This window comes from Nesoenas mayeri (genome assembly GCF_963082525.1).
Source record: "Nesoenas mayeri genome assembly, chromosome: 3".
NCBI lineage: Eukaryota > Metazoa > Chordata > Aves > Columbiformes > Columbidae > Nesoenas > Nesoenas mayeri.
In genome coordinates, this window is record NC_137544.1 from 110,262,372 (window position 1) to 110,387,924 (window position 125,553).

Sequence of the window (125,553 nt, forward strand, 5' to 3'; positions counted from 1 at the left end):
TTTGCAGGCCAGTTTAAACAGTTATGTTAACAGAGAGCATCACTGCTGGTCCACATATCTGCCAGAAAATCCCTCCAGAGAGACACGCAAGAGGAATGGGAACTTCTGAAAGCAGGGTGTGCTATGCACCCTGATGTCAGGCGTACCATGGGTTCACACTCACCACTGAGCAACTGAAGGGCAGAACCTTGAAAGTCAGAGCCAGGGAGGAGATCCAGAGCAGCACCCACATGGCAGGGGCTTTCCTGTGTCCCTCTTCTGACACCTGAAATAAGGATCCAGGCACCACCTGCTGCAGTACGCTAACAGGGCTGTTAACAGGGGGCTTGCAAGCATCCCTCTGACCACGTCTGCCAGAAAAATGCAGCTGTGTGGGACACCTCTTGTTACCAAATTCTTGAAATCCACTTGACTGGAAGAGCCCAGCACTGAAACTCCTGTAAAAATAACGTCAGTGAAGGAATGAAAGAGGCAATGTGACACCCAACCAGGATCACAGCATCACTTGCTACTGGGAAGGAGAGCAGGTCTGGACACCCAAGCCTGTGGGACACAGGGGGACAGTCAGGCCCTGCAAGAATTACCCTTAGAAGCCTTTCAGTAGTAACAGCACCTGGTACCTCCTGCACAGGCTGTCTGGGGAGGAATCATTGCTGCAGTCAGTCAGCTTTCACTTCCATCACAGCTCTTTCTCATCAGAAATAACTGAGGGAGCACGCTGCTTTTGACACACTCTCCTGCTCCCCTCTGTGCCAGGGACAGCAGGGATGCAGGACTGTGCTGGATCAATGAGGCTGGTAGCACAACCACAAGGAGAGACAACTCATGCCAGGCCCAGATCTCTGTGGAGCCAGCTGCACCATTAGCCCAGCCCTGTCAAACAACACTAGGAACAGATGATGTTTTCTGTGCTGGAAATAATTCACTGGCTTTCTGGAATCTGTTCAGATGTCCACAGAGTACCCTGTTCTCGCAGCCACCCCATCACAGCTCTCATGCTCCTTTCCAGAACAGTTCCTGTAGATGTAAACAACTTCAGGATTCCTCAGATTCAATGGCCATCAGTGTGACTCTTTGTATATATGTTCAAATGAATCAAGGTTATTATTGTCCAGACACCTCTATCAAGCTTTGTTGTCTGCAAAGAGTAAATATGCAGCTGTGGGGATGGGTGTACAGAACAGTCGTATTTTTGTTCTGCCTCATGCAAAACCTCTTTTAGGCAAGTCAATGGTGTGGAATCCAAAGTATTTGGGTCTGGAGTGTTTACCCCTGCAAGACATTGAGAAAATTTTGTGGCTACAAGATCTCACCAAGCTCAGACAGGTATTAGTCACCCTGGCTTTCATTTTCAAACATTCTTAATTAGTCTGGGGGCTAAAACCTTGGAACACTAAGCGGAACACTAAGCTTCTGCTCTGATAATATCACTTGAAGAATACAGCCCTTGCTTTTACATTCCCATTGTTGTGTGGAAGAGCTGAGCACTGGGAAACACATAAACGTGACCTCCACAACTCAACCCACTGTACTCTTAGACAGAAACGCACAAGGTTCCCATGGCAAGCTGGCAAACCTCCTCAGAAAGCAGCAGCTTTTGACTGTGCTACAGGATAATTTCCCACCCTTCCCTGCAGGGGAGCTGTGGCTGAAACCACAGTGCCAAAATTCACAAACACCAAGATCATGACAATAATAGCACAAGGAATTTAGGTGCAAGGGGCACCTAAGCCAAAGGCATCCAGTGACTATTTGCATCTTCAGCATGGAGCTGTGTTTGGTGGACTATAGTCCTATGTCACCAACCACACTCGGGTCGAGAGGAACCACCCATGCTGGGAGGTATGGTCTCCACAGATCACAGTTTGGTATTGGAGACAGAAGCAGCTGCAGTGTGCTCCCTTCTACATCAATTAGCAAGCACTCTTGATTTCCCAGCAAGCTGCCCATACAGCCCTACTTCTATCTAACTATTCACCACAGAGGAATCCATTGAAAGAGCAGCCGTGTTGCTGAGCAGAAATGCCAGATGGCCTCCTCTGTGGGACACACGGCAGCAGGTAGCAAGACCTGCCTGTCTCCTATTCTCACCTGCAGAGGCATCCCTGGAAAGAAGACCCCCTGCTCCAGACTGCCCCTGCTCTTATCTCAGCACACAAGGATGCATTCATCCTTCTTGGCTAAGCTGGTGACAATCCTTTGCTAACACAGGTGACAGGAAGTGAGCCAGCACTCAGGTAGATGGTGGAGGCCAAGGCTAGCATTTTCCCAGACACAAGAGAGGAGGGATCTGCCTGCAGAACAGGAGCCTTCCTCTCCAGCAGACCTTCCTCTCATCATCTCTGCTCCTCTTTCCAAAGCCAGGGTTGGTGTTGGTGACTGGTATTGCTAGAGAGAGGGGAATGCCTGGGGACGGAGGGGACTTAGGCACTAGGCAGGCTGCCTGGGTTGCTGCTTGGTGCTGTGCATTAGCAAGCGTGAGCTGCAGGCTGGATGTCTCCCTTGAAGAAGGTTCTGTGGCTCACATGCTCTCAGACCCTTGGGAGCTGATCACAACTGTGTGGGGTGAGAGTGTGTGAAGCATTGAAGTACAGCTACTGCTATACACTCGTGGGTCCAGCACGGAAGGCTGTGCTGCAGCATCTCAACTGTATACTATATGCTGAAGTTACCCAGGGCTGGCAGAAGAAGACCATTATCTGGCAGCAGCCTTACTCTCCAGGGACACTTGCTTTCCTTTGGTTGCTGGACCCTGAGTCTGGGTTTTTGCTCTTTGTTGCTTTTTGGCCACACCAGGAGAGGTCAGGGAATCCCCTGTCAGCCCCAGGGCCTGAGCTGCACGCTGCGGGGAAGGAGAAACTCGCTGGAGAGCAGTCCCTGGCTTACGCTTTTGGCAGGGAGAAGGGTTTTCCCTCCAAGGTGGCAGCAGGCTTCTGGGAGAAGCACTGGGGTTTCTTGAAGGAAGGACAGGGCTCTGAGGGGCTCTGAGGGGAGATCCACAGCTGGACCTCCATGAGCTGCTCCGTGGAGGAAGAGAAGTGGAGCTCAGCGAAGGAGGAAGCCGACTTTGTGTCTGTGTTGTTCGCCGCTCATTTGGGACACTTCCAGCTGGTCTCTGTGCCTGAAGCCTGCAGAGGAAGAGAAAAGGGAGGATGAAAGGGAATTTCTGCAAGGGGCTTAGGGCTCCTGGCAAGTTTGGCATGAATGTTGCTGAGCAATTATAAGAAGTCTCCAGCACCAGGATGACAGGAGTTTTGCTGGGAACAAGACAGGGCACTGGTTTGAACACTCGTGCTGTTAACTAGTGTTGGCCCTGATCCTCCAGTGCTCTCTGAGACAATGCACAGGCATGGTTTGGCCAATAGCACATATCTGTGACTCTTCTTGACATGCAGCATGGATGTAGCAACTTCTTTCAAGGTAAGAGGTACAATCTGGGAATGTGGGGATGAGCTGGATTGCACCAGCTGGCCTCTGACAGTAACTACTGGTAGATAAACCAACCCACAGGGATGCCCTCCTTTCACCCCACACCTCTGAAAGAGCAGAATTTGCTGGACCTGTGGCAGAGGCACATCAGCATCTCTGCTCCTGGGCTGGACCTCCAGACCCAAGTTCAGGAAGAAAAACCAAACACTGCTGAATTCAGAAGGCCCACTTCCCCTTATATGTCTATGCTTACTTGATAGAGAACAAGGTACCTACAAAAAAATCCCAAGACACAGGGATATGTAGGAACTCAGACCATGTGGAGGTGGTCCGCGCTGTTCTGGGTCACTGACAGAGCCCATGCACGTACATCTCCCTCTCTCCACCTCTTTGCATGCTGGCCATCTTCTGAGGCAATCACAACTGGCAACCTTGCGGCCCTTGGAGCTCTAATCACAATAGCCAGGTCAGTCACAACTGTGCCAAGTATGCTGCAAAACTGAGAGCTCAACGTGGAAGGGCTATGCTATTATCAGGATCAGACCAAATGAAAGAGCTTGTGGAACGGAAGAAGGCCTCAAAGCCAGGGGAAGAGAAGAGAGCTTTGGCCCTTTGGCCAGACCGAACCAAAGAAGGCAGAGAGGTGGCAATTTCACACATCAGTGAGCTGAAATTACTGTAGGAAACAGGGATGGACCACTCATTCAAGCCAAGTGAAAGGTAAAGCAGTAGGAGGTGAGCAAAGTCCTGGCTGCACCTCCTTAACAAGTCCAACATTTTGCATTGCTCAGCATTTTGGTCTTACCTGTAGGCAAGAGCCGCATCCTGTGGGGAGCTACATAGCATGGCCATTGCAACAGCCATGGAGCTCTCAGACTTTGCCGCCTCTAGCGTTGTTTTCACTGGTGTGATGGGCCGAGGAATTCTGCTCTTTGTGCTTATGGGTCTTTCTTCTTTCCCCAGGGGGGCAGCCTTCTCTTTCCCAGCCTTCCTTGGGACCGAGTCATCAGAGTCATGTGTGTCCTCCTCAGAACCAGTGGCTGAGAGGGTTTCTGAAGCCCGCTGCCTCTCATCGCTGGAGGACGCTGAGGAGGAGGCCCCTGAGGCCAGCCGAAGAAGGCGGTTTTGCCTCTTCTCCATCACGAGGCGAGCCAAGTCAGGTTGCTTTGCCCTCTTATAAAGCCTCTCTTTGGCAGAAAGTGATGTTGAAAGGTCTGAGCCAGTGTCCTCCTCAGAGAACAAAATGGGTATTCGACTTCTATACCTGGAACCAAGAGGCCTCCTGGGGCCTTTATGCTGTGTGCTGAAGAGGATCTCTGCTCGTTTCTGGTGTTCTGCCACCAGTGCTGACTTCTCAAGGTCAGGATCCCTTGTCACCACCTTACCAGGCTCATCCAAATCCAGCGAGAGTGACACTTTGTCAGAGAGCTCTGGCTTGCCTTTGAGAGGCTTTGCTTCACCATTGGGAAGGGGCAGCTGCTCCCCTGCTGTTTCTGAGGTGGTTTCAATGTGATTAGCCGAAAGCGCAGAGCTCTCTGTCTGTGCCCCTTCCAGTCCTGAATGTATGCTTTCATTCTCTATCTGCACCAGGTTGTCCTCCAGCTCTTCTTCAATAATGACCTCCTCAAACTGGCCTGGAGGGCAGTACTCCTCATGCCTCATCAGCTCACCACCGGAAGACATGACATTTAAGTGGGTCTTTTCAGCAATATGAACAAATGTGCGCTCAACTTTGGTAAAGGGGGAGGAAGCTGTAGCCACTGTCACGGGGGGCTTTGGTTCAGATTTAAGGACTGAAGAGAGGGTCCCTGGCTCGGATACATCCAGTTGGCTACCCATAGGCTGTGGCCGCTCACTCTGAGGAGTCAGTGCAGCAAGAGTGCCCAGATCAACTTCTGGAGCCAAGTCTGTGGTCACTGGAGACTTTTTCAGATCACCTGGCGAAAATAGCACTAGTGTTTTTGAGCCTTCCTCCAGCTCCAGGTCCCCATCAGCAGTGGAAGCGCGACCCTTGGATCCCTTCTGGTCATCAGCCAGGAGTGTGGAGGGTGCACACTCCTGGCTGCGCTCTGTGCTTTTTTGACTCAGGTCACTGCTGGAACCGTTGTGCATATCAATCTCATCCCCTTCCTCCTCTTCCTCCTCGTTGTCTTCTTCCTCATTGTCTTCTTCCTCCTCCGTCTCTTTTCCATTTATTTCCAGATAAGGTTCCAGAGGTTTGCAAGGGGCAGTCAAAACAACATTTGAGAAATCAACTTTCTTTATCCGCTGGGATACCTTAGGCTTTTCCCAGTAGTCCGACATATCTTTTCTGAAGTCTTGATAAGGCAAACTTAAAGGCACTGCCTTGGGCAGACCATTCATTTCAAATGGCTTCAGCATATATGCCTGCAAGAAGACACATGTGACAAAAGAAAAGGGTTAGTATTCAGACATAGCATGGACACAGACATCAGAATCAAGAGCAGTGGGAAGCATCAGTCGAAAGGATCTAGTCCATGACACTTTCAAAATACATGCCTGAGCAGTGATCACTCAATCATTTAATTCATACAAACCTTAGAGAGATTCACACATACTCACAAATGAAGGCAGAAAAATGTGCCAAAGGAGTTCCTTTGTTAGCAGTCTTTACCTGGACCTAAAAGAGATTTTTGCAAGCAATTCCTCAGGATTTTTTTTCATGTTTACCAGTCTTCTTCAGTATTTATATATTTATTGCAATATTTAAATATTTACATATTCACTTCTTCCTTACTGGAACCATTCAGCAACTCTCTTTCATACCTAGGCCATGGTGAACTCAAGGGGCCCCTCAGGGCCAGCTACATTTGCTGATGACTTTTCCATATTATCCACCATTGTCTTGGGGGCAATACCCTTGTAGTGCTCCTGTATTCCCCTCTATGCTATTCATCCCTCGCTCCTGCTCTCACATCCCTCCAGCAACTCATACTTCTGACTCTTACAGGCTCCTCCAGCTTTCACTAAAATGACTAGCAAGTTAAGTCATGAAAGCTGACATATAAAGTATCATTATTAGACTCTGGGGTGTCCAAAAACTAAAAGCAATGGGAGGACAGAACAGCTGGTCTTTCTTGAGTAGCAGTCTGTGGTGGAGAGATGGCCCATAAGGCGCCAGGGGTAGGTTGTGAAATGATCACAATACCAACAGAAAAGCAGCAACTCACACACACATGCACACACTTGAACAAATAAGCAAAATAAGCAAAAAAATCGCAAAATAAATAGGCAAAATGGCAAAATAAATGTCCATTGAAGTTTAGTCTAATTAACAATTAGTTGCAAATTAAAACCACAGAAGCATCACTCTGTAAAATGGATTAAAAAAACAAACCAAACCAAAAACAAATCCCAAAACATTTAAGTCACCCTTCTTTAAGAGGGCTGGGAAACAAAAGCCTCTCTGTAAACTCAACCAATCAATAATGCATCATGTTACTTTTCAGTCCTAATTATGAACAGCAGGGCTCCAAACATCTGTGTTTGCAAGTGGCATTTGACAGTATCAGAGGCTACAACTAAACAAGCACCCATTTAACTACCTGGGCTACAGAGCTGCCATCAGCCAGCACATTCATCTGGCTATGGGAACAGAACATTTTGTCTCTGAGGGGGAAAGAAGCCCTCAATAGCTTTTCAGTCCAATGACACCATTTCAAATTGTGCTGTAAACCTGCATGTTATTCTGTGCAGAGCAACTGCCTTATTAGTATGCCTGAAAAATGTAAGATCTCTATGCTCATGTATAACAGGGACATTTCAAATAGCTCAGTGGGCAGCATCAAGCTGTTATGCATGGTGAAAAATTGTTATCTATTTAATATTTCTTTTTATATCTTATAAATTAAAACACAGGTTGGTGTTGGCAATGCCTCTGGACTCCAAATCATTGTCTCTTATTTCATTAAAGCTGAAGTCTGGTGCTGAAGATGACCCTGTATTAGCCTGATTTAGTCTTTCACTGACCCACTCTACCTTTTCTCTTAGGATGACAAATTTGGGTCTTGAACTGGTAAGAGGGACTTACCACCCTTTGCAAAGGAAATTACCCACTTGACTTCCTCCCTCAGGCATTTTTTGGACATTAGCAGCCTAAAATTGGCTTCTGCCTGTTGGCTGGATGTGGTTTTCCCAGGACATATACCTGCAGTGCTATCCTGGAGTCTTAACCAGACACACTTCCTCAGTGGAACTGGGACCTGATTAAAGAAGCCCTGACCAACGTCTTGCCTTGTGCTGAGCCTCCCACTGGAAAGAGCACCTGATCCCCAATAACAGTTCACCTGCTGCTCTACTTCATCCCATTTTCTAGATGCTGTGATTAATGGTACAGCTTTGTGATCGCTGGTTTCTCTGCATATGTAAACTTTCATACATCCCATCAGCTCCTACGAGCTTGTGTCATCTCATCTACTTTCTGGTCAAGAAGAACTGAATCCAGTCCTGCAGTGTACATCCTCTGTAGGTCAGAGATACGGTTTATGTGTCCTGCAGTCTGCCCCACCAGCAGCCCTGTCTCCAGCAACCCCTCTTTCCTCAACAGCTCTTACCCTTGCAAGACATCAGAAGTTTTACTGAGATGAGACTCACATGAAGCAGTAAGATATGATACAGAGCTGGACATCATGATGTTGCTGTAATAAAAATAATGCTTCTTTCCTTCTTCTGCTCTGGTACCCCTTTGCTGTCATTCAGTTGTGCAGTAGATACCTTTCTAATCATAATGTAGTTCCGCCTCTGGCTGTACAAATTCTTTGTGGTATTTAGCAAATGAACTGCCCTTCTGTCTGTAATTCCCCATGTATTTTCTATTTCCCTGCATGAACACTGCACCCTAAGCACAACAGTGATTGTTTGGCTTCTGCCTACCTGTGGGAGACTTGGACTGCTTAACCTGTTGCATGCAATATCCCAAAATTGTCAGAATGCATTCCTTAAAGAAGCCGGAAGCTGTTGTTGTTTTGCTGCTGCAAATGCACCATGGAGAAAATCTGAAGAGCATAAATATGCCAAAAAATATGGAGGACAGAAGTTACCTACAAACTCAACTAAAAGAAACTTTGTTGAAATGCTGCTTGGATCAATTATTAATTTAACACATATTTTATTACCTTCATTGCTATCATCACCTGAGGCTGTTAACAAGGAAGAATGTCCTAGGGCATCAAAGTATGAGATTGGCTTCACTGTTGAGTTAATGTAATCAGCAGCTAGCTGTAAGCAAACAGCCTGCCGGACCAGGTGTTTCCAGTTTGTCCTCTCTTGGCAGTCATCATGTGTCTTCTGTACTACAGGTCACTCAGCTGCTCTAGGACTTTTTCCCAAAAGCTGGAGAAGAATTTTTCTGTTCTGCTGTGCCAATGGGGAGGAACTGTGGGAACATGCCAGAAGATCAAGAGTGGAGAGCCTTAGCTTGCATCTTAAAATTGTAGAATAAAAAAGGTGTAAGGAATCTCTGGAGGTCTCTGCTCCAGCCACCCCTCAAAGCAGGACTAACTAAGAGATGTCTGCTCCAGGCCCTGTCCAACTGAGTTTTGAGTATCTTCAAAGACGGAGATCTCACAACCTCTTTGGGACCCTGTCCTAGAGTTTGAGGCTTTTCATGCTGAAAAAGTTTTTCTTTATATCTAATTTCTACGTCTAATTTTCCTTTTACTCAGCTTGCATCCATCACATCTCATCTTTTCATTGTGATCCTCTGAGAAGAGTCTGGCATCATCCTTCCATCAGGTAATTCAAGGAAAAAATAAGATCCCACCCCAACCCTTCTCTTTTTAAGGCAGAACAAACCCAGCTCTCTCAGCCTCTCTGTATGTCATATGTTTCTAGTTCCTCATCATCTCGGTGGCCCTCTGCTAGGCTCACTCCACTATGAGAAGGAACTATGCCATGAGTTGAGGCAACCATCCCATTTTAAAAAGCTACCAAGACTATGAGTGGGCAGAGCTAGCCTGGATCTGGACAAATTTGAGTCAAAAAGACTGCCTTTACCTATAGCAAGCTCCGATCTCTGCCTACGTTCCTCACTTTCTCACAAGACACATTTGCCTGTCTTTGGGCCGTGAACCATTTTTTTCCAACCTGCTTGGGCTTAGATCTTAACTCCTGGGTCTTTTGACTTCCCAGTCAATTGTCCAGGAATGCATATGGCTGTTAATTAGTCTGAGCATGTGTGCCCCACAAAGTCTCTGCATTTCACATCTGTAACACTCTGTCTTTTCACTGAATTTAAATTAAATTTGGCTAGTAACTACTTTGGGCAACAATATGTATTTGGAAGGCAATAAATACGCCTGCTTTGCACAGAGGCTACAATTAGAATATGAAGAGGAAGGAGAGTCAGGAGAGAAAAAGATCTACCTGCTCGTATTTGGTAGAGGCAGAAATCAGAGCCTTCAAGTCCATCTCTGTCCCCGTGCTCATCAGCAGCTACGTGGAGTCTGGGGATTTGTCTTTAAACTGGTGGGGTTTCAAATTAGCAGGATCATTGGCAATAGGACATCCTCAGAGGAGACTTACATTACCCAATATGGCATCCCAGTGATGCTGCAAATACTGCAAAAATCAGCAAAGGTGCAATCTCCACGGAATTACAGAATAGTTGGGGTTCAAAGGGACCTCTGGAGATCATCTAGTCCAACCCACCTGCTAAAGCAGATTCAGCCAGAGCAGATCACACAGGAATGTGTCCAGGTGGGTTTTGAATGTCTCCAGAGAAGGAGATTCCACAACCTCTCTGGGCAGCTCTGTCACCCTCAAAGGAAAGAAGTTTCTCCTCATGTTTAGACGGAACCTTCTATGTTTCAATCTGTGCCTGTTGCCCCTCGTCCTATTGCTGGGCACAACTGCAAAGAGTCTGGTCCTATCCTCTTGACACTCATCCTGGAAATATTTATGAGTATAAATAAGGTCCCCTCTATGCCTTCTTTTCTCCAGACTGAACAGACCCAGATCTCTCAGCCATTCCTCATAAGAAAGATGCTCCAGACTCCTAATAATCTTTGTAGCTCTCTGGTGGATTCCCTCCAGTAATTCCTTGTCCTTCTTAAACTGGGAAGCCCAGAACTGGCCACAGTACTGCAGATGCGGCCTCACCAGGGCAGAGTAGAGGGGGAGGAGAACCTCCCCTGACCTGCTGGCAACACTTGTCACAGCAAGTTTACAATCATGCATTAGAAGTTCCCAGGTCCCCTTGTCACCAAGAACATAGCCAGATGTGTTCTTCTCAGACAGCAGCACAGAGCAGACTCATGCTGGTGGGTTCAAGAGCAGTACCAGCATCCAGGTTGTTAATGTGCTCTTCTGTGTCCTGCCTCATGCCAAGTCACACACACTCTGCCCAGGTTCCTTTAGCAATATGGAGTGATGACAGCACTTGCCATGCCTGTATGGCTTTCTGGTGATCTTACAGCTCTTGAATGCATAGAGAAAAGACCCTATAGCTTGTCTGTGCCTACACCCCCACAGCAGAGCAGTCTGTGGCACCGCACAGAGTGGGCCTGGCATTCACCAGAAAAGCCTGCCGTCTCCAGAAGCTCTGCACTGACATGGGGGAAAGGGAACAGTTTCTCAGATAAGCCTAAGCAACTTTCTCTTAGACTGTAGAATTTCAGATTATTATTTTTCTCCCATCTCTTGGTTTTAAACATTTTAAATGCAATAATTTGTGAAACAAAACCAAAACCAAAGCAAAGCAAACCAAAATAACAAAACTAAAAAAAAACCAAACCAAACAAAAAAAACCACCTGGTACAAGAAAAAGATCACAATATTTGGCTAACATAAAACTAGGAAATACTGCATCTGTTCCATCTACCGTTCTGTTTCAGACCTTGTTCTAAATCATCGCTCAGCCAGTGGCATCCATGCATCATCCATGTGCTAGTGGCATGGATGGCTCTATGGCATCCATGCATCCTTCCGCAGTGTTTCAAAGATGCACATGTCCCACATACCAACAGTCTTACAGAAGCAAACCAAAATGCACTTTAAGGTGTTTATCACAGAGGAGATGGGCTTTGGACCCTGCTAGAGGCAGACTCGTAAGAATCCTGACTCTCCATACAATTCCCAGGAGAAAAAAGAGACTCACACACTGTACAATCCTGTAAGTCAGAGACCACAACCAAATCCCAGCTCTTCCTCCCAGGCTGTCACCTGCCTGCACAAACTGCTTTCTGTCTGTGAGGAGTTGAGGTCTTGTACTTCTGCAAGCGGGAAGGTTTCCACTACCCTTTCCACAGGTACCAGAGCCTTTGCTCCCTCTCCAGCCCCTTTCAGAAAAACACTGAATCAGTAACTGTGCAATTCACACCAAAGCAGACAGGGTCTGTCACCATGTCTCCTCTTCCAACCTGATGCCAGACAGACCAACAGCAATAGGGGTTGGACCACATGCCGCTCTACAGTGGCGACTGCTTTCAGATATGAGTCACAATGAAAGCAGCACGGTCGGATCCACTGAGCAGCCCAGGCAGGAGAATGTTACTTGCAGAACAACCACAATTTTGCATCTGCTTCCCTGGGGCTTCGGGGAGTGGAGGGGCTGGAAGTTTACCAGATGTTCTTAAATGCCTTGTCAAATGGCTGATGGGAGACAGCCATCCAACCACCCTGTGCAGACCATGCTGCCAGCCAGTGGAGGATGCTCAGTGGAAGAAACCAAGAGAAATGTGATAAATTGTTTCTGCTGTGTTCATAGGTGTTGAATTGTACTAGCTTAAGTTTAGCCAGTTTGGGTGCTGGTAACCATCAAGGCAGAGCTCTAAAAACTTTCATAAGTTCGGGCTAGTTGTAACCTGCTGCTGTGATATGACTGGGTTCAAGTGAAATTGATACTAGCCTAAATTTATGTAAATTGAACTCACAGCGTGGCCTTCCCAAAGTACATTAAACACATCTCCAACAGTCACAGAACTTTGTTTCTATTTCCAGATCTGTTTTAACTGTGAGTTTTCAGCGATCACATTAGTGAACAATAATAAAACTCTCTCTGTTCTACCAGAGCTCTTTCATATTCCTGCCTGGTGCACCCAAGGATAAGCAGGGGAAAACTGCCCAGAGCTGGAAAGCAAAGGGAGCAGAAAAACAAAGCAAGAAAGCAAACAAAAAACCCAGCCATCAACAAGGTGCTGCCTTTAAATCTTTAATAAGGTTTTGGTAGTATACAAGGGTTTTTTTTCTTTTCTTCTTCTTTTTTTTTTTTTTTTTTTTTTTCAGATTGTCTGGATTAGCATACATGGATTTAAAAAAGGCACAAAATCCATTGCACAGCTTCTATTTGTTTGTTTGTTTTTGATTACATTGCCTGTTCATTGTAGTTTCAAGTGTAGGATTTTACAGTACTATGCAGCATTTACAGCATGGTCTACATACAGGTAATCAATGCATGCATTTATACAGGAGACAGAATTAAAATTCTCTCTCAGTATTTCTATATACACAATCGTACAGTGTTTTTCTTCTGAAAAAAAGCTTTAAATTGGTCTTGCATGCTCAGTGTGCAAAAAGAATTAATGCAAGCATATATTACAGTGTTATTGCAGTACAAAAAGGGGTTGACCTTAGACTCTAAAGGTATTAGATACAGGAAGAATAAAAAGACTCAAGGAAAATAAGCTTTGGATCCCTTTAGTAAACTACAACCTTCCAAATGGCTCCCTACTCAGCATTGCCTTTAAAGCTACAGCAGGCTGCTTCTGCTCCATCTCCCTGCTGCCCTCCCCCTGAGACAAACTTCCACAGGTTCTTCAAATCTTCTGTCTCTAACAAACTGATGAGGACTTCTGGCAACTTGAGGAAGCCCTTCTGCTGTGCCTCCCAAGCCTGGAGACCTGCTTGAAAGGGACTTTCCTGAGATCCTCTGCTTCAAGCAAACTCAACTCTCAGCAGATGAAGTTTCTCAAGCAAGCCAGGAAGTATAACAGGTTATCTACAGCTTTTGTCTCCTCTCAGTAGAAATTACTACAGAAACCCACATTCAGCTCCTACTTGAATAGCGGTTGGATAAATATGGTTTGGACTATCTCCTGTTTAGCAGCAACAGAAGTCTAACAGGTAACACAAGGTAATGCAAAGGAAGGATATGCTCGTCCCTGAGATTCTTCATGGGAGCTGGAAAGTCTGAGAAGCGGAAATCAAGTTCCCAATATGACGTTAATTGTTCCATTGGGAATGGGAAGAGGCCTTAGTCCTGAGAGATGCAGATGACACACAAACAGCAAGAGCCGTAGTTCGGTCTTCCCTGTAGCAGCTTTGATTTGGATACTATCAGGACCTTAGCATATCCTGGAAGTGACATTATCCTCTGCCAACATAGACTAAGCTTGTTTCGAACTGGGAGATCTGGCAGGATTGACAACAGTGAACGGAAAAAAAACTATAATCTGAGCTTCTGAAGAAGCTCTTTCTTCAAACCAGTTTTAGATGAGGTAAAAGTAGCAGGGGTCTTAGAGCTGCCACACTTGCTTGCAGGATCTCTGTTGTTCCAAGAATCAGCACCATAAATGTCAGAGAGATGTTCTTCTTTCCAGCATCTTACCATCAAACACTGCATAGCCTTTCCCTCTTTTTTTTTTTTAACCGAGGTCAATAGGACAGCCCAGTCCTATGCTGGTTAAGTGTCCCTCCCTATTTGTGCTTTTGTATGTTGTTAGGTTTGTGCCAGTTTTCCTAGCGTCTTGACCAGAAGCAAGAGCTCTGTAAGGGTGGTATGCCTGCCACTTAGCTTCCCACCTCCGCACCCACGACTGTCTCCAGCAAGAGTCAATGCAGAGCTTCTCTGAGCAGACACGAGCAAAGTGGAAGAAAATGATAATCCAAAAATTGTTCTAGTCCCTAATAGTAAAGGCAACTTAATAGCAGCAAGAAAGAAGAAGCAGCAGCAGATTCTGAAAGCTAAACATCTTCCTTAGTCATAAAAATAACCAGAAGTCAGCAGTGAATAAGAACCTGATCTGGCTTTTTTTTTTTTTTTTTTTAGGAATGACCAAGCTGAAGGGGCAAGAGCCCCACAGAAATCCTCCTTATCTGACTTGTTCAGAGGAAATCTGCCATTACTGTGTTCCACATTGCCAGATCATTAATTGCACTCATAATTAAACTGAGAAACTTGTTGGAGTTGTTGGAGGAAGCCCTGGGGATTCTTATGAGGCAGGTGCACTAGGTGAGGTAACCAACTTGAAACACTTTGCATATGAAAAAAAACCCTCCAAACATAAAACCATTTTCTTTTCGAACACTAAAAGACATGCAAGTGAATGTAAAATGGAGATTGCTTCCAATCCCCAGGTTACATGGTTAGCAGCTTGTTCAAAATGTACATTCATTGTAACATCATTTTTTCAATACAAAGGAGTTGCAATACATCAGATAATACTTAGAAACATTTCCCAGAAATTAATCTTTGCACTGTCCCAAGGAACTGCAAATGTGTGTGTTATAGCAAACCAAACACAAAACATATGATCTAAAAATGCAACAAAAAGGAAGGTAGTACTGCAGTGATCAGCCTTTACACATTTTATTTAATGTTTTAACATTACCCAAAATAGGCGTTTGCATACTAATAAATTATGTCCTAAGTGGCAGCACCGTTCCTATTGCCAGAATACTCTGCCACCAGCAGATGGTGAATGGAGGGATAGGTATGCTACAAGACACTGAATTAAGAAAAGTGGGCTGGGCCAGGTTGCCAAAATGAGATCTGCAACATGCAAAGGATGCCAGGTGTGCCATTTGAACCAGACAACATGATAATTTCTGTAACTGACTGAGATTTGTTCTTTGCAATAGCCTTTTGAGTACTTGGATGTGTGCAAAGTGGCCCATTACCGGCACAGAAAGGTTTCTTTAAGGCATGACCATGCATGGCCATTTGTATTCCCTGTGTGGGTCATGAACACATATAAACACACATACAACCAGAAATGGAAGCTCTGGTAAAAAGCATCCTGACACCACCCTAGGGACAACAGTGAAACCAGGAAACACATCTGGCTTACTTTGGTCAGCTTCTCCAGAAACTATCACCTCCTCCAGTCACTCTGGGGAAGGGCTGGCAACTACAAGGGAAGCGGGTCAAGAAGAAAAGCATACCATGTTCTCCAGCTGAGAAACATCCAGGGCAATTTATTCACTATAAACACTAACAGGATCCATGATTTTCAAGGCTTCAGACCTTGTCTGCCAGGAAATGCAATTTTATTTTCTTCAGCTAGCCTCTTTGAAGCCATCTGTTACTGCCAAGCAGAGATATATATGATAGTGATCTCCAAATAGTTCTTTCCCATTTGTCACAAAAGGAAAAACAGAAAAGGTAAAATAAAAATAACAGCTTCACTTTTGAGTAGATTGGGATAAAAGAGCCCTTTCTTATTCAATGTGAGAGTTGCAAAATAGTCTCAGCTCCAGGTAAAGTTCTGAGAGTGGCGTGAATAAATCTCCACTGACAACCATTAATTAAATGTGTCATTCATCTAACCCAGCAGTTTGCAATAAAAATAAATTAAGTCATTGATACAGTATTATGTTACTGTAATATGAATGTAGCCTAAGGAGGAGATGCTAAAACCTCTGGACAAATACAGTGAGTATCTGTCATCAGTCCCTCCAGATGAGCAGTAGAAAATCACCTTCTATTTTCAGGAATAATCTTGTACCACTGCCAAGCACTTAAAAATTCCATATATACACATCATGGAAGATTAATCGATGGAGGCGTGAGAGGGAAGGACATTAGAAAATAGGAAAAGGATTGAACATATCATTTCATGCTTTCTGATCTTCAGTCTCATAGTGCATCCTATTGTTGAGCTATTTTACAAGACTAAACTAGCAATGTTTATATTTTCTTGCCTTAATTTATTTACATAGAATCACAGCATCAGATTCAAGTAGTGCATTTTTACATGAGAGAGCAAGTGAAGTTCCTGGTGATTTGCAGTGAAAGAAATGCCTGTATGACATTTGTTTTATTTGGTATATAGGTCCCACCTACTGTCCTGACAATTTCCAGATCATGAAATAATATTCTGCCTCCTGAAATTCTCTCTGTGCAATCAAACTCTCATATCTGGCCTCATCTTTACATGTTCTGAAAAGGCTTTGTTTGCCACTGACTTCCTCTATTGGTCCCGCATGTCAAACAGGAGAGAAGTGACTCACAGAAAAATAAATCACACAAGCTCACAACAAGAGAAGTGGTGTTTAACCAGCTGTTTACATGGTTTGCAATCACAGATGGCAGCTGTGTATTAACTGAAAGAGCATTGCCAGTTCTCTACATTCAGCTGCTCATGGACACAATAATTTTGAGGAGTTTGATGAGTCCTAAGGATTCCAGGATTTGAAACTTGTGAAACTGTCCTGGAAATAGATGGTATCTTCCACTGTTGTCTTTGAAACCAAACTGCCTTTAAACAACATGATCACTATTCCTCACACAGACTCCATGTAGAGCTGAGACTGCTCCAAGTGCCAAAATGTGCCATTTTCCACTGTTTCCTTCAAGGAAATCAGAGGGAGGGAAAGCAAGAGGCTGATCAAAGTTCTACAGGGACTGTATGGTGCAATGAATGGCTATGAAGTTGGTGAAGGTTTTGGAGGGGAAGCCATATGAGGAACAGCTGAAATCACTTGGTTTGTTCAGCCTGCAGAAGAGAAGTCTAAGAGGAGACCTCATCACTGCCTACAGCTTCCTCACAAGGGGAGGAGGAGGAGCAGGCACTGAACTCTTCTCTTTAGTGACCAATGACAGAACCCAAGGGAATGACAGGAAGATGTGCCAGGGGAGATTTAGACTGGACATTAGGAAAAGGTTCTTCACCCAGAGGGTGGTGGAGCACTGTGGCAGGCTCCTCAGGGAGGTGTCACGGCTCCAAGCCTGACAGTGTTCAAGAAGAGGCTGGACAACACCCTCAGACACATGGTGTGAACTGTAGGGTTGTCCTATGCAGGGACAGGAGTTGGACTCAATGATCCTTATGGGTCCCTTCCAACTCCGGACATTCTATGATTCTGTGAACGTGAGATATGCAATGCATAGGAAACTGGTGCAGGAAGCAAGCCTCGTGTATTCTTGGAAACAGCAAAGGCAGGAGGTAATGCGGGTACCGAGGGATGCAATAAGGATGTGAGGGATAAGACATCATGAATGGCAATGGAGGTGAACCTCAGGGGCAGGTGAATGTGTGGAGTGGGACACACACTGGCAAGTGGAGTGGAGTAAAAATAATGTTGTGATATGGGGAAGGGCCAGGACAGGCAAAGGAGAACAAAGAGGCAACTAGATCTAAGAGATCTTCTCAAGCACCGAGGTGAATATGAGGGGGTTCTGCTTCCTTGCCACATTGTATGTGAAGCCTACCAACATAAGCTAATTGGGTGGCAGCTGAGCAGCAATCTCTGCTCATGGATATGATCCCAAAGCTAGATGTTAGCCATTCCTGGAGTGAGCTGCCTTACCTCAAATCCAGTCTGGAGCCTAGCTGTCCAAGCACAGCTTCTTCATCCTGGGCTGGCAAGATGGCAACTGCCAACATCCTTCACAGCTCAGGTTGTGCCTACTGCCTCAATGCACTGGAAGGGAAAAGCTGCCCTTAAACTCCCACCCTCAGCTGAGTACCTAGTAACTGAAAAGCAGCTAGAGAAGCTTCCTATATACTCCTCAAAAGCCATTTGGACACAGGATTTGAGAGGTGGGTTGATCTGCCTCTGTTCTTGGGGACTCTTCAAGAATCACCATATGAACTACAGGGAAAGAGCTGAAGGACAGGTCTGGGAGTCAAAATCTGTCACATGAAAGGAAAGCAACAGTCCAGGTTGGAAGCCTCTAGGAACCACCAAGACTTAACCCAACAAATACAACCTTTGAACCAGTTCGTCCCCTTCAGAGCAACAGAACTGCAGCAGCCTTGACCACCACAATGTCCAGATTGAGACTCACAACCAAGAGAAAGAGTGGAAGAGCAAGAGAAGCTTTTCATTATGAAGAGGTAGTGCAGGGCTGGGATTACATCACCTATATGGCTGTCTGACAGGGCATTTCTATTCTATTTTGTCATCAAAAATGACTTCACACAGTGAAAGAGGAGAAGCAACAAAACTCTTCCACTTACCTGCCCCTCAAAACTGGCAAAAAAGTATGAGAATGGCAGACAAAGTCAGGTTCATACTAGAGACTTCGTCAACATGGGTATATCAGCAGGATACTCCTAATGCAGATGCACTGGTATCTGCAAAATTGCACCTTTGTCATTATAGCCTATTTTCACCCATCCCCCTCCCACCAAAATGTTCTATACTGAAAACGAATGTGTGCTAGCGTAACTACATTTACCCCAGCCATGCCAGCTTAATCCACATTTTCACAGAAATCACCTCTCTGTAGCTCCTTCCTGTGGAAAGGAGGCCAGGGAGAGAGTGATGCATTGGAAACATCTCCCATTCTGCAAAGAAAGTGAAAGGAGCCAAGAGACCAAGATATAAAAATATGGCTTTTGTATGTATATACAACTGATATGCATTTGCTCACTGAAGTAGAACAGGAGATCTCAGCAACAGATACCTGTGCTGATGCTAATGATCTCTGTATCATAAAGGAGTGGCAGATGCTCATTTCAATCCTCATTTTGCATTCTGACAAGAACAAGTGCTATGTACAATGGGAAGTAAAGACAGGAACATCTCTTTCAGGATACAAACCCTGTTCTTGGACCCTTCTGATAAACACAATATGTCTACGAGTCTGATGCTGAAATTTTATTTCACTAGTATTGATTTACACTGACTTACCCCAGCAGAAGCACTTCAGGAACCTTCCCAAACATAAAAGGAACGAGTGCAACTAATGTTTCAGCCCATAACCCCATGACAATTTTTCCTGTTGACAGCCATCCATGGGTTGTTTTTTTCCCTGCTGACCCTGGCTTGCCAGTGCTTTTGGTTGTGCAAATGGAGGATGAACCAAAGCAGGAAATGAAACAAAGCTGAAAACAACTTTCCTTCTCCCTGTGCAGGTCCATGCAGCCATATGAACACTGGCACAGGGGAAAGGGCTGGATGGGATGGGGTGGAGGTAGGAGGGCACCTCTTAGAGAACCAACACTTTTGTTCTCCTAACTTAACCATGAAAGCATAGCCTTCAATGGGAAATGACTGATTGCTACTTCCTTTTTTTTTTTTTTTTTTTACAACTGATTTTGGACATATTTACATTTATATTTGCAGTCATTATAAATGAAACACAATAAATAAATGCAATATAAATGTAATCTACAGAGTTTTTTTAGAATTGCACTGTAACTAGTTTTAATATTAATTTATTACTTTTTCATATATATAAAAAAGATAGCTATTTTCACATTTATTTAATTTGCCAACTGTTCCTCAACAATATGTGGATTCCATAGTAATCATTACAATATTAGAGGAAGATGTTAAAAAAGTCTGCAAATTGACTATTGTAACATCAGGATTCCAGCCCTTAGCACCAATTAATTTGTTCAGAACTGAATTGTGAAAGCCATATTGACCATGAAATAAAACTTTCCATAAAACCTAGGTGACAGCAACATGTCCAGTTATTCTGGTATACAGCCCAAATTGGATAGTTTAACAGGATTGCTTTAGAAATCAATATCCCACCTTACAGAATCTGAACGGCAAAGAATTCAGTGTCTTTTAATAATGTATTTCAGCTGCTTACCACCCACTTACATCTTTAAAACAAGCATCCTAATTCTAGTTTGACCTTTGTTACTTTATCTTCCAGCAACTAGACCCATATCTTTGCCTGGCAGATTAAAAAATGGTCTTGCTCTCTTCAGGTAACTCTTAACACCAGTCATGTCACTTTCTAGTTTTGTCTTTAATGACAGACTGCATTTCTTCACGCTCATTCTACACGGCAGGTTTTACAGAATCAAAAAATTTTTGCATCACTTCTCCTTTTTTAGGTTTTGAAAATATTTTTTAAAAAATTTCCATACAAGACTTGGGTACGATGCCTGGTAGAGAGCTCACCAGTATAAAAGATCTCCTCTCTGCTCATATCTTAAATTTCCTGCTTATATATATTTGTTTTGTTTTGTTTTGTTTTTGCTTTAGCAACATAATGAGAACTTACACGCAGGTAATTTTTTCCATGAACTCCCACTTCATTTTGGAAGACAGCACCTCCCAGGGCACAGTTTCTCCCACTCTGAGCATGTGACCCATATTCTTTGTATTCAAAACATGACCTTGTCCCTGGCTAAATGCAATAATTAGTTTGAATGCAAGCAACTCATCAAATGATCCAGACCTTTATGCAGAGCTGGCCTGCATTATTTTATGAAGCCACCCATTTTTCTGCCACTGCGAACTTTCTCCTTAGTGATTTTTTTTCTCTTCTTGACAACCATTAAAGGCACAGAATAGTGCTGAGCTAAGGGCAGGAGATCAGGAGTCCTAATGAGAAACATCACCATTTCTGAGAGATAGCAACATATAAACATATTTTGTTTGGTTAGTTGGTTTTCAATTTATTAATAACTTTAACTAGAAGAAAGTCTTAGTGAAGTCAATATAAATCAACCATCTTTATCAATCAGACTTTCAAACTTAGAAGAGTTTCAAGTTTACTTGGCAAGAACAGTTTTATATATAGACACAATGAGTAGCATTAGATTACTGCCCTTTAAATTTTATGTATGGAGCAACTTATCATCTAGACATTGTTTTTGTCTAAGGGGCAGGTTAGCGTTTGCTGCCTTTTCTCGCTAGTAAAACTAAAAATGGATTTTTAAAAAATAAAACAATAGAAAACTTCATTCCTTAAAATTTATCTGGAAAAGTGAACACCAGTGTTTTGGAGACTACGAACTAAAAGTTATTAAATTTACTGATTTTAAATCTACTTCTTTCACAAACTCCATTTTCTCTGGAATCTGCTGTTCAATTTAAGTCCCTACTGAACATGGAAAAAATAACATCAGAGCAGAGTCTACTCAAGGAAATCATTCCTTCTCATGTCGCTTTGAGAAAGGCAAAGCCCTGCTCTTTCTGGTGTATGGGAATTGCGGAAGATGGAGCGAGGAGGAGAAATGTAAACACACTCAAGTGACCTGCAGCTGGGGTATAAAGAAAGCACATACATCACGCTAATTGTTTTGGTGATCTTGTGTGCTTGACAAGTAGAACCTCTGTATTAGATAACACAGGCCTGAGAGAAACTCTGCGGCACCTTATAATGTCTGAGATTCCTGCATTGTTTTGAGAAAGAGCAGAGCACAGCAAGAGGCTGCGTCTGCTCTCAGCCTTGAAATATAGGCAAGCACAGCCGGCCTAGTGATCTTCTAGCTGGGCTGAATCACTGCAGCGCCTGCATCCCTGCTTGTCTCACCTCTGCATGGGAGCTTAGGTGCCACTTCGGAGATCCTCCAGTAGAGAGGTAACTAAAATAAAGCTTGCTCATTGCAATTGTATTCATGGCCTCTGGCTGTTCTTGCGACATGCCTGTGCCTGTGCACACTGGTTTCTGTGCTTGACAAGAGAACGGCCAAATAAGATTAGGCTACTGGTAAATTCAGTCATATTTCTGGCAATGCCCAGTGGGTTTTTTTAAAATAAAACTGATCAACAAATTGCAGATAAAAATTCTGGCTGGGCAGTAAAGTGCCCTGTTCACTCATGTTCTTGCAGCAAATCAAAATAAATTTAAATTCAAGAATGACTGTGGGAAGAGACCAGTCATACCTACGCTGAATCTTCTCAAGGAGGGTGTGTTGCCCTCTCCATCTCCATCCCTCTACCCACCAGGATGCTCTGTGGCACGACTGTGCCTGAGCACATCTTGCGGCACACAGACCCACCAGGCCAGGTCCTACGAGCTTCGGCCAGCACCACCTACCCTGTCAGGGCTTGCACTGTCTGGGGTTGCTTACAGAAGGGTGAATCCAAGATTAAGGGAGCCTCAGACAGGGCAGATGTACCTACAGAAGTCAGTATTTGGAAGGAAGACTGTAACTCCACTGGAAATACCATACTTATGCAGTAACACCTCCATGTCACAACTTTCTTCTAACACCCATACTTATCCCATGCCATTTTCTCATTTGCCTGAGCTTTCTGTATGTTTTCTTGTCTGTATCCTCTGCTTATATGCTTCCTGCAGAATTTTTTATTTTGGACTTGCACTTTCCTAAAGCCCTGAGCACCAGCAATGACCCCTTCTTCTTTAACCTTAACATCCATACTGCCTCTTCTCCCAGAAAACTGGTCCTAAGGCTCATTTCAGTAGAAGATGGTTACTACATTCACTTAACTACATACAGGTCTTCATACAGTCTGGTGTTTTACACTGCAGCTATACTGAGAAGGGCAATATAGCCCTGCAATCTGGGGAAATAAGGATACTTATAACAATTTACATTAACTTCGATCTCCCTTTTCCTCTGAGACTCAAGTCAGTTTTAGATAGGGGCTCTGTATACTAACTGCTTATTTAGGCCACTTATTTCTCAAGTGAGATCTGTTATCACAGGCATTTCCAAGCAAGGCCAAGATGCAGGGCTCCTCTGCCACTGAAAATCTGCAGGTGCCTAAAATTTCTGGAATTTAGAAACAAAGGAATATACAGCTGGATCAGTAAGAAAATCCTTGCTATCCAGCTTAGGAGTGGAGAGCAGACAAACGGGTCCACTGTCACATAACAGAGGCAAAACCAGAGAGACAGAAATTTGTGGTGACTGTATGGAAACCAAACTGCAACAAAAAGCAAGATTTCTAAAGCCAAAGCAACAAAGAGATACATGATCATAACTCCACAAGAGGGACAAATCCTGAGGTCCTGCCTCAGGTGAGCTTCCAGTAGGAGTCTGCCTATTTCTAGATGGAGTAAAACTGCCTACAGATTTGGCCCAGAGTAAGACACCAACAAAGATGCTTGAACCAATTTGCCCAGTGAAGGTAACGCTTGCTGATACCTCCACAGTCTCTCCACTCCAGTCATAATTTGACAATGTTTGTGGCTTGATTGCACGTGTTCGGCAAGGCAGCCCTGCACTTTCTACCCCAAGGTTGCAGGACATGCAAGCGAGTCTCTGAGAAGAGCCCTGGCATTCAGCTCTTTCATATATATCACATGTTCACCATCTGTGTTCTCATCTTCGGCCATGCTCCTGCCCCTCGCCCAGGTTGCTGGGAGGTTTAGAAAACCAGATGTTTTCAGTCTCTGTGGGGTTTGGCTGCCAGGGCTTTGGAAGTAACAGTACCTTAGGCCGGTGTTGTCTGGGATTCAGTATTGCATTAAGTGGTGACACACTGTGGGCAGGTGGGGATCTATTATTGCATTGTGGAGGCTGCTGCTTCCCTGAACAGGCTATGTTTTGTGTGTGAAGCGGGCCCACACCTGCTGGAGCTGGGACCTGGAAATGCGAAGGACGGAAGGCATGAGTCTGTGGTTTCCTGCCGTGAGGGGCATGTGCCTGCGGTGGGGCATGCGCACGGGGCTGCTCTCCGCCGAACGGCTGCGCTGTATGAAAGTGCCACCAACGTGAGGGTAGTGTTCTGTCTCCAGAGTTGAGGAGGAGAAAACGGAGGACGCCAGTCTTCTCAGGGGGCTGTACCTCGGGAGGGAGTGCTGAGAAGGCCTGTCCTCCTCCAACTGAAAAAGACCAAGAAGAGTGGAGGAAAAGGTGTCAGGCAAAGACTTGACTCGCCCCTGGTTTGTGATGCGCATGCTGCAGGCATCTTCGCCGGCAGATGTAAAATGCCTAAGTGGGGCTTACTTACTGCTCTGCATCTGTAAATTCACAGGGCATGTATGGGCACCACAGGAGTCTGCCATTACAGAGGGCCTGCCATGCTCTCCCCAGCCACATGCAGACACAAGCGACACCAGCAGTGTCAAGCTCTGCTATGTCAGTCCCCTTCTCTATCTCTTCAGGCTACCTGCCTCACCTCTCTGTTCCTCTGGCATCACTCATCTGGACACATCATTCGGCTACTCATACATCTTGCAAACAGGTAACAGTCAAAGTCTGAACACACCTGGAAACCATGTGTAAGAGAAATGGTGAAACATCTGGTGCTAAAATGATTATGTGTATTTAAAAGTGAAGGATTCTCAGGTTGGTTTTTTTTTTTTCAATAAGTCTTATAAAACTTGCTCCAGAGATTTGGGAAGGTAACTTCGGGAGCTGTTGGTGGACTTTTCTTTTCTGACACTTAAACTGCTGATCCCCTGATACACTTTTATATTGAGTACCTGCTTCTAGTTTTGATAAGCAGGGGAAAGGCAGCAGCTGGAAAGGCTGGCAGAGTATAATTCTTCTTTCAGTGAGAAATACAAAACACAGAGCCACAGGAGGACATGAGGAGAAGATGCATTCTTAGGTCCCTTTTCTGTTTCTGTGATCATGGGATGGCCGGGAGAACAAGGAAAATATACTCACAGAGCACAACTTGTGCAAGGATGAGATTGCAGTCCCTACCTTCCTACATACTGACTAGAAGACAGAGACGTTACAGGAATGACTTCAGATTCTTCACCCTGAAAATGCTAAGTCCTTCCTCTTCTTTCTGCCTCTGCTATGAAACTAGCACTTTCACAGGGGTCAGCAACCTCAGTTTCCAAAACCAGATCATTTTTCCTAGAATTACCTTTTTCCTTTCAAATCCATTCCCTTCCTTGTGCTGCGTTTTTGTTTTTTTGTTTTTTTGTTTTTTTTCAGGCAGTCTCTGTAGGTTTCAAAATGTAACTGGGAAATGTGAAAAGGCAATATTGTATTTTCCTTATCTTACTAGAGATGTTGCCTTTGCAAATGATATGAGAAAAAGAACTGAACTTCATCCAGTCTCATCTCTTTCCTGTCACCTTCAATATCTCTGCAGTGCTTTGAGGCAGTTATCTTATCTTCCTAAGTTTGTGGTGGGCATTAAACGTGAAGAGCAATTATTTACAGTCCTAAATGTACTGCATTTCACTGCATAGGTCAGACTCTCAGATAATAATAATGATGTAATACTGTCATACAAAGTATTTGAGAGAGACAAAGAAATTCTAGACAGCGGCTATAATTTGTCATAAAGCAAATAATCTCTCCATAGATGCTGTAGAAATTCAGTCCTGGGTATACTGTTTGGAGGCTGCACAGCTAAGTATACCAGAATTGTTCTTATTACTTTTTGCTCCCTGTTTGGGCTTAGCATACTTTATGATTTCCAATGTATCATCTCAACGTGGTAAAGACTTCTCAGATCAAAATTAATCACTCCAACTACCCAGATATACCTCCTTCACAGCACAGTACCAAGGGCCTTGCCCAGGCCACGAAGGGGCAAATCACAATGCCCCATCAGCAAGCACACTTAGGTATTGCTGCCTCTTGGCTGAAGCTCAGGTTACAGACATGCTTAAATTGCACAGTCAACGCTGGAGGTGCTGTGCCCTTTTATCCCTCTGCCCTTGGCAGAAATCAGGCTGGACCACCTTCCATCAGGCCTATCCTGCTCTGTTTGGACAGGAGCAGCATGGGAAGTCCTGGAAAAATGTGATGTTGATAGAGCTCAATAGATGTAAAAGATTTAAAATGTAATTAGGAATTTCTACTGAGCTTGAAGTTCCGATTGTTATGACCTGTATATATATACGGACCATACATAAGAATTACTTCTCTTACAGTATCACTTTTTGTTGATCCTTTATTCCTAACACATGGATGGACAAGGACCCTGAATCTAAAAAGCCTAAGGGACAGAGGACAACTCTACACAGATCCTTCTCCATCAGCTGGCAAGCTCTTCTCACATGGATGGAAGCTGGAAGAGCACAACAGGCACCAAGTGCAGCTCAACAGGAAAGACACTGAGTGAGGGGCAATGTGAGTCTGCCTCCTTCTGCAAATGCCCATTTCTCAGTGGTGAGAAACTCAGGTACCTCAGGTCTCCTCAGAGCAGCCCATGGACAATGGGACACCAAGACACATAGCACCTTTTCATATAGCATTTTTCCTGTTGCCTTCTTCCCCAGCATGCCTCTTCTGCCCATGGTTATGAACCTGAGAGCCTGCTGTGTTTTGGTTCTATCCATTGCTTGATTATTTAGACACAATATATATTAATATACTATGATATATATATTTCTATACTATAAACATGTATAAATAATATTTATATACCCAGCTTTTCTTCTTTCTGCCTTGGAGCCAGTGAATTTGTAGTTTCTGTCCTTTCCTCCTGCTGACTTTCAGCACTCTGGGAGTGACAAGGATTTCCCTTATCACTGCTCCAGTGTCTGGGGACACAGAGGCCACCAGGCCCAAAATATAACCCAGAGAAAGCCCTGCTCAGCTTTCAGTCATCAGTGCAAATCAGAGTTCAGCCAGGTAAGAGACCTGGGCCAACCCAGCGCTCTACAACACATGAGAGAGAGGCTCTACAGATCACCCAAAATGCTTGAGCCCTGTCCTTGTTGTGAGGCAGCCCTCTCCTGTGTCTACGTGTCTTTTTCCAAGGAATAATCATCGCCAACTCAAACCAACAGAGGAAGAGAACAGCATCAATACTGTTGTCAATGAAGTGGACATCCCCTAACCAGCCGTGCTGCTCCCAAGGGTATTGGGCAACATCACAACTATAGCATCCCTCAGATGAGGCAATGATGAAGGTCAGGAGCGTGGGGGCACCCATGGGCTCAGCACCTGAACTGAGAATATTTTCTTGGCTCAGTGAGGGTCTCAGCACAGATTTTTATGGAAGAAAAACAGTGATTAGAGGTCAAGTTGGACTCCCAGGTGGAACACTGGAACAGGCTCCCCAGGGAGGTAGTCACGGCTCCAAACCTGACACTATTCAAGAAGTGATTGGACAATGCCCTTTGACATGTGGTGTCAATTTTGGGGTTGTCCAATGGAGGGACGGGACATGGATGTGACGATCCTTGTGGGTCCCTTCCAACTCAGGACATTCTATGATTCTGTGATTCTATGATCTGTCCCAGGCAGCCTGTGCAATGTGCCTCTGACTGCCTCCTGCCTTACCCATGGCATTACCAACACAGGTCTTCATGCTGAGCATCCTTGCTTGATCTCTCAGCAGAGAAGTCAATGGCGGGGAATGGCTGAGAAGGGCTCATAAGCTCCTCAGCTCCTGCCCTCTCAGGGTCAAGACATGCACAACTTCAAATAACTCTATTTGTGGCACTCTCCTGGCTGTGGAAGGCTGTCTGTGGGATAAAAGAGGCCTAATGTGGGGAAATGCTGAGAGAGTTGGGACTGTTTAGTTTGGAGAAGGCTCATGGGGGTTCTTACCAACATTTATAAATACCTGATGGGAAAAAGAATATGGACCCAGACTCTTCTTAGTGGTGCCCAGTGAAAGGACAAGAAGAAATAGGCAGAAATTGAAATACAGGAAATTTCATTTAAACATAAGAAAAAGGTTTTTTACCATCAGTGTGATTAAACACTGCAACACGTTGCCCAGAGAGGTTGCGGAGTCTCCATCCTCAGAGAGATTCTGATTGTACGCCCTCCTGAGCAATCCTGAGTGGGACTAGATGATCTCCAGAGGTCCCTTCCAACCTCAGCCATGCTGTGATTCTATGATAATCCAGAGGTGACTGTCTTTTTGCCAGTAACAAGTAATGGGTTATATATTGGAGCCAGAGAATGGAGGAACAGAACAAAGCATGAGAGCAGGGATTACCCATTTGCTCTCGGTTTGTACTTTGCTGATACCAATGGATGATCACCAGTTTCTGGGAGACCAGAATGAGGTCCCAAATCAGTACAACAGGGCCTATGACCTTAATCATGGTAGGTCTGCATTTAGTGATATTTTTACCTATTTCAAAGGCTCAGTTCATATCCAAAGGTAAGGAAGATTTACTCACACACACACTATCTGTTCACAATTTCAATCAAACCCAGAGGAAGCCCAAGCCTGAGCTATAGGAAACATCTCTCATTGCCAGTGAGGCGTTCAGTATTTTCATTAGTTAATTCCTTGGTCAAATTATTAGCATCCCAAACAACTGTCCCTCCAACTCTGCCGCACCTAAGGAGAACAGGCTGATGCTTTCCTTCAGGCACCAAGTAATTCTTCCTTTCGGAGTTGGCAGTTGGCTCTGTGACAGCAAATGGAAAAAGAGGAATGACACTGCAAAGCTGTGTATATAGAAGCAACTGAAGGATCCAGAACTCAAAGGATGCACAACTGAATCCTGGCCAGCCAAACAAGTCCAGTGTTGGTCTATATGTACAAAGTTAGGTCCAGGAGTAACCAGAGGGTGTTTCAGAATACAGGAGCAAAAAAATGTTCAGTCAGCTGGAGAGCCAGGGCTGTCTAATATATTAGCGGTAATCATCCACAATCCCATTAATTTACCTTTTTTGCCTGCTTTTTAAGTATCACCGTGCAGGGATAAGCAGCCTTCATACTGTGTCATACCCAACTCGCCCAGTCATTTCTTACAGCTGTATCAGGTGCAGTGGCCAAGAAGGCATCTCCGGCCTTCTTTAGCTATGCTAAATACATCAGTGATGTGTTCCTGCTGGTTCCTACGGCTGGTTCTTACCAGTTGGCTCTTGCTGTGTTCATCACAACTTGCAGATCTTGCACTGACCAGCCTAATAAGTGTTCAGACAGAGCAAAATCAGACACAGACCCTTCCAATTATGCTGATCTTGCCTATGCAAGCTCCAGATATCTGTGTCATCCAACATCTCGGCTTCTTACAAGCAAACACCTCCACCTAGGAACCTTGCAACTGGATGCAGTCTTCCTGAGAAGCATGTACTACTATTACTCCATGCTCAGCAGGACAGTCCCACTAGAGCCTGCTATCAGTATTTCTGTCCTTCCTGTAAGTACTGCAGCCTCATACACCTCAGCAAGGAACACTTTGGTTTGATTCTTTTCATATAGTTTATTGCATCAGTCATGTTTTGCTGCCCAAATTAACAGCACTTTTTTCTTGTACCTCTCCAGGATCCAGAGAAGAGAAGAATCTGGTCAAGGCCTGAACAGAAGGATGCTCTTTTAACATGCTCCAGTCCAGTGAACACTCCTTTAGAGAATAAGCTCAAGAGGGAATAGGACATGGAATTACCAGCTTCCAGAGAGGAACAAGCAGGCTGCCCAAACGCCTGCCACAGGAGGATGTCACTGTGTACATGACCTGAGACTCGCCTGCTCTTATTGATCCCACATTCATTAACCTACAAATACAAAAAGCTCTCGGGAGAACAATTTTATTGTCTCTTGAAGTGAACATTCTGGGACAGCCTTCTTCTGAACGTCTGAGAAATGAAGATTAGACATGACAGGGGAACTCGGAGGCCAACAGTATATAATGTTTTTCCAGGTCATCTAATAAATTGCCTCCCACTAAAGCCTGAAGTTCTTTGTATCTTCAGAGGATCACAGAAAAAAAGCCAAACCAAAAGAAAAAAGCCCTCTACAACTATCTGGAACAAACAGAGTAGGTAAAGAACATTTCTGTGAGTTCTGCTAACAACAATGTCAATCACAGAAGTAAGGTTGATGTGGTGTGTGTGCTGGTTCCTCTGAGCTTTTTATTAGGTATTTAGAGAAAAGTTTAATCTCAGGGAGTTATTTCATGATTTGCATTGCTGTGCCCAGTGCTGATGTGTGATTAGAATAGAGGGCAGACACTGCTGTTGCTGCTGAGAAACTATGTGGAGAAGATTGGCTGGCAACACTTGCATACAGCTAAGTGATTATTAACAAAACACCGTGGTAGAGCAATAAGAGAACTGATTTAAGATACCTACAACCACAGCTGTGCTCTCCTCTTGTCACTGTGCCAAAACAGCTGAAAGATCTTGATAAGAGTGTGTCCTTTGTAGGGGATGTTACTAGCTATAGGGAGCACTTCTAAGATGTTCACAACATTTAGAAGCACTGTTAGAAACAGTTTCACAAAAGCATCCATGCTTGAGTCACAGACTTCTCCAGTACAGTTGAGGTTTTCTAAGATGATGCTATGCTAGTCAACAAAATACAGACCCAGGGATCTTACCTGTCTCTGAGGACCAGTAGGTTCAGATTCTCGTCTCCTTTGTCGGAAAGCTGGTGCTGAATGTAGGGGAGAGTGGGCTGGACTTCCCATCTGCTGTTCATGTTTACTGTCAGATACTGTTTGAGAAGGTCCTTCATGTCTGTGGGAACTGTCCTCCTCAGTCACAGGCTGCATACCCCGACCTCGTCCATCATGCGTCTTTGGCCTGACTGCAGCATCTCCTCCTAAGCGCTTTCTCTCCTCACCGTCTTCAATAGGTCTCAGTTCTTCAGGCTCCTCATCTGTAGTTCCAGAGGTGCTTGGCTCAGCACCTGGGTGAAAGTCCTTCAGCTCTGTCTCCTTATCAATGATAACCCATTCCTTGCTATCAAAGTCCTCCTCCTCTGCAAGTGGTACTGAGCGGAAGGCATTGCTGAGGGCTTCATGTTCCACCGAAGCAGACACATCCATCCTACCACTTGCCTGCCGATCAGCCTGGCCAGTATCAATGGACAGCATCTGGGCTGGCTGGGAGGAGCATACAAGCCGTGATGGAGAGCCAGGTAAATCCATTCGAGATCTAAAGACAGAACATGAAGCCATTAGGCTTAAGTAAAAATATTTCTTTAGAATCTATATGGCAAAAAGATGTTCCCTCTAAAGTGCATCAGTATGAGAGCCAATGCAGTATCTCTCTTCCTTGTAGATGACAGGATGATAACCAGTTTCCCCCAACAACACCAATATACTCTTAAGCCTTTGGTAAATACTATTGGTTTGTGAAAAAGAAAACACCCCCTAAATCCTTAATCTACTGTCTGACTTAACAGTGTTTCTGCTTGGCTCTTATAACCTCTTCAGCTGCACTGTGCTACCACTTGAGTGGCCACTGAAGCCTCTAAGGTGGCCACAGGAGTTCTTCAAAGACAGAAGAAATCTTCGATCCTATTGTGCACAGATGACTCCAAAATACTTTGGAGGAGCAGGAAGAAAATATGGTTAGTACCCTTTTACAAAGGGTAGCATAAGGTTCAGCGAGTCACAGTCTAAATAGCAGCAGCTTCTCCAGCCATGCAGAAATATCCTCCAAAGAGACCCTGGAAGCTCCCTGTGCCCCAATGGCCCTGGCAGCATCTTAGCAGGAAAAAACAGTGGCATTTCTAGCACTCTACTCCACAGTGGTTTAATCCATACTTCTCATTTGGCCTGCACCTGCTGCTAACTTTGCTTCTCTGTCCACCACAGCCGTTAGCAGCTTGCTGTACAAAAGCAGAGCATCTGCTGGTCAGAAAAAGACAGCTGCAGTGCATTTTACAAAAGGATTTCAACAAAGACCACACAGCCTTGCAGACTCTTCTGGGAAAAGCCTTCCATGTGTGAGAAACCATGAGGGGAAACAGAGAAGTGACCGACCATTTGGTGAAGGCTGCTAAGCAAAACTTGGTATCATCAACACAGAGGAAGGTCAGAGCTGAGATGGAAATAACTGCGCTTGCAATGTCAAATTTCTGACTAGGAAAGGGGAATTAGAGAAGGAGGTGAACCAAAGATTGATATAGAGAAAATTGTGAGCAAAACCAAAGTTCTCAGCAAAAGCCATCTTGATGGATCTGAAAGAAGCAAGGTTGTGTTTGTTAGTTCTTGAAAACATATTATTGTGAATAGGAAACACTAAGTATGCAAAGTAAGAATATACTGTGTGTGAATGAGAACTGGATTTTAAAAGCTATTGCTAAAAAAAGTAAGAGAAACTCTGGACTTAGGCAATGTTTTCATGCATTCCCCAGGAGAGGAGAGACTCCTGGAGTGGAAGAATTTACTCCAGAAAGCCGGAAGAATTTCCCAGTGCTGCGATTCAGGTCTGCGTCGTGAAAAGTCAAAAATGGAATAATGAGTAGACTGTGTGGCAGAGTGGGATTGTATTTGCAACATACTTGGTGCAGGCTACTTGCAAGACGAAAAAATATCTTGATTTTAAAAACAGAAGCTGAGGTAAGAAGGCAGGAGAAAGGGATGTATTTTGGATAATACACATTTTCTATATTAAGTTAGCATGATGCTGAGTAGATAAGGAAGAGCTAGAGAAATAAAGGAAGGAGTTAAAAGCATTCAGTGAATATACAGGACTAGTGTTGCTGACTGTTATAAATGACTTCTTTCCCTTCCTATTTTAAAGTGCCTTTCTTCTGACCAAGAAAAAGAAGAGGTACCAAGACACAAGAATTATTATTCAAGCTCTAAATTATTAACAGCAACACAAACAATCCTTCCTGAATTACAGAGAAGAATCACAGCTTCCTTCAGCCACCCAGAATAAAACAGTACCTAACAAACAGGGCTGGAGGCTCACCCACTCTCTAGTTCTTTTGATCCTTCTCCATTTCTAGCTATGGCCTCCTTGTGACTGTTCTTCTTGGCTGAAGTCTGTCAGATTTTCTCTGAGAAGAAGGTCTGTCTCCCCCCTGCCTCTTTTAGAGGGGGCATTTCACCAGTACGCCCTGCAACCACAGTCCATGCCTTGACTTCCAGTGGAAAGAGGAAGACTGATTAACAAAGGACATGAAGGGAGTTAACCAGCACCAAAGGCTTGTGTCTTGTAACACGTTCTCCAGGATACAATGCTTTAGAAAGCTTATTTTTATTATTCTTGGGGTTTTGTTTATTTTTTTGCCATGCATCTGAAAGTATCCATATTACCCTCAAAAGCAGCGTGTAATATATACTTTTCACATGCAAACAAGTGCAATACTATATGCTGAAAAATTAACATTATTCTTGCTGTTGATGAAAAATAATGAAATAATGAAACCCAGCAGATCAAGATCTGCCAGCTAGCTCCCAGAATACATGGATCCTTGTCTGTATCCTAAAAAGATCCATTGTTCCCTCCCACCTCAGGCCAGCCAAAAGTTTTGTGACTATTTACATTATCTCTGATCTGACGCTTTGCCTTCCCTCTAACAAATGTCCCTCCTTCTATCTGTGGAGTTCTTCCCATCCCGAGACAGAGTAAGAATCATTCTCACTAACTCTCCTTATTAGCAGACATGAGTCTCATCAGAAAGATCATAAAGCCCATGAGCACCTCCAACCAGAAATGAACTTCCAGTGCCTGCTGATCTAATGATTAGGTTGGTCTCCACAGTCCTCAAGATGCTGTGTAAAAGCAGTAGGAGGCTACAGAGGGTGAGCAAACCTTCTTTCGTGTAGATCTGCTTTGCCATCAGCAGTGGAGAGGCGTTCTGATTCAGGGCTGTTCACACGGCGGTATCTTAGGGAGCGCACTTGTGCAGTTGGGGACTCTGGAGGCACTCGGACAGGGGAACTGGGGCAGACACCATTTCTCTGCTCCTCTTCCACCATGCACTGAGTCTGTAGGAGTTAAACACAGAGAACTTCAAAATCTGACCAGAGACATTGATTTCCCATTCTTCACTGCTGCTCTATGCTTTCTTCTGGGATGTAATTTCAGCTGCATTTTCACAATCTATGCAAGCAATGTCTGAAGGAATGCAAGGGCCTGTATGTCCTGGCAATTATCTAATATTAAAACAAGGTATGGATTTTAAATGAATCAAAATATTTAAACATCTTTACAAAGCAGCCTTTGCATTTCAGTTACCAAAAAGAGTTATCATGGGCTAATCTGCTACATATACAAACCCCAACTGCTTATCCAAGATGTCTAAGAGCCCCTGTTTGTAATTTTATTTTATTTTTTTTAAATCTTGGACCTCAAAACAAAGTCCTCCAGGGTATATACTCAACCACAACATCTGTAAGCACTTTCCACAAACCCAAGGTCACACTGAACATGTTCATGGACACTTGTGAGCCTTGCATGTTCATACTCTACCAGTACATATTTTCTGTTTTCATATGGCCTTACTGAATTTGATTTTTTTTTTTAATTTAGCAGCAGACAAAGGAGCAAAAGTCGGTGACTCTAACGCAGCTGCTTTCTACCTTCCACTGGGGTGCTTTTTCTTGGAAAAGAAGACCTGCTTAGGCAAAAGCATAGACGCAAAATGGCCCAAGTGCTACAGCAACAGTCTCAGATTTGCATTCAACCCTGGTGTGCTGCCAGTCATACAACACCAGCTTCTACACACGGCCTCTGTGTGGGGACACACATTGGGGTGCCAGTGCAGGCTCCTAGTATGGAAAACATTTACCTTTTTCTGCAGCATGCCCTGTATTTACTTGTCCTCTTAATGCCAGAGGCTCTGAATGTATGCAGGCTTCTCAGTAAAATGCTGCTGATCAAGACAGTTGTCTTTGTGCATGTACTGTGTACATGACAAGTCAGTCAGTGTCCATAAAGTAGCAGATCTAAACCATTCAGGTTGGGTTTGGAATGCAGAAGTAAGTAGTCTTTGCAGCCAGGGAGAGTGGAGGAGAACTTTCACGCAATACAGGAAAAGCAAAATAGGTGATAATTATTTAATCTGTAATCCATTCAGGACAGGAGCAGGTTAGTGCTGAAGGTCAAATGTGTTTGTGAAAGGAGCAAAGTGTTGATTTAATTGTAGGGTAACAGGCAACTTATTAAGATCCAAAAGCAGAGAATTGGGTGAGGGTGTGGGAGAGAAGGAAGAGGCTTCTGAGAAAATACAGAAGGAGAACTTTGATCCAGTGGAGCAAGGAGAACCAGAAGAAGGATTTAGAAAGATCAGTGAGAGGAAGTAAGGAAACTAACCTTAACACAGAAATGGGAGAAGTGGGACAGGAGACCTGAATGGTGTGAATAGAGAAATAAGGATGACATTAGAGAAGTATTGGGGAGAAAAAAAACATGGCAAGATCTACTCATCACCTAAATACAAAGAGCAAAATGAGGAGGGCCAGAGTTACTTCTAATGGTGCAAGACTGTAAGATGAAGGATGGTGAAGCGGTGAATAGCAGAAGGGTGTTTTACACACCAGCTGTCCTTGCGGTTCAGAAAGACACATGGGATGCCTGAGTTGACAAGCAGAGGTGAAGCTGTACACTTACATATCACATCTGCAGCCTCCTTTTTTTTTAATCCATGTAGTGACTGTGACTCAAATAAAAACTGATTCTCTCTTGGAGAACAGTCAGACTAAAGATAATAAGCCTAGTGGACTGAAAGGTCGGGCAAGGGTCAGACTAAAGATAACAACCTTCACATAGAGAAAGAACACATTTCTTTAGCTTTGGAGAGGACGATGCCCTGGGCTCTATTTCATAAACTGCTGAGCTTGTCAAAACTCAAGTGCTCATTGCCATACTGACTAACTCCCTAAGTTCTTTTGCCAGTAACTTGACAAGAAACAGCATATCCCTTGGCAGGAACATCATCTGGTCATGCTGGGGATCTTGCAGAAACCTCCCCTGCCTTTAGCTGCTGTTATGACAGGACTTGTGAATGACGGCGCTGGGTACCCAAAATATGAGGTACAACTAGCACACAGAAAGGACATTTAGGACTCCCATGTGCACATCTCAGCCTGACTGAAGAGCATCAAGGCACCTGGTGGTTCAAAGGAACAGAAAAACACATAGGAGTTACCAGGATTTTTCTGTAATGCTGGGGTTTTTTGTATGTTCTGGAAACAGAACTGTCACACTCTACTAGTCTTTTCTTATTTCATGTGCCTTCCAAAGAGAACTTCTGGGAATGCACACAGTTTACCAGTGAGAGATTAGAAAGTAGTTTGAACTTGGTTTATAATTCTCAGTATTGGGGGATGCTGCTGATAATGTTCCATACAGATAACACTTTGATCCAAATTATTTTTGTTGGAGAATTTTAAGCAAGTTAGATGAGATTATTTCTTGTCCATGAATAATGTTTTCTAATAAGACTAAGGATAGTGGAGCTATCTGCAGGGCTGAAAAAGGGACTAACATTGTGCCAGTAGAGACTAAAGTGAATTCGGGTCAGAGCCAGAAGACTGGTAGGTTTAACATGCCAGTCCACAACTGTCCATTAAAGACAGGTTTGTGAAGTGAATCCAATACGCCCTCATATTATTTTACGTCTGTTTGATGAAGGTTTCTCTGCTAAGAGATTCTGTACATATCTGATGTCATACCATGTGACATTCTGATTTTTAAATAAGAACTGAGATCAACACAACAAATACTATTTTACTTACAATATGTAAGCTGATCTAATAAATAAAGTAACTAATAAACATTTACTATGTTCATTCAATGGGGATGCCTCCAAGAAATTAGGTAACTTTTACAAGAAAGAACTGAGAAACTACTTAAGGATTATGAGGAAAACCAACTGAAATATGTACTGTATGCAAGCCAAAAAGTCTAAGATGATCTTGGAATGCAGAAATATAAGAATATTAAGTTATAGTTTCTCTCACTCTTCACAGGGGTGAAACCATCATTAGATGCTCTTTACAGGTTGTGCTACCCTTTAGAAAGAAAAGTTTAAAAATTGGAAGAGAAAAATTAGGGTTGATTCAAGACATAGAAAAAAAAGGCTGATGAAGACATCTCTGAGGATATTTATTTATCCAAGAGGTTAGGACACAATAAAATTTTGGTTTATAATTTCCAAACCTGGGACAGCTTGGATATTATATCAGCTATGCAAGGACTAGAATTTCATTGCTTGAAGTATCAAGATCCTATCGGTCCCCAAAATGTCATTTGCATAAAGATTCAAATTAATCCCAATGGCTTTTAATCTGTGAAAAAATTATTTGTAATTTCCCATTTCCACAGGCAAATTCCACAGTGCTTTTTGAGCTGCACTATGTAGGATGTTACATCAGTGTATCCAGGTGGCTTCTAGCAGACTATGAATCCATTGCCCTAAATCCAACAGCCACAGGAGATAAATAAATGTTCTTTACTTTGCTGATGCTGATCCTGAGTTTGTTGCGATTCACATCTGTCTCTTCCCAAACTTCAGCCTCATTGAAAGCGGTGTTTGGAGCCTGAACAAGACCTTCTGCTGGCCGGCCTGACAGGATGGGAGGAGCGTTCTCTTGATCACTCAGATGTTCACCCTGTAGGACATCTTCAGTGTTCTCACGAAGCAAGTCCCCAGGTACCGGAGTAACATTAACCACCCTATGGAAGAGACAAGAAATAAGGTAAAATTATTAATACTTAAAGAAGGAGGTCTATCACACTGCCCCACAGAAATTAATTAGCAGCTTTTATGGTATTACCAAGTGCTAGACCGGGGTGGACAACAGGCTTTCTGGAGGCAGGGAAACCTGAGGAAGAGACTGTTCTGGCATTCACGGACCTGCTGGAAAGTAGCACTGCAGAGAAGACTTGGGACTTCTGGTCGATGACAGGTTGACCATGAGTCAACAATGTGCCCTTGTGGCCAAGAAGGTTAACAGTATCCTGGGGTGCATTACGAAAAGTGTGACCATCTGGTCAGGGGAGGTTATCCTACCCCTCTACTCTGCCCTAGTGAGGCCACAGCTGGAGTACTGTGTCCAGTTCTGGGCTCCCCAGTTTAAGAAGGACAAGGAATTACTGGAGGGGGTCCAGCAGTGGGCTACGAAGATTAGGGAGCACCTTTCTTATGAAGAGAGACTGAGACAGCTGAGTGTGTTCAGCCTGGAGAAGAGAAGGCTGAGAGGGGACCCTATTTAATGAGGGGACATCATAAATATTTCCAGGATGAGTGTCAAGAGGATGGGACCAGACTCCTTTCAGTGGTGCCCAATGATAGGATGAGTGGCAACGGGCACAGACTGAAGCATAGGAGGTTTCATCTGAATATGAGGAAAAACTTCTCTACTTGGAGGGTGACATAGCCCTAGAACAGGCTGCCCAGAGAGGTTATGGAGTCTCCTTCTCTGGAGACATTCAAGACCTGCCTGGACACATTCCTGCGCAATCTACTCTAGGTGTACCTGCTTTAGAAGTTGGGTTGGACTAGATGATCTCCAGAGGTCCCTTCCAACCCTAACAATTTTGTGATGACAACCTGAAAAGGTTTCCACCTAACACAGAGTCACAAAGACAGTGGGATGGATCAGTGAAAGCATGTTGGGACCCTTGATAATCAGGCTGCAAACCTCTTCAGAATTGTCCATTACACAATATTTAGCTTAGAAAGATCCTCCCCTCTTTTCATGAGCAAATGAGTCTTAATAGGCCTTATAGTTTTTATCTTCTATAATATTACTAATGACCATTGTTATTCCTTCATGTCAACTCCCTCAAAAGCACCAAGACAGACCAGTGAACTAAGCCTTATCAACTTTTGTTGGGACTCATTTCCATCTCTGAGCACCAAGCTCTATGTACCTTTGCACCAGCACATGAAACACCCTGTCAAGGTTGAGGAGCTATGAGGCGTGAGCAGTACATGCATTCTGTGGTGTTCAGCTTACTATCAATCACAAACCCACCCCATTGCAAGGCAAAAACTGCCTCACAGCAGGGCACTCTCACAGAAGCTCCAGTTATGTGTGCCATGTAACGTGCAAAATATACAAACATATGGGCTCCATCAATCCTGGCCAAAGTTCTCCAGACATCTCTTAATGTGACTCCAACTCACACATTCATCCCCAAAAGAAAATGCGTTTTCAGGACAGCAAGGGTCTGAAACTGACTTCCACCCCCATAAATCTAGGTTAATATATATCAAGTCAAATCAAGTGGTGGCTGCCATACGGCTCCAGCTTCCAGCATCATAATAGCCCTGAAATCATCAAAAAATTAACTTCTTGCTGAGCTTGTTATTGAGGAGGTCCATAGTCTAACTGGCACAACTGCAATACTCACCCAAACATGGCTGCTGTTTGCCTGGTGTTTTGCTGTGGTGGAGTAGAGGTGCTAGTGGACAACAAGATATCTGTACCAGCCTTCTCCCAGTCAAAGGCTTCATTTTCCGTGATACCTCTTTCTTTCATGCTGTTCTCGAAAACAGACATGATGAGCTGGAATGAATTTACAAAAAAAAATATGTTAAGTAGCTGAGGGTAGCTCTTGCAAAAAAAATCTGAACTGTGAGCATAAGGACCAAGTGCAGTTTATAATCTCCATCTTGCCTATGAAAGGTACCAAGAAATTAAAGCAAATGTCATAAAATAGTATCAGTTGTTTCTCAGGCTGGTTTTGGCTTGGTAACTGAAATTTCTTTAAATCTACAAAAGAAGTGCATGCAACATTTTGATGCTGATTTGATGAAATCTTTCAGTTGGCTTGTTACTTCAAAGCCATAACTTCAGCTCAGCTTCCCTGTAGATTAGACACATGTGGAATAATACTTTTGACATGTAGAGTTCAAAGGCTGCCAGAAGATGTAAACACAACCAGAAAACACAGTCCTAGGATGCAGACTCATTGCAGTGTCTGGCTCAAATATAACTTGGTCAGGAGCCCTATGATATGCTTATGCACAATGTCACCTGCCACATTTGGCAGCAGAATAAACTAAAACTGTAAGAGGGATAACAGTGTTCTTTATAAGATGGCAGGTACAAATGCTCATGCTGACATGGTTTATGCTGTTGCTTTCTAAGAACAGGTATTCTTCAGGAGAGAATGAAACTACTGCCAACGGTGCTCCATACATCAGTGTGTTACCCAGGGAAATATGATGTTCTGCTGTCAAAGGGAAACTGGATGCTATAGACCAACACAGCCATACTTGAGGTCCTGCATTTCTAATAAAATTATTCAGCTAAATAATGCAGAATTGAGAGGTTTCAGCCTAAAGTCTATACAGAGAAAGAATATAGTAACAAATACATTTGGTTTATGGCACTGAATTAGCACTAATTTATGAAAAAAAATTACTATGAACAAACCTCTGTTTGCATTTATATTCCAGTTCTGTTTATCAGCATGAACAAGCAGCCAGGAAAACCTGCCATTTCCTACTACCTTCCACCAAACTACACTAAAATGCCTATTTGCAGCTTACAGTTGAGACACCTTTTTCCTCCTGTTTGTGACCCAGAATCCTAGAATTAGGTGCACAACTCTTGCAGTGGCACTATGATTGATTAAAAGAATTGCCAGAGTTGACTGTTGGTCAAACCAAGGAACAGGTAACACCTCTCCAGAAAGTGGACACGATATAGCAGTGGTAGCAGCTTCTTTAATTTGAAAAGGATTTTACTGTTGTGACAGTTTAATATGATAGGATTGTGTTTCTGCTTCTCAGCCCCATGTCATGATGCCTCCTTTCACCTCTGATGGAAAGGAGAGTTGTGCTGCTGCCATTGGAAGGGAATTTCTTGCTCAAAACTGAATGTGAGTAACTAAAGGGTCACAGTCTTGCTTTTAGTAAATGTATTTCTACATTTAGTAACTTCAGACGGATGCTTTCTCATTAATTTGCCTAATTACTTATTGAATACATAAGCTTTTGGACAACACCTATCTTATGACAAAGAATGCACCAATTATGTGAACTATGTTCTTCACTCATTCCAACCTGCCACCTGCTAATTTCATTTGGCAGCTCCTCATTTTCATGTCAGAAGGAGCAGAAAACAAGCATTCTCCCCTTCTTGCCATTCTGCCCTTGATTTTAAAGATGTAATGTACATGTCAGTCCTCTCTCTTCTTCAGAGTGTACTGTCCTAGTCTAATGAGCCCTTCCGTATCTGGAAGCAAATCTATCTCTAGCCTCCTTGTTACCTTTCCCTACAAACTTCTCTGATTTCAAGATGCCCTTTTTGAGATGCAGGTATGGAACTACAAACACTGTTTTGGAGTATGCTTCACACAGGTTTACACAGTAATACATTTTCTGTTTACCCTTTAATACTACTCTAATTATTCTTAGGATTGTATTTGCTTTCTGAGTGCTAGTTTGGCAAGGATTACTGTCAAATGTATTTTAGAAATTAATATCCCCACATCCTCAAAGACTCCTTCCAAGAACTTCATACATTTGTAGACAGATGCCCCTACAGAAGCCATTCTGACTTCTTCTCATTAGGTCATCCTCACCCATCTGCCCGCTAATCCGAGTACTTATCACAGATTCTGATTCTTTGTGATGCACATATCAGTGTCAGGGACTGGTATCTTCTGAAGCCATTTAAAACTTGGTAGTGCTTCTATAATCTTCCATTCCTTTGATACTGAAGCAGTCTGAAGTAAGAAACCACATGCTAAAATTAGAAGTTCAGATGTCTTATTCTTAGCATTCCTTCATGCTGTCAAGGACTCAGTAAACACAACTTTTGTTACTTTCTACTATAACTTTTGTAATGTTTGCATTTGACTTTGCAGGCCATTTGAAATTTTACAGACCTTTTGCAGAGAGAGAAGGGAGCCAACTGCTACAGATGCAGAACAGATCCTCCCAAGACACCCATACACAGGGTAAGTAGAGATCCACAGCACCCCAGTGAGAAGAAATACAGAATTTGCTCTTGGAAGGTTATCAGAGTTACAAAAGAATGTTACTGAAACAGGTGCAGAGCATGGACTGAATCAGTTTTTCCCCTTTAGGGCTGTGCAGGCTTCTGAACATCCTATTCGGCCAGACTTAACAACAGAAAGGGATAAGCAGTAAAGAAAATACATCAGATCAACAAAACTGTGGCACAACAATGGGAACCAGGGAACCCTTGAGGTACCTTCCTCCCATAGCACTGGACAAGGACTCATGTAGGCTGGTGAGGGTATGGCTTGTCAGGCCATGTGGCAGGTCTAGACCATGTCACATCAGAGCATGTCAGCTTTCACAAGACAGTGTGCAATTCCATCTCTTTGAGTATCAAAACCACTGGTGGGATAAAGAAGAGCCGCAACATGTTTCTCTATTTAAGATATTAATGTCCATGAGGACAAAATGCTTAACTGCACATTTTGTAGTAGCATACCATGTTTTAGGCTGATGCCTCATAGAATGAGAGAAGTTTATTGTGCAGAAATTACCCATTGAACTGTCATGATACATCTTGTCAAATGCCTTCTCCTGACCAAGGTTCAGGAAATGAATCACAGTCAATCATTAAATACCAGCTGAAAAAGCTTTCAAAACAGTTATGGATTGGCCAGATGTTCCAGCCTTGAATTCTTCAGGGTTCATCTAGGAAGATGAAATCTTTCAGCACAAACCTCAGGCATGGCAAGTTGCTCTTGCTCAAGTTTCTAACCTGGACTGTAATCCCCAACACAGTATTTGAAGAATAAATATTAAGCACACCTCTTAAGTGGCAGGGGACCCTTTTGACAAGAGTGTGCTCCTGATATATGTTTGTATGCCTTAGAGAAATGCCTGGGGAGAAAACACGAAGCCTATGATGGACTTAAAAGAACTTGGCCAGCATGAGAGAGGTCAAATTGGCACTGGTCATCCACAAGGAGTCTTTCCCAAGTGCTCTGACAGTATCTGGTATTGACTGGATCTGAAAGGAAGAGGTCTGTGTACAAAGCTCTTACCTTCCCACATCTGCTCTGGATGTGTACAAGACAGGCATTCTATTAGACAATCACAGCTGATGTGATCACTTCTTTTTGGATGAAGTGGAATTCATAATCCACCAGCTGAGGGAACCTCATGGGCTCCCTGGCAAAGGCACCTTTATTTCTATAATCTTCCAGGACCAAAGGTCACCATTCCTTTTCTGATACTCAGTGCAAAAAGATGGATCTTTGAGAGAGAAGACAGCCACCTCCCCAACTATATCTGAAACTATCCCTCTGCCAGTTGGACCCAGCATGCAACTGTAATAGAAAAGATTTTCATATACTTTTCTCACATCCTGTCTTCACTATGCCAGGGAAAGGCATGTCTCTCTTGCTGTCAAATGAATCAGAAAACCCCCAAACATTGCTCTAATGCCCATATTCTCCTGCTGTGAAAGTGATAAGAGTTTGATCCTAACCGTAAACCAATACTGACAATGATCCATTAAAGGGACTGGCCTGATGTCAGAGGCCATGAACCCAAGAAGTACAAAACCACAAGCTGTAAGCAAGATCCATCACGTGACAGCTCTGTTTTATTCTACCATCATTTTCTTCACTTATGCCTGGGAAAAGTGGTTTCCAGCTACACTTAGTCTTCAATTACAGCCTGGTATCCACTCTTCTGATGTGATCCAGGGGCCCAGAACACCACAAAATCACTACTCAGCATGAAGTGTGCTTAGGATTATCTAAAATGACAAGGGAGGGTAGATGACTACTGACAAGCACTTTTTGATGGCTTGGGTTTGGGGCATAGATGTCAATTGTTAAGAACTAGACACTTCCTATGGATCTAAAGCCACAGTCTGTGACCAAGCATGATCTTGGCAACTTTTACCACCTTGGGGAGTAGGTCGAAAAAGAACAGGTTCATAAGCTTCTGGGCCCAGCTAAGGTCACTAGCTGAGTAAGAGTGAACCTGCTGCAGACACATGATGGAGCAGTCCTCTTTTCCTCCCAAGGCAGGTGACTGCTTGGATGCTGCAGAGCATCAGCTGTAGTCCTGAGTGTTAGCAATAGGGAAATCTGCTGCCTCCCTGGGGCCAGGGTAAGAGATGTGGCTGAACAGCTTCCCAAACTGGTAAGGTCCTTTGACTATTACCTGCCATTGTTTTTTAATGCTGGCAGGGAAGAGATAGAAAAAAGTACTATTAAGCAAATCAAAAAGGATTTCAGAGCATTGGGGCAATCAGTCAATGGCTCAGGTGCTCAAGTGGTTTCCTCCATCCTTTCAGTAGTGGGCAGGAATACAGAATGGAACAGGCAGGCCCAACTAATCAACACATGGCTACGTGACTGGCGTCATCGATAGAACTTTGGGGTTTTCGGCAATGGGATAGTCAGTTCTTCACCAGGTCTCCTGACACCTGACAGAATGCACCTCTCACAGAAGGGGAAAAGGGTGTTTGCTCAGTGGCTTACAAGGCTGATTGACGGGGCTTTAAACTAGATTGGAAGGGGGAACAGGACAGTAACAGGTCACTCAGTGATGAGCAGCAGGATGGCACACCAAAGCTTGAGGAGGTGCATGACAGTCAGATTCCTCAGGCTGCGCCACGAGGTGAAGGGCACAATCAACCACACCTGAGGTGCTTCTATGCTAATGAGCACAGCATGAGGAAAAAGCAAGATGAACTACAAGCCTTGGCCTGGTCCCAGGGGTATGATACAGTTGGCATTAGTGAAACCTGGTGGGATGAATCCTGTGACTGGTGTGCCATGATGGACAGCTACAGGCTATCCAGAAGGGATAGGCAGGGTAGGAGAGGTGGCGGGGTGGCACTGCATGTAGCGGAAAGTCTGGAACACATGGGCCTGGCAGTTGGTGATGGCAAAGTTGAGAGCCTCTGGGTAAGGAGTAAGGGTCAGACAAATAAAGCAGATGTTGTCATGGGTGTCTGCTATAGGCTACGCAGCCAGATGGAATAGAATATAGGAGGATCTAAGTTCAAAAAGAGCTTTGGAGATGTCTAATCCAAACATCTGGTCAAAACAGGGCTAACTGCAAAGTCAGATTAGGTTCCTCATCCAGTTGACTTTTGGAAGTCCCCAAGGATGGAAATTCTATTACTTCTCTAGGTACCTGTTTTGTACGTAAGAACCCCCATTGTAATTTTTTCCCTAGACGTAGTCAATTTCCCTTGCTGCCTCTGAGAAAAGTCTGCCTGTATTCTCCCCACAGCTGTCTGATGCAGTGGAAGACAAATCAGATCCCCTCTTTGACTTTTCTTCTCCAGGCTAAACAAATCTAGCTCCCTCAGCATCTCCTCAGTCCACCTCTATCCCTTTACAGCCCTCTATCTTAGTGGCAAATGTTATTTTTCCACTGTCCTATCTACAAAGTATTTGCCTTTTTTTTGTTTGTTTGTATTTAAAAGCTGTGGTTTCTGTGCTGCAGCGGTGGCTAAAACACGAAAGCACTGTTGGAGAGAGTTTGCTGGAACACACTCCTACCATTTTCCCCCTCATGTGGTACACTATCAACAGAAGCAGGCACTTCTATAAGACTGCCCAGATCTGCTAATAAAATATTTTCATCACCCTGGCATTGATATACAGAGAAAACCACTGTGATAAAAAAGGGACATAGAATTAAGTTGCCTCACTTATATTGTGTTACTTGAGCTACTGTAACTGATCACATACATGCAGATAGCAAAAAGTGAATGGGAGAAAAAAATGTTAAGATGAATATTAAAGAAAGACATAGGAATAGCTAGGGGTCATATGAGTCTGCAAGAAAACAAAGGGGTCAGTGTGCGCTATAGAGCTGTTGGCATAGGTTCTTTGCAGACTTTGGCAAGCTGTGCTAAAATTCCGTCACATTTGGAGTATCTTAAAATTTTTGTGTTTTAATGAAAGCCAAAGGTACTCTGTTGCTTGGGAAGAGCTTTCTGGTTTGAAGTACGGAATTATTTTGGATAAGGTGGTGGAAGAAAAAGAAGTTTTTGAGATGTTGAAGAACTGCACAGTCCAACCTTTTTCTCCTGGTCCTGTGAAAGGTATTCTTCAGCCAGATATGAACATATGCATGGAAATGTTAGAAAATCCAAATGTCAATCCAGAGCGCCACCTATCACATTGGTAACAAAGAAAAGGCTCCTACCTGATAGTCTGGCTTGGTGAAGTAGTCTAGGCTTGCAATATGATCCAGAAAAAGGTGGAACTCTGAAGGCATGTGTTTTAGCAGCATTCGGTGTTCATACTTTTCTTTTATCATGCCAACCTGCTCCTGGAGAAAATGAAAATATCTCACAGTCAATAATCTCTTCTATTACGTCATATTCATATAGTCTTATCATTCCTGGAACATGGCCTCTTCTTAGACCCAGTGTTGTGTCTACACACTTGTCCTGTTTGGTGGCCCTAGCAAAGTGAGGCTGATCGCTGTAGGCAAAGGTCGAAGGGTAATCCTGAGTCACAAATACTCTTCAGAAGCTGTCTCTTTAGCAGAGTATTTCCAAGACAACATGAACAGTTAGCTTTATTCTTTTTAACTTTCCACTTGCAACTCCCATTTGGCTTGTTTGGCATGGCAAAGCATTATCCTCTGGCCTTTCTAAAGGCTTGTTTATTTGTCAAAAGGACACCTCAGCCATTCCATTTTTGTTGTCTGCTTTGCTAGAACAAAGTAAAAGTTGCTTGATCAATTATGATTAACAACATGCATAAGAAAATGTCTAGGTATTCCAAATAAACTCTACACTGTGTGTCAGACGAACACACAAAAGCAGGTTATCTTGCAGCAAGACCTGATGAAAAGTAGGCTCTGGTTTTACTCCAGAAAAAAAGCTACACTGAGCTGCAGGAGGAATAATAAAAGTCATAAAAATAAAAATGTAGCACCCTGTCTTAAGCACAGACACTAGGTTTCGTACCTTATCTTTGATCTTTCGCCATGGAAGCTGACCCACCGCAAACTCCACCAACATGTAAAAGAGGGACCACAGATCATCATGTCTACCCATTTCCTGGAGAAAAGAGAGACAAAGACTGAGGAGCAAAGTTTCATGCTGCTCAGTAGTCCAGGTGTGCTCTCCAGCTGAGCTACTTCATTTTGAAAAACAGGAAGATAAGTTATACTTCCCATTCAGTGACTAAAGAAGCCATATTAAAGACTAAAGATGCAAAATCAAGCATTTATTTAACTTGGCAATGTCAATACAGTCACCTGAATACCCTAATTTGTCTTCCTTTTTGTGAATATATTAGGAAAGAGCACAAATTTTCCATAGGACTCTCCCTCACTGAGTATACAGGAGTGGTATATTTATTAATGGGATGTCGAATAACCTACATAAAGAAAAACCACCAAACTGTGTATAGAAAGTATTTTTTATTATTATTTTTAAGCTAAATATAATTCAAACTCTTTTCACAAGGCAGCATTTACTCAAAAGCTTTTGCAAAACACTCATCATCAAATAGTAGAACAATTTACAGATTTATAACATTTTCACATACCACTCTCCTCCTGACTCAGCAACTGGGAACCTGAAACATGGGGATTAAGGCTGAAATGGTCAAAGCACATGAACTAATTTTTGGTGTTCAACATCCAACGTCTAGAGCATGACTTCTCAGAATAGCATGCATTATACAGCAATTATTGTGTCTTAATACACCTTCAGCTGATGACAGCTACAGTTGACACTATTCAGGTCTTCCAGAAATTATACTTCAGGTTTCTCAATGTCTCCCAGGGAACGGAATGAATTAATGGTGGCATTCAACTGCCCTTCTCACATCACACTGTGCACTTTCTGCAGACAATAACTTCTTTCCCTAAAAAACGTGAAACTTCCTCATGTGTCCCATATCATCCTACAGACTCATCCCAAATAAGGGCAGAAACCTGGAGGACTGATAGTTCCCATCTGCTAAGCACCTGGCAGCAGAACCAGAGGACTTACGGTTTACTGTCTACACAGGAACATTACTGTAATAGGACAAATGAGTGTTTTGAGAAGAATGTTGAATGAGACTTCTGGAAGCATTTAGAATGAAAAAGGCCAGACACTAGGTAAATAATTACTCTTTTCAGGGATAAATAAACCTAGCTTTCACTATGTGATTCTTTATCTGACAGTCTGATGTTAATAACTAAAATTCCAGGTGGAGAATGGATTTGGGGACCTGGCACTTGGCAATTCACAGTCAAGTTCTTCTAGAAACTAGCAGCAAGCAGCCTAGCACTGTAAGAGTCTGTTTCCACCCAATTTCCACTTTAGTGTTTTTGTTTTCCCCTTAAAACTTAAAAAGTGCCCAATAACTATGATTATTAAGGCTGCCAGCTAGAGGGGATCCAAGAAATTAATCATAATTTTGATTTTACAGTCAAGAGCCTTAACCATCAAATGGAATAAATCTAATATACTAACTTCTGTAGGTAACAAACCAGAACTCACACCTCCTACTCCTCTGGTCTTGAAAAGAGGTTTCTGTGGAGAAATAACCTTGTTGTTAACTCCTTATAACCCAAAAATACTCACTCGGTTTTTGTGTGCATTCACTGAAGCGTAGCGGACCGTTCCTCGAAAACCAGCAACATTGCGAGGCTGAAGGAAGAAAACAGAAAATCTCAGAGACAGAGCAGATTGCTAAATCCCCTATGCAGCTAACTCCTGAGATCTTATCGTCTATATCATTATTTCCTATGTACCCGAGGGATACAAATCTAGCAGGCAGCTAAACAGACAGCATTCTCCAATTCTGCATTTTTAGAAAAGCTTATTTTTCAGAGAGGGCAAGGTAGTTACAGTGACAGGACAGCGTAGTAGTAGTCTAGGCATAGAGCTAAGAACATTATCCGAGATCATATTTTCCTTTTTAAAATACAGGTCAAGGGAAAAGCTAGTAAAGAAGTGCAAGTACAAAACTGAGTCATGACTAATATCAGCGAAGCAAAGCCCGAAGGCAGCCTGGTCCCAGACAGGATCGGGGATCCCTTAGTATGACACAAGGCTGATGACCATATGCATGTGCTGACACTGCTTGTCAACATCCTCTTTAAGACTTAAACAAATTAAGATTCTCTGACTTTCAGAGTTCTTGCTTTTTTTTCCAGATTCTTCCCAGTAGATCTTAAACCATGTATCTTTATTTTCTCTTTCTCTGATTCTCTTGTTCTTCATGTCCTTGGGAAATGAAGGGTTGATAGATTAATAGTAGCTTTGGGAAGAAGGCAGTCCTCCTGTGACTATTCCTTCGAGCTGAAGGCTTTCTCTGTTCTGGGGGCTGAGTAACACTTCCAACTCTTCCCACTGCTGCCTCCAGAAGAACATTAGGCCATGTGAGTTAACCTACTGAAGATATCATTGTTCTGAAAAAGAATGCATTTAAATAATGACATCCACCAAATTCTTTCAACTTAGAAGCACCAGAGTTAACATCAGCGCTTTCAAAATTCATGTAGCAAAACCAAGCTCAGGCCCTGACATCTTCCATCATAAGGCTAAGCCTGGGCAAAGAACTAAACGTACTCACTATTAAGATCCTACACTTGTAGAAATTTGAGCACATTAATAACAACTCTAATTGGGTAACTTGTCCTACTTAGGTCAGTTGATTCATATTTGTTATTTCAGCTGTGCCTATGCTTGCAGAACTAAGCCTAAAACTCTAGACTTTTATTCTAGGTCACCCTTCTGTCAGTTTAAATACATACAATTCAGTTTCTTCCTTTTGGATACATGGAAGTTGCTCTCAGTTTCAATACTCTCAGAAAGAATAAAACTTTAAAAGTTTTTTAAACAAATTCACCAACATCATGCCACTAACACACACCTGAATGGTGCATAATGCAGCTCTTAAGTCACAGTGACTCCAAGCAAAAAAAGCTACAAGTCTATCTTACAGCTCTTTTACATTAATCAAATACTCCACAAGGAGAACACGTATACATGTCCTATGCACTTAATGCAGCACTTAAGCTTGCAGTACACCAGCTTGAGCTAGCAACAGGTAATAGTTGAGATATTATGTTAATGATCATGTACCTCCCTCATCCCAGAACATACATTTAGGATTCCCATTGACAAATGACTGCAAAGTATTTTTCAGAATTCCAGTAAATTCACTGATGTAAGCTCCTGAAAAGCAGAATACTGGCCACTAGAATACATCTGTTGGAATGAGACATCATCATGTCCTCAACATATTCAAAAGCAAGAGGACATTCTTGTTTTCCAATATGAATGGAAGCTAGCGTTTTTGGATACTTTACATGAGCCATGCTGGTTTCACTATGGTTGGCAATGTCTCTGAAAATCTTTTTAGATCAATACTCACTATTTCTGGCAGACAGGCTGTCTTTAGAGTCCTTAATTATATCTATCCTGAAACCAACTCTAGGCAGCTTGCAAATGTATTCCCCTCCTCCTTCAGAAGCAAAACAAAAGCCTAGCCATGTTTTAATGCTGCATCTGTCCCACAGCCATCATGAAACAGTTCACCACGCCAGTCCTGCAGCTGAACCCAAATGGCTCTCTCTCCAGTCCCCTCTCATGTGGTATCTCAGTGAAGGGAGATCACAGTAGCTGATCAAGACTTCGCTATTGTTTTGACAGCACATTTCTGGCTTTGAACAAAATAGGCAGATGCTAACTGTGTTAATAGCATATTTTTTCTCATAAAGGTTTCCCCTCTTTTTTACCATATTTGACTTCCCTGTCAGTCACAATGTATTTAGCCACATCTTTTGACTGTGTCACCAATCACTACAATCAAATCTTTCTGTGGCTGTGGAGATAGCATGTTTTTCATCCAAGCAAACAGCTCTTGCCTGGGCATTTATCACAGCACATGCTGTATATCCAGCTGTTACTGACTTTTCTTCTGAATCCAACAATATTAATTTTCCAAATGATTTATTTACAGACTTCATTTCTTCCAGTTAATAAATTTCATCCCACCACTGCACTGCCCAGCAATGGAAAAAAGCCTGGATAAAGCATCCTTGCTGTCCAGACCAGTCATATTTGACACAGAACTGAAACTGTAAGAGTTAGGAGCTTCAGAATCACATATAATCCAATTGATTTGAATCCCAAAAAGTGATTAGAAGGTAATAAGCTAGCAAGCTGAAATACAATTTTAAATCATGCATGATTTATTTTTTAATTTTTCCACATCAGTATTACTATCAAAAATGTTACTCAAGATAAAGTATATCTCTTCCTGCATTCAGATTGTGTCTACCATAAAGCTGAAGTAATTTATTACACAGACCTGTCAGGGAGATGTCAGAGACATGAAGTATATTGCATTGTGTTAGAAGCTTGGTTTAAAGTGAGTTTTAGCTTGGGATAATGTGTTAGAATGTGTTAGCAAAAATTATACTCTTTCTTTCAAATATATTAGCAATATAGACTACCTCATGGACCTAAGAATTAGGTAACAGAATCCTGTACAAAGTGGATACATTGTTCCAAACTGTGTTCTTTTGCACTCATCAACTTTTCATCATTCTGCAGTTCAAACACCCGTGATCATTTGTATTTTAAGAGCAAATGGTGTGTCTATCTTTCCTGTATATTCTTCGTTTTATTTCAGAAGTGCTTGTATTTCCTCATTAATCTGAATCCCTACTCCTTACACTACATTCATACTTAGAGATTAAAATTTTTCCTCTTGCCTCACTGGTCCATAGATTGATAATTTGAATGTCCTGGTTTCCAGCTTCCTTCCTAGAAACTAATATTTGGATGCGAGTACTTTCATCCTGCTGTTTTTTATGCCTATGGTATGCTCATGGAACATGACTGCTAGTTCCTGCCCAACTTTTTGGAAATCTATGCAAACACCTCATGAGATCCACCACCTTTGCCCCGGGCAGGCCTACTATCATATAGGTCATCAACCCACCTCTCTTGGAAACAGGAAAAAGAGTTCCAGCAGAAAATGAAAAGAAAGTGCAGATCGAAGAAAAAGTGGTGGTAAGGGGAGGGAAAAAATGCCACAGATTTTAGGAAGCACTTGGAGATATATCTTGTATTGAAATGACTTGCTGGAAAAATTGTGATAAGAAGGAAAAGTGAAAGGAAGCTTTAACTAAACTAAAAGGCGAGGGAAAAAATGCCACAGATTTTAGGAAGCACTTGGAGATATATCTTGTATTGAAATGACTTGCTGGAAAAATTGTGATAAGAAGGAAAAGTGAAAGGAAGCTTTAACTAAACTAAAAGGAAGTATCTCTGGGACTTCTAGGAATTTCCTGCTTGTACCAGTAAGGTTCATGAGGGAGATGCAAGGATATGCATCTCGACCTGTTCTGTGGAGACAAATTCTGCACCTCTTATATGTGCTTTGACTTGCTAATTTAAACAGTAGCACTTCGTAGTATCATTAATGACAGCAGCATATTTTATCCCAATGTGGAGTCAGAAATGGACAGAGGAAGCTGGAGTAAAAAATATAAGATGAGAGAACTCCCCTCCTCTTGCCTCTGAAACCACAAAAGTGACAAAATCATAGTCTCTGGCACCACTCAAATGTCTGCCAACCCTCAGGCAGAATCCTAGGTGTAATTCAGACTTCCATATATAAAAAAAAAGCACAAAACAAAATGATAACCCAAAAGCATGGTGATGGCTCACTCACAACTCATAGCAGAGATGGTTACGAGCAGCAGATGGGAAGCCAACGCATCAAACACAGCCTCAAAAGAAGAGCCCAAAAGAACTGTAAAACAGAGAGAAACCCAAAGAAAAACATGATAAAAACAAAACCAAAACAAAAAAACAACAATAAAATGAGAAAAAAATAAGCAAATTAATTAAAAACCAATTCAATATTGTAACCCTACAGAAACACAGGTCTCTTGTTTAGCTGTTGCCATCTCAGCATCCTTCTGAGGGCTGTTGGCCTATGCTGAATTTAGCTTCATTTAGACACAAAAGTCTGAGTGAGCCTGTGTGGTTTGTGAGTGCTCTGTAAAGTGGTGAGAGGGGTCCCTCTAGAGACTAACTTCCCCCTGCTTACATATCACACTTCCTAGTATAAAAAAAAAAGTTGAGAGCACAGAGGCATACAAATTAACTACAGGTCAGTAGTATGGTTCTACCACAATTTTCCTTCCTAAAATGATCTGACACACCTCCCTTCCTCCCCCATTCAAACTGAGCTAATAACCAGCAAGAAGATTTGCTCTTTCTCATCTTTCGCCCTTTTCACCCAGACCAAGTTCTAAGATTAGCACTTAAGTTTCTTAAAATGCACAGAGATGTCCCCTTCCCCGTTTGAAGTGCCAGGAGTTCCCACCCAAGATACGTGGCTTTTTTTGCAACTACCACCTTGCTTTCTCACCAGCAATCTCCATGCAATCACTGGCTTGCCATCTTTACAGGATTCATAGCTGCCAATTTCAGGCATCGTCCCCTTCCCTGAGGATTGCTGCAGTGCTCCACCTACGAATAGCAGGGTCTCCGCTGTCTGTGCTGGGATGCAGCATGGTGGTTTGCAAGAGGAGGAGAATGAAAGTCCATGCTGCTTTTAGGCCATGCGAGTGGTCACTGTATCTGAGGATGTAAATTGCACAGTATGGAAACATGAGGGCCACCTGGGCCAGAGGCAAGAGCTAATATTATAATATACTATATAACCTTAAAACTCAATTGAGCAAACTGAGGAAAGACCTCGTCTGAGAGACACTTATTCCAACAGAAATCAACTAATCAAAAGCAATCAACCCAACAGACTCTTATTTGACTTACAGTATTCCTCTTCCCCAAAAAAAAGTGCAAGTTCTAAGAATTTTGGCTATTTTGCACAAAATTTAGTTTTGAGAAAGTTACTTAATAGTCCTCTACTATTCTTTCCAAAGCAAAAGACTCAAAGGAGACAAGTTAAAATGCCATCTTTCCTTCTTTACTTTAGGAGAATTCAAAATTTCCAGTGGATTTTAACATCTGAAAAGACCAAGGTAATAATTTCATCTTTCTGAATAGCATGTGCCAACTGTCTCATCATGTGATTCCTTTGCTAGAACTTGTTCTGGAGATGAGGATGCCTTTCTCACATTAGAAACGGGGCTAAGAATGAGCATTTTTTAAATCAAAAGCTTACTCCAGCTGTAATCCTATTATTCAATTATCATGTGATTTTTAATAAGAGAATTTTGGCCTCTGAGCTGCACTTGTTTCTTAAATGCATTGTCCCATAGGAGAATATCCACACAGAAAGCATGGGGAGTGCCGAGTAAGAAAGATAAGTTTTTCATGTGCTACAAGGCAGAGCAGGGAAAATGTTTCGGAGAGCATTATAGAGCGTTAGTCACATCTGATTTGGGATTTACAGCTCACAATGCTTTCCCTGAGTCAGATGGAGAAGATGGTCCTTTTCTGCCAAAAGGAAGAAGACACAAGATAGACGTGGTGATCACTGGGATACAGCAGAGCTAAGTTCAAATCTCTCTGCCCCTTGGACAGACATGAAAACCACACCTCCCTCCTTTCAGAGTGCACCTTCACCCTTAAGTCACAGTGTGCTTTGAGAAGCAAGTCTAAGAACATCCATGTTGGAAAGGATCCCTTTTGCACAGAATAATTTAATATTCATTACCAAGAGAGAGAAAGCATATGACAGGCATTCTGTAACCTGGCAGCAAATGCACTTACCTGATGGAGGGGAGACTTGATCTGCAATCCAACTCAACGTTCACTTGCCCAGGGAGTGAAGCCCCTGTTCCCCCATCACCAGACATAGTAATAGTTTTCTGTTCCTCTGTAGTCCAGTAGGAAGAATAATCAGAGCTCCAAGTGGAACAGCATCAACCAGAAGGAATGACACATTCTGGAGTACCGTATCCCCCCCTGCAGCTAGGCAATAAAGGCACTCAGAAATGCAAAATGGGATCTCAGTTCCCTGCAGGCAGATCTGGGATCTGAGCCTGAGTTGTCCTTCCTTTTCCCTTACCCCTGTAGGATAAGACCTCTAACCAGAGAGCTGCTACACAAAATAAAATCACAAACAACCTGATGCAGATGATCTGAGGTCACCCTCACTGAACCAGGGCTTCCAGGGTAGGAAAGGAGAGAAGCAGCAAGTTATAACAAGATACAGGAGTCTCTGCTTGCTAACATTTTCAAATCCATCAGTTAGTCTGCTTTTCATACATTTAATTTCAAGTGCACTGGCTTTCTGTAGTTGTAATGTTTTTGACTGGAACATGAACTCTCAAGTCCAAATTTGCTACTCCAACAACAAAAGTAACAATGAGAATCTTCATGTAATTTTCACAATTATCTGTTTTATAACTAACCTATTCCCACAGAAACAGCATTTCTATAATATATTAAACGTGCAATATTTTTAAAGACATAGGTCCATTTTTTTCCCTTTTCCCCAACTCCGTGTGAAACAACGTGACTATTCTGTGCTTTCAGCCTTTTCTCCAGTTCCTTTCTACAAAACAAAGTTCAAGACAAAAATTATGTCCCTTCCTAAGCTAAAAGAGTACTCCAAATACTACTGCTCCACAAATCTGTTTATTCTACTGCAAAATGTTCATCTCCTACATAACATTACAGGTTTACATATATTTCAAGCACTAAGTAAGTACAAAAGCTACCAGCTTCTATGTTTGAATATTTAGGGTCTTAGGATGTAGGAGTTAATATCCTTTGCGTTATTTCATAGCTTATTTCATAGCTTATTTTTCCAGTACTTAATAGAAAAATGTACCATTTTCTCCTCTCATAACACCTTGTTCACTGCAGCAAAGTTTATTTTTAACACTATGCACAGACATTTGGAAAGGAAATACCTTTTATTCTCAATTAGCTGACACATTTCTGCAGCCTTCATCACACTTGTCTAAACATGCTATGCCCTGTCCTGCCTACAACATCTTCTTTCTGCTCACCGACTCACAGAGTCACCCTCACACATGTACAGTATCTTCAGTAAGGCACCGCAAACTGCTGCAGTGCAGTCTGAGCCATAAGGAGATTGAAATCTGATCAATGGGCTGCAGCTGCCTAAACTAAAATGCATGCTGAGCATAACAGCCTAGTGTCAGACTCTGAAAAGAGAGACAGACTCCAGGAAAAATATAGCCTCTCTTCTACTTTCAAATAATTAAGTAAGACCAAGCTGCTAAACCCTCAACCACTTTCAATTAATATTTGTGGAGCTACAGGGAATATGTTTCTGAAGGCAGGGTGTCAAAGAGACGGGAAAAGTATAATGCTTTCTGCACTGCACATTAGTGACAGAACTAGCAGACCTGTACAAAGATCAGTAATGATCAAGGAGTTATTGTCCAAAACCTGACCTACCTCAGCACAGAAGATGTTCATGACTCAGAACACCACCACTATACAAACATATGTTGTTCATCATATTATCTGTATAACAATGTTCATGTCTATTTTCCACTCCAAGTTCAAATTTTCTACTCTGCCTTAGTTCTCTGTATCAAACACGTTTTGCTACTCCAGCTCTCTGCTGTAAAAATTAATGCAACATGAAAATTTTGACTTGTGAAATTTCTATAGAAGCTATTTCCACAAATTTTTTTAAAAAACCAACATTTCAATTCACTCCCTAGTTTCTTAGCTCTTTTGTCCTAAGATGTGCATCAACACTGACTGCTTATACTGCTGCGTGGCAAAGGCAGGTCGTACAACCAGGACATCACAGTGAATAAAACTGCTCATGTCTCCATCTGAACCACACCAGAAGGTTGCATCTAGAGGAAAAAATAGTTAAAAATACCTTAAAAAACCCTCTCTGCATCCTGTAATATCAAATTTGTTATGGAAGGTCTTGGGATTTGGATGGACCTTTTCATGGGAGAGGTTGAAAAAAAAATAGAGACTTGTTTCTCAGAAGAATACACTTTGCATCTGAAAGAACTTATTAATTTCAGCTGAACTAACAGATACCCTCAAGCCATCTCTTCTTAGGCAAATCTCCAAGCCATCCATGACTGAGAAACACATGGCTTGAACTACTGCTCATTTCAAACCCACTTGGATGGGAACCCTCGTGCTGAAACAAAAGTATGTAACACATCAGCCTAACCATATTAAAAACTATGAAGTTATACAATAGCACAAATCCTGGGAAGATCCCATGGAGAAAAAGTATTTTGGGGTGTTGGAGGGTGCAGAACATAAGCTTAAAAAACAAGAACAGTGGGCTTAGAAGAGGCAATGGGATTGCTTTAGGTATAAGGGAAGGAAAAAGTGCATTCTGTATATCAGTAGTCTAGACAAAGGTCAGATTGGTCCAAGACAACACTACCCCGAAGCAACTTGTATTTCCCAATTTTCTTTTCCAATGAGGCAAAAATGTGATGCAAATGTTCTGCAGGAAGACCATTCATAAGGAAAAGAACACCAGTTCTTTGTTTTACCTTCATTTTTCAAATGTTTCTAACCAGATTTTATATTTACCCATTTTCCTGCTCCTGGGCTAGTTTGCCTGCATGAAATAACAAACTGAAGCAATTGCAAAATTCTCAGAGGAGACGGCTTACGAAGTTTAGCACTCTAAAGCAAGCTCATTTAATAGTAGATGGGAGAGATGGCCTATACCCACAATTGCTGCTAGCATCGTAATATGACCTGTAACACAAAGAGAAAGGCTCTTTGCAAGAACAAGGCCAACAAATATGTAGCTCACCTCAGATCAGTCTAAAGTTTTCTCTCAGGTGTGCCATGAGAACTCTGAAAAGCCACACCCATTTCATCAAGGGTCACAACTATGATCTCTGATTTGTCCTGCATTCTTTTCCCAGTGACTTCTAGTGTTTGAGTACCTTCTTGAAAGCTGTCGAGTATCAAACCCGTGTTTTCACGAAGCTATTCTTGGTCAACAGCTGGCTGAATATGAGCCACCAATGTGGCCAGGTGGCCAGAAAGGCCAACAGTACTCTGGTGTGCATCAAGAATAGTGTGGCCAGCAGGAACAGGGCAGTGATCATCCCCTGTACTCAGCACTAGTGAAGCTGCACATCGAATATTGCATTCAGTTTTGGGCCCCTCACTACAAGAAGGACATTGAGGTACTGGAGAGAGTGCAGAGAAGGGCAACAAAACTGGCGAAGGGTCCGGAATACAAATCTTACAAAAAGCAGCTGAGGGAATTGGTGCTGTTTAGCCTGGAGAAAAGGAGCCTGAGGGGAGACCTTATCACTCTACCTGAAAGGAGGCTGTAGCATGGAGGGTGTTGGTCTCTTCTCCCAAGTAGCAAGTGACAGGATGAGAGAAAATGGCCTCAAATTGCACCAGGGGAGGATTAGATTGAATATTAAGAAAAATTTATTCATAGAAAGGGCTTTTAAGCAATGGAACAGGCTGCCCAGGGAAGTGGATGAGTTGGGAGGTGTTGAAATACCTGGAGGTGTTGAAAAGACGTATAGGTGATGTTCTTAGGGACATGGTTTAGTGTCAGAGTTAGATTAATGATAGGACTCGATGATCTTGAGGGTTTCTTCCAACCAAAATGATTCTATGATTCTATTCCACAACACCAAGGTCTCACCAGTGATACCTGTCAGCTCAGAGGCCACTGTCCTGTATGTGAAATTAGAACTGCCCTCCTCCAGACACACACACCATGAGCATCACCTTTTACCTACACAAAATTTCACCTGCTAGTTTATATGCCCTCACTATTTTCTATAGCTGTCCTTACCTTTTCCACAGCACACTCTGTCCCATGGGTGCTATTTAGACCAGTCTCTGACCTGCACCTACATGTTGTATTATTCTTCCCAGTGACTACTTGTGGCAGCAAGTGATGCTTCATGAATAAATATATCCCTTTATTGGTCTAAATTTATCACCTTTTTCACTGAGTTTCTTGTTCCTGTGTAACCAGGAAGAACAAGAGGCTCTCTCATTCACTTCTCAAGACTTCATAGTATTTTTGCAGAATTTTATAAAATTCCTTCCATTCATCTTCTTGCTCAGGTTTTCATCACAATCTTTTCAATCCCTCTTCATGTGAGTTTGTCATCACTGTCTTCTTAGTACTGTTTACACCTGTAATACCTTCTTTGAAACTGGATGGGTGGTATCTTATGCATCATCAACTATTATCTCATCTAGATTTCACAGAATCACAGAATGTTAGGGATTGGAAGGGACCTCAAAAGACCATCTAGTCCAATCCCCTTGCCAGAGCAGGAACACCTAGATGAGGTGACACAGGAAAGTGTCCAGGCAGGTTTTGAATGTCTCCAGAGTAGGAGACTCCACAACCTCCCTGGACAGCCTGGTCCAGTTTTCTGTCACCCTCACTGAGAAGAAGTTTCTTCTCAAATTTAAGTGGAACCTTTTGTGTTCCAGTCTGTACCCATTACCCCTTGTCCTATCATCTGTATAAAGGCATTAAAAAAGGGTTTGTAGCTGTCATCATCCTATTCCATATGGACCATAAAAATTACATCACCAGCTCAATGCATTCCATCTGGTAACCTGCCTCCAGTACTAAAGAAGGTGCTTCTAGATATCCTGCAATAGGGTACACGTAGTTGGGCAGATGTAGTTCCCATGCATTCGGTTTAATCTGGTATGTGCAGTGCTCATTTTTAAAAGCTAATAGCGTTGGTTCAGACCCCATGCACTAGAATAAATACTTGAAACTCTCTTAAAGAATAAAATCAGTAGAAATGTGGCTAGCTGGAATGTAATTAGGAAAAGTCTACACAGCTTTTCTAAGGGAAAGTAGCCTATCACCAACAGTGTTCTCTGCAGCATTTGTGCATAAAGACAAGGGCAACCTGGTCAGTACAATACACCTGAATTTTCAAAAGCATCAGCCCATGAGAAAGTCCAAACTTCAAATTACACTGCAAAAGACAATGCATCTCTCTGAGTGGTTGCAATTACAGTTGTCCTCTGAAGAGGCAACAAACTTTTAAAGACCTGCACACATCAAGAGCTTTATGATAAAACCTGGTCAAAAGCTGTGTTTTCAGTTTCCTCTCTCCTGTTAAACTATTTGTCATATCACGAGACAAGAAAGTTTTGAGATCAGCCTAATTCAGAACCTGATTTCCTTTAGATCAAAGTTTAACTGTGAGACTCTCAATGTTTAACAAAAACTTGGGCATGAAAAGCATGAAAATGTCGATTTAATTTTTTCTGCAATTTTTTTACTGCAGCACAGTAAACAGACAACTAACAGAGCTGTAGCAGCTCTGACAGCAGTTAGCAAAACAAAGGTCTGAAGTGGCCCAGAAATTTTGCCCAGGACAGCGTGGGCCTGACTGAGGCTGCAATGATGGTGGTGATGGGTCACCAGGCCTGGTCCCCAGCAGGGGCTGATGCAACTGTCTTTAGCACAGAGGAGGCCCCAACCCAGAAAAGCCCCAAAGGAAGGATGTGGCCATGCATATGGGGCTTCAGAGACCACCTTGTGCCTCTGCAGTGGCTTCATTTTTAAGGGAAGTACTCCGGTTGAGGTGGGGAGTTGGCAAGTGAAGGAGCTGTGGTGAGGTGGGAAAGGAAGTGAGCAGACTGTGTAGAGGTTGTTTCAAAAAGATGGACACAATTTGAAACCACTGTATTTCTGCAACCACAAACCACCCATGAATGACACACTGCCTCAGCGTTGGATGAGTCGCATGAGACCACAAGATTTGGCACTACACTTTTGGTCCCAAGATCCCCAGACTTTATACCCTGTGACTTTCTCTAGTGAGGATACATCACAGACCACTTTGAAATTGGGTCCATCTTTTGGAAACACCCTGTAGTAACAGGGGCGGTGAACAAGAGATCAACAGAATCTTCACAAAGCCTTTGAAAGTGAAGATCATGAACCCTGCAATGCAAGTGAAAAGGGACAACTAGTAGTTATCCTAAAAGGAGCAACAGAGGAGGGAAGCCAGCAGCAGAAGCGAGGTTCCTGGCTCCACACACAGGTCTGCAGTTGCAGAATAAATCTAGTAACCTGGGAACTGGTGAGGAGGAACAAGACCTGTCAGGGAAGCCAGCTGAGTCTGAACCAAATGTCCATATCAAGAAGCAAAGGTGAGTGATGGTCACTGAAGACTCATTCCTGCAGGAAATGGAAGCCCCATCTACTGGCCGGACTTGATGTCTCAAGAGCTTTGTGGCTTGTTGGGGGCCTGGATATGAGATGATAAGGACAGATTGCCAAGGTTTGTGTGGCCCTCTGTTTACCAACTCTGCATGGGAGCATCAAAAGCATCTGTTTTTTAAGAAGTGACCTTGAGTATCGTAAGAATTACCAGAGATCTGGGGACATGGGGGCCCAGATGCTACTCTCCTAAATCCTGCCAGTGAGTGGGAAAGCCTTAGGTGGATGCATCCTGCAAGTCAACACTTAGCTATCAAAGACAGCCTTTGGCTTCTATGACCATGGGTCCCTCTTTGAGGAAAAAGGACTGTTGATAAAAGAAGGGATCCATCTGACAGAGTGGCAAAAGCAACTTCGTGAAGGCTTTGCATCTAGGCTTGCTAACCTAGTGAGTAGGGCTTAAAGTAGGCACAATGAGAGAAGATCACCATAACCTGAAGAGAAATGGAAGAACAGAGGCTGCAAGGAGGTGCCCCAGGAGAGGATGACAGAAGCTCTCAGCCTCCCCTGGGAAAGCAGCACAACTGGTGGTCCACCTCAAGTGCCTGTCCACAAACGCCTACACATGGAAAACAAATGGGAGTTGTTACTAGTACATGTACCACTGCAAAACTATGATCTCACTGGGATTATACAGACTTGGTGGGACAGCTTGAGTGCTACAGGGAAGGGAAAGTAGGACTGGGAAGGCAAGGAGGTGTGTTTGGACAGGAGTGGCTTGAATGTATAAAGCTCTCTTTGGAGCAGGTGTTAAGACAGTGACTACTGATGGGTAAGTGATCAGAACCACCTAACACAGGTAGCATAATGGTAAGCATTTGCTACTGACTATTTGATCAAAAAGAAAAAGTAGATGAAGCCTTCTTTAGACAACTGGAGGAAGCCTTGCAATTGCAAGCAACAGTACTCATAGGGGGCTTGAATAACTCTTGTGTCTGCCTGGAGAGGCAATATGGCAGGGTGAAGCTATCCAGTTTTCTGATGAGCACTGAGCAGAACCAGCAAAAAAACAGAAATGAAGGTTCAGAGTCACAAAAAAATGGTCAGCACTGAACAGGAGCACAGTTTCTTCTCTCCAGCACTAGATCCTTCACCCAAAGTCTGGAAGTCTCAGATTCCTGCATTCTCACCTGACAGCAGAGTACCACACACATCACATATTTAAGCCACAGGCAGAATGGCAGCAGGCATATTGAGATCTCTCTCATAGAAGCTTTACAGCTTTGCACAAAATTAAGACATATTCCCTAGAAAAGGAACCTCAGGAGTCTCACAGCCCTGAAGATTGCCCTGTTTACTCTAAGTAATTTTTCCACTCTCTGTTTCGGTAGATACCAAGTATTGAGCACCAAAAGATGTTGCTAAGGGTAATGGACCAGGAATACTTCGTGAATTATAACTGACAGTACTCCCTTGAGAAATGGGAAATCTCAGGTCAGACATACCCTGCTGAATACAGATCACAGATCTTAACCAGTATTTGCCACCTTGCAAACAGGTTAGAGTGGGGCTTGGAGGGGCAGGGAGAAGCAGTAAAGAAATCTGCATCTCCTCTAGGAGTTTTGTCAAACTGCCTGTATTTTCCTTCATTTCCCTGTTCTCGCAAGCGTTTGAAAACAAAACCCTCTGGAAACATTCATTTTTTACTTTGCACTGGCAGTCCATCCTGTTTATCATAATAGCCAGAGTCCCTCCTGCTAGCCAGGATGTTGACTCTGATTCAAATGCCAGAAATACTGATGGTAGCCAAAGTAATAAACTTCAGACAGGCCCTAAGCCGTTATTCACACACAATGGACACCAAATGTCTACCTGACTGATGCACATCTGCTCTACCTGTTCAAAAAAGTAACTATCAAAGACTGACTCCTACAACCTGAGAGAAACAGCAAGTAGTGACACTGTTGAGGACAGCTGAGTTCCCCTGATTACTAACAGAGGGAAAAATTGTTGCTGATGCTTCCTTACACACTTTATAGCTCCAACCGTCTTCTGTCTTTATAGTGCAATCTGAGTTCCTACAGACTGTTATCCAGAAGATTTTGCAACAACTGGCAAGGGTAAAGTGGTAGAGGGGTGAGACTGATCCCATGAAAGCGAATCTGTGCAACAACTTTTCTCCAAAGAGTAGCATTTGTACTAGTATTAGCATCCCACATAAGGTACATCAGCTTTCTTTTCCTAGAAGCAGAGAATAAATTCCGATTCAGAATACGTTTGGATTTAGTTAAGCCAAGTGGCCCATAACTTTACAAATGCTGAGCAGTCAAGTTGAACTGTCAAGTAGCTATTCTCTGTAAATACATACAAACAAAATACTCATCATAAGCTTAGAAGAGTAAAAGCTCCCTAGGTAAAAGCTACTGTGGTAGCCCTTGAAAGAGGGTCTGGAAAGTCAGAGTGGTGACAGCTGAGGATGAAGAAACTAATGCTCCATAAAGATTATGGAGAGTAGAAATGATCCCACCTCAAAGCTTTAATCAAACTCTAGAAAATCAGAATGAGACCTTTTAAGTGACAGCCTATGCTATCTGCCTACTAAGGAGGCCTTTTCATATAAAAGAAAAAATCATGCTGTATGGGATCACACATACATAAAATCAGTGCCAACACAGTCTCTAGAGGATTTTGCTCCACAGAATCACTGGCTTTTCCCTTTTCAAAATAGAAAAGTGACCATAAATAAGAAGGCAAAATCTAAGTTTAAAAAAAAAAAACCACAAAAAAACCCACAAACAAACAAACCACAAAAAAACACCCAAAAAAACCCAACCAACCAACCAACAACAAACAAACAAAAACCACATACACATTAAAAAAAAAACTACCACCACCAACAACAAAACCACAGCATCCTAAATACCAGGGCCATTATCTGTATTACTAGCAAGTCATTCAGAGTTCTTCTGAACAGGCAACAAGCAAGACTGAGGTTATGAATTTCAGAGGATGTGAAAACAGCAAATACTTTTTACAGTATTATACATAAATTATGACAATGCTTCTGCAGCTGTAGGAAACTGCACAGTACTTGCTTAAGCAGAAAATGTCTGTTAATAAATGTATACAACTGAAAGCAAAATTCAGACATGCTTCCAGAAAAAGAGAAAGTGAGTTCCTTCCCCTGCCTACCTTGTGTATTATACCTCAGACCACATCACAAAACAGCTAGGCTCAAGATGACCATTGGAACTGTATTCTTCATGGATGAAGGAACCGAAAGAGAATGGAGAAAGAAGAATCTGCCTTACTGGCTTTAAATAACCTTTTTGGTGAAATAAAAGATAATTTTTTAAATTTAAAACAACAACAACAAAAAACCACCTCATTTCGCTTGTCTTTATACCACACTTCAACCCTATCGCCTTCCTAATCCTTGGTGCATGATTTGGACAGCAATCACACCACGCTTCTCCAGGCAAATGTCTCAGTCTGCTAAGTGGGACTCAACAGTGGTATCAGGCAGCAGGGACACAACATAATCCAATAGCCTGGTGACTGTAACATAATGTCAAAAGCGATTGAAGTAATTTTTGCCAGAAACCTTCACTACCTGAACCATGGCATGGGAGAATAGGGTATTGGGCATATGAGACTACTCTATATGATCCTTCCACATCCCAAACAAACCGAGACTTTTTACCATGTTCAGCAGAGCATACTCCCACCCCTCTGGGGATCCTCAGATGTTTTTTCAGGAAAATATTATGTGTTATTATTCCTTCCATGACATCCATCTGTGTCAGGCAAGCAACCATCCACCAGAATTACCAGAATTAAGACTGACCTTCTCAGAGTCATGCATCCTAACAAAGACTCACCTCACCCACACCAACCCAAGCAGGATACAGCTTGTGAGACACAGCTGAAGAATATTTTGTTCTGAAAAATACTAAGGCTGGACGTCGTGCTGTTTCCAAAAACAGAGCCTGGGAGTACTCTCTAAGGATGGAGCAAAGTAAAAGCAAACTTTAAATTCGTAGGAAAAAGGAACTAAAGAGAGGATCCAAAAGAAGGAACATCTGGAAAAATGAATTTCTTTAATTTTAAAGAAAGAATAGTATTCAAACAACAGGACTTGAAATGCAGACTTAAAACATAATTGCTTCACTGAAGCAATTATTTAATTTTGCAGAAATCCAAATGCCAGGTTCAATCCATAATGAGCTTGAATTCTGACTGCAGGAAAAGGAAACGAGTGGGGCTGCATTTCGAAAAGGGCAATATGAAGAAGGGTTATCCCCCAAACTAAACAGCACTGACAAGGAAGACCAGTACACAGTGTGTGTCTTTTTAAATGCAAGATGAAGACACAACCTGTGGAGCTGCTTCTATCTACAGCTAAAAAGAAAAGGCTTGCAATGTCCAACTGAAAAGACTTATAAAAAAGAGGAAAAAATAGAAGAAAAATCCAGCAGTTGTTTTCATCTGCTAAAGATGCAAAATCTGCTCACTGATCTTTGCTTTCTTCCCAATCTCCAACGATAATCTGCACTACAGAGACTTCGAATCTAGCTCCCACCTTGTTAACATTTCTCGTGACAGCAATTATCTTGCAGATGGAAAAGATGTGCGGACCAAAATGTGTAAGCCTATGATGATAAACATATGATTGTCTAAGCCCTCCTTGCTTGCTCTGGGTTCCAAAATAAGTCTAGAAATGCTCTGACCAAGAGCATGGAAAGCTTAACATGTCCTTATGAGTGACCCCAGATAACACAGTGCTGGTAGAAGGACTTAATATAACACGTCATATAGTGCCTGTTATGTCTCCTGCTCTCACCTGCCCTCCAAGCAGGCCTGCTGAAATAATCCTACCAAGAAACCTGGACAGGGGGCAATATACACAAAACCAAAGCCAGGCAAGGGTGAGAACAGCATTACAGGTTGCAGTTCACAGTAAGCTCAGCATCAGAGACCAGGTCAGCTTCCAATTTGTAGCACTTTATTCATAAAAAGCTTTAAGAATGCACCAAACTGGTTCCCCAGATTCCAGAGAACTGAACTAGACCAGTCCTCTAGAACTACAGAGCTTACATGGCCAGCATTGGGCTCAGCCTCTTTGCTCAGTCAGCTGTAATGTACTCAGTAAGTATTCCAAGCCTGTGGAAAACAGGATTATCCTAAAGGCAAAAAGAAAAAAAAAGCAAAAAAAAAGCCACACACTTTCACACCTTCTCAGACCAAAGCAAACCTTCTTTCTTAGATTCCCAACTCAGTTGAAGCCACCTGTTGCTTCTCACCTTGCAGAAAATGCAGTCGAAAATAATGACCAAACATAACAACCACAACATGAACAAAAATCACAAAACCTTTCCATGCCTAAGCAGTTGCAGAAGTGAAAAAAAATTACATAAAATTTACTTACTGGCCGAACTTCACCAGTAGTGTTGGTATACTGACGGGCCAGACCAAAGTCTAACATGTAACACTTCCTGTATGTTGAAGGTAAGCGGCCCATGGCAAAATTGGACTAGACAGAGAAAGAATTAAAGAAAGAAAGCAAGAAAGAAAGAAAGAAAGAAAGAAAAAAGTCAGTTTGATACCAGCAACTTGGGTAAGAGTGGCCATTGTTAACAAAACCTTGTCATATAGCCCCACATGCCTCTAGTGGAAACATAAGTCAAAAAGCAGCATCTTAAGATGCATCCTAAACATCATGATTAGAGAATCACTGCCATTTTAATAAGTTCACCTTGCAGGTAAGTGACTGTGGAGTCTCAAAATAACTAAAATTCACATTAGCTTAGCTACATTTCAGCTGCTATAAGAAAGAACTACACTTAACACTACTAGCTTTGCAGTGAGAGCTCCATCACCTGCAAAACAGGCTAGAGTTATCGTAGACAAAAGTTTCTGTTCACGGTTCAGCTGCTAGTATGCAGTATTCTGCCCTAACTCCCAGAATTTCCATCCACTGTATTGCATTACCTAAATTAATCTGAACATTCAGCCATCCAAAGCACACTGGATTTGCTTCTTAGTTAATAAACTGACACAAACAGAGCAGCTCTTTTTTAACGCCCATGTTGAAGTTATATCCTTTACCATAATGGACAGCTGCTAAAGGATTTGTGGCCAGTCACATTAGTGACTGATTTTCAGCTGAATCTGATCAGCCAAAATCAGTTGATTTTAAAAGCAGCAAATTATTTTGCTGGAAGGAAGATGGTCTCAGGGATGGTGTAGCAACAAGTGTTCAGCTGCAGGAAAAAGACTGGATCTTATAGTGAGACTTGGAATTATCATGCCTCACCTAGGCAGATGACAAACACGGTGTGTTTCTGACACTGGAAACTGTGCTCCATTTTTTTTTTGCAATTGCTCAGAAAAGAATAAGAGGATTATTTAACTCAGTCAAATACATTAAATAGCATTTATTCAAGTGATGTGTCATAGAGCATGGCCTCCTTTCTGAAGCCCTTTTATATTAATAATTGGTTGAACTCCAAATGGTTGTTCAAAATTAGATTGCTTTGGCAGGTACAAGTATGACTGACAGCTACTAACCCACCATGGAGTAGCCTCTTCTGATAAAAACTAGCTTGCACTTAAAGGAATGACAATATGACCACTCTCAGTGGGAGTGTGCAAAGAGGCCTAAATGCCTCCACTGAGATCTGTCCATATTCAGGCTGTCTTTATTGACTCAAGCAGAACAGACAGACATACAACTAAAAGCAAAATTTCCAAAACAACATACAGGTTTGATGTCACGATGCAGGAATCCTACAGAGTGAATGGCTTCTATTGATTCCAGAATCTGTTTGCCTAATCGCAGCGTTGTGCTCAGCGTGAAAGTCCCTCGAGGCTGACTCCTTCTGAGATCTGCAAGATTTCGGCCCTGAAACAATCAACAAAACACTTAAACCATCACACTAAAGCAGAGCATTTCACAGCTGCAAGTTCTAACACGCATCCCCAAAAAAGCAGAAATGCAAATCAGGCAGGTGCTCACCTTATGTCTACTTTATTTCTTGTATATGATCTTCCAATACTTCATTTTAACTTTTAAGTGATGTATTTGCTGATAAGAAGGTACAAGACTGTTATCTTGGGAAGTTAGCTGATGTACTGTTTAGGAAATAGGCTTTGCATAGACAGCAGTGCCTCAGACTGTATGAGCCGAGCATCTCCTTACTGTTAAACCCAGACCGTATATTAATAGAAGCAGATTTAAGAACAACTTTTGACTGTTCTCTGAGCCATCTAAAAATTAAAGCAGTACAAATATAAGTGGGTCATGAAGCCACTATGAAGCTCACAGAAGCAGTTTCATCAAAAACTCCCTAGCTCACAACTGTGTGACTCAAGCTCAAGTCAGCACGGTTGTCGCAACAGCACAATGGAAAAAGTTGTCTATCAAGAGAATCATACCCAAAATCAGGAGAGGAGGATTTTTCTATTGACTTAAAAAATACTTACTAAAAAAAGTGGTAATCTACTTACAGTTAATTACATTTCTGGGGGGAAAAAAAATCTGCCAGTTGTGCATGAAAATAAAGACAATTTAGAAAACATAAAAAAAAGAGGACAGACTAAATACCAGAAGAATCACAGTGTTATTTGATTTCTGTCATCTCAGTTTCGTCTATACCTCTTTAGATTTGTGAAGAGAAAGAAGGTGTTAAAATGAGTATATTCTATAGCAGACTATCCCTCTAATCCACAGAACTAACACATTTATCAACTAATCAGAAACATTAGGAATAAGAGTCCACTTTCAGAGAACATGCATCAAGAGCAAAAGCTATAGGAACATGCTGATTATCATGATGTTATAGAATCTCTTAATTCTGCTTCTGCAAAGACATATATGCTTATAATACAAGTCCAGATGTATTCAAACAAAATTCACAACAGAAGATACATAAAACATTCCAAACATTTGATGAGAAAACAGAGATTGATCTCCAGACTAGTGGAATTCCATCTATTCATCCACCCATTTTCAGTTCTCCATTTACAGACACTACAGGGCCAACTGTAACTGGTTCTTTTAGCATATGACTCAAATTGGCTTGACCTACGTTTCACTTCAGGACTCTAGTCGCTTCTCTTTTTTAATTTTTGTGACAGTTTACTAGAGGCAGCACAGACTTGCCATTGCTATCCTGAAAGATGCATGATACTGAATTGACAGCAGATCTTCCTTTCCACTGTAAAGTGTTTCCTTGGGCATCAACTCTCTTACCCAATGGTAAAAGGGAAAGGCAGATGTTTTTTCAGAGCTGCACACTGAAATGTACCATAATTTTCCCCAGCTAGTTTGGGAGCCTATCCAGAAACAACCCAAGGCATGTGAATATCCAGTACTACCCCTAGGGAAAGAGAGAAAATTAGCATTATTTTCCAAACAAACACCATCAGGCTGGCTATGAAACGAAGCAGATGCAGTGAGTTGCAAAGCTTAGAGTTGAAGCCCCAGTCCCAGTGACTGAAGAGAAAGAGAAAATTGCAGTACCCAACAGTCACATGATAAACCATGTTTCAGCAGACCTTGAAGCTGAATTAAAATTTTAGCCTGAAGAGTGATGATGCAAAACTAGTTAATGCTTTAAGTATCAAAGTCTTCATTTGCAAATAGTGAAATGATTTTTAGCTCTGCCTACTCTACGAGCTCAGCTACGTAGTCAAGAACATGCCAGAAAGTAAGAGATTCTGTGCAGAGAAGTTTTTTTCTAAGGAACAGTCATCTTCATCAGGCACATTAAGGACAGGACTGGGGGTTAGAAGCCCTGTTGTTCCTTGAGCTCCAAATTAGCTCATTCAAGAACCATATTCACACCCACACTGCAGCAACAGCCAGGGTTGGTTAGAGAACAAAAGCTTTTTTTCTATCCGTAACAGCAGTCAGGATGCCAAGCATCAGGAATTTACCAGTTTTATATATCAGCCTTGCAAAATGGAAGTACACTTCAAAAGAATCAGAAGTTTATTTTAAAGAAGTACAGGGCTCTGCTGGTGGCTATTCTACTTCATTCACATTCACTAATTAAAAATAACCTTCCAGTTTATGCGACAGCTTACTTCTCTTTACTTAGTGTTCCAACCTTCTCACTTTCCTTCAGCATGTTCTGTCACCCAAATTATACATAAGGAAACATGACATGTGCTGTAAGCTCTTCAGGGAAGGGTAGGCTTGTATAATCATACAGTGCTTTGCACAGTAAAGCCCTGATCACACAAGCTGCAAGAGGGATAGGACAAGTTCCCTGTCAACTCTGGTATCAGGTGCTGAAACAGGCCAGCTTTCAAGGCAACTGTGCCAAAAAGAAGCACCTTTAGTTTGAAAGTATTCTCCTCAAGCCAGGGACAATCTTCCTCTCCTTAAAGGCCTTTTTTTCTGTGTTTTTAACTCAGCTATCTCTTCCCACTTGTTCCCCTCCAACTCTTTCTCCTGTAACTTTATGCTGTAAAAGAAAGGTGCTTTTGTGAAAAAGAAAGCAGTTTTCATCACAGTACCACTGTATTTGGGCTCTGAAGATCTAACTATATATGTTTTCTTGGTGAAGTTTCATGCTGAACCACACAGTTGCTCTTGCAGGTCCTGCTGTTATTGTGGCTTATGTAGACACTCACGTAATACTTCAGCTGTTTGATAGGAGTAGCTGTCTGTCCAGCAGTACAGTCACCATGTACACTCTACCCAAGGATTTAACTGTATTGAATTAATATGAGCAATTTTCAAAGAGGAGAAAACACTTTCACAGCAAAAGCCAGGCTACTGCTGAGCTTGGCAGAGACAGGTGAGCCAGAGATCACTTCCTTTCATAGAGAAGACTGTGTTGCTGATGTGACCACTGGCTCCCACTGCACTCTGAGCTCTGATACAAGACATATTTTGAATGCTGCAGAGCTCAGCAGGAGATATCTCAAACAGCTGCCACTGCTGCACAATACTGTGGATAGCTCCTGCAAGCATTCTGATTTGAATGTTTTCCACAGAAAATTGACAGAAAGACATCTGAAACAGAAAAGCAGATCTATGAAATACCTTAGAGATATGACAGCAACATCACCCCCTTCTCACTGTCTCCCATTCCACCCACTTTTGATGTACAACAAAGTCTCTACACCAGTTCTTGGCCTTATTCTCTCACTCTAAGTCCTTCCCTGTGATGCCACCTCCACGGGACGGGGGAGAGAGCAGAAGCAGAGAACTCACCTGAAGCTGCATGACCACATAATTAAATTTTTCATTCCTTCCACAGCCAATAAATCTGCAAACATGATCCTTCCCTGAAAAGAAACAGAAACATACAGAATGGAACATAACAACCCTGTGACCACGATTTTTAGAAAAATGGTTTCTGATCAAGGGTTTGTAACTGTAAGTGGCAGCAAGTAGGAAGTTTTGCAGAACAGACTGACTTTGTTTATACTTCTCAGTCTTGTAGCTCAGGAGAATACTGACACTCAACAAGAAAACTGCCTGTGTCATGAGTGGAAATCAGTGTCAGGGATCCTTGAAACCACAACTGGCACAGGGCACAAATGAGAGCGTGACAAAGTGCAGTGTATACTACCACCATGAGTATGGAAGACCACCACAGCCACCACCATCCCTGAACTAAACCATGAGTAGTACACATGACTCCATGGTTCCATAGGTTCACTGGCAGCATGCTTAAGCTCATTACACCAATTTTACTCAGTAAATGCTGACTTCTCCACACCACCAGAACAGTCACATATTAGCATTGCTTACCATGAAACAGCTAAACTAATGCTACATCAACATGGACAAACCCTGATTTTAATAGTCAGAAACACTTGGAAAAGAAAGATGCTCATGGAAAAACTCCATTGAAACATTAAAGCCATTTCATAATAAAAGAAGGAAATAAACCTGGGCAATTTCATGTCGAGTTCTGACATAGTGTTAGAAGTACAAACTACACCTATTCAGGCCAAATCAAAACCAACCAGCCACCCAGCAATGCTCAGTCAGTCCTATAGGCTCATTCTCCATAGTACGTAAGTGCTGCTGCAACGTCTACATTTCATCACGTGGTACCAGGCAGAATGTACCTTCAAGAAAATCCCCAAAAAACTGCAGAGACTGTGGTTTCAGATCCTGACCTCTAATGGATTTGGGATGGTGTGCTCTCTGTATTAGCAAAAGCGGAAGTATGATGCATGCATTTCTCTAATAGCAAACTACTGATAACAGAGTAAAGGTTGATGCACATAAGAAAGGCAAACATTTGGTTCCTGGTGGGGTTTCTAAGCAGAAAAGAGGGTGAGTGTTGTTGCATAGCTTTGTCCTGTATTTCTTTGTAGCACTTGAGCAATGGTGATTTTAATTAGTTTTTAAGCCAATGCACTTTGTTTCACACTTCCCAGTTTCTAAAAAAAAAAAGGAAGAACATGAACATATACAGTAATCAGTAACTGCACTGCCTGTAACAGCCTTAGGGCCCTGCTATTGCTCTAATTGTGTGCACTGTGGGCCTGAGGCATCAAGAACTGGTGGGGACAGCAAGACAGAACAGGGACGTGGAGAGCAGCAGGAGACAAGTGGCTTTCTCACTGGAGAACCAGTGCTTTGACCACAGCAATACATACAGCAGTGGAATATGAAGCTCCGTCCCAGGGCACTCGGTAAGAGCATCAAGAGCTCGCCCTCCAGGGCTTAGCAGCATCCCACAGCAGAACACCCACACTCTTACCACCAAGAGATAACAGAGCTGCTGGAAGCCAGAACTTGAGGGGCAGAGGCCTTGGCTACCCCTTCCTCCCTTCAGAAGAACAGGCTTAAAACCAACCAACCAACCAACTCACCCACCAACCAACCAACCAACCCTAGCATCCACCTACATCTGGTTAGATAAGCAGGAAGACTATGTGGCTGCAGATCCTTCAGGTCTCTGGCACAGACCTAAGGACATTGTGCAGTTTCAGGACTGAGTGTACAAGACCATGCTGAAATCATCAAGGAATTTCAAAAGCCACCATATTTCAGGAAAAGATATTCAGAGATCAGGAAAGTACCCTCTTCAGTACACATCAGGGCAGCCTCCACGCTCTTTCTTGATCCTTTTTTCCACATACCAAGTCCACGTTCCATGTCTGCCCATGAGTACTGGATACCACTCGTTTATTACTATCTGCAAATTCATTATAAATTCAGCATTGATTTTGATACACAGGCATTTGGTTTTCTGAGGGGACACTGGATGTAGCACACATCCTGGCCTGGGCATTACCAAGAAGGGACCACCAGCAAAGCCTCAACTGTCCTGCATGTCTTCCTGCCATGGGTCCCAACACTGACGGCTCTGCTGCCAATGTGAAGGCAACCTCAAACCCAGACTTGTAGCTACAAAGCAAACATATCTGCATAACCTCAGAAAGAACCAGTTATGTTTCTTTAGAAGCTTGTAATACCCATGTGCTTCAGCAAACTGGCAATATACACAGGTCTCAGACAGCATGGATGGTCCAGTGTAGGTTCACACTCATCCCAGATCTGACTCCTTTAAGTCCATACAGAGTCACACAGACCAGCCTGGCTTACTTACAGACACAATGACAGTCCCACTTTGCTTTGTTTTGCCTTTCAGAGCACTGGGAGATGGATATTGAGGCAATAGGCAAAACAATTACTGTTTCTACAGTAAATGAGAGCTACTTTGTGGTAAAAAAGGTATATTACTCCATTTTAAACTTGTTTTTATTGTTTTAAATATTTGCAAAGGACTGATTGGCAGGACACCATGTGCTTTTTATGGCTGTAAAACTACAGACAAGATTATTAAAAAACAATTCTCTGACAGGGAGAACCTGGCCAGCTAAATCAATCATTTCAGTGAAAGAGGAGTGGTAGTGCCCAACAGACTCAATTGTGACTTAAGACACATTCCTGCTAATTCGTTATTGCCTCTTCTGATTTCAAGTATATTCTTGAGACTCTTTTTTTTTTAAAATCAGTTTCCTCCATAAAATTATTGTTTTCTGAATCACAAAATTTTGCATTTAAATTTTTAATTTATTATCTTAAAGAACTGAATGCATATTTAGGCTATCAATGTGTTTCTGCTTACTACAATTTTTGAAACTGATGAAATTAATGTTAAAGATATTAAGGCCTACACGTGAGAAAGATGGGAGTAAAGGAGTATCAGGAGATGTTAAGGATGTACCTGTGAGAGAGAAGAGAGTAAAAGAGTAACATTGATGACAGCAAAAATATTTAATGAGATGTTACTGCTGTAACTTGTAACCAACAGTGAAGAGACACATAAATTGGTAAAACTGTATACAAATGCACTTGTGGCAATAAATGGCATCCACTACTTTCATCCTAGAAGAACCTGGTCTATGTTGTTTGTCCCTCTCAACTGCAACATCTCGTGACCCTGATGCGATCCTGTATGAAGAAGGATCTCGCATGAAAAAGAGACAGCAGTGAAGCTGTGACAGCCGAAGACGAGCTGTGGAGACAGAACCCGGTACAGCTGATAGAGCAGCAGGGGGGAGCTGCCGAAGATCTGGATCCTTGAAAAGACACCACGCCAAGAGCTGGTGAGCTACCGGGAACGTGGCGGGTGGAACTTATGTAAAGAAGAGGGTATTATTATCTACATGGAAATTGCTTCCGAAGAAGCAGGGTATTAGCCTTCTGGAATTGACTTAACAAAGGATGTTACTATGGGGCAAAGCACTACTGAAAGATCCAAAGAAACAACTGAACTGTTAACAACATGGCACTTGTTGGTAGAGACTTTGAGAGGATTAAAAGAGCAACAGGAACACACAGAGACAGCGGAGACGAGTGGCTTCCCTGCACTAGATTTGGAAAAAAAAAAAAAAAGTGCAGTGTTCCAAACCCTGAACCTCCCTTTTACTAATGATTCTCCAGCACCATTCAAGTCCACGTTATCTGATGACGAGGATGAGAATAAGGGTCTGCAGCATTTTTTTGAAAAGTTAAAAGAAAAAGGAGTATGTGTACATGTTGCCCCAAGATCAGATAAAAACCATGAAAGACTCAAGCAAAATTAGACCTATGCAATGTAACAGCTATAGATCATTTAGGACGGAACGATGGGGATTCGTTCAAATGGGCAGGTACCCCCAACTCCTCGAAGAGACACTAATTGGCACACCACAATTACAGGCACGATCGGTTTCTGAAATGCTGAGGCAGTCAGCAGACCTCTCATATTAAGCTATGATAAAGGTGCCTGAAACGGACAAAGCAGTCAAATCATGTACAACTATTAATCAGGGTCCCAATGAGAATTACATGCATTTTATTGACCATCTTCAAGAGGCCATCAATAAGCAGGTTGAAAACTTAGAAGATAAGGACACACTAGTGTTGAAATTAGCAGTAGAGAATATTAATGTTTGATATCAGCATGTTATCTGCGAGTTTTACAGTACATATTCTGTGTTTCTGTGTATTGCCTCTCTGAAAATCAAGCAGCTTGTCAGGAATGTGAGTTAATTGTTTTACTGGTTGTTAGAATTGTTTTTTTGTGCTATAAGTACACCATAAAACCTTCTCCCCACTTTTCCCACTCGTGCTGCAAGCAGCCCTGTGCTTCCCCCCGCCCCTCCCTCTTCTCATGGTTTTTACTTACAAGATGGGGTCGGAAATGACTATTTTCAGTCGTGTTCCTAAGAAATTCCTAATTTAAATTGTTAAACTCTGATTCGCATTGAAAAAAATAAAACAAAACAAAACAAACAAACAAACCACACACACACAAAACAAACAAAAAACAAACAAACAAAACACCAAAACCAGAAACAAAACAAACCCTAAATGCTATGATGGATGTGAACTTGCTATTGTATGAGGTTGTATTTAAAAGTTGCTAGAATATGAACTGATCTGGATCTAGGAAAATGGAATAATGGATTGATGTTTAATATGCTGGATTTTGACATCTGTAAATTTTAAAAGGTAAAGGAAGCTAAGGAATGTAACTATTGCTGAGCTACTTGGAATTTCATATAAAACGTACTATGGTTGGCATGAAATGGGAAAACAAAAAAGCAAAATATCCCAGGCCTGTGTTATACAGTTTGAATATAAATTTCAGGCCTGTGTCAAGGTGCAAGATAAACTCAGCTCATTGTAACCGAGGAGTTTGCCAAAGCCTCCCACTTTGTACCAGCAATTACGCCACCTGTGTGGCCTTCGCTATATCAAAACTGCAGCAAGAAGAGAAAGAAAAAAAAAAGAAAAAACCTGGTTGCCTGCTGCTAAGTGGAGAAAGGGGGGCTTTATTCCCCCCACTCTGACTTTTTTTTTCCTGAAGTGTTGTCATCCATCCTTGTTGCAGCACTGTGTTGCTTCTCGACTTTGAATCAGGGGTTGTTGGTGCTGTTTCTTATTGCTTCTGTCTTGTTTCCTAGGTTTTGGCACATCTGGGGAGAGAGCTCATCATTTTACCTCCTGGCTGAAATCTTTTCACACTGGTCAGCTTTAGGGGGTCAGAGTGCTCCGTGCTTCTCTGGGTCAGACTGGTACTGATTTGGGCGTGGAGTAGAGCCAGGCTGGTTTGATGTGGAGTTCGAACTAATTTGTTTTCATGCTGGGCTGGAGGTCATGCCAATCTCAGATGGGGGCGAGAGGGAGGTTTTATTCCACCCCCGCCCCCAGCAATGTTACTGCTAGAGAACTGTAATACTGCATGAAGGAGTCTGAGGGTGAAATTTAAAGGCATTGCCAGTGGATCCATAGTTCTAATGAAGCTGGGAAATTAAACAATTTTTTTTTTAATAGACTTTTTCTGTGGTAATTAGTTGTAAGAGACTTCTTAGTAAATTCACTGTGCTAGGTTTTGAGGTCATGGGAGAGAATGAAATAAAGGCTGTTTTTTGAGACCAATGGAATGCCAAATTTGGAACAAAGTTTTACCATATGAATTCTTGCATTTGCCAGAAAGCCCTATACCCTTACCTGGGTCAAGATTTCTTAAGTAAATTATAAGCTCAAATAACGTTTTCTGATAATTCTGTTCAGTTGCGTATCCTACAAGAAGCTGCTTGGATAGTGCAGATCTGCTTGCTGCAAGTGAGAAATCTCCAAGGAAATTTCAAATGCTGTATTTCCACTAGTATTAACAGCCAATGTTTCGATAAAGCAAATACTACACTGATAGAACTGAAACAGGACTTCGATCCAGTAAGGGAGAACAATATCCAACAAATATGACAACCAAAATGGACTTAGAGACTTTGATGAATAAATTTACTACAACCTTACAGGCTGATTGCATTCGACTAGACTTGCAGATTCGTCTCTTTATAGCTACAACATAGAAACAACCTGTGGCTATTGTGGGACAGTATGATAAGATTGCTAACAGACTGATATACTGATTGTTACTCTGATCAAGAAATGCAGGGAATTAATTTAAGTCGTAATAGGCCATGATCCTTTCATCATATATGTATAATTTTGAAATTTAATTTTGATTTTTTTATTTGCTATCTATGTCATTGTAAATTGCACTAGCCGATTTTCTTAAGAGCACAGCTTTTGGCATGCATAAATGTAAATTGCTGCCGAACCTGCAAGTCTTTAACACCAGGTCACAGACCATACTTGTATCTGGTCTGATCCTACATACTTGCACAGTTTTTGTTGGTGGTTCTGGGAAGTCTCATAAAGCTGTAGTGGTCTAGGATGAAGATAACAACTGGCATCCTTCTGTAAAAATTATTAAAGGTTCAACCCAACTAGCAGAACTTGGTGCAGCTTTACGTTACTTAGAGCTTTTTAAGGAGGAACCTCTAAATTTGATTTGTGATTCTGAGTACGTAGTCAAGGTCCAACACACGTATCTGATTCTGAACTGTATTTTTTTTAGAAAAACAAAAAGGGGGCAGAAGTGGGGAAAACACCACAAAACCAATTGTCAAAAGCATTGTATGTGATGAATCACTTATATCTATGTGGTGCAGCCCAAATTTGCCCTGTGATGAAACACTTTGCAAGTACGACGCAAAAACATGCTAAATCAGAAAGAACCTACATTAATTATGGTCAAATCACTAGTTAATGGTCAATGGAAAGGGTCACATCAATTGATAAGCTGGGGGAGAGTCTATGCTTGTGTCTTCACAGATCAAAGGCCGCAATGGTTGCCGGCACAAAATGTGAAACCTGCCCTATCTTCCTGACAATGATTGCTGCAGCTGCTGCATTTTGGATGCCTGCACAAAGACTAACATGTGGATTACTTTAGCCAACAGGACTGGCCAGGACTCTATATGCCTAGCTATGGCATCTACGGAAAACCCATTCCACACATGCTTGGCTGGCATCCCCCTTGATGACTACAGCAGCACCACACAACTGTTTCAAAATAGCGGTTGGTGCAAAGGCATTGCAACAAACTGTAATAATACCAACACGGCACTTTGGATTAATTGCCTCCTGGAAGCAGATATTGAACCACAGGAACTGGAATTGCTGGCATCTATGCCCATGGATGCTTGTATCCAGCTGGTTTGTGAAAAGTGTCAGAACAATACACAAGAACATAAATGGACAAAACTGCAAAATGTTAATTCTGCCCTTGGTGACTATAGAAATGAAACTCGATGGTGTAATGCCTCGCAGAAGAATCCAAGGGGTGTTGTTGCTAATGTGGGACAGCAACCCCAAAACCTCCTGTATGGTGTATTCTTGATCTGCGGAGGTAGAGCCTGGCCAGGAATTACTTCTAATGTTGTTGAAGTACCATGTATTTTAGGACAATTAACTCTCTCAATGCCCGATGTATCTATGATAATAGATCACAGAAGAGCAAGATGGGAAAAACACATTTTGCATGTATATGAGTCAAAATGTGATGATAATGTAGATATTTGGTGATCGGGGTTAAGGTTTTTAGGATCTCTTGTATCTGGTGTTGGCACACATAAAGCCTTAAATACTTTAGAAAAATTTGGATGCTGGCTAGTTAAGCAAACTAACAGAACTTCTAAGGCTTCAAGTGGACTTTTGTTAGATGTAGATTCTGTAAGACATGCTACACTGCAGAACAGAGCCGCAATAAACTTTTTGTTATTAGCAAAAGGACATGGGTGTGAAGATTTTGATGGGATTCGTTAAATAGATTGTTAAGTGTTTGGGGGCTTTCAGGGTTGTTGTTATCAGTAGTGAAAACGGAACTGATTGTCTTGATGATTGCTGTGGTTGTGTTACTAATGTTGTCATGGATGATTGCTGCAAAGAGCCCTGCAGTGGACAACAAAGGGAATTTTTTTAGCACAAACACAAAAAGGGGATTACGGTGGGCCCGTGGATTCCCTGACGGAGGGCATGCGAACAGAAATTAGCGTTGAAGATATTAAGCAAGAAAGATATACCCGCGAGAAAGATGGGAGTAATGGAGTATCAGGAGATGTTAAGGATGTACCCGTGAGAAAGAAGGGAGTAAAAGACTAACATTGATGATAGCAAAAACAGCCATTGAGATGTTACTGCTGTAACTTGTAACCAATAGTGAAGAGACAAATTAATTGGTAAAACTGTATACAAATGCACTTGTGGCAATAAATGGCATCTACTACTTTCATCCTGGAAGAACCTGGTCTATGTCGTTTGTCCATCTCAGCTGCGTCAGAGGCTGAGTCGGATGTCACTTTGGGATTCCTGTAGATCAGTGCTGAGGCTGATCAGAATGATGGAGCCCACAAGAACAATACTGTTAATAAATTCCTGTGCAGCCAGGATGATGAAACTGTCACACTTTCCTTTCAGGCAGGAGGAAATAGCCTTATTTCATCACACATGCCCTCCTCAAGGATGAAGATCATAGCACAGAGAGCAGCAAAGCATATTTTAACCCAGAAAAGTAAGAAAAGGGAAAAAAAAAGATTTTTTGAGATATGTTTAGTATGGGAAGCCTCACAACCATTTTACTGCACTAAGTGCCAGAGCACATGTCCTCCTTTGCTAGGCTATTCCACTGAACACTCACTCTGATATTACAGAAGATCACAAGCTCATACTTTAGAAAACAAGTCCTACATCTGTATTTGTTTATTACTAAAACAAAGCAGTTATCTTCCAACAAAGTAAAGGAACAGAGCAAGAGATTATAAAGAGTTTTGACCTATTAACTAACTGAAATAGGTTGGAGGAATAAGTCAGCCTGATGTTCATAAACACTAACCTGAGAAAACTTTCCTGTTTTATTTTGTTTCATATGCATTCATTTTTTCCAAGCACTTAGTTAAAACAATGTTTTAATATTCACCCACAGAAAAATATTCTACCGCTGCCTTTAAACTAAAATGAACTTGATAATCTCTCACATAATACTGTGTAATAAATACAAATATTTCAGTTACTGAAATGGTCTTCACCATCTTTGTTCTGAAGGAACTTAAAAACTACAGTCAATAACCTTGTTCTAATCTATAAAAATAACTTTGAGTATCTGGAAAAACCTTCCATCCTAGGATAGATATTCATCATCTTGTAGAGACGTGATTAAAAACCCATGTTAATACTTAAAATCTTTCACTGCATGAAAAGCTTCCATTACACAACACTTAAAAAATTAAATTATGACCCTTTTATTTTTCCCCACAAATCAATTTCAAATTGCTGTAAACTAATATTCATTTCAATCTTCTACTGATTTAAGTTCTTAAATATAAAGATATTTTCAGTACAGCAATGAAACTAATCAAATAAACAGAAGACTGAAATGTGTGACACTATTGTTGCAATTTGAAGTATATTTTTTTTCTGGTAACAGATTCCATGTTTCCCACATTTTCATCTGCAGAAAACAAATAACCACTCTTTTCCCCAAAGGAGTTCAATAATTTAATATTTTAAATTTATGCTAAAATTATTTTGTGATTCATCTCCAGAGAAGAGCTCCCTCATTGCTAACAGTCAACCCCAAACACTGAAGAAACTTTTGCTGTGTAGGTTATAATAAATCTCATGGCAATTATTGTTAATCTCATAAATGTTACCTTAAGATTCTTTTATGTCCTCTGCAGTACAAGACCAACACTTGATATAACAGTGTAAGTCCAGCAGTGGCCACCAGGATGGCTTCAGGAAAAGGAGAATGTGACATTCAAACAATTAGAGGAAATGGCCTCAAGTTGCGCCAGGGGAGGTTTAGATTGGATATTAGGAAAAAATTCTTCATGGAAAGGGTTTTTAGGCATTGAAACAGGCTGCCCAGGGAAGTGGTGGAGTCACCATCCCTAGAGCTGCTAAAATGATGCAGAGATGAGGTTATTAGGGACATTGTTTAGAGGTGGACTTGGCAGTACCTGTTTAATCATTGGACTCAAATATCTTAAAGGTCTTTTCCAACTAAATGATTCTATGAATCTGTGAATGAAAGTAGGATAGGATTGGGTTTGTTCAGCCTTAGGAAGGCAGCAGAGGGTGATCTAACTGCTGTCTGGAGCCACCTAACAGAAGAATTCCAAGAAGCTGGAGCCTGACCTTTCTTAGAGGTGCACAGAGAGGCATTGGACATGAGCTGCAACACGGGAAATTCCCATTAGGTGTAAATTCTTTTTCACCACAAGGGTGGACAAGCCCTGGAACAAGGGTCTAGAGAGGTTGTGGGATCTTCATCTTTGGAGATGATTCAAAACTTCACTGGAAAAGGCCCAGAGCAACCTAATCTATTTCTTTCTGCTTGGAGCAATAGGTTGTACTGAAGACCTTCAGAAGTGCCCCCTGCCAGCTTAAATTATGCCCTGGATCTATCCATGCCAAACACTCATTTTACCTTAAGGCCTGCCTCTCCAATCAGCAGCGACCTCTGACTTCTCTAATCACAAATTCAGCTTAATTCCATCAATCATCAATCAAGTTTCCTTTTATTCAGGTAATTCATGAAGTATCGAAACCAATGGTGTACTGTGGCAAAAAATAACAAGAATGGCACAGCCATCCAGCAGCTCAACCCTCAAGACAACTGCACAGGAAAATCCCAGGTGCTTAGTGACATAACTTGTTTGAGCACTTAGCACTGCCAGGGTCTCTATTGTATGTGCAGTTGTGGACATCTAGCTATACAATTGCTCTCACTAGCATTTGAAAGGCTCTTTCTCGTGTTCTACATTGTAGATACAATACACATTCTACAGCTATCCTCTTTTTCATTCACCTGCCAACATTAGTATCAGGTTTATCAGCTTATCAAAGATTTCATGTTGTAGGGATATTGAATTCAGTTCTGTACAAATACTCTAAAGAAATGAAGGATCCACCAGAACTAGAAAATGAAATAAGAGTTATTTTTATCATTTTTTTAACTTTATTTGGAAATGGTGCCTGTAGTTTTGAACATGAAAGAAAACAAATTCCATGCTGGAAGTAAGGCTTAAATAACTACATTATCCAATACTAATCAATGAGGATTTCATTAACTGGGTTAACCTTGCTGGTGCTTCTGTAATATATGAATGAACTAATGGACATAAAAACAAAAGGGCGGTCACCATCTTCTAATCAAACAGCAAAAGGTAAAACTGCCTGACCTTGCATGGCATAATTTCCTCTACTTGTTTCCCAAGACCACCAAAAACTTTAAGGTAATAGAATGGTTTGTGTTGGAAGGGACCTTCAAAGCTCATCTAGTCCACCCCCACTGCAGTGAGCAGGGACATCTTCAACCAGATCAGGTTGCTCAGAGCCCCATCCAGCCTGGCCTTGAATGTTTCCAGGGATGGGGCATCTACCACCTCTCTGGGCAATCTGGGACAGTGTTCCACCACCCTCATTGGAAAAAATTTCTTCCTCATGTCTAGCCTGAATCTCCCTTCTTATAATCTTAAAACCTCTTGTCCTATCACTCCAGGCCCTGCTAAAAAGTCTGTCCTCATCTTTCTTACAGGCCCCTTTTAAGTACTGAAAGGCTGCAATAAAGCCTCCCTGGCACCTTCTCCAGACTGAACAATCCCAACTCTCAGTCTGCCTTCGGAGTAGAGGTATTGTGGAATAATTACTGAGGGAGCAAATTACTGAAAATAATTATCAAAGGTACACTTATTGAGAATAAATTTATATCCACATCCTCAGCCCATAAGTCAGCTGCTCAGCATGTAAGGAATCTGTTCTGTGATGCTTTCCCACCCCACCTAGCTTGAATCCTTAGATGCTCACACACACGGGGAAGCTCAGTGTGCTGGCACCAAGGAGAATGGAGGATGGAGCATTGTGGAGATACCACAGCCAGGCTCTGTGTAGGAGGCAGGTAGAGGAACTAGATGGTACTGAGCACATAGTTGCTGTCAAGTAAAAGATAATATTCCATTCCATCCAAAATGCTAGTTGCTGAGCTAGCAGTTGTGGAGAAATTTGTCCTGTGGATGAACTTTGCTCCCTATAATCTGATTATAATACCAAAACACACCTCCATCCCAAAAGATACCTACCTCCACCCTTGCTTGAACATGCTCTCTGAATTCTTTTAAGTCTATACCTTTAAAATCGAGGTGAGAGAATTTTACACCAGTTAATAACAAAGGTTTGTATGACTAGAGTCACTCAAGCTCCACATAAACGTAGAAAATAGTATAAAAGACCCTAACAATAGGGGAAAGTTAGGGAAGACATCATCACTGAGAAGTCAAGGAGACAGTATCGCAGACTTCTGGGATCAGTCAACAGTCTGAACCTATCTTTCCCTGCAGAGGGACACCTTTGGGTAAGATTTGCACACTTGGTTATAGCAAGTGCTTTCCCGGGAGATTCAGACTTGTATTTGTTAGCACATCCGTAGCACTATATAGCCATCCTAGAATACATACATTTGGTACTAGAGTGTATTTTTTACAGATAGTGCATTTTATCACTGGCAATTTAAAGTAACTTGTACCTGTTATTTTAATAAACGTCATTATCTGTGGATCTAGTCATGTGAACCTCTCATTGGATGTGTTCAGACTTATAGTATATTTTATACTATATGTGAATCTGTGCAAGTGTGTAAATTCAATGACCATGACCCGACCCTGCATTATTGATGAATCCTTAAATGTGTGAAGCCAACATAATGCCAGACTGGCTGTTAAGCATGATCGGACCTATGGTGTGGGCTTGAGATTATTTTGGTTTAATTGGGCAGCACTCAGAAGTTTAGCTGAGCCACCCCCAGGTGCCAGTGACATACTGAGGACAAACTAGAATGCAAGGGGGTTTCATTTCTGCCAAATTCCTTTTATTGCAACAGGTGTCCACCCCTCTGATCATTTTGGTGTCCTCCTCTGTACCCTCTCTAACAGGTCCATGTCTTTCCTGTACTGAGGGCTCCAGAGCTGGACACAGGACTCTGGGTGGGGTCTCACCAGAGCAGAGCAGAGGGACAGAATCACCTCCCTCAATCTGCTGGACACACTCCTTTTGATGCAGCCCAAGATATGATTTGCCTTCTGGGCTGCAAGCTCACATTGGTTCGTGTCCAATCTTTCATCCACCAGTACCCCAAGTCCTTTTCCACAGGGCTGCTCTCAATCCCTTCATCCTCCAGCCTGTATTGATATTAGGGATTGTCCTAACTCAGGTGCAGGGCCTTGCATGTGGCCTTGTTGAACCTCATGAGCTTCCCATGGCCCCACTTCTTGAGCTTGTCCAGGTCCCTCTGGATAGCATCCTGTCCCTCAGGCATGTCAACTGCACCACTCAGCTTGGTGTCATACAAAAACTTGCTGAGGGTGCACTCAATCCCACTGTCTATATAATAGATGAAGATATTAAACAGTACTGGTCCCAATACAGACCCCCGAGGGACATCACTTGTTACGGGAGTCCATCCAGACATTGAGACATTGACCACTACCCTCTGGATGCAACCATCCAGCCAGTTCCTCATCCACCGAACAGTCCACTCATCGAATCCATATCTCTCTAATTTAGAGAGAAAGATGTTGTGGGGGACCACGTCAAAGGCTTTACCAAAGTCCAGATAGATTATATCTGTAGCACTTCCTTTGTTCACTGATGTAGATACTCCATCATAGAAGGCCACTAGGCTGGTCAGGCAGGACTTGCCCTTGGTGAAGCCATGCTGCCTGTCTCGAATCACCTCCCTTTCTTCCCTGTGCCTTAGCATGGGTTCTAGGAGGATCTGTTCCATGATGTTCCCAGGCAGAGATATGAGGCAGACAGGTCAGTAGTTCCTAGAATCCTCCTTTCTATCCTTTTTAAAAATTGGAGCAATGTTTCCCTTTTTCCAGTTCACCAGGGACTGCACCTGACTGCCATGACTTCCCAAATATCATGGAGAGTGGCCTGGCAACTACATCAGCCAGTTCCCTCAGGAATCTTTTCAGGTCCCATAGATTTATGTTTGTTCAGGTTCCTCCGGTCATCACAAACCTGATCTTCACTTATAGTGGGAGGGATGTTGCTCCCCTAGTCGCTCTCTTGCAATACATCCACTTGAGAGGTGTGGGAAGAGAGCTTGCCACTGAAGACCGAAGCAAAAAAGTTGAGTAGCTCAGCTTTCTCCTCATCCATTGTTACAGGTTTGCCAGTCTTGTTCATCGGGAGGGTTGCACTTTCTTTGAACTTCCTATTCTGATTTACATACCTGTAGAAGCCCATCTTGATATTCTTTGCATCCCTTGCCAAGTTCAGCTCCAGCTGTGCCTTGGCCTTCCTGACCCCATCTCTGCAAAACCAGGCAGTGTCCCTATACTCTTCCCAGGCTACCTGTCCCTGCTTCTACTGCCTGTGCCTTTTTGCCCTCTAGTTTGACTAGCAGGTCCCAACTCAGTCATGCCAGCCTCTTGCCTTCCTTACCCAACTTCTTACACCTGGGGATCAAGAGCTCTTGTGCTCTGTGGAAAGCATCCTTAAAGATCTGCCAGTTCTGTTCTGCTCCCTTATCCCTGAGGGCAGTTTCCCAGGGGCGTCCTGCTGACTAACTTCCTGAAGAGCTGGAAGTTGGCTTTCCTAAAATCCAGGGTCCTGACACTATTCTTTGCCTGACTCACATCCCTCAGGACTGTGAACTCCATGAGCGCAAGATCACTGCAACCCAGGCTGCCTCCAATCTTGACATCGCCTATTAGCTCACTTGCATTGGTGGCCATCAGGTCCAGTATTGCATCCCCCCTGGAAGGGCTGTCTATTACCTAGCTTAGGAAATTATCCTCAATGCACTCCAGGAGTCTAGAGCTTGCCATGCTACTTTTCCAGCAGATGTTGGGGTGATTGAAGTGCCCCAGCAGCACAAGAGCCTGTGAGTGCAATGCCTCCTGTAGCTGGAGTAAGAAGGCTTCATCAATAGTCTCTCCCTGATCTGGCAGCCTGTAGTAGACTCCAACCACAAGGTTTCTTTTGTTTCCCCAGTGTCTGATTCATACCCATAAGCTTTCAACCTGCTTGAGGCTGTTCTTCAGAGGCAGCTCTTCACAGTCTATCCATCTCTTCATGTAGAGGGCAGCACCTCCACCTTTGCTTCCTTGCCTGCCCCTTTCTGATTAGCCTGTAGCCATCCATTGCCACACTCCAGTCACAGTATCCGTCCCACCAAGCTTCAGTAATGGCCACTAGGTCATAGCTTACTAGCAGCATGGTGGTTTCCAACTCCAAGATGAGCAACTGATAATAACTGCCCATAAAGGGCAAGGCAGCACAGCAAAGGAGTAAGAATTCAACACAGCCTCAAAATAAGTGTGTTTTAAATCCTCCTTCATTCATTCCATGTCCTTCCCCCATCCCATGACGCCATGGTTGACACAAAAAATATGTGGCCCAAATGCCACTTAATTCAAGCACCCATATAACTCTTCCACATACTGAAATGCAGCGCTGGGCGCAGAGGCTACAGCTATATCAAGTGTATGAATCTGCCACCCTGTGATAGCCTAAAAACCTGCCAAGGGTAATGTACCCTGATTTCCAGCCTTTACAGATAGGTTGGTTACACCAATCTAGCAAAATACTGTAGAAACACATAAAACATGTCTACAAAAGTAACAGAAACTGAATCACTGAGAGTTAAGGCACGACTTTATCATGAAAAAACTCGCATATAAAAATAGAAAATACTATGACTGGCAAATGAAAAAAGACCAAGCAAGATCTCTTATCCTCTGTTATTTTATTAGGAAACCCTTACACGTCCAACCCCCGGCAGTAAATGGGGAATAAGCAACACAGACCTGCTTCGTTATCTGCTGTAATAAAATCAGGTACTCAAAAACTACAAAACCTGTGACCAGGCTGCATCTTGAACAACTACTCAATATGCAAAAGATCTCTGCACTGCAGAATAAAACTAATCAGAGTCCTACGCAATGAGATGGGTTACGCATAAAAGAAGGCATCTAAAAAGAAAATGACACATTGAAGAGAGTTCAGGAATGACTGGCTGATGAGTGAGGTCAAAAGCAAGTACATGGGGCCTCATTGCCTCACAGTAGGGCAAAATTGCCCCCATGAATGAACAGAAAACGGTGCTCAGCACCAGAATAATCCGGCCATTTTAACTGCCAATCTGACTGTTAGGCTGCTCCAAGGAGAATCCCAGCAAAGGAAACTGAATGCCGTGCCTACATACTTATTTTGGGGAACCTGTGGACCGGGAGTCATCTGAAGTGCATGCCTCATGAGAGATCCTTTTGCACCATCCTACTCTCACAAGCTCTCAGAATGCTCCCAGAGAGATGTATCAAGAAGTGGGTAAGGACAGGGAGGAAACTTCTGAATTCAAACAATGTGCTGCTGGGCCGCAGATAGCCCCAGTTAAGCATCTAGAGCAGACACAGTGCCTGGTTTGGCATGTAAAGGTGGTTTCCACAACCCTCTCTGTAGCAGTGCAAAAGTTAGAGGAAATAATCCACTGGATATAATCAGGGATACTGGTTTACTATTTCTGCAATTAAGGTTGATGTTGGAACAGCAGACTAACACTGAGATAGTGCAAGCCAAGCACCTCAAGAGCTGTGCAAGAGCTGTTCTAATAGAGGTATTGTGTGCAGAGTCCACATAATACTTCACAGATGATCCCTTGCCACCTGAACATTGCTCCAAAGCAAATCCAGGGCAGGAAAAATGTCACAGAGGGAGCAGGCAGGTTTCTGTCTGTCTGTATTCCAAAGGATTAGAAAAGCATTGAAGATAAAGAAAAAACATCTGCTCTTCTAGAAGCAATAGGACTCTTTCTTCCATGCGTTCAATGACAGGAAATCATCTCATTTTTTCTATCCATGACTCCAAAGATCAGGGGTCTCAGAGTCCAGGTTTATAATAGCAATGAGGTTTTAAAGCAAGCTCCCATACCGCCTTAAATCATCACAATTACTCTGTGTCAGTGTTGTTCACAGAGTCACTTCAGGCCATGTAAACATTTCTGAGCAAACAGACCCAGAAGCTCCATTCCAGACGCACACCAAATCATCCCCAAATCCTAAAGGAGGCAGTCCAAACCAACAACTGCTTCCTCAGACAGGGGGATGAGATTAAAACCAACCCAAAGCAAAATCCTCAGAACACATGCTGTTTATAGTTTAAAATCCCCAAGTCATAAGTGCTGGAGATGTATAGGCCTGAGCAACTGCTTCTATCCACTGATCTGCTGGTATCATACTGCTCACTAATATACACATACCTTATGACAGTAAAACACAGAAAACTCAGCAAAGGTTCTTCTTGCTCTCTGGGTAAGCAAGTTGCTAATTCACTTAGCGATATAGATCTTATTTCCATTTCTTTTTTAATGTATGTAGTCAAAAGCAAAAAACTTGCAGATGCAACTAAACCAGAAACCTTCTGTGCTGGAGATAATTTGTATCTGCAAGAAGTATTTTGCCAATGTACCTTAGGCTTGGTTTCAAAATGCTTGACTGCAAAGTAGAAAAGCCCAATAGGTTAAAATTATATGCAAACGGTACAATCATATAAAAGTATCTCACTTAAAGATAACTTTACAGTAGTGATTAAGGTAATAAAATGAGGGCTTGGCACTAAAATAGTGTTCTTCTGACAGGAAGCTGTGTTCCTGCAGAAGTTCCCTTTGCAGATGTGCCAAACTATCTCTGAAACAGTTTCTGAATGTTATAGGTAAGATTTTAATACTGACTAGGGTAATTCTCTATTAGCTGTCTATAAAATATTTTTTCTTATCTTTTTTCATACTACTACTTTGATTTATTATCCCTATACTTACCAACTACATACACACATTTCTTATTTCTGTTCACCATGAATTTTTCATATAATTTCCACATTGTTACTTATTGCACATTTTAGAAATAAATATGTATATAAAAATCTATTACTGCAAAAGTCTACTCTTTCGTGCAGTTCCTTGGACTCTCCATGACACCGAGGAGCTGGGAACTGCACAGCAGCCTTCTTCAAGGAAGGAAAATTTTCTGATCCTTCAGGTAAACTTAGTGCTGCTTACTCCTTCATCCACAGAAGGAAGAGATAAGTCAGCGATAATCAAGCACAACAGAGGTGGTGAGAAACTCCTGTAGTCAGGCCAAAAGGGTTGCTCAGGCTGATGTTGATAAACAGCAGATGTCACCTACAGCAGACAGTGGGTAAACACACGGTACAATCTCAAATAAAAGAGAGATCCATGGTTGTATGCTGTAGTGTCCACTGGTTCTACAACACGGTATGGTTGCCTGAATGCCATAATGTGGAGAACATTTGAAAAGAAAGACTGGTTTTCAAAGGGCAACTCCTCATGGAAGAGGCCTGGCATCATGGAGGATCCCATCTGCTTGTGCTGCAATGATGATACAGGTAAAATCAGGCCTCCTTGAGCAGCAAGGATTGTAATACATGTTGCAATACTGAGATTAGCATTCCTAATGGTACCAAAAAGAGAATGCAATTTCACTGTTCCCCAGGCAAGCTTACCAACACTGAGAAAACGGCTTTGGTTCAACAGTGCCAAAGCCCTGCCAGAAGTGGGGAGCAACAGGACAATGTAAGCCAAACAGTGCGTGAGGAAGATGAAAAACCCCTGTTATCTTGCAGTGCTGTGGTTAGAATTCACCAGATAGAGTAACGCCACACAGAAAGTCCTGAGTCCTGCAAGCCCAACTTGAACAAGGAAATACTCTACAGCAACTCCATGGGACCAAGAGGTTTTGCTTTTCACTAAAATAGTCCAGGGACAGCAAGGAAATGAAAGAAATTTTGCTGGAAACTTTTTGGGTAAACGCCCAACAACAGGACAACCAAGAGCTTCAGCTTATCGCCTGCTTGAGCAAGAAAATCTGTAAGCTGACTTCTCAATTGTATTTCACCCAAAGGTGAAAAAGGCACCATTGCTCGTGCTTCCCACCGCCAAGACAGTAAAAAGATTTGGAAGACTGGTCAGAAGATGATCTATGATCCTTGCAAGTCAGAAAGAACTTTCCCTTTGGCAACTACATTAATATTTAAACAGACAAAAAAAACCCCACTACAGCTAAAAAAATCAAATCAATTAAGAGCAGAACAGAATGACTCTGCAGGGCAGCTGATACTGAAGAAGGTATAGGGACTCTCTAGAAGAGTCATTAACTGATTAGTTCCCCAGTTGTTCTGTGTGAACTGCCAGTGCAGTAAAGCACATTGTGAGGGACCTGCAGCTGTGTTCCTTATATGGCGTTTCCAGAAAGTGTCCCAGAAAGTCTGACTATTGGCACCAGCCTGCAGTCCAAACTGATCAGGATCTACTGCACTGAGAGGTCAGGCTGCACGTAAATCACATCCTGACATAGGGGCTGCAGTATGGGCTAATGGCCAGCCTTCTCTATCCCAAACTCTGTGAAACTCTAGCAAATTGCAAGATCCTGATCACAAGTTCTGAAAAGAACAGCAGCTCACCAGTCCTTTAATGTTGGTGTGATACCTAAATAGAAAACAATAAACCTGCACTATTTAAGAGGGACTGCAATGTTGAATTCTACCAGAAAAGTACAGAGGAATTTTAGACAATATTGTTCTGTTTCTTTTCACCTGGAAAACCATTAACTGACTGTATCACCTATGGTAATACTACCAGCTTTCTACATCTACCAGCTGTTGGGATAACGTCAGCATCTCCATTTCTGAAATGCTTCCCACCTCTTCACAACAGCTCACAGTGAAAACATACACAATACATGATTCCAAACTCTCTCAACCTTATTTCTCACTTTAACTTTATCATTTAATCCAGTAAGGCATTTGGGGCTTAACCTTGAAGCAAAAAGTTAAATTCTACACAGAACAGATTGATTTGTAAAAATATGGCTAAATAATTTGTCATTCTTAAATGCAGAATAGCTGATGGATAGCCAGTTCTGCTTCTTCTGACTTTTCTGCCCCTTAATATTTGGTAACTGCTTTGCCAAGGGACTTTCCTAATTCCACACACCACCACTCCCTCTCCCCAGTTACCAGGAACATGCTGTGTTCAACTGTGGGTGATTTTTCAAGCATTTGCTATTTTCAGCTATTTTCCAGAAATAAACACGGATGGCAAAGCATGAGTATTAGTCAAGTCTTTGCACATTTTATGGTGCTAGTTCTGATTTGGTGACTTCAGGTTTTGCTTTTCAAGCATTACCTGCCCTGGAGGTAACACATATTGACAATAGCCAACATGGTCACATAATCTCTTGGTATTCTAATGATCTACCATTCTACACATTCACACCCTCACTCAGTTTAGAGCAGTTCCAAGTGTACAACCAAATGCAAAAAATCTAAATCTCTGTCTTGCTTGCCCTCACTATATTACTTTCAGACCTCAGCCACCTGCTCTGCTGTTGTCTGGGAGCTGGATATCCAGGCCTTTCACAGATCAACAGCAAGTTTTCTCCTAATGACCTGGGTCGATTTCTCCTTTGTTTTGATTGTCTTTACACAGCTCAGCCACATCTACTACAACACAATGTATTCAAAAAAGGCCTCATCAGTCCTCCTCTTAGAGGAGGTGAACTGTGGAAAACTATTTGACCTTCAAAAATAATACACTGAGTTTCACCTAGAGGTGATCTGTCACAGACATTGAGTAATCCCTATTTCACAAGATCTGCAACAGTCTCACCCTCTAATTCAATAGTATCTCTGGAAATTTTGTGCAAGGGCCGAAGTATAGACATGGACAATAGGGACACTATCTCTGAAGCATGAGCCCTGGTGATATGGATACTACTCACTGCTTCATGGGAAGGTGTTTCCTCAGCCCAAGATGGAATCCTGCAAAAAGGAACACACATGCCTTCAAAGGCCTATTACACTAGAACACGTAAACTGTTTCTGTCAATAACTGGTCATATCTTCACAAGGTAAACCATGCACAATGCTCTTCAGCAAACAGCAGATGCCTTAAAGGCAGATTTGGAAATTCCTTGTTTATATCCTCTCTTAGCAATTACTTTTTAGTAGAAGCCCCTTCACTGTTCCTTCAGCTAGGAACAACTGCAGCAAGAATGCTCTCTTGCACCGTTTGGTGTTAAACTCTATCTCATCAGCATTGTAAAAGCCTTTGGGATACTGGCTGGCTTCTTTCACCCTATTCTGCTATTTCAGTCTTGATAATGACTGTCACTTTAAAGATCAGCACAGGAAGTTTAAATTTTTAGCCTTATTTATAGTTTCATCTGAGCAAACAGAAACCAGCACCCTAAGTAAGGCAAGTGCCCATTTAGTGCAGTTTCTTAAGTGGAGGCAGGGTTGGACATGAGTCTAGGAAGGCTCCGATTTTGCTGTTTCCTGTTGGAGCGAATAAAGGACCCTGCACTCCGATTCAATGTGAATCACACTAGAGCCATTTATTATAGAAACAAGCCTCCTTATATATGCAACTATTCTCTGATCACGCGTGCATGCTCAAATCATGCATTCACTGATTGGCTATCATCTATGTTCACGAGCTGTCCATGTGCTGGAGTCTCACTGCTGATAGGTCCATTGATTTATGTCATGTTGAGGCCTTGTTATTGTAGAATTGCTTCTCTCCCACGGCAGGTCCTGTTTTCAGCTTTTGAGTTGGCCTTGAAATTCCTTTGGGCCTGGATTGCTCAATAACAAATCTCCATCTAACAGAAACCCCTCCACAGTTTCCCAATCCATTTGAAACCTGCTTACAAGCTTTGCCAGGTTCACCTGTAGAAATTGATGGTCCCAGGGCTGACTTCTACACCCAAACCAATAAAAAGCTGTATTAGTGAATATTAAGAATAGGCCTATCATTTAAATTAATACAATTCAAAACCACCACTCTCAAAACTAAAATTACTTCACACTTTACCTGCAGGACAGTCAGCTACACTAAAAATTAACCAATTGCCAGTTTCCCTATACTTCATGTTATCCACTTTTTGCACTCATCTACTAGTCCGTCACTGATTTTACTTGGAGACTGTCATGCTTACAGTACTATTGTCACGAATATCATCCCAGTCCTCTAGGAGGCAATCAGCTAACTTCATTTCTTAGTTGGCATTGCTTGCTCTGTTCCTTATTATCTCATCAGTACCACTAGACTGCACAGACCAGTGTACCAATAGTTCAGTTTAAATTTCCTCATTGTTCTTAGAACCCAGTGTACAAAAATAGTCCTTGTAATTGGAACTCACTTGAGCAGGATGCTTTGCAGAATGTAATAACTTGCAAGCTGAATGACTTAATGTAACATCACATATAGATGGCAGCTGAAGAGAAAATTACAAAAACAATTGCAACTTCAGATTCTAATTGTTAACAGGCACAGTGACCTTTAGCACTTTCAAAGAGCTTTCTGTCTTACCTTGCAGCTTTTTCAGGACAGCCACTTCCATCTTGAGAACTTGCTTGGGCTGCTGGGCTGATTCCACCTTCAAGGCCACATTCTCCCGGGTGAGCAGATCCATCGCCTCATAGATCTCCCCAAAGCCACCACCACCAATCTTCTTCAACTAGGAAAGTAGAAAGAGGTTTGGTACAATGTACAAGAGAGACAACATCAAATTCACTCTCACAGAGCCAGGCACTAGCTTCTTTCCTACACAGAGAGAACAAACTCAGCGTCCAATATGTGCTCTGCCTGAATCCCTTCACTGCACAGTTAGGCAAAAGTCCAGCTACCCACTTAACTGTGCTATGTATAAATTTCTCTGCTGTAACAACAAAGAACAAGCCTTGCAAGTGATGGTACGTTATACATTTAAAAGCAAATGATAACACCTATTACCTTAGCAGTGTTCTTGCCAAAATTCAAGGAAATAGTCTCCCTTCAAGGAGATAGTAGAACCATTATCCAGACCATGGTAGATAAAAACTGGAATTCACTCTCAACAAACACATCTCTGTAGTAAAACACAACCACGGCAGTTGGAACTAAAGTCTTCAAGCAGTAAATTAAATGATGTTTTAATTTCATTCACAGGATTTTAAATAGAGAACAAAACATCCACTGGAATATTTTACAACATGCTTGGACCTGCTCTGGTAGTGAGGTTACTTCATGGTCACATTTCAGAGAACTACCAAGTGCATTACCTCATGACAGTTACGTACAAGCAACAAGTACAGCTCCATCATTCCTCTTTCTCTCTTTCACTCTTTGTTTTTTTTCTTTTTAATTTTAAAGCGCACCAAATTATGTTTTTTGTGTCTCTGAGCAAAATTAAAGCCTATTTCACAATAGAAGGATATCACTACTTGGAAATAAAAACAATTTCACCTGACATAAGCTCAAAGCTAAAGATGTCTAAGTTTCAGAATATCTGATATGCACCTACTAGAGACAGATCATCTGCCTGTTCTAGAGTAGCCACCCACTCAAGAAAGTAAGCTGTGATCCTCTGCCTTTCCTGGAAGGTGATTCCTTCATTCTCCTTCTGCTGTGACTTGACAGCATATGCATATGCAGTTATACATCTGCGTGTATAAGGTATAAGACAGATTCCTAACATGTTGCAAGTGTCAATGTCTATACCAGGAAAATTCTTTTACATTTGCTTCCCTTAGGTATATTTAAAACATACTATGTTGCCCAGGAACAAATTCAGGTTTACTGCAGAGCTAGATCAGGGCTCCTTTGATCTGCTTAGCACTTGTTCATTGAAGGTCTCAGTGGGAAACAAGCAAAAGTCAACAGCAATAAATATAACACGAAATAGCTGAGATGAAGAAGAAATATAGGCCACCCAAACATCTTGCTGGGTTGCAAATTCAAGAAATGGATCTGGGGAGAAATATTGCTGAGCCAGCACAGTCACACACAATGATCTTTTTCCATTCACTGGTCTTAACAGGGACAGTTCTGAATCTGTAGGAATGTTTAGTCGTGTACAATGCACAACCTTGATCACCTTGCTTCTAGAGGTTCTCACTGAATTAGGAGTGGTTCATTTTAGGATCAATAGAATGATCAGGAGCCTGGAAAAACTAAGAACAGACTAGGACTACCTCAGAAAAAGCAAAAGAACATGTGCAGGTTTGGGAAGAAAGGTACAGGTGTTGAGACTGCTCACCTGGGAAAACAGCCAAACTGGAGGACCCGTATAAGTCAATAGAGCAACAAATGCAAGATGACATGAGATCAAGATCAGCACTTCTGCAGAATCAGAAACCTGACTTTATACAGACATTCCAGCCAACAGATGCGCCTCATTGTCTAAGAGCCCTCAATATGCCTCCACTTCCTCGCATCCTTTCTCATCTTCCTATGAAAATTATTCCCTGGTATACTTTTCCCAGCACATCAGATGGTCCTATTCGTCATCACCAGCACCGCCACGCTCCTTTCTTTTTCAGCAACACCCAGAAGCCATCAGTGACCATTTAATTTTCTTTTTTGCAGAGCAAGTTGTTATCTTGCAGCTCACGGTCACGGGCTTTCCACACAGGCATTTCCTCATTGCTTGAGTGCTCTATTGGAGTTCACTGTCTGAAGTGAACTCAGCACAGCCTCTGCTGAACACAAAGGAGAGATGGGCATATACCACTAAGAAATTAAACAAATAATGAAACTGTTAAACACAAAGTCAAGAAAGAGAAGGGAATATCTAATGAGAATCACCTAACTGGTAATCATGACTCACCATCCCATGCTAAGCTTCACTGCTCTGTGAATATTCCCACCCTGTTTCCTATGTTCCACTAGTCCATTTGCTGTGAAGACTGGGATACAGGCTGACAACATGAGCAGGTTTCATTCTACCTAAATGCATGAGCCTATGTGTGAACTGGGTGTCCAGATTTCCATTATGACTTGTAGAGTCAGGCAAACAAGTCATTTGATCAAATGCAGGTATCTATTTGGACTTGCACACAGGCAAACAAAATTTGTCAAGCTGCATCTCAGACATTATTTCAGTCCTTTCAGCACCCCACCAACAGTCACATGACCATACAGCTTATTGTAGTGCTTCTTTCATATTCTAAGAGCCTTCATGCCACATTAGGCCCTTGGAGCAAACTGTTACTGAAAAACCACTCTACTTCACCCCTCAGTGTGGCAGTCTCCAGCTTGGAGGTTCCAGGAAATCTGCAAATTGGACTGTCCCTCAGGACTAGTGACACAAACCAGCTGTGTCCTGATGGGGAAATCCACTCCCAAAAGCCCTCCCTGGATATATCAGTAGTTACACAGGATAGAGATGGCACCTTTTAAAGACTCCTTTAGATATCCTGAAATATTTTGTATTTATCCTGAAAAGATCACAATCCTCCAGAGCCAGTTAAAACAAAATAAAACAACACAACACACAGCCTTCCCACTAAGCAGAAATCAGTACTCACAGAGGGACAGTTCAAAAAAAACCAAGGCAACGCCACCCACCCCCAACAAAAATAGCCATTTAATCTTTTATTCAGCAAGTTTATATGACACTGCTGCTCCAAACAAAGTCTGCCTTCCAAGGATATTACATAAAGACTAGATCTGCCCAGGAAAATGCTCCAGGACCAACGCACTAGTGGTTCTGTCTCAATATCAGTGGAAAGGTCAGGAACACGAACATGTGCTCTGAACCCAGAGTGAAGGACCAAATCAAGAGCCATCAGCCCAGGGTCAATGCTGTCACCCACAGGTTTCAAATGTTGACAAGGTCAAACGGTGATTACGGTGACCACCTTTATCTGCTTTAGGTAAGTTAGCAACTCCTGCAGCCCAACTCAATGGGCTACTTGATCCAGAAATAGCTAGCAGGCCTCATCTGACTTAACAATAGGTGAGGAAAAGTAGACCTACATTCACCAAACTCTCAGAGTCCACTCAGCTTGCTTAGGAGGACTGGAGTTACATTCATCTGAAGGGAAAACTAACTTTTATAAAACAGGCACGAACTGAGAAATCAATCAAGGAGAAGTCAACCAGCCACATTCTAAAGCATCTAAAGACCCAACAAAGCCCACTGAAAGGAATTCTGCACAGCATGAGACTAAAACAGGCCCCAGGACTCACAAAGCACTTTCCTTGTTTAAAGTTCCCTCTTTGAACCACAAATGGCCTTTGTGATGAAGACAAAGTGGAAAGTCCACAAAAGTTTATGGGGCTTCCAGCAAGGTTTCCACAATAAACAGGAGAATGGCATGTGTAACCAAAACTTAAGTTCAAGAACCTCAGAAACCTGGAAGAAACCAAAGTATGGATTGCATATACAAGAGTCACCACTTGTATTCAAGGCTCAGTGCAGGAGCTGCCAACTCTGTCTTGCTAATAAGTCTGATTTCTTAATCCCCATAGAAAGGATTTAGCTGAAATAAAGAGATATATCCATTAAGCCTTAACATCTATACCTAGTTCAAAGCAAGTACAAGTTATGTTTGACTCCCCTGGACAAAGCAGTTCACATCACTTAGAGCACATATGGATCAAATCACCCTTTGGGATCTCAGCAAAAGTCACATGGTTCCAGTACTGGTCCAAATTTCATCCAGTCAAAGCATCAAAAATATCTGCAAGTAAAGAGTGATGATTCAAAAGAATACTTCAAGTCCGAAAGTTTTGGTAAAAAACATAAGCACTCCCTGTCTACACCCTTCTCCAAAAAATAACAAAAATACCATTGTTGTCAGGTAGCCAAACTTTACTGACCTGAAGTGACAGGGAAATGAACTACAAACAGGCTAACGGCAGAGAACTAACATCTTCATTTGTCACAACTTTGTCAGTCAGTGTATAGGAGGAGAGGAGGAAAGGAATTCAAGGAATACATTACACTGATCTAAAATTAGAAATTGGCGCAATACTGGAAGTATGCCAGCATGAAGAACTACAAGGTTCAAGAAGATGCCCAGCCAGAGACAGTCACGATAGGAGGACAAATTACACAAAAAACCTTCTGGCAGCTGAACCCCAGCAGCACATAAATATGCCACACACTTGCTTGAGCAAGGTCCATCACTCACAGCAAAAGCTTTGGACTGTCCAGCTTGCATACTATGGGTTAGATTCAGAAAGGTCTATGATAAAGAAAAAAATGCTACTGTTGATCTTACAGCTGTCTGCTCACTTTAAGGTACAATCTCTTTTTCATCTCTCATGTGACTCTATGCTATTCACTTCCTTGAGCCAACAGAAGTATTATGTTTTTTCTAGATTATTTTGAGCCACACACAGCTCGCAATTCTGACTGGTCCCACACCAACATCAAGCACAACAAGGGGACAGCAGAGAAGGCCTGCCTAAGGAAAGTGTACTTTTGGAGGAGGAGAAATGACTGCTTAGTGAAGGCTCACAACACACAACCCAGCTAGCACAAGGCCAAATTCCCAGCTCTACTCAGAGCTAGGAATTAGAATTTCTCATTGCTATTTAGCAAGTAATGTAGTAATTGCTATTTAGCAAGTAATGTAATTTCTCAGAGCCTTCAAGTCAGGTAATGACCTCACCTCATATTGAAGACTACTGTGAGTTAACATTACAAAAGGCTATTTCTCTAGTTAAAGGTAGTTGTTGACAATATAGCTGCACATTTCTATATTTTTTAAGGCAGATTTAGCGGGTAGAGCTTCTAGCAGTCCCCAGTCAGATTTAAGCAACAATGAAATCACTGAATCCCACATTTAGTGCCTCTATCAAATTTAAAATTTGTTTGAAATGTTCCCCTATGAGCATAACTGAGCATATTTTAAACTTTATTTGGAGTTTTGGGGAATTTCAAGAATTCTGCTGTTTCCAAGAACAAAGTTACTTTGTTTAGACTGTGTTAAAAATACTCCCATCATTCACAGAAGTTTTAGCACTCCTGTCTATGAAGGAGAAACTCGAAGTTTGATAAACAGTAGGAATGGTGCAAACTGAAGCTAGGTAAAGGAGAATGGAAAAGAATGAGTATTTGCAACCATGCACCTGAAGTAACAGGTTAGCATCAGGAAGCCATCTCAATTCAGCTTTGCAAAGAGCATGTGCCAGCCTGATGAAATTGTAGGCTCTAAGGAAATTTCCATTTGTGTAGTGATGGTCAGATAAAAACTGCAAGCAGTATTTTCTGAGAAGTCCACAGGCACAAAGCATGTTTCAAGTCCTGTATGTCAGTTAACCTGCACATGTATAATGCTGCCAAAACAAGTATAAGTGCTTTAGCACAGCTCTGAAAGAGTACAGCAAGACTTTCCTTCAGCTGTGCCAGAACACTTTGGGAGCAGGATAGGGTTTGTCTCCATTTTGCTATCTAATCACAGAGAAAACTGAGATTCTCCATCTGCTATCAGGAAGTCTGCACAACGAAGAGCAGTTTGAATTGCTCAATTATAAATAGGCTGTTCAGGGACAGGCCAGACAGAAAAGTGAAGGCTGTGGAGAAAGCAGGAGCAAAGTGCAAGGATGAAGAGAGGCAAGCAATGAGAGAGTAACAAGAACAGACCAAGGTGGAACTGACAGGAGCAACAAAGAGACTTGCTGGTCTTGCTCAAGGCAACTGTAATATGTCATCTGAAGTGGACTGTTGAAAAAAACCTATCCACAGCCTGGAGTCCTGAGTCTATTTCTCAGCTCTTCACAGCCCACAGCAAAACTCATGGGGCAACTGTACCATAGCTAGTTAGCACAGAGAAACGATTTAGTGCTACTACTAGAAATAACTTATAGTTCAAACTAGCAAGGCTTCTGCTGTGAGTTTTATGATTCACACACTGCTGGTAAAGAAAGTTTAAAAATGGACACAATGTTACACATGGGATTTTTTTTTCCAGCTTTTTAAAAGCAAAGCATTTAAAGCCAGAAAACAAAAAGTCTTAGAAAACACGCACAGAATTTCAAGAAGTAGAAAGGTACATGATGCTTTCATGTGTTATATTCAAGTTTCTTTCACTGATGTGATAATATAATGCTACTTTCCTCATCATGCCAGAGACCTCACTTTATGGCTAAAGAGAAAAGCCTTACATGTAAGAGAACTTGTATCCTTTGAACAAATCTGGTGGCAATGAAACACATGTCTGGAGGATGAGATTCTCCCCTTGTCTCTACCACAGCATTCTTGCATGATTATGGTCAAGATGCTGAATTGTCTGCTCACAGGCCATCATAATTGCATGCTCATCTGTTGTGTGCCTAAGGCAAGACAGCCAGGTCCAATCTATAGAAGTGATGCCTAGATGCCCATAATGTCTAGCAGAGTTGTGCTTTAGTCATAAATATTAAGCAGTCTTCAGCTAATAGTTCTCTCTTGTATCACCTGGTAAAAGCATGAACAAATATATATATGTGAACAAACATATTATTGAGATATATATATACACAAATATAGATATATGTATATCTGACACAGATACTATAGAAATACGAAACATAAGGAGCTGAGTTTAAATGGCAAACTCATGCCATGAATTTAAATGGATAGTGAGATCTGCAGCCACACAATGAATACATAAAAGATGCAATGGCTACTAATTCAGTGTAGCCCATCCAGCTTGCACAACAGAGACAGTTGCATCACAAAGAAGTTAAACTCTGAACATGTAATGATATAATTTTTTAAAGTATCTTAATAAATTTACACAGAAGTTGTACCAACAAGCTAATTATGGAATTTCTGACTTTTGAAGTAGCTGACATTCCAACCTTAAACATTTGCTTTTACATTATTTCATTGTAATGCAATTCATTGGCACAGCTGTAATATTCTTTGCCACAGTAACTTGAAATATGAGTTTCTTACTCAAAGATGACTCAGCCTGCTGCAACAGTTCAATCCTACCTAAAAATCCTGGGCATGTTTAGTCTTCTAAAAATACCAAGAAGTCTAAAAAACACTAGAGCAATATTAACCATCTTCTTGCAGTATCTTACTAACATGTCAAACCATACCACTCCACTGTTGACTGCTGGAGCCCAGGATTAAACAGACAAGTTTCTATCCTACTACAGCAGGAGATCTGTTTGGGCCACCAAAAGAAGCACAAACCGAGAGCTACTCACCACTTTCCAGCGATCTTTGACCACATAATTGGCCGGAAGAATGTCGACCTGTTCCCCTCCTCCACTCATGTTTGTTTCGTCCTTGATGACTGCTGCTAGGCACTGCATTTGCCAGCCAGAGGGTATTTTAGTAGCTCCCAATTTAAATGAGCCATTTATCTAGGGAAAAAAAGGGGTGGGGGGAAGGAATGACAAAATTAGCACAGGTCACAGCAGAAGTACATGCTACATTTCCACAGGTTTTGCTTATGACAAAATCAGAACCAGTCTCTGAGGAAAGACGACAAACTCACCTTGCAAACACCTGAGCTCACTCCATGCATAAAACTTGGCAAACACAACCATGCTTCACGTCAGCAGCACTGACTAAAAGGGTAACAGTCACCAGCTACACCATGCAAGAGTCCAGTGCTCCTGGGCCTGAGAGCCAACCAGTCAAAGAGATTCTAATGCCAAATGCTGCAAGAGCTGTTATTGTTTTTGGGCAAAAAGGTCTTTCTTTAACAAAGCTGCTGCTACATAGGCAGTTTTTATGGCTTTCTTTGGATGACATCCAACACAAATCAGAAAGTTTTGCCAGGTATTGCATTCAATAAGCCTAAAAGCATCTGAAAAGGGAAGAAGGGCCTTTACAGAGCCAGGATCACAGACACTATCACTGTGATAAACAGCTAAGCAAAGAAGATGGGGATGGTTAGAAACGGCTCCAGCCATGTACAAATTAGTCATCCTCATAGCATACATGCAGTGTTAAACATAAGTAAATTAAAATACAGAGAGAAATCTTGTTCCTATGGTGTTTGCACTCTACATTATGCTCTTTTTTTCTGGTTTTATAGAGAGCTCCAGATAGCCTATGCTGAAATTAATTTTGGCTTGAAGTTTTTTGGTTATAGTTCTTCTACAAAAATGACTTTCAGATGCACAGTAATTCCACTTTCCTGGAAGAAAACTAATTGAAACAGTACTAATGAAAGATCATCCTAATGCATTTTGTCTCTTCCTGTTAAGATGTTTTTCTGGCTTTATAAGTAGGCCAGATCTTTTATTAAGCTTTCTTGGCAGCTCTATCATTCTCCCTCCAAAATGGGAAATATTTTCCTTCCTAAAAATGAGTGTTACTGTAGCACTCTGACTGCAGATTTAAATAAGATTAACAACATAAATACCAAATTAGAAAAAAAAATATTAGACCTGTTCATTCAACCATCACACTTCTTCAGGCCCAAAAAAAGTCACCAGTTATGAGCTCAAGTAAAGAGCTCATTCTCTAGCAATAAAAGAACAGGAAGTGACCTGTATGTAGTTTGTACAAGGAAGCAGCAGACAGAAGTATGTCAAAAGTGCAAGACATAGAGGATGGTCAAACAAAACATGAACAAAAAATCTCAAAGAGATCTTCACAAAATGTTTCATTCCAGATGTAGAAGATTACTACATGGAAAAAAAATGAGCAGCAGACTAATGCAGTAAGAGGGATGCTGAGAAATTGTTCATACAATCGAACATCTGCTAAAGTACTATCAAAATGAGATAAAAGAAATAAGAAGAAATTGAATATTAAAGAAATTCAGAAGAAGGGTGCCGCAAAATACTTCAAATTCTCATAGAAAGAGTCCTGCATCTGTATGGATTAGCAGCCTTTTCAGTCACCAGGTACTGAAGTAAGAAACCGGAAAGCTCTCCAAGGAGAAAGTACATGCTGTGTTTGGCAGCTTGTTGTGCAAGTCTAACACCATTCCAGGCTCCTTTATGCTCACCAGAACATCGGAATGGACCATCCTCCAGCTACCAGAGAGCTCTGCACACGCTGTGCACACAGCCTCACTGCACATCACCACAGGCTGCACAGGAGAATGAATTTCCACAAAATCTCTCCTAAGGCTGGCTTTTCTTCTGTTATTTAAATAAAAGTCATCTAATGATAGACTGTTCAAACCTTCAACATTACAAAAATATTAAAAACCCCACCTTGACACACAGGTACGGAGGCAAGTATCCCCTCCCTACTATTGAAGATCTCTAGGCATCACTTGAGGAAGCACGATGCAGGCTCTGGATCACAAGGGATACAAAGGCAGCTAGAGATCCAGGACATCGGGTAGTAGCAGCAATGAAGACATAGAGAGAAAAGCTTAGGAGTTTTCCAGAAACAGTGAGCCATGCACTATTTTTCACTTTGAAGCAAAACACCTACAAAGTATGGTACATGATGTACGTAGCGATGCATGCACATAAGATTTCAGTCTAGTGACTAGTGGAGGAAGGTAATCCCAAGAATAATTTTAGAGGAGAGATAGAGCACAAAAGGCTATGACCACTCAAATCTAGGCAAGGTAGAACAGCTTTTCCTGGTGTACTATTCTACTTTCCTTTATCAATGTTATAATACGTGTGTACAAAAATATTTAAAGATGTTTAAAGGAGTCACATAAATGTTCACCGGCTTTGAAACAGAACAAAATCCTCCTGGGCACTACCAAGAATACCAGCCATTTGTCAATACAGAATTACAGAACCAAGTTTACAGATATACTGTGGTATAGCCTGAGTGATGCAGCCAAACCAAAAGTCAGTTTAATTACAGCCTGTTGTGGGGGACTACAGTGGGTCAACAGACTTATTCTGTGGTAATTAGTTGTAAGAGACTTCTTAGTAAATTCACTGTGCTAGGTTTTGAGGTCATGGGAGAGAATGAAATAAAGGCCATTTTTTGAGACCAATGGAATGCCAAATTTGGAACAAAGTTTTACCATATGAATTCTTGCATTTGCCAGAAAGCCCTATACCCTTACCTGGGTCAAGATTTCTTAAGTAAATTATAAGCTCAAATAACATTTTCTGATAATTCTGTTTAGTTGCATGGCCTACAAGAAGCTGCTTGGATGGTGCAGATCTGCCTGCTGCAAGTGAGAAATCTCCAAGGAAATTTCAAATGCTGTATTTCCACTAGTATTAACAGCCAATGTTTCGATAAAGCAAATACTACACTGATAGAACTGAAACAGGACTTCGATCCAGTAAGGAAGAACAATATCCAACAAATATGACAACCAAAATGGACTTAGAGACTTTGATGAATAAATTTATTACAACCTTACAGGCTGATTGCATTCGACTGGACTTGCAGATTCATCTCTTTATAGCTACAACATAGAAACAACCTGTGGCTATTGTGGGACAGTATGATAAGATTGCTAACAGACTGATATACTGATTGTTACTCTGATCAAGAAATGCAGGGAATTAATTTAAGTCGTAATAGGCCATGATCCTTTCATCATATATGTATAATTTTGAAATTTAATTTTGATTTTTTTATTTGCTATCTATGTCATTGCAAACTGCACTAGCTAATTTTCTTAACAGCACAGCTTTTGGCATGCATAAATGTAAATTGCTGCCGAACCTGCAAGTCTTTAACACCAGGTCACAGACCATACTGGTCTGATCCTACATACTTGCACAGTTTTTGTTGGTGGTTCTGGGAAGTCTCATAAAGCTGTAGTGGTCTAGGATGAAGATAACAACTGGCATCCTTCTGTAAAAATTATTAAAGGTTTAACCCAACTAGCAGAACTTGGTGCAGCTTTACGTTACTTAGAGCTTTTTAAGGAGGAACCTCTAAATTTGATTTGTGATTCTGAGTACGTAGTCAAGGTCCAACACACGTATCTGATTCTGAACTGTATTTTTTTTAGAAAAACAAAAAGGGGGCAGAAGTGGGGAAAACACCACAAAACCAATTGTCAAAAGCATTGTATGTGATGAATCACTTATATCTATGTGGTGCAGCCCAAATTTGCCCTGTGATGAAACACTTTGCAAGTACGACGCAAAAACATGCTAAATCAGAAAGAACCTACATTAATTATGGTCAAATCACTAGTTAATGGTCAATGGAAAGGGCCACATCAATTGATAAGCTGGGGGAGAGTCTATGCTTGTGTCTTCACAGATCAAAGGCCGCAATGGTTGCCGGCACAAAATGTGAAACCTGCCCTATCTTCCTGACAATGATTGCTGCAGCTGCTGCGTTTTGGATGCCTGCACAAAGACTAACATGTGGATTACTTTAGCCAACAGGACTGGCCAGGACTCTATATGCCTAGCTATGGCATCTACGGAAAACCCATTCCACACATGCTTGGCTGGCATCCCCCTTGATGACTACAGCAGCACCACACAACTGTTTCAAACAAGTGGTCGGTGCAGAGACATTGCAATGAATTGTAATAATACCAACACAGCACCTTGGATTAATTGCCTCCCGGAAGCAGATATTGAACCACAGGAACTGGAATTGCTGGCATCTATGCCCATGGATGCTTGTATCCAGCTGGTTTGTGAAAAGTGTCAGAACAATACAAAGAACATAAATAGACAAAACTGCAAAATGTTAATGCTGCCCTTGGTGACTATAGAAATGAAACTCGATGGTGTAATGCCTCGCAGAAGAATCCTAGAGGTGTCGTTGCTAATGTGGGACAGCGACCCCAAAACCTCCTGTATGGTGTATTCTTGATCTGTGGAGGTAGAGCCTGGCCAGGAATTCCTTCTAATGCTGTTGGAGGACCATGTATTTTGGGGCGATTAACTCTCTCAATGCCCGATGTATCTATGATAATAGATCACAGAAGAGCAACACAGGAAAAACCCTTTTTGCATGCATATAAGTCAAAATGTGATGATAATGTAGAACTTTGGGGATCGGGATTAGAGGTTTTAGGATCTCTTGTACCTGGTGTTGGCACAGCTAAAGCTTTAAATACTTTAGAAAATCTAGGATGCTGGCTAGTTACGCAAACTAACAGAACTTCTAAGGCTTCAAGTGGACTTTTGTTAGATGTAGATTCTGTAAGACATGCTACACTGCAGAACAGAGCCACAATAAACTTTTTGTTATTAGCAAAAGGACATGGGTGTGAAGATTTTGATGGGATTCGTTAAATAAATTGCTTAGTGGTTGGGGGCTTTCAGGATGGTTGCTGTCAGTACTGAAAATGGGACTGATTGTCTTGATGATTGCTGTGTTACTAATGTTGTCATGCATGATTTCTCTGCTGCAAAGGGCCCTGCAGTGGACAACAAAGGGAATTTTTTTAGCACAAACAAAAAAAGGGGGAATTGTGGGACTACAGTGGGCCCGTGGATTCCCTGACAGAGGGCATGTGAACAGAAATTAGTGTCTTCAACACTTTATTAAGGCCTACCCGCGAGAAACATGGGAGTAACAGAGTATCAGGAGATGTTAAGGATGTACCCGTGAGAGAGAAAGGAGTAAAAGAGTAACACTGATGATAGCAAAAATAGCCATTGAGACGTTACTGCTGTAACTTGTAACCAATAGTGAAGAGACAAATTAATTGATAAAACTGTATATAAATGCACTTGTGGCAATAAATGGCATCTACTACTTTCATCCTGGAAGAACTTGGTCTATGTCGTTTGTCCGTCTCAACCACGACAGCCTGTGAAAAATTTCAAGCTGTTTTAGATCATAGCAGCAGCAAAAAGCAGCGTTAAGATATCAAAAATTTGTTCCTGAGGCAGTACTAATACTGCAGAAACATGCTTAGGCCTATGAACAAAGGTTCTACCAGACTTAACACTGAAGCACTGCCTACACCCATGGCATGATGTAACACATTAACCTAGATCTTCAGAAAGGGCACAAAGAAAGGGCAAAAGAGGGGATGAAGTTACCTTTGTGCAGAAAACATTATCAGATTTAAATGATGCTTTTATCTCACACATTATTGTAATTCCTTCTAAATAAAAAAAATAGAGCATAACTATTGTTTGACTCACACCAAAGCTTGCAGCCAGCTGTCTGATATTGCTGAACGTGCTAATGTAGCTAGAGAAGGGAGGTGGCAAAGGATGGTCATTGGGGGAGCAGTAAGACACTACCGTCTGTTACGCAACACATAGCAGAGAGCATAATTTCTGCATGTTGAATGTTAAGTAGTGTTAAGCAGAACTGGAGGAGAGATGGAAGGATTATATCACATATCACTCTCTATCTCCAGTAAAACTGTTCCTGATTCAAAGGATGACCAACTATATAAACTCTGACATACTTGCATCACTTTTAGCTTTAGACCAACTTTTAGTTTTAGACCATAGATTTTAAAGATACATAATTTTGAAGATAGTGACTGAGGAGACAAGCACTTTCAGATTTTCTTTTCCTGTAGGAAATGGACAGGATGTCAATAAACTATTGCACCCCTCTCCCATGAAAACAGGCAAGAGAGTTAAGCAATCCTATGATACTGTATTATGTTGGTGCAAAAGTAATTACAGTTTTTGCATTGTTGAAATTTGTCATTCGATGTTGAAATATATTCTTAAATAAATGTGGTCATGTTAGACATCATTTCAATGTGCTTTTCTTGCTTTATGTTTTTTAAATGTTATTTATTACTTGCTGTTATATTTATATTTATTTTTGACTATGGAAATCATGTTAGACAAAAATCAAATTCAAGCCGTTTTCTTATTCAAGTTCAAAATGGTTTGTAAAGCAGTGGAGACAACTCACAACATCAACAATGCATTTGGCCCAGGAACTGCTAACAAACATACAGTGCAGTGGTGGTTTAAGAAGTTTCACAAAGGAGATGAGAGCCTTGAAGATGAGGAGCATAGTGGCCAGCCACTGGAAGTTGACAATGACCAATTGAGAGCAATCATCAAAGCTGATCCTCTTACAGCTAGATGAGAAGTTGCTGAAGAACTCAATGTTGACCATTCTATTGTCATTCAGCATGTGAAGTAAATTGAAAAGGTGAAAAAGCTCAATAAGTGGGTGCCTCATGAGCTGACCAAAAATAGAAAAGTTATCATTTTGAAGTGTTCTCCTCTTTTATTATGCACAACAGCAATGAACCATTTCTTCTTTGCATCGTGACATGCGACAAAAAGTGGATTGTATACGACAACTGGTGACGACCACCTCAGTGCTTGAACCAAGAAGAACCTCCAAAACACTTCCCAAAGACAAACTTGCACCAATAAAAGGTCATGGTCAATGTTTGGTGCTCTGCTGACAGTCTGATTCACTACAGTTTTCTGAATCCCAGCAAAGCCATTACATCTGAGAAGCATGCTCAGCAAATCGATACAATGCACTGAAAACCGCAATGCCTGCAGCCAGCACTGGTCAACAGAAAAGGCCTAATTCTTCCACGTGGCTACGCCCAACCACACGTAGCACAACCAATGCTTCAAAAGTTGAATGAATTGGGCTATGAAGTTTTGCCTCATCTGCTATATTCACCTGACCTCTCACCAACTCACTAACACTTCTTCAAGCATCTTGATGTTTTGCAGGGAAAACGTGTCCAGAACCAGCAAGATACAGGCAATGCTTTCCAAGAGTTCGTCAAATCCTGAAGCATGGATTTTGATGCTACAGGAATAAACAAACTTATTTCTATTTGGTAAAAATGTGTTGATTACAATGGTTCCTATTTTGATTAATAAAAGATGTGTTTGAGCCTAGTTACAGTGATTTAAAATTCACAGTCCGAAACTGCAATTACTTTTGCACCAACATAATAAACCAGGCTTCCTAGAAATAGCAAGTGAAGCAGAAGCAAAAGTAGCTGTTGGAAAGGAACAGTGACAACAGGACAAAATCCCATCTCTTGGCCAACCTCAGCATTGTGGGGAACTACAGTGGGCCCATGGATTCCCTGATGGAGGGCATGGGAACAGAAATTAGCCTTGAAGATGTTGAGGACTACCCGTGAGAAACATGGGAGTAATGGAGTATCCGGAGATGTTAGGGATGTACCCGTGAGCGAGAAGGGAGTAAAAGAGTAACATTGATGATGGCAAAATTAGTCAATGAGATGTTACTGCTGTAACTTGTTAACCAATAGAGAAGAGACACATGAATTGTGTCTCTTGTGTGCGACACAACATGAAGTGTGAAAGCAGCTCTCACAAACTCTTCCAGCCCATACTGGAGAATCTTTATAGTTTTAACAATTTAGTCTTGACTTTAAAAAAAAAGAAATACAAAAAGCTATGCTTAAGCAGGCTAATAAGCCCCACTATATATTCTGACACACTGCTCTGCTAGCTGTTTCTTCTACATGGCATCAAGATAATTTCAGTCAATAGCACTTGTGCATAAATGGTCTCCTTATTTTTGAGGCTGCTTACAAAAATCTGATGCACTATAGGAACCATTATTTAGCCGTCAAGAAAACAAAGATCTGGCAGAGAAGCATGACTGGGATAGGCAACATTAACAAACTTAGAAGGAAAGTCTGCAATAATTTCAGTGTAAGGTCTGATGTTGCAATCAGTGTGGCAGAGTCTTACATCAAATACATCTGCTTTGTTCACACGTGTGTTCATCGGGAGACAAACTAGACCAAGCAGAAGTAACTTCATAGAAGTTGTTAAGCTGAAGAAATCTTCCCTACAGATGCTAAAAGCTTACATAGATTCAAACAGTGACTTGACAAATTCACTAAAAAGAATAATAACAAAAAATCAATTAAACAGTTACACAAAAATATTCCACCTTTAGCCTAGGAAGCTTTCAATTCACAAATCACATAAGGTGGCTGGAGTAGTATGTGGAATCATTTTATATGCTTTCCCTGCTTATCCTCTACCCTAGATATCCACTTTTGGCCAACTTAAGATGGGATACTGGCCCAGATGGACCTGTGATATGACTCATTATAGCCAGACTTGTGTTTTTATCAGTTTCTTTCAGAGGAATAGTGTATACATTTTGTTTCCTTTAACACTTCAAGGAGGTCAGAGACCAAAAAATAATGAATCAATCAAAAAGTCTCAATTGCCTATCTTACAATATTCTCTTTCATGGAAGCAACACTTTAAACAGCTTTACTGAAAAAATTATTTTCTAATTTTACAGGATCATAGCACTCTTATAATAAATATGGAGCACTCCCTGTGGAAATTCCTAATGTACATATGAGATCTTTCCAATGTTAGCTTACTTCAGTCTCAATATACTGTGGTAGCAGTGCTCAAAATACAAACTCAAACAAACATCAAGTTGAAAACTCATCAGACACCGGGTGGTTATTAAACAGCAGAATAAAGCTACGGAGGTCTGTCTCTCATCATCTTACTAAAGATCCTAGATAATCTTAAATGTCTTAATCTCACTGTGAAGGAATTGCAATATCTCACTTTATTTCAGGATACATCCAATGTAGCATATGACCATCTTTGCTTGATCAAATTCCCCACCATGAACATAGGATCCACCTTTAAAAGCAGAGCCCAACGGTGGTTTAGAAAGCTGATGCAAACTACAGCCTTTTAGATTAGACAAAGCTGGACGTCTGTAAAACCAAAAGAAGTAACCCCAGTAAACTGCAGGCTAGAAATCAAATCAATCTCATCAAATCAGTCTCCTTGTCCAATACTTGCATGGGAGGAACAAACGAACAAAAGCTGTAAATAGAATTTAAGCATAACTTGGCTGTTTCCAACATGAACTTTACTGGCATCAAGCTAAAATGAAACAGATTGGGGAGAGAATAAGAGGACAATATAACAAGTAGGATTAAGAGTGCTTAGAAGAATGAAAGAAAAACAGTGGAGTTTCCAAGTGCAACTGAGCAACAGAACTGGGGCTTGGTGAATGGCAGCATTAACTGCACACAGCCAGCATCCCTCCCCGTTTTACCAACATCATCTGCTTCCAATACACAATACCAATTATAAAAATGAAATCCCTCACATTAAAACAAACAAAAAATACCATAAATCTTTCTATAAATAAGTTGTACCATGCAGTAGCATTCTGTTGTTAGGGTAGAAGTGCATATGACAGTATGGGAAACATGTTGATTTTAAAAAAATACAGTGCACTGGACTAACAGCCCCTCAGCCCTGGACTACACCGTATGTCCTGCTGAACTTGAAACAGGAATTAAAAACAAGTCATACACTGTGGGGGTAGGTCTGACACCAGGAGCCTGAAAGGTTGTTGTTTCTTGGACACATCTATCTTCCTTCACTGCCTGCCTCTGCTGTAGCAAACCCTGCTTAGAGAGCAGACTCAGCTCTTAGCACCTGTGGCTTAAAGTCTCCTCTGTGACATATTCTCACAGGCATGCAAGGGCATCAGCCTTAGAAATTCTGGATTCGCTATTCATAGCATCTCATTTCTGTAAAAAACAAAACATCTAAAGGTGATGTTGAAAGATACTGGGACTGTTTTTCACCTTTGAAAGGTTTGTGACCATTAAGCAGTGATGTATTTATGACTGGGAAAATAACAACAACAACAGCAGCTGCAATCAAGACAGAGAGGTCCAGATTCTCTACTAACCTGAAGCTGCACTGAACAAATATACATAAATATATTAAATATGACAACAGATGCACCTTGACAGCATTCTTATGGCTACCTGGTTGCGCAGCTAACTGAATGTATTATTGCCTGCACAGTGACTTACAAGTAACAGCACATGAGCCAAGCAAAACAAAACAAACCCCCGAACACATAACTTCATACTGCCAGAGACTGTGCCCACAAACATCACAGAGCAGTCAGACACATCAATGATTTCTGAGTCAAAACCACCTATCTACAGGGAGAATCAGTCCAGTTAATTATAACAACAAATCATTAAGAATGCACACCAGATAAGCATGCCTGCACTACTGGCAGTTTATGTGATCCTAATCCTCTCCAACTACATCTCAGCAGCAAAGCTAAAAACATGCGGAGCATGAGAATTTGAGAGGAATCATAGAATGTCCTGAGTTGGAAGGACCCACAAGGATCATTGAGTCCAACTCCTGTCCCTGCACAGGACAACCCCACAGTTCACACCATGTGTCTGAGGGTGTTGTCCAGTCTCTTCTTGAACACTGTCAGGATGGGGCCATGACACCTCCCTGGGGAGCCTGTTCCAGTGCTCCACCACCCTCTGGCTGAAGAACCTTTTCCTAACGTCCAACCTAAACCTCCCCTGGCACATCTTCCTGCCATTCCCTCGGGTTCTGTCATTGGTCACAAGAGAGATCAGCACCTGCCCTTCCTCCTCTATTTGTGAGGAAGCTGTAGCCACGATGAGTTCTCCCCTTAGTCTCCTCTCCTCCAGGGTGAACAAACCAAGTGACTTTAGCCACTCCTCACATGGCTTCCCCTTCAAACCCTTTACCCATTTCATAGCCCTCTTCTGGACACTCTCTAGTAGCTTAATATATTTTTTATCCTGTGGCGCCCAGAACTGCACACAGGGCTACAGGTGAGGCCGCACCAGTGCAGAGCAGAACGGGACAATCACCTCCCTCTCCTGGCTGGCAATGCTGTGCTTGATGCACCCAGGACATGGTTGGCCCTTTTGGCTGCCAGGGCACACTGTTGGCTCATGTTCAACTTGCCCTCAACCAGAACCCGCAGATTCCTCTCGGCAGAGCTGCTTTCCAGCATCTCATCCCCCAGTCTGTATGTACAGCCAGGGTTGTCATGTCTCAGGTGCAAAATCCAGCACTTGCCATTGTTAAACTTCATGCAGTTGGTGATTGCCCAGTTCTCCAGTTTGTTCAGAATCCTCTGCAGGGCCTCTCTGCCCTCGAGAGTTTCAACAGTTCCTCCCTGTTTTGTGTCATTGGCAAACTTACTAAGTATTCCCTCAAGTCTGTGTCCGAGTCATTTATGAAGACACTGACGAGTACTGGCCCAAAGATGGATCCCTGCGGAACCCCACTAGTGACCGGTCACCAGCCCAACACAAGCCCATTTACTAGAACCCTTTGAGCCCAGCCTGTCAGCCAGTTGCTCACCCACTGCATTGTGTGTTTACCCAGCTGTGTGCTGGACATCTTGTCCAGGAGGATACTGTGAGAGACGGTATCAAAAGCTTTACTGAAATCCAAAAAGATCACATCAACGGGCTTCTCTTGGTCAGCTAGGTACGTAACCTTGTCGTAGAAAGACATTCAGTTTGTTAAGCAGGACTTTCTCCTTGTGCTGGCTGGGACCAATGACTGCGTTGTCATTCAGATGTTTTTCAATAACTCCCAGAACAATCTTCTTCATGATTTTGCCAGGAACAGGAGTGATGCTGACAGGCCTGTAGTTGCCAGGGTCATTCCTGTTGCCCCTCTTGTAGACTGGAACGTTTGCCAGCTTCCAGTCAACTGGGACCTCTCCAGATTCCCAGGAGCGTTGAAAAATCACAAGGAGAGGTCTCGCTATGATGTCAGCCCCTCTTTAAGCACCCTTGGATGAATCCCATCAGGCCCAACTCTGACTTGTAGGGATCTAGCTGGAGTAGCAAATCCCATACAAGTTCTGGATTGATTGAGAGTTTATTGTTCTCGCAGCCATGGTTCTCTAACCCAGGGTTATGGGGGCCCCCAAGTCCATCTTCGGTGGTGAAAACTGAGGTGAAGAAAACATTAAACATCTTGGCTTTGTCTATGTCCCTGTCAATAAGGTGACCATGCTCATCAAGTAATGGGCCAATGTTATTTCTAGTTTGCCTTTTCCGTTAACATATTTTAAAAAGCCTTTTAAAAATTGTCCTTCACAGTACTGGCTAGTTTCATTTCTAATCGAGCTTTGGCAGTGCTAATTTCCTCGCTATAGTGGCGAGCAGCATCTTGTAGTCCTCCCATGATGCCTGACCTTGCTTCCACTCACCATGTAATTTCTTTTTTCACTGTATTTCAAGAAGATCCCTGCTCAACCAAGCTGGCTTTTCACCTTGCCTGCTAGATTTTTGGCATTTTGGAATTACCTGGTCCTGTGCTTTTAGGGGGTGGTACTTAAAAAGTGGCCAACACTGATGGACCCCAGCACCCTCAAAAGCTTCCTCCCAGGAAATCTTATTAAGTAGTTCTCTGAGTAACCTGTAGTATGCTCTCCTCATACCTAGAGCTGAGGTCTTGGTGTCAGTTTTCCTCCCATTAGCACAGATTTTGAACCTGACTGCTTCGTGTTCAGTGTCCAAGAAAGCAACCCGTCGCCACTGTTCCCATGAAGACCCTCTCTGTTAGTGAGCATCGAATCTAGGAAGGCACCTTTCCTGGCTGGTTCCCTTAGTATCTGTACCAAGAAATTATCATCCAGATGCTTTAGGAATCTTCTGAAAAGTCTGTTACCTTCTTCCAGAGGGCCTATTACCTTCCATCAAACTCCCTTAAAGGGTTGCTACGATTTTTGAATCAAGCAGAAAATGAAATCTAACACTAGGAAATCCCTCTAATATCAAAACCAGCCTAACCTCTAGTAACTTAAAAGGGAAACATCATGGTCTGCTTACAAAAAAACATTTAACTGCAGTTTAAGTAGATCTACCTGTGGATGGGCTTCCATTAGATGGAGATTTGTTATTGAACTAGCCAGGCTCAAAGGAATTTCAAGGCCACATCAGAAAGCTGAAAACAGGACCTGCTGTGGGAGAGAGGCATTTCTACAATAACAAGGCCTCAACATGATGTAAATCAACAGACCTATTAGCAATGAGACTCCAGTGCATGGACAGCTTGTGAACATAGATGACATCCAATTAGTGAGTGCATGATTGGAGTGTGGACGCATGATCAAAGAATAGTTGCATATATAAGGAGGCTTGTTTCTGTAATAAACGGCTCTAGCGTGATTCACATTGAATCGGAGTGCAGAGTCCTTTATTCATTCCAACAAATTGTGACCCCAACGTGATATTCTGAAGGCGTATCACTGCAATTGGGGAAAAGCCTGGAGCAGCCCACTCAGAGGCAGATCAGCTGGACTGAGAACTGGCCGGAGGCGTACAGACGTTCCGCAGACAAATTTGTCAAAGAAATCACCGGAAAAGGTGAGCGGCTGGGGCAGGAGGAGGGAAGAGTGAAGCTCCTCCTGATATTCTCTGTATGAGAGGACTTAAATATGAAGAAAGTACCATACGTAGACTGTTAGTTGGGTGTAGAACTAAGGCTACCCCACAGAAACCGAGAAGGCTTTTAAACTTGAACTTTTGGACGACATAGGGCAGAAGTTCTGGGATAAGGTCAGCAATGGAGATAAAGAAGCTAAATCATTAGTAACTACATGGAAGCTTATAATTACTACCTTAAAAGATCTTAAGGCTGAACGGTTTGCTGCTGCTGGAATATTTGTAGCATTGCAGCCTGATAAGAATCCTAAAAGTTGCTGTGAAGTTTAGCCAGTTCGTGTCTTTGATACCCTCCCTACTCCATCCCTTGCTATGCCTTCGGCACCACCAATGGTTCAGCAGTCCGGAGCGGGGGAAGGAAAAATGCTGAGCGGGTGTCCTCCTACACCATTACCCAACCCTGATGAGAACAGCAAGTCCAAAGGATTGGAATCAGACAACTTGCCCAAAGAACCTATGAAACCTGAGAATGTTAAAGTCGTAAACAAGTGTACTATCAGTCCTTTTACCAATTTGTATCTGCCTTTACCATCTTTTAACCCTCCAACTTCCAAGAGAGAGCAGAAGGAGTCGCCAGATAAGAATTGGGCAAAAGAACTCTGTGAAAGATTAGATCAGCTAATAGTGAGTGAATCCAGCAGTTAGCAATGAAGTCATGCTGATCGTGACGGGAAAGGGGACACAGGTTATACAAATAATTATGATGCTAGAAAATACTGGCGAGAATGTGTACTGTTCCGAACTCCCCTGTTACTAATGATTCTCCAACACCGTTTAAGTCCACGTTATCTGATGACTCGGATGAGGATGGGGGTTTGCAGCATTTTTTTGAAAAGTTAAAAGAAAAAGGAGTATGTGTACGTGTTGCCCCAAGATCAGATAAAAACCATTAAAGATTCAAGCAAAATTAGACCTATACAATGTAACAGCTATAGATCATTTAGGATGAAATGACAGGGATCTGTTGAAAGGGGCAGGTATCCCCCACCTCTTGGAACAGACACTAATGGACACATCACAATTACAGATGTGATTAGTTTCTGAAATCCTGAGGCAGTCTGCAGACCTCGCATATCAAGCTATGATAAAGGTACCTGAAACCATCAAAGCAGCCAAATTATCTACAACTATTAATCAGGGTCCCAATGAGAATTACATGCAATTTATTGACCATCTTCAAGAGGCCATCAATAAGCAGGTTGAAAACTTAGAACCTAAGGAAGCACTGGTGTTGAAATTAGCAGTAAAGAATGCTAATGTTTGCTATCAAGGTGTTATCTGTGAGTTTTACAGTACATATTACGTGCTCCTGTGTTTTGCCTCTCTGAAAATCAAGCAGCTTGTCAGGAATGTGAATTAATTGTTTTACTAGTTGTTTTTAAGTGCACCGTAAAACCTTCTCCCCATTTTTCCCACTCACGCTGCAAGCAGCCCTGTGCTTCCCTCCCTCCCACCTTCTTCTCAAGGTTTTGAGATACAAGATGGGGTCAGGATTGATTGTTTTCAGTCGTGTTCATAAGAAATTAGTATTGGGAGGTGGTTTAGAACATAGGAAAGCACTTGGAAATACGAGGAAGGAAGATCTTGTGAAATATTGTAATTAATGGTGGCTGCTGTATAAGTTAAATGATTGGGAAAAGTGTCTGGAGAATAGAATCTTGAAGCATAACACCTTGTTGCAATTAATGTTGGTTTTAATGTGAGAAGAGTAGGACAAAATAAATCTCTACAAGAGATCATTAAATAATTTCAGACAGCTTTACAAGTGGAATGGTTTGAACTTCAACAAGCTGAGAGAGAGTTAACTGATAACACACAGGTCAGAAAACTTGCTGAAGTATGCAAGATGCTTTGTGGGTATCTGCTTAAGTATGTTACAGTTTTAGTAGGTCTTTGTTATATGGTACGATGAGTTCACAGACTGTTAAATCATGAGAATCCGTTGACTCGAAATGTGCATTTTGTGATATTACAGAAGACCATGAGTAATTTATTTCTTTACTGCATTAATGTGATGGTAAAATTTTTGTGTGTAGTAGCTGTTATTTTTCTTTCTAGCATGCTAGCTTTGTTCCAGCATTCAGACTTATGCAACTCTGTGATAGGCTGTGTCTCATCTTGGTGTTCTGAATTCGGCTCTTTTGTATGCACAATAGGTAAAGAATCCTGGGTTTGGGATAACAGTTGCAACACACCAGATGAGACACTAAAAAAAGCCTTGCCCAGTCCAGCTCGCTGCGGCGGCGGTGGGGCTGGTGCTGATGGGGCTCCATCACGCACTGACCTGTTTTGTCAGGGAGACCCAGCGGTGCCTCCACCTGGCTGAGCAGTAAGCAGTTCAAAGGTGCAATGCAAAAATTGAGATATTGTCTTGAATTAGTGTAACTGTGATCCATCTGCATATTTGAACTTGGTGTTTTGTTTTCATATCTGAGCTCAGTATTTTAATTTATATATTTATATTTGGTACCAAAAGAATTTTGCTTGGGGAGATAATTACAAAATGGGAACTGGTTCCACTACTAAAAGGCCACCTCAGAAAGCTGAAAACAGGATCTACCGTGGGAGGGAGGCATTTCTACAATAACAGGACCTCAACAGGACGTAAATCAACAGACCTATCAGCAGTGAGACTCCAGCGCATGGACAGCTCGTGAACATAGATGATATCCAATTAGTGAATGCATGATTGGAGTATGGACACGTGATCAAAGAATAGTTGCATATATATGTAATAAATGGCTCTAGCGTGATTCACATTGAATCGGAGTGCAGAGTCCTTTATTCGTTCCAACATCTACCTGCAAAGTCAGTATAGATCCCTACTTGCAAAGCTTGAGTAGTCTGCTGGTAGGCCAAACAAATATATCTGAATAAAAGTAAGAACTAAGCAGTGGCTATATTTATGTTATCAGACTCAATCTACACCTGACACCACCAGAAACACCACACAGAGGTATGTTTTCACTACCTGATCCTGGACCAGTTTGTTTAACCGATCCTTTGGTACTGCAAAGTATCACTCTTAAGCAAGTCCTCTCTCTTCTTGCTGCTTTTGTGGGTAGCATGTTATTCATCCTCCTTCAAACATGGCCATTCCAAGTTGCTTTTCACAGCTGTTCAACAGTACCTTTCTTGGGTGCTTATTCTTGGAGAACAGTATTTTACCTTGAATAACCACCTCAGCCATACAGCAAACCGGTAACATCCATTGCTCAATGATCTTGTATGCAACCTATTGTGTTAGGTTCTTAAAAGGCCCACAGCCTGAGATCAATCATTGTAAACCTCCATTCCAAGGAAAACAGTGCTCATCTTACCCATTCAAATAATTTTATGATAGATGCAATCACCATAATTATCAAGGATTAAATAAACTTGTCAAAAAAACATTTAGAGGTTGGGAACATAACAGTAAGTTCCTGATCAGAGATTTGGTACTTTGATTCAAATTCTGGAAGATGGGGTATTTTGGAGGGAGAAATCACATATTTATAGATTTGCCACACAGACTTCATGTTGCCAAGTGCTTTAGTAAAAATTAGCGTTAGTAGTGCAACTGCCACTTGCTGCAATAATACATCATATCAAACTAAATTAGACTAAGCGGGACAAAATTTTTGCAGTTTTCAAGCCCACTGTTGATCACAGCAGAGATTCTGTTTGTAATTACACAGAAGACATTTCCTGGGCCTGACAAAAATGCTTTATCATGCCAATTGTTAGTCACTTATATCATCCATCTACAGCCCAGTCCTTCTGTAACCATTTTTCCAATTTTGTAAAGAACTTTCCCCCCTAATTGGACCATGCCCAGGGGAGCATGTTCAACCTTCCTCAGCACTCTACAAATCTACAGTTTCATTCTCTGATCTGCAGCCTCATCATTTTTTAGTTTGCAGACAGCTGATGACTTGCCTGAAGATGATGTCCTCGTGCTGATGCACTTTTTCTTCCACCCTTGGGAAATCCCAGTGCATTCTCAACCATATCCAATGGTTCCCTGAGCTTTTCTTCTCAAAGACAAAAGTCCCCAGCGGTGTAAAACTTGGTTTTAGACTGGAAGCTCAAACTTCATTTTTATTTGAAAGATCTACAGTTCTAGAGGAACATGTTTCCTTTGTAGTTAATAGCTAAATCTAATATTAACAAAGAAAACAATAATATAAATTAAGATAATGTCTGTAGCCTGTATCTGTTTCTCTCCATGCCTGAACATCCTAGAAAGATATAAGAAAACTCTTGTATATGCAAGCACAGGATGTTTAATTTCTTTCTGCATCGCTATGTGAGTCAGTTTCCAGGGAGAAATGGTGCTACTAAGATTATGGAAGTGTTTTACAAGCTGGTCTGGACTGCCTCTATATAAGCCATTTTCACATGTGTCATTGATGACATCTAGTCCACAACGGTCTGTACCTGCTTGCAATCTCCCAGCTCATGAAAATAATAATTTCCCATCTACAAGTGTTCCTATCTGTTGAGTTAAGCAGTTCTATGACTTAGGCATGTGTCTTCTCATTCTGCTATCAGATCTTACACTGTTGTGCTTGACAGAAAAATCCCTTGAATATTATTCTCAGGAAAAAAAAAATAAAAATAAAAATGTGTTCTTCAGGGTAGATACATTGTAATAAACCATATTTGTACTTGCATCCTTAATTTGCCAGTGCTATGCCAGGTAACTATTACAGAACACAGATGGTCAGAATTTGTTTCCATAAAAAAGCATCATAAACCTTATGTCATATTTGAATGTAAAAATAATTTTAATTCTATTAATAGCCGTAATAAAGTAATGAAAACTAAACTTTGTACCTGAGCTGGCCAAAGCTTATAATTTTTCAAACTGATCTCAATCTGAAGTGGGTAATTGTGGATTCTGTGCTCAGCTTGCCAGAGTAAACTGGCTACTGGCGAATGCTTCTGATACTACTCCACAGACAGCACAATTACTGGTTCAAGTCCAGCCTAAGATGTTTGGAGGGGATAAAAAATTGATATAATTTCATCACAATCAGAAACACAGGTCACAAGGTTAAAGGAAATCTGCTTTGCAAAAAAAGCTACAACCACACTAACAATATCAGCTTCTGAGCTGCCATCAAACTTGAAAATAGCTGCAGAGACCCATGGGATCAAACAGCCTTGAGTCCTAGAACCCAAATGCCTAGAACCCCAAACACAAATGCCTCCTGCCATTTCCCCCGCATCAACTGTCACAAAAGTGAAAAAATACCTGACTACCTGCCCTTCGCATTTGCACATTTTTTACCTTTTCTTCTTTTTCCCGTTAGCTCAATGGACAAAGCCCTTTAAGCTTCACCTCTGCTTGATAAGCAGCTGCTCCGGATTCTTTCTAGACATGAAGAACAGCAGAAAGAAGTTCACCTTCCACAAAATGCTTCTTAATACAACCAAACTCATGCTCAGACATCTATGAATAAGTCATGCATGTCATATATATAGAGCACAGCATTGCTGCAGAGAGAAACAGAAAAAAAGGGAGGCAACTCTCCTTGCCTACAACTGGGGAGAGACAGTGGAGGCTGGTAAATGCCTAGCACCCACGCTTCATGGTCACTAAAAAAGCTGGAGCTGAAAGAAGTCTGAAAAATGCCTTCCAGGCACCTGGAAACTAAACTCTTTAAAATGCATGTATCTCATCCAAAAAGCACATTGAAAAGCAAATTAATGTAGTGTAGAAGTATCTTCCTAACATGAAAATATAAGAAACTGAAGGGCTCTCCCATTCTAGCTCATCTTGCTAAAAGCTGAAGCCTGATAACTGCAAATGAGATTTTCATGGAAGATTTCCTTAAAGACAGGACCTAGAACAAAGCAGATGGTGGAGTCTAGATCTCTTGCTCTTTTCTGATCAAGGCTTGGCACCTTTTAAAAGACACGCTTTAGCTAGTGCAAATTTTACTAAAACCAAAACCAACAGTCAAAAAACAAAACAAAAAATGTCATTTTTGGCTGCTTAGTCACTAATGAACGGAAGTTGAGAATCAATGGAAGCACTGCTACATCATATTTCCTACATTCCCTCCTCCATAAAGCCTACAAACAGATGCTGACCCTGGATCCACAGCTTCAGGTTCCTGGTTAGCCAACCAAAAAACCTACCTGCAATGAAGAGGAAACAGTTCCTCTCTCTCCTGCCAGCTCTGAACTGCACACAGGATTCCACCAAAGGCCAGTTCAGTGACTTGTACCAGAGAAAAGCTATTCCTTTTCCAATAAATAAGGTTATTTCCTTGGCTTAGAGCTCCTTGAACTGGTTCATTGTAGGGTCAGTCAAATGCAAGTGCTAGCACAGTGGAGGAGCGATACCTCAGATCCATCTCATCTTCAGTCAAGCCACACTCCATGTTCATCTCCACAGCAGGAAGCCTTCAGCCTTCCATGAGATCACGGGATTCAGCCACTTATCCTTAAAAGCAGTGGAGTAACTTTGTCTGAGGCCAACTTTTTTTTCAAGGAAAGCAAAATTTAAAGAAACCAGTTAGTTTCTATAACTTACTTGCATAACCCCTACACTAGTAAATTTTAGAGTCTAATGCAGCTAGATTCTGTTTAAGTAATTAAAGATGTAATCACACCACAAAGCTCTAAGTCTCCTAACAAAATGTCACCACAAAGGTGACTTCTATTCTCTGATTGGGGTACTTCAGCAAGCAAGCAACAAGCAACTTTCTCTTCATGAAATGAGGGAAAACAAAACGCACAATTTAATGGAGTGTCCAACCAAAAGGAGCACTGCACTGATGCCTATATGAAGGTAGAAGTATAAGACAGCTACACTATCCCTGTGTTTGAGTGAGCAGAACACATTTAAGAATTTAACTATATACATCAAGAAGACTATGAAGTTCCAAGTCCCTAACTGTAGAAGTGAGATCAAAAAAGAAAGTTATGCTAAAAGAAGAGGGAAACAACAGAACTACCTACTGAACACTCTCCACTACCTCTACAAAGGCTGGAAGCTGGGAAATGGGCAGCAATGCAGCAGAAAGATAAGACAGCCATAGTCTGCTTTGAATGCTGCATGTACAGCTACCTATCTCTGAACAGATGTACATGGACCTCACTGTCCTCAGAAGCAACATATTGCCTTTTCATGTTAGGGATGGTTGAAGTGCACAAGTTGGGGTTTGGAAAGGAGGAAGAGAAGAACTTCAGATAGATTCCTACCTTCAGACTATGTTCCCACCAAGGAGGGGAAGACATCTGGTGGCAATATGTCTTAGGGTGACTAGCAACGATCCTGCTGGTAAAACCTCCTCAGTGGATGGTTGTATCCCACACCAGGAACACCCACCTGTGTGGCAGAGGACAAGGAAGGCTGCAGAGGCAACCTGGCAGGCAGACAGCTGAATTTTGGAGATGAAAGAAGAGCACAGCGACCTGCCAGTCAGGTGCAAGAGGGGCATTCCAGGTGCTGGGAGGCAGATTCTTAGGAAGAACCACAAGTTGAGGTGCAATGTGATTGAGGTCTACAGAACCAAGTTCCACACAGGAAAGGTGAACAAGAAATGATTGTTCACTGCTTTTCCAGCAGTAGGCAACTGTAGCAAGTGGCATGTGTGAAATAAATGCAAAGCACAGAGGAGTTGCGCAACATCCTGCTGCAAGATGCAGTGGAGGTTAACACTTGCACTAATTCCAAAGAACCAGAGAAATTCACAGGAAAAAAAAACAAAACCAAAACAAAACAAAAACAAAAATTAAAAAATTAAAAAAAAAAAAAAGACAAACATAAAAATTGCCAGCAGCAGACAACCGAATATGATGACGAAAATCTCTGATCAAAAAAATCACTAAATTGAAAGCGACTGACCACTCAGAGAGCACTCCAGGACAAGGGCACTACCCACCAGCTCCAACCTCTGGCTTCTCCCATGGCATTCAGCATTGGCCACAGGCAACATGCCAGGCAGTCTAATCCACAACAGCCATTTCATACCATCCCAGGAAGAAGCTGACAAGTGTGATCCGTGTGGCTTTCAATGGTATAAAGGCCAAGAATGATAGTCTGGATGAAATCCCAAGTTCTGTAACTTCTGAAATAGGTAGGGAAAAATGGGCAGAACTCTAGAAAAAACTCCACCCCATCCTCGAAGAGCGGTTTCAAGGGTATGTGATATTTAAATGGGAACCCCCCCAAAAAAAACCAAAACCCAAACAGATGAAATAGAACTAAGAAGTAAGGTGGAGAACTAGGATGTATGGTTTCAAGGGAGAACATGGAAGTAACACATACCCTAGTAACCTGTTAACAGGGTGGCATTCTCCAACACTGCAGGGAACGAGGTACAGAAAAAGGCCAGTGAAGGGGAGAATCACAGAATCACAGAATCAACTGGGTTGGAAAAGACCTCAGAGATCACCAAGTCCAACCCTTGGCCCAACTTCAGTCCATTTACTAGATCATGGCACTAAGTGCCATGTCCAATCTCAGTTTAAAAACCTACAGGGATGGTGAGTCCACCACCTCCCTGGGCAGGTCATTCCAATGCCTGATCACTCTCTCCATCAAGAATTTCTTTCTAATATCCAGCCTAAATTTCCCCCTTGTCCTATTGCTGACTGCCTGGGAGAAGAGACCAATCCCTACCTGGCTATAACTTCCATTCAGTTATAGAGTGATGAGATCACCTCTAAGCCTCCTCTTCTCCAGACTAAACAAGCCCAGCTCCCTCAGCCTCTCCCCATAGGTCTTGTGTTCAAGTCCCTTCACCAGGCTTGTTGCTCTTCTCTGGACCCACTCCAGCACTTCAATATCTTTCCTGAATGGAGGGGCCCAGAACTGAACACAATACTCCAGGTGTGGCCTCACCAATGCAGAGTACAGGGGAAGGACCACTTCCCTTGTCCTGCTGACCATGCTATTTTTGATACAGGACAGGATACCATTGGCCTTCTTGGCCACCTGGGCACACTGTTGGCTCATGTTGAGCTTCCTGTCAATTAGCACCCCCAGGTCCCTTTCTGCCTGACTGCTCTCAGCCACTCCGTGCCCAGCCTGTAGCGCTGCAGGGGGTTCTTGTGGCCAAAGGGCAGGACCTGGCACTTCGTCTTGTTGAACTTCATCCCATCAGAATCAGCCCATTTTTCCAGTCTATCCAGATCCCTTTGCAGAGCCCTCCTGCCTTCGAGCAGGTCGACACTCCCTCCCAACTTGGTGTCATCAGCAAATTTGCTGATGAAGGTCTCAATCCCCTTGTCTAAATCATCAATAAAGATGTCAAACAGGACTGGACCCAACACTGACCCCTGGGGGACACCACTAGTGACTGGCCGCCAGCTAGATGCAGCCCCATTCACCAGCACTCTCTGGGTCCGGCCCTCCAGCCAGTTCTTAACCGAGCTGAGAGTGCACTTGTCCAAATCATAAGCTACCAGCTTTTGCAGGAGTATATTATGGGAGACAGTGTCAAAAGCTTTGCTGAAGTCTAGATAGACCACATCTACAGCTTTCCCCTCATTCAACAGGTGGGTCACTTGATCATTAAAGGAGATCAGGTTGGTCAGACAGGACCTGCCCCTCCTAAACCCATGCTGGCTGGGTCTGATCCCTTGACCATCCTGAAGGTGCTATGTGATTCCATTCAGGATGATCTGCTTCATAACCCTGCCAGGCACCGAGGTCAGGCTGACAGGCCTGTAGTTGCTAGGGTCAGCTTTGCAGCCCTTTTTGTGGATTGGGGTAACATTCACCAATTTCCAATCATATGGGACCTCCCCAGTGAGCCATGACTGTTGGAAGATGATGGAGAGTGGCTTGGCGAGCTCTTCTGCTAGCTCCCTCATCACCCTAGGATGGATCCCGTCTGGTCCCATAGACTTGTGAGGATCCAGATGGCTCAGTAAGTCACCAACTATTTCCTCCTGGAATACAAGGGGACTATTTGGCTTCCTATCTCTGTCAACCACCTCCAGAGGCCAGTTGTCCCGAGGGCCACCTGTCTTACTGGTAAAAACTGAGGCAAAGTAGGTATTAAGTACCCCAGCTTTCTCCTCATCTTTGTTAACTATATTTCCCTCAAAGTCCAATAGAGAATGGAGGGTTTCCTTGCCTCTCCTTTTAGTTTTAACATATTTAAAGAAGGACTTTTTATTATCCCTAACAGAATTGGCCAAATTAACTTCAAATTGCACTTTTGTTTCCCTGATTTTTTTTCTGCACGATCTAGCTATTTTAATAAATTCTTCATAAGTAGCCAGCCCTTTTTTCCACAGTCAGTAAACTCTCTTTTTATTTCTGATTTCCTTCAAAATCTCCCTGTTTAGCCAAGCCGGTTTTCTTCCCCATGGCTAGCTTGTTGGCACACTGGTATAGCCTGTTCCTGTGCACTCAAAACCTCCTGCTTGAAGCATGTCCAGCCCTCCTGGGCCCCCTTCTTTTTAAGCATTGTTTCC

The 125,553-nt window shown here is 42.1% G+C and overlaps 1 protein-coding gene across 1 annotated transcript; it reads right to left on the reverse strand.

Moving 5' to 3' along the window:
• Positions 1 to 2,695: 2,695 nt before the first annotated feature.
• LOC308038900 (tau-tubulin kinase 1-like) lies at positions 2,696 to 101,311 on the reverse strand (the record flags this gene model as incomplete). The annotated part of the gene is made up of 14 exons (XM_080341837.1): positions 101,228 to 101,311; positions 93,626 to 93,773; positions 71,083 to 71,156; positions 67,618 to 67,758; positions 66,283 to 66,387; positions 48,350 to 48,415; positions 46,736 to 46,828; positions 45,964 to 46,089; positions 39,204 to 39,358; positions 37,301 to 37,520; positions 33,654 to 33,829; positions 30,479 to 31,037; positions 4,235 to 5,817; positions 2,696 to 3,128 (listed from the first exon to the last, which is right to left on the reverse strand). Exons 1-14 carry the CDS (start codon positions 101,294 to 101,296, stop codon positions 2,696 to 2,698), a joined length of 3,948 nt encoding a protein of 1,315 aa, XP_080197963.1. The 5' UTR covers positions 101,297 to 101,311.
• Positions 101,312 to 125,553: the final 24,242 nt, after the last annotated feature.